Source organism: Coregonus clupeaformis, chromosome 27 (genome assembly GCF_020615455.1).
Source record: "Coregonus clupeaformis isolate EN_2021a chromosome 27, ASM2061545v1, whole genome shotgun sequence".
Taxonomy (NCBI): domain Eukaryota; kingdom Metazoa; phylum Chordata; class Actinopteri; order Salmoniformes; family Salmonidae; genus Coregonus; species Coregonus clupeaformis.
In genome coordinates, this window is record NC_059218.1 from 3,983,322 (window position 1) to 4,127,500 (window position 144,179).

Here is a 144,179-nt window from a genome sequence, read left to right on the forward strand (position 1 = left end):
TTCTGTCTGTCTCTTTGTTTGTCTGTCTGTTTGTCTGTCATCAACATCATCATCATTAAGACAGCCATCATCATCAGTGTCATCAGTCATAGGTAACACTTTGTGTAATTACACTGTAACAAGTATTGTAGTTCATTTTAATAACTCATAGTTACACTGTAATAACATGTGGTAATTGCAATCTGTAATTGCAGAGGTGTAACAACAAATGCTTGTTACAATGCTTGGTGCAAATGGGGAAGTTTCCACTAAATTCACCAATTTAATGTTTAGTTTCTTCTCAGCTGCATTCAATTCAGTAATAACTGTCACAAGGTTGTAGTCTCTTGTGGACAGATGCGCTGGGTGTCTGAGATTACAAAGGTTGGAGGCTCAATAGGCTCTAATTACCTACCCGTGAATGCGCACTCTTCAAAATCTTCACTCAATTGTTGCTAACTCTTGCCCTCAAAAAGTGTACCATCTAGATTAACAGATCACTAACTGGGATCATCCCAGATTATATATATATCCCCGGGACCACCCATACACAAAAATGTATGCACGCATGACTGTAAGTCGCTTTGGATAAAAGCGTCTGCTAAATGGCATATTATATTATTATTATTATTATATTCTTTTAAACGTAGAATAATGTGTACGTTACCCGTTATGACAACCTGAACCTTCTTGCCATCCAAGTGAGAGGATAAACCCACAAGTACACCACAGAGGACATGTCATAAATGCATAAGTACAATGTAATTAAATGTGTTACACAGGATTTAGCTAGTTAAAATAAAGAAGAAACTCGAGGAGGCAGGTGAAGTGGAGGGACGTATATACCCCTGGCGCAGGGACTCGGTGACGTATGTTTCCATAGCCTCCGTTTCAGCCTGTGACAGGGGATACACATGACTCCTGGGAGGTACAGCGTGTACCCGAAGGTTTATCGCGCAATCCCCCTCCCGATGAGGTGGTAATTTAGTCGCTTGCGTCTTGGAAAACGCCAGGTCATGGTATTCGGGGGGAATGCGCATGGTGGGGGTACCGTCTGGACTTTCCACCGTGGTCGCACCAACGGAAACACCTAGACACCTACCCGGACACTCACGCGACCACCCTGTAAGAACCCTCTGCGGCCATGAGAAATTGGGGTTGTGAAGGGCTAACCACGGGATACCCAAGACTACAGGGTAAGCAGGAGACTCAATAATCATAAAGGTGATTTGCTCAACATGCGTCTCCTGCGTAATCATCGTGACTGGTACCGTAACTTCCTTAACCAACCCGGACCCTAATGGTCGACTATCAAGTGCTCTGATGGGGAGTGGAATGGTTAGGGGAACCAATGAAATGCCTTGACGGCATGCAAATGCCCTGTCCATAAAATTCCCAGCTGCGCCTGAATCGACTAGCGCCTTACACTGGGAACTTACCAAGTGATCTGGAAAGGAGATAGATAAAGTACAGTGAGCCGCAAAGGGCTCTGAACACGTTTTGGTGTTCGTTACCTGGGGTGATGCGTGAGTACCCTGCCTACCGCCTCCTGACCCAAAATAACGTTGACTGCGAGGTGAGGTGGATTGTCCCTTCGTGCCAACAGAGTGGCACTGTCGCTGTCCTCCTGCGCTCTCTCGACCGGCGGCTACCCCCAGCTCCATCTGCTCGGGGTCAGAGTCGTCCGGAGTGGGAACGGGCAGACCCCTACCAGGACGTCCTCTGGCTGCTAGTAGATTGTCCAGCCGGATGGCCATGTCCACCAGTTGGGAGAACGATAGCATGGCATCCCGGCAGGCTAGCTCCCGTCGGACGTCCTCCCTTAGGTGGCACCGGAAATGGTTGATCAGGGCCCACTCGTTCCACCTGGACCCCGCTGCCAGCGTCCGGAACTCCAGCGCATAGTCCTGAGCGGTCCTCGTCCCCTGCCTCAGATGAACCAGTCATTCGCCCGCCAGATTAACCAGTCATTCGACCCTCAGGCGGGTGATCAAAAACGTCCCGAAAGAGGCGAGCAAACTCCCCGTAGTCCTCCAACGTGGTACCTCCCTCATTCCACACCGCATTGGCCTACTCCAGGGCTCTCCCACAAAGGCAGGAAACGAGGACGGATACCTTCTCCCGCTCCCAGGGCTACAGCCTGATGCTGGAGAAATAGAACCCCAGTTGGAGTAGGAATCCCTTACATCGCGCTGCCGTCCCATCAAACGCCGGTGGCCGGGATATTTTGATCCCTCCAGGGGCTGGGGTGTAGGTGGCTGGATCCGGTTGACCAGCTGGTCTCGATAGATCGGATCCTCTCCTCTCCAGGCGTTCTACCACCTGAAGAACACGATCCATCGCTTCACCCAAGCTGGCCAACATCGAGGAATGCTCCTGGACCCTTGCCACAACTCCAGGCATGCGGTCTTCTCCTGCTGACTCCATATCAGATCAGGTGAGTGATTCTGTGACGAGGTGTGAATGAAGGAGTCAGGCGCAGGAGGTAAAATCCCGAAGTCCAGAGTTTAATCCGTTTGCATAAATCAAATGCCCCAAGCGTAAAACGAAACTATTACAAGGGAAAACATCCACCTTGGCATAAACACAGTGAATAGTAGCTCAACCGAGCTACACGCTCTCACAACAAACAATCACTCACAAAGACAAGGGGAACAGAGGGAACACTTATACACATACTAATTAGGGGAATGAGCACCAGGTGTGTGTGATTGACAAGACATGACAAGTGGAGTGATGAGAATGGGATCGGCAGTAGCTAGTACTCCGGTGACTACGAACGCCGAAGCCTGCCCGAACCAGGAGGGGGGGCAGCCTCGGCAGAAGTCGTGACACCAATGGTGAATTTAAAACAGTTACAGAGTTGAATGGCTGTGATAGGAGAAAACTCTGGATGGATCAACAACATTGTAGTTACTCCACAATACTAATCTAATTGACAGAGTGAAAAGAAGGAAGCCTGTACAGAATAAAAATATTCCAAAACATGCATCATGTTTGCAATTGGGCACTAAAGTAAAACTGCAAAAGATGTGGCAAAGAAATTAACTTTATGTCCTGAGTACAAAGTGTTATATTTGGGGCAAATCCAACACAAGACATCGCTGAGTACCACTCTTCATATTTTCAAGCTTGGTGGTGGCTGCATCATTTTATGGGTATGCTTGTCATCGGCAAGGACTAGGGAGTTTTTCATGATAAAAATTAATTGAATAGAGCTAAAAACAGGCAAAAACCAAGAGGAAAACCTGGTTCAGTCTGCTTTCCAACAGACACAGGGAGACAAATTCACCTTTCAGCAGGACAATAACCTAAAACACAAGGCCAAATATACACTGGAGTTGCTTACAAAGATGACATTGAATGTTCCTGATTGGCCTAGTTACAGTTTTGACTTAAATCGGCTTGTAGAATGTATTGCAAGACATGAACATGGCTGTCTAGCAATGATCAACAACCAACTTGATAGAGCTTAAATAATTGTAAAAAGGATAATGTGCAAATATTGTACAATCCAGGTGTGCAAAGCTCTTAAAGACTCACAATTGTAATCGCTGCCAAAGGTGATTCTAACATGTATTGACTCAGGGGTGTGAATACTTATGTAAATGAGATATTTCTGTATTTCATTTTCAATACATTTCAGTATAATTTCTAAAAACATGTTTTCACTTTGTCATTATGGGGTATTGTGTGTAGGGTGTGTAGGGTGAGAAAAAAGTCAATTTCATCCATTTAAAATTCAGGTTGTAACGTAACAAAATGTGGAATAAGTCAAGGAGTATGAACATGAAGGCACTGTAGATGGTTTATTGATTAGGTATTCAGGCTGGATGATCTGATTGCTGAACTCTGAGTGGCTGGAGTGAGATGGCTAAAGTAGCAAGCATCTTTCAGTAGATGACGGGAGTGAAGCAGAGAGGTTCTGGAAGAGGACACACATGGAAACAGCCAGAAGGCACCATCACTACACTACTCTCTTCTATGCACAACATTAAGAGCATGGAATATGTGGGCTACCTTCAGCAGTATCAGAGCTATGAGGTGATAGATAGTGCAATGCCTTTGAGTCCGCTCTGTGCTATTGTACATTCTCATCCTACGATAGGATGTGTTCATGTGTTTTTCATGTGGTTAAGGTGATCAAAGAAAAAGGACACTTGCTGGTGAGACGGAAGAAATTCCAAGCATTTCTTTGCTTGCTTTAAAATTGCAGTTAGAATATTCATGTTTAACAGGCTTATTTCAAATATAATATGTCAACTACAAGAATTGTGGGAGGACATTTGTTCAACAAACTTCACAATTATGTAAATGTACAATAGATACATAGTATTTCCCAATGTATCTTTTCTGAAAGTCAATATTATTATATTATCTGAATGTTCAAATGTAATTTTGGGAGCCTCTGACTGTTGGGGTTAGTTCCTGTCCGTTATCTTGTTTTTCTCCCAGAAGGCAGAGCAGACAGAACTGGCCCCTTGATGTTGGTCCCAGACCCTCAGTCTACAGGCAAATGTAACATCTGGACACATATGTTTCAATAGCAGCTGGCAGCCCAACTCAAACCCATTAGATATTATCTGTCTCTTTGTCTGTAGTGCTCTTTGCAGCTGACCATGTGGATGTATAGCCTGGTCCCAGATGTTTTTGTGCTGATGTTTTTGTGCTGTCTTGTCTAGTCCTGACCATAGGATTTGGTAATACACTATAAACAGATCAGCAACCGGGCTAGAGGATGTACAGTCAGACATATATTTTCCTAGTTGATTATATCTATGCCACAGCTGAAATTGATTGAATAGCAAATACTGCACATACAGTACATACATAACACTCATACAATAAAATAAGACGTTCCCAGATTAATTGAGTGGAAAGAGTTGGTAGATACCTAACACAGAATGAATGAGACATTTGATCACGTGTGGCTCAGTTGGTAGAGAATGCTGCTTGAAACGCCAGGGTTGTGGGTTCAATTCCCACTGGTGACCATTACAAATAATTATGAAAATGTATGCACTCACTTCTTTAAGTCGCTCTTGATAAGTGTGTCTGTTCAATTACTGAACTGTAAAATGTAAAAACCTGGTGTGTTCTATTCCAGGTGCTGGAGGGTTGTGGAGCATCACGGGAAGCAGCAGAGGGTGCACACGGCTACCCAGTTCTACAAGCATCAGCTATTGAGGGCAGCTTCAGAAGCCAGCATAGCACTCCACAGCAAGGAGCAGGTGTGTGTGCATGCAGTGTTTCATTTTCTGATAGATATTGTGTGAGTGTTTGGGTGTGTGTGCATCTCTGTCTTGTCTCTGTGTGTATGTCTATTCATCTGTTTGTCTGTGTCTGTTTATCTTCCTGTCTTGTGTCTGTGTGTAACCTAATCAAGCCTGTCTGTGCTCTACAGAGTTCATGTCGTCTCCAGAGGGTGGTGCTGCGTAGTGCCATGTGATGGAAATAGCAGGCACTGAGTGCACCACACAGGGCAAACCAGCCCAGAGAGATAGCAGTGCCCCCCAAAAAGAGGGCTGCACCTAGACACGGTGGCACAGTGGAGCAGGGATCAGGGATCAGGAGACAACATTTTCAACCATCTGTGTGTAAAAGGTTACAATGCCAAAATAATTTACCTAAACCTTATCGGCTATTTTGTCTGGGAATCCAGCCCTTCTGCTATTCTTGGTCTGTCTTACACCAAGTATCTCTTGATGTGTACAGGATGGCGGGCGTGCTTCAAGATTACAGATCTAACCAAATAGGTGATTGTTTACTACAGGAAGCAAAGGGGGGAGCAATACCCTGTCCACATCAACATGGCTGCAGTGGATAGGGTCAAGAACTTCAAGTTCCTTGGTGTACACATCACCAAGCACTTAACAAGGACCCATCACACTGTGACAGTCGTGAAGAAGGCACATAAGCACCTCTTCTCCCTCTGCCCACATGGACTGTTCTGCATGCTACCCTCTGGCAAGCTGAACCTGAGCATCAGGCATTACCAACATGCTCCGAGATAGCTTCTACCTCCAAGCAATAACAATGGTGAACAGCTAATCAATGGCTGACCATCTACACCAACGGCTTATCTGCACTGACTCTACCTGGACTCTTTACACACTCATAAGACTCCATCCTCATACAGTGCATTCAGAAAGTATTCAGACCCCTTGACTTTTTCCACATTTTGTTACGTTACAGCCTTATTCTAAAATTGATGAAATAGAAAATGTTCCTCATCAATCTACATTTACATTTACATTTACGTCATTTAGCAGACGCTCTTATCCAGAGCGACTTACAAATTGGTGCATTCACCTTATGATAGCCAATGGGACAACCACTTTAAAAAGTATTATTTTTTAATTTATTTGGTTCTTATTTTTTCGTTCGTTTTTACATTATTATAATTATTATTATTTTTTATTTTTTTTATTTTTTATATATATATATAAAAACGAACGAAAAAATAAGAAGGATTACTTTTATACTATCTCAGGTATTCCTTAGAGAGGTAGGGTTTCAAGTGTCTCCGGAAGGTGGTCAGTGACTCCGCTGTCCTGGCGTTGTGAGGGAGCTTGTTCCACCATTGGGGTGCCAGAGCAGCGAACAGTTTTGACTGGGCTGAGCGGGAACTGTACTTCCGCAGAGGTAGGGGGACCAGCAGGCCAGAGGTGGAAGAACGCAATGTCCTTGTTTGGGTGTAGGGACTGATCAGAGCCTGAAGGTAAGGAGGTGCCGTTCCCCTCACAGCTCCATAGGCAAGCACCTTTTAGCAGATGTGAGCTTCAACTGGAAGCCAGTGGAGTGTGCGGAGGAGCGGGGTGATGTGAGAGAACTTGGGAAGGTTGAACACCAGACGGGCTGCAGCGTTCTGGATGAGTTGTAGGGGTTTAATGGCACAGGCAGGGAGCCCAGCCAACAGCGAGTTTCAGTAATCCAGATGGGAGATGACAAGTGCCTGGATTAGGACCTGTGCCGCTTCCTGTATAAGGTAGGGTTGTACTCTGCGAATGTTGTAGAGCATGAACCTACAGGATCGGGTCACCGCTTTGATGTTAGCAGAGAACGACAGGGTGTTGTCCAGGGTCACGCTAAGGTTCTTTGCACTCTGGGAGGAGGACACAATTGAGTTGTCAACAATACTCCATAAAGACAAAGCGAAAACAGGTTTTCAGATTTTCTTTGCAAATGTATTACAAATAAAAAACAGAAATACCTTATTTACATAAGTGTTAAGACCCTTTGCTATGAGACACGAAATTGAGCTCAGGTGCATCCTGTTTCCATTGATCATCCTTGAGATCGTTCTACAACTTGATTGGACTCCACCTGTGGTAAATTCAATTGATTGGACATGATTTGGAAAGGCACACATCTGTCTATATAAGGTCCTACAGTTGACAGTGCATGTCAGTGCAAAAACCAAGCCATGAGGTCGATGGAATTGTCCGTAGAGCTCCGAGACAGGATTGTGTCGAGGCACAGATATGGGGAAGGGTATGTCTGCAGCACTGAAGGTCCCCAAGAACGCAGTGGTCTCCATCATTCTTAAATGGAAGAAGTTTGAAACCACCAAGACTCCTAGAGCTGGCCGCCCGGCCAAACTGAGCAATCGGGGGAGAAGGGTCTTGGTCAGGGAGGTGACCAAGAACCCAATGGTCATTCTGACAGAGCTCCAGAGTTCCTCTGTGGAGATGGGAGAACCTTCCAGAAGGACAACCATCTCTGCAGCACTCCAACAATCAGGCCTTTATGGTATAATGACCAGACGGAAGCCACTCCTCAGTAAAAGGCACATGACAGCCCACTTGGAGTTTGCCAAGAGGCACCTAAAGGACTCTCAGACCATGAGAAACAAGATTCTCTGGTCTGATGAAACCAAGATTGAACTCTTTGGCCTGAATGACAAGCGTCACGTCTGGAGGAAACCTGGCACAATCCCTATGGTGAAGTATGGTGGTGGCAGCATCATGCTGTGGGGATGTTTTTCAGCGGCAGGGACTGGGAGACTATCAGGAACGACGGAAAGATGAATGGAGCAAAGTACAGAGAGATCCTTAATGAAAACCTGCTCCATAGCACTCAGGACCACAGACTGGGGCCAAGGTTCACCTTCCAACAGGACAATGACCATAAGCACACAGCCAAGACAATGCAGGAGTGGCTTCGGGAAAAGTCTCTGATTGTCCTTAAGTGGCCCAGCCAGAGCCTGGACTTGAACCCGTTCAAACAACTCTGGAGAGACCTGAAAACAGCTGTACAGCGACGCTCCCCATCCAACCTGACAGAGCTTGAGAGGATCTGCGAAGAAGAATGGGAGAAACTCCCCAAATACAGGTGTGCCAAGCTTGTAGCGTCATACCCAAGAAGACTTGAGGCTGTAATCGCTGCCAAAGGTGCTTCAACCAAGTACTGAGTAAATGGTCTGAATACTTATGTAAATGTGGGATTTCCATTATACATTTTTTATACATTTGCAAAAATGTCTACAAACCTGTTTTTGCTTTGTCATTATGGGGTATTGTGTGTAGATTGATGAGGGAAAAAACAATTTAATCCAGTTTAGAGTAAGTCTGTAACGTAACAAAATGTGGAAAAAGTCAAGGGCTCTGAATACTTTCCGAATGCGCTGTATTGGATACCATTCCACTAATTCCGTGCCTGTCCTCCCCATTTAAGGTGACACCAACCTCCTTTGATGTAGTTTGTCAGTTTTTGTATGTGTGTGTGTGTGTTTGTTTTTGAGTGTCAGTGTAGCATGTGTGAGTGTACATAGAGCCAGTGCAAGAATGTCAGTTCAAGAAAAAGGGGGTCAATGCAAATATTCCAGGTAGCGATTTGATTAACTGTTCAGCAGTCTTATGGCTTGGGGGTAGAAGCTGTTCAGGAGCCTTTTGGTCCCAGACTTGGCGCTTCGGTACCACTTGCCATGCGGTAGCAGAGAGAACAGTCTATGACTTGGACGGCTGGAGTCTTTGACCATTTTTAGGGCCTTCCTCTGGTATAGAGGGCCTGGACTGCAGGGAGCTCGGCCCCAGTGATCTACTGGGCCGTACGCACTACACTCTGAAGTGCCTTGCAGTCAGATGCCAAGCAGTTGCCATACCAAGCAATGTTGCAACCGAGAACAGACGATTTTTACGCGCTACGAGCTTCAGCACTCGGCAGTCCCGTTCTGTGAGCTTGTGTGGCCTACCACTTTGCAGTTGAGCCGTTGTTGCTTCTAGACGTTTCTACTTGACAATAACAGCACTTACAGTTGACGGGGGCAGCTCTAACAAGGCAGAAATTTGACGAACTGACTTGTTGGAAATGTGGCATCCTATGACGATGCCAAGTTGAAAGTCACTGAGCTCTTCAATAAGGCCATTCTACTGCCAATATGTGTCTATGGAGATTTCATGGCTGTGTGCTCGATTTTATACACCTGTCAGCAACGGGTGTGGCTGAAATAGCCGAATCCACTCATTTGAAGAAGTGTTCACATACTTTTGTATATATAGTGTATGTATAGGGGTAAGGTGACTAGGCATCAGGATATATGATAAACAGCGTAGCAGCAGTGTATAGAGTAGCAGCAGCTTGCAGATAGCTCTGACAGTCGACGGCCTCCCAGTCCAAGCTGTGGTAGACACTGAAGCTGAAAGGACAATCATCTCTGAGAGCCCTTACCAGAAGTTCCCTGTGAGTGAGCAGACATCTCTCAAGAAGACATGCCTTCAGAATGCTGAGTCGGGGAAAGACATGACTGCCATGGGTGGACTAAAGGTTACATTCAAGATCGTCACAAGGAGCTTTGAATGGGAGACGACTCCCTCCTCCTCATCCTGGACCTGTTGAGAGCTGCAAATGTAACTATCCATGCCAGCGGAAGAGTCTTTATCAAGGAGGAACTTTTGACTGCCAAAATCGTTGGAGGCGACGGATCAGACTACTTCGGTGCTCGGGTGCTCCTGGAGAAAGACACAACCTTGCCACCAGAGAGTGAATGTCCAGTCTGGGGTGAAGTTGACCATGCGAAGCCCGGTGTCACTGCCTCTAAGTATCACAGAAGCTGTGTTCTCCAGAAGTGTCACCACAAACATGGAGCAGAGGGTGCCTGTCAGGCTCTGCAACCTCTCGAGCATAAAGGCCGCTCTACCAAAAAGAGCTTGCCTTGGCCTCCTGGTCAAAATGTTACCTGATGACCCCTCCAACCCATCTAGTCCAGTTGAGCAAGATGAAGCATGCAGTCCTGGGGAACAGCCTGAAAGTGCACCGCGGGCAGAGATTAGAAGAGTGACTTCTGCCACAGATCTACCTGAACATCTCCGGGCCATGTTTGCTGCTTCAAGCGAGGCACAACAACATCAGTCGATTGAGCTCATGCATGTCCCTTTTTGCAATGACCAACACTGACTTAGGCTACATGTCTGCTGTTACCCACAAGATAGACACTGGAGCGGCTAGGCCAGTAAATCAACCGATATGACGGTTCCAAGGAGAAGAGGAAATGCACCTCAAGGCAATGCTGGAAGCAGGTGTCGTCACACCATCCTCCTCAGTGGGCATCCCCCACTGTCATAGTTCGTAAGAAGGTTTGTGGAATCCGCTGGTGTGTTGATTACCGCCACCTCAACAGCCTGAAAGCCAAGGATGCATAACCCTTCCCCGAGATTGAAGAATGTCTTGGGGGAGCCAATGTCATCTCATTTTCATTTCATTTTCATTTTAGTCATTTAGCAGACGCTCTTATCCAGAGCGACTTACAGTTAGTGAGTGCATACATTATTTTTGTATTAATTTTTTCATACTGGCCCCCCGTGGGAATCGAACCTACAACCCTGGCATTGCAAACGCCATGCTCTACCAACTGAGCTACATCCCTACATTAGATCTTCAATCCGGCTACTGGCAGATAGCAATGGATGAAAACGACCGGGAGAAGATGCCGTTTATCACTAGATATGTGCTCTAGGAGTGTATCTGGAAGCAATTCGGCCTTTGTAACGCCCCAAGTACGTTTCAGAGGGCCATGGAGCTCCTCCTCCGTGGACTCCACTTGTAAACACTACTAATCTATCTGGATGACGTCATCATCCTGGGGAGAGGAGTTAACGAGAGTTAACGAGAGCCTAGAATTGCTTGCAGATGTCTTCCAACGCCTTCGCAGCTACGGTCTGAAGCTGAAGCCATCCAAGTGTTACCTGCTCAAGGAAGAAGTCCTGTTCTTTGGGCATGTCATGAGTGGTGAAGGCATAAGTTCCAATCCTGCTATGATCAAGGATGAGCCTGGCAACCTCCTAGTAATGTGCAAGAACTGCAAGCCTTCATAGGGTTGCAGAACTAGCCAGCCCACTCAACATTCTCCTCAAGAAGGAAGCTAAATTCATGTGGAGAGCAGAGCACCAGAATGCCTTCACTCAGCTTAAGGAGAAACTGACAACAGCCAGTGCTAGGGTATCCAGCTGCAGAAGGGAAGTACATCCTTGACACGGATACCTCCAACCACAGCATCGGAGCAGTGCTGTCACAACTACAGTGGGTAGAAGAGAGAGTTATCACCTATGCAAGCACCCAACTCATGCCAGCTCAGCAGAAGTACTGGGTCACCAGGCACGAGTTACGGGTCATTGTCCGCTACCCCGCCAATTCCACCACTACCTCCTTGGCCGGAATTTCCTATTGCGCACCAATCACAGCAGCATGACTTGGTTGTTTCGGTTCAAGCACTCAGGGGTGTATGCTTAGTCCCCTCCTGTACTCCCTGTTCCCCCACAACTGCGTTGCCACGCATGACTCCAACACCATCATCAAGTTTGCTGACGACACGAGGGTGGTAGACCTGATCAACAGTGACAATGAGAGCCTACAGGGAGAAGGTCAGTGACCTGGCAGTGTGGTGCCGGGACAACAACCTCTCAACATCAGTATGCCCAAGGAGCTGATCGTGGACTACAGGAAACGGGGGGTTGGGAGCACACCCCATCCACATCGACAGGGATGCAGTAGAGCGGGTCAAGAGCTTCAAGTTCCTCGTTGTCCAAAGGACTTAAAATGGTCCACACATACGCACACAGTCGTGAAGAAGGCGCGACAGTGCCTCTTCCCCTCAGGAGGTAGAAAAGGTTTGCCATGGGCCCCCCTCAAATCCTCAAAAAGTTATACAGCTGCACCATTTAGAGCATCTTGACTGGTTGCATCACTGCTTGGTATGGCAACAGCACCGCCCTTGATTGCATGGCGCTAAAGAGGTTGGTGCGGACAGCCCAGTACATCACTGGGGCCAAGCTTCCTGACATCCAGGACCTCTATATCAGGCGGTGTGAAAGGAAGGCCCAGAAAATCATTAAAGACTCCAGCGACCCAAGCCATAGACAGTTCACTCTGCTTCTGCACGGCAAGCAGTACCGGTGCAACAAGTCCAACAGATCCATGGAAGATGCCATTTCCATCACTATTTACATGGCCATAACACATCTGGACAAGAGGATCACCTATGTGAGAATGCTGTTAATTGACTACAGTTCAACATTCAACACTATTGTTTCCACCAAGCTTGACACCAAACTCAGAGCCCTGGGTCTGGACACCACCCTTTGCAACTGGATCCTGGACTTCCTGACGGGCAGACAACAGGCTAAGAGGATTGGCAACAACACGTCCTCCACACTGACTCTTAACACAGGGGACCCCCAGGGGTGTGTCCTCAGTCCTCTGCTGTACTCCCTGTTCACCCATGACTGCATGGCTTTGCACGACACCAACTCCATCATCAAGTTACATTCACTTCTTTTCCTCCCATGTTGCCTATCCCCCTTTTTATGTCTACAACAAGCAATTATCTAACCTCACCCGGATGCTATAGCGCTCGGGGCACAGCTGGTGAGGTCAATAGCTCCAAAATTTCAATAACCTAAAAACCTCAAACCAAATATACAGAACCAGTCAAAAGTTTGGACACACCTACTCATTTAAGGGTTTTTCTTTATGTTTACTATTTTCTACATTGTAGAATAATAATATAATAGTGAAGACATCAAAACTGTGAAATAACACATGGAATCGTGTAGTAACCACAAAAGTGTTATATATATTTTATATTTGAGATTCTTCAAAGTAGCCACCCTTTTCCACCATTTGCCTTGATGACAGCTTTGCGCACTCTTGGCATTCTCACAACCAGCTTCACCTGGAATGCTTTACCAACAGTCTTGAAGGAGTTCCCACATATGCTTAGCACTTGTTGGCTGCTTTTCCTTCACTCTGCCGTCCGACTCATCCCAAACCATCTCAATTGGGTTGAGGTGGGGGATTGTGGAGGCCAGGTCATCTGATGCAGCACTCCATCACTATCCTTCTTGGTCAAATAGCCCTTACACAGCCTGGAGGTGTGTTGGGTCATTGTCCTATTGAAAATAAATGATAGTCCCACTAAGCCCAAACCAGATTTTGATGGCGTATCACTGCAGAATGCTGTGGTAGCCATGCTGGTTAAGTGCACATTGAATTCTAAATAAATCACAGACAGTGTCACCAGCAAAGCACCCCCACACCATAACACCTCCTCCTCCATGCTTCACGGGGGGAAGTACACATAAGGAGATCATCCGTTCACCCACACCACATCTCACAAAGACACGGCGGTTGGAACAAAAATCTCCAATTTGGACTCCAGACCAAAGGACAAATTTCCACCTGTCTAACGTCCATTGCTTGTGTTTCTTGGCCCTAGCAGGTCTCTTCTTCTTATTGGCGTCCTTTAGTAGTGGTTTCTTTGCAGCAATTCAACCATGAAGGGCTGTATCACACAGTCCCCTCTGAACAGTTGATGTTGAGATGTGTCTGTGACTTGAACTCTGTGAAGCATTTATTTGGGCTGCAATTTCTGAGGCTGGTAACTCTAATGAACTTATCCTCTGCAGTATAGGTAACTCTGGGTCTTCCATTCATTTACATTTTAGTCATTTAGCAGACACTCTTATCCAGAGTGACTTACAGTTTAGTGAGTGCATACATTTTTCATACTGGCCACCCGTGGGAATCGAACCCACAACCCTGGCATTGCAAGCGCCATGCTCTACCAACTGAGCTACATGGGGCGTTCCTCATGAGAGCCAGTTTCATGATAGCACTTGATGGTTTTTGCGACTGCACTTGAATAAACTTTCAAAGTTCTTGAAATGTTCCGTATTGACTGACCTTCATGTTTTAAAGTAATGATGGACTGTCGTTTTTCTTTGCTTATTTGAGCTGTTCTTGCCATAATACGGACTTGGTCTTTTACTAAATAGTGCTATCTTCTGTATACCCCCCCTACCTTGTCACAACACAGCTGATTGGCTCAAACGCATTACGAAGGAAAGATATTCCACAAATTATCTTTTAAGAAGGTACACCTGTTAATTGAAATGCATTCCAGGTGACTACCTCATGAAGCTGGTTGAGGGAATGCCAAGAGTGTGCAAAACTGTCATCAAGGCAAAGGGTGGCTATTTGAAGAATCTCAAATATAAAATATATTTTGATTTGTTTAACACTTTTTGGTTTAACACATTTTGGTTACTACATGATTCCATATGTGTTATTTCATAGTTTTGATGTATTCACTATTATTCTACAATGTAAAAAATAGTTCAAAATAAAGAAAAACCCTTGAATGAGCAGGCGTGTCCAAACTTTTGACTGGTATTGTATATTGTAGAAAGTCATATACAAATATTGAAAGCATTTAATGAAGATGTGCAACATGACAATATTTGTCCATTTACATTGTGTAATTTATTGACGGTCCCTAACAGACCCTAGGCTATCCAAAGTCAAACTAATTTTGCCACAGTCTCACACCAGCCAGCTGAAGCTAATTGACGAAATAATTTGGCTAACTCTTCCAACCTGTGAACACACTCAAAAGACAACCACATCAAACCATACCCCGAAACCAACTCGCGTTTGAATTCATTCATGGCCGCTAGCATTTCTTAATGAACCAATTCTAAAACGAGGCTAAATCAGGAAGTACAGTCGCCCTTTCAAAAAAGGTTTTACATAGCACCAAAATGGGATCCGCTATGGTTACAAGTCAAAGAACCCTTATTTGGCACTACATACAGTGCATTCGGAAAGTATTCAGACCCCTTGATTTTTCCACATTTTGTTACGTTACAGCCTTATTCTAAAATGGATTAAATCGTTTTTTTGCTCATCCATCTACACACAATATCCCATAATGACAAAGCAAAAACAGGATTTTAGAAATGTTTGCAAAAATTAAATTAAAGAATAACTGAAATATTACATTTACATAAGTATTCAGACCTTTTACTCAGTACTTTGTTGAAGCACTTTTGGCAGCGATTACAGTCTTGAGTTTTATTGGGTATGACGCTACAAGCTTGGTACACCTATATATGACTCGTTTCAGGAAACTAGGCATATTTCGCGCGTGACTACTTCACAGGAGCGCCATTTGAACGTAAACTTTAAAAAAATATATATATGCGCTTTTTGGCAGAAATGGCTTCTGGAACATGTAAACTTTAATGTGCCTTATTAACAAACTTCTATGCAATATGTAAATACGAATACAACTGTTAAATTAGGAGCCTAGTTGGTTTAGCCACGGAAAAAGACAGCAACCTTCCCGCTAGCCATGATTGGCTGAGTGGGCTGGACATGCTGAGAGATGAGTTCGGATTGGTCTGCCATGTAGCACGCTTCTCTCTATAACGTGAGCTGGTCAGTATGTGTAGGTAATCCTTTCTAACGCAGCTTTTTTGAAAGATATCACGTAGTAGAACTGAATAAGTGTTTCTCTCCACTTTCTGGAGGAACGAGTTTTGAAATCAGTGGAATTAGAGTATGATAGTTAAGGAGATGGAGAAAATTCTGGCGTTTGATTGCAAATATGCAGACAGACTCGAAAAGAGAACACACAGAAGGCTGTTGCATAAAACAACGGTCTTCGGATTACATCTTCAAACTAAGGGCAACCATGGCATCCGAGACAGAGAGGGAGAAGCGTCCATCCATGTATACGGGTAAGAGAGTCTAGCTAGCTACATTTTCAGATATTACACGTTTCTAATTTTGTCAAAGTCCTTTTCATTTCAAGTTAAAGTGTACTGTTAGCTAGCTAGCTAACATTAGCTGGCCGGCTAGCTAGCTAACGTTACGTGTATGATCTGTGTAGTAATATTATTAGTATCTCAGAGCCATTTGCATTTTTTTATTTTTTTATTTCACCTTTATTTAACCAGGTAAGCCAGTTGAGAACAGGTTCTCATTTACAACTGCGACCTGGCCAAGATAAAGCAAAGTAGTGCAATAAAAACAACAGAGTTACATATGGGGAAAAAAAAAAAACATAAAGTCAGAAATACAACAGAAAATATATATATACAGTGTGTGCAAATGTAGCAAGTTATGGAGGTAAGGCAATAAATAGGCTATATTGCAGAATAATTACAATAGTATTAACACTGGAATGCTAGATGTGCAAGAGATTATGTGCAAATAGAGATACTGGGGTGCATTGCTTGTTATAGCCTAATGTTAGCTAGCTAACATTAAACCTGGTTGGTTAGCTACCTGCAGATTCATGCATGGTAGTAACGTTATAAATTGGGATTATGGTTAATTGTTTAGCTAGCTAGCTAGCTAGCTAGCTACATGTCTAAACAAAAGACTCCACTATGCAAGTAACAATTTCAATAGAATGTTCATGATGTCACTGCGACAATTGTTGATAGACGTAGCTGGTAAATTCGCTCTATCTACTCCGATTTTAGAGCACTCTCGTCAGAATGTGCCAGAGTGCAGAATAACTGACAAATTTACAAACGTTCAACACCCGATGAATATGGCCGGTGTCCGTAAACGTTGGCAAAAAAGCGTAATGAAATTGTTGCCAGCAGCACAGCTGCAGTCAGAAACGCTCTGGATATCATAAAAACAGCCTAACCAGCTCTGTTAGGGCGAGTAAAATGGTCAGAGTCAGTTGCTTGACTGCTGTTGTTAGGTCAGAACGCTCGGATCAACCCTACTCCTCTACCAGAGTGTCCAGTGTGCGCTCTGAATGCTCCGAGAGCGAAATGCTCTGAATTTGCAAACGGACAATCTGACAACGCCCAGAGCATACTCTGGCACAGCAGATTAAATTTACGAACAGACCCGTAGTATAAACCAGCCCTTAGTCTTGAAACCTTTGGTTGTTTAGTACATAGCCTCACATGTGAATCCTTAAAGAGATGGGTGGGGCTAATGCGTTAAGAGGGTGTGAACGATGCTGAATGGGTGTAGACAAAGAAGAGCTGTCCAGTAGGTACCAAAACATTCAAGGGCCCTTTTCTCAAAAGTGAGGTTCCAAGTTTATCAACTTTCAAAGCAGAATAACTTTCCCCTTGTTCCTCAACTGTAGTGTATGATATACACATTTCTAGCTCTGAGTCTACTTTTATCCAATGTAAAAAACACAATTTCAAATTTTGCAACATAAGACCGAATCGAGCCGGTCGGTCACATATTTGGGGAGATTCTCCCATTCTTCTCTGCAGATCCTCAATCTTTGTCAGGTTGGATGTGGCGCATCGCTGCACAGCTATTTTCAGGTCTCTCCAGAGATGTTCGATCGGGTTCAAGTCCAGGCTCTGGCTGGCCCACTCAAGGACATTCAGAGACTTCTCCCAAAGCTTCTCCTGAGTTGTCTTGGCTGTGTGCTTATGGTTGTTGTCCTGTTTGAAGCTGAACCGTCGCCCTAGTCGGAGGTCCTGAGCTCTTTGGAGCAGGTTTTCATCAAGGATCGCTCTGTACTTTGCTCCGTTCATCTTTCCCTCGATCCTGACTAGTCTCCCAGTCCATGCCGCTGAAAAATATCCCCACAGCATGATGCTGCCACCACCACGCTTCACCGTAGGGATGGTGCCAGGTTTTCTCCAGACATGACGATTTGCATTCAGGCCAAAGAGTTCAATCTTGGTTTCATCAGACCAGATCATCTTGTTTCTCATGGTCTGAGAGTCTTTAGGTGCCTCTTGGCAAACTCCAAGCGGGCTGTCATGTGCCTTTTACTGAGGAGTGGCTTCCGTCTGGCCACTCCACCATAAAAGCCTGATTGGTGGAGTGCTGCAGAGATGGTTGTCCTTCTGGAAGGTTCTCCCATCTCCACAGAGGAACTCTGGAGCTCTGTCAGAGTGACCATCGTGTTCTTGGTGAGCTCCTTGACCAAGGCCCTTCTCCCCCGATTTCTCAGTTTGGCCGGGCGGCCAGCACTAGGAAGAGTCTTGGTGGTTCCAAACTTCTTCCATTTAAGAATGATGGAGGCCACTGTGTTCTTGGGGACCTTCAATGCTGTAGAAATTGTTTGATACCCTTCCCCAGATCTGTGCCTCGACACAATCCTGTCTCGGATCTCTACGGACAATTCTTTCGACCTCATGGCTTGGTTTTTGTTCTGACAACTGTGGGACCTTATATAGACAGGTGTGTGCCTTTCCAAATAATTTCCAATCAATTGAATTTACCACAGATGGACTCCAATAAAGTTGTAGAAACATCTCAAATATGATCAATGGAAACAGGATGCACCTGAGCTCAATTTCGAGTCTCAAAGCAATGGTTAAGAATACTTAAGTAAATAAGGTATTTCTATTTTTAAAATGTAAAAAAAACTGTTTTCGCTTTGTCATTATGGGGTATTGTGTGTAGATTGATGAGGGAAAACATTTATTTAATCAATTTTAGAATAAGGCTGTAACGTAACAAAATGTGGAAAAAGTCAAGGGGTCTGAATACTTTCCGAATGCACTGTACATAAAAAAGGTTTTGCCAGCCATATAATGTATCATGAGTTAGAAGATTATGAATATTATATTATGAATTCATTATTTATCAATTTAAGAGCATTGAAGATAAAGTACAATCAGTAAAAAAAAATCAGGCTAGCTAACATCAATCATCAACATCAATGTTTAGCTGATAGCCCAACCTCTTTTCCCGATGTCAATCATGTCTTTAGGAGGCACTGTGACTATCTTGCTTACAAATTGTGATAAGTCTGTTGTTGCAGAAATAAATAGGTCTACTGTATGCACCAAAATGTAAAAAAAAAAAAAATTTCAAGGTGGGGGCTCCCTTTGTTATTTTGAGCACCTGCCCCCTGAAAGCTCTGTGCACGGCCCTGCGTGTGTGTCTGTCTGTTTGTTTCTGTGTGTATGTTTGCCTACTTTAGTCTGTGTGTGTCTCCTTCTGGGCTGTGTGGTGCTCCAACAGCGGTAGTGTCATAGGACAATGGGGGTGCCGTGATCCTTCAACGCCATCTGTCACCGGAGGGGGTGGCAAAACACAAAAGGAATGAGGAGAGGTGTGTGTCTAGGTGTGTGTCTAGGTGCGTGTCTAGGTGCGTGTCTAGGTGCGTGTCTAGGTGCGTGTCTAGGTGCGTGTCTAGGTGCGTGTCTGGGTGTGTGTCTAGGTGTGTGTCTAGGTGTTTCTAGGTGCGTGTCTAGTTGCGTGTCTAGGTGTGTGTCTAGGTGTGTGTCTAGGTGCGTGTCTAGGTGCGTGTCTAGGTGTGTGTCTAGGTGCGTGTCTAGGTGCGTGTCTAGGTGTGTCTAGGTGTGTGTCTAGGTGTGTGTCTAGGTGTTTCTAGGTGCGTGTCTAGGTGCGTGTCTAGGTGTGTGTCTAGGTGCGTGTCTAGGTGTGTGTCTAGGTGCGTGTCTAGGTGCGTGTCTAGGTGTGTCTAGGTGTGTGTCTAGGTGTTTCTAGGTGCGTGTCTAGGTGCGTGTCTAGGTGCGTGTCTAGGTGCGTGTCTAGGTGCGTGTCTAGGTGTGTGTCTAGGTGTGTGTCTAGGTGCGTGTCTAGGTGTGTGTCTAGGTGTGTGTCTAGGTGTGTGTCTAGGTGTGTGTCTAGGTGTGTGTCTAGGTGTGTGTCTAGGTACGTGTCTAGGTGCGTGTCTAGGTGCGTGTCTAGGTGTGTGTCTAGGTGTGTGTCTAGGTGCGTGTCTAGGTGCGTGTCTAGGTGTGTCTAGGTGTGAGTCTAGGTGTGTGTCTAGGTGTTTCTAGGTGCGTGTCTAGGTGCGTGTCTAGGTGTGTGTCTAGGTGCGTGTCTAGGTGTGTCTAGGTGTGTGTCTAGGTGTGTGTCTAGGTGTGTGTCTTGGTGTGTGTCTAGGTGTGTGTCTAGGTGTGTGTCTAGGTGCGTGTCTAGGTGCGTGTCTAGGTGTGTCTAGGTGTGTGTCTAGGTGTTTCTAGGTGCGTGTCTAGGTGCGTGTCTAGGTGTGTCTAGGTGTGTGTCTAGATGTTTCTAGGTGCGTGTCTAGGTGCGTGTCTAGGTGTGTCTAGGTGTGTGTCTAGGTGTGTCTAGGTGTGTGTCTAGGTGTGTGTCTAGGTGCGTGTCTAGGTGCGTGTCTAGGTGTGTATATGTGTGTGTCTAGGTGCGTGTCTAGGTGTGTCTAGGTGTGTGTCTAGGTGTGTCTAGGTGTGTGTCTAGGTGTGTGTGTAGGTGTGTGTCTAGGTGTGTGTCTAGGTGTGTCTAGGTGTGTGTCTAGGTGCGTGTCTAGGTGCGTGTCTAGGTGCGTGTCTAGGTGCGTGTCTAGGTGCGTGTCTAGGTGTGTGTCTAGGTGTGTGTCTAGGTGCGTGTCTAGGTGCGTGTCTAGGTGTGTCTAGGTGTGTGTCTAGGTGCGTGTCTAGGTGCGTGTCTAGGTGTGTCTAGGTGTGTGGCTAGGTGTTTCTAGGTGCGTGTCTAGGTGTGTGTCTAGGTGCGTGTCTAGGTGCGTGTCTAGGTGTGTCTAGGTGTGTGTCTAGGTGCGTGTCTAGGTGTGTGTCTAGGTGTGTCTAGGTGTGTGTCTAGGTGTGTGTCTAGGTGCGTGTCTAGGTGCGTGTCTAGGTGTGTCTAGGTGCGTGTCTAGGTGTGTCTAGGTGCGTGTCTAGGTGCGTGTCTAGGTGTGTCTAGGTGTGTGTCTAGGTGCGTGTCTAGGTGTGTGGAGTAAGCAAGTGGTAGAGGGGTTGGGTGTGTTTGAGGGAGTGGATGTTTGCGGTATCAGCTGTTCAGCGTCTTCATGTCATTCTGTTGTGGTCTTCCACTGCTTCCTGTCACTCAGTTGTAGTTTTCCACGGTGTGTGTGTGTGCGTGTCTTATGTGCGTCTTCCACAGTGAGTCTTATAATAATCACCAGTGGGCTCAATTAAATCAAACCTCCGCTACAGTATTCATACCTATTTTCACGTGGTCAAATAACATTGCAGAATTCTAACCTGCATTACTAAAAAACAAATGCAGCCCAAGCTCCAGTGGATTACGTGCTAGCAACACGTTTCTATAATGGTGAAATTACGTTATGGCAAGTAGATGTATTTACATGGCAATTAGTAATTGCCTGTTAACATCTAATAGCCTCGCGATGAGCAAGGGTGTTGTTGATGGGGTTGAGAACAGGCTACAGCTCCGGGCATCGCAGGTTCAATTGATTTTCGTTTTTCTGTTTTAACACTAATCCAAACCCTAACCTTAACCTTAACCACTCATAAGTAATGCCTAAACTTAACCCTGAAGGTTCTTGCATCCTAGAAGTAAACGTTATGAGGAGTTAATGTCACTGTGGCTGGTAGCCTAGCGGTTAAAATCATTAGGCCAGTAACCGAAAGGTGGCTGATTCGAATTCCTGAGCCGACAAAAAAAAAAATATCTGTCGATGTGCCCTTGAACAAGGCACTTAACCCTAATTGCTCCTGTAAGTTGCTCTGGATAAGACCATCTGCTAAATGACTAAAAAGTCAAACATAAATAATGTTCATGAGTGAATGATTACAGCTGACAGGACGTGTTGAGAGGTCGTATTTGGATCGACATGGAGGTTCGTATTTGGCTGTTTAGAAGTTTGAAATGGGTGATCATAATTGCATTGCATTTTCGAGTAGGCTCCTTTTACACATACAGTATGTGATCTTCCACTGACATTCTGTTTGTGTCTCACTGGGTCCCATATTTTTCTTTGCCCTCAGTTTACAGTTGGCACCTCTCCTCTCCTCTTCCCATATTTGCAAAAAACAATTATGTCCCACTTCCCCACCCCAAAATACCCTCACTCTCTCTCTCTCTTAAACACACACATATACAGGCATGCACATGCAATCAAATTTTTTGACCCTTTGACTTAGTTGTGCGAGTTCCATTTTTAATTGGTCACACTGGTGCACATTCTACCTGGTCTCCTCAATCAAAATGTCCTATTTTTGGGGTGGATAAAACCATGAATTTGTTAAACAGTAAAGTGCATTACCCTCATGATTCCTGTAATAAAAGTGTCTGCCCTGTCGCTGTGCCTGCCTGTTTCGCTGGGGCCAGTTGCTGTAATGAGCGAACCTTTCACACTCTCTCTCCCCCCTCTCGTGCCCCTCGTGATTGTATAACACTTCAAAATGCAATTGTAGGAAAAAAACACAACTTTGGAAACAACTAGCTGTCCAAATAAAGAGAGGAGGGTATCAGCTTTCTGTAGGTATAATTTTTCTCAAAGCACACTGTTTTACACTCAAGATATCAGATAGGTCTCTGAAATACGAACCGTGCAAAAATGCGCATCGGCAATCGTTAGTGCAATAGGCCTCAATGCAACATAAAAAAAAGTCATTATATTTACTGCTAGCTACTAGCAGTAGTTGTTATATTTAGAGTTAGCGATCTAGCTAATGGGTTTTGAGTTTCCACTTCCTCAGGTGGTGAATTAGAACCAATTGAATTAGGCCTATATATAATATTAGTGCACATAAAGATTAAGGCAAATTCATCTCTATTGAATAAAAAAATCTGAAAAATCTGGAGCCCTATTTTGACAGTAAAATATAACAAAAATAGCCTAATTGTCAACGCATAATTCATGACAATCTCTGGATTAGGTTGCATATATCAAAATATTTTGAATCACGCGTTCCTGCTTGGATATGTTAGTTAGATGTAAGAACTTATATACTGAATACAATCTCAGTAGTCTGTCATTAATAAAGCATTTTGAATTACTTCATAATTACTTTATAAGATGATGACTCAAATGTATTCTATTGTGTGACGCAATCTTTTTTGAGGGGGTGCCACCAAATCATGGGCTGGTGCCACCAACTGAAAAAGTTAGTGGCACCAGTGCCACCAGGGGAAAATGTTAGTCTGGAGCCCTGGGTTACTGTCAACTTGCCGTTAGAGGTCTGAAGGGATTGGGTGGGTGTGAGCACGACAGGGGAAGCTAAATACCAAATTGCTAATGACAAATGTAGTCTTTTAAAAGGGGGGAGTCAACCAGGGCAGAGGGAAAAGAGCAAATTATTCGATTGGAATTGGTCCCAAGGAATGAACTATCAACAATCAGTTCATGTGTGTGTGTTTCCCTCCTGCCTGCTGGTCTCCCTGTCTCCCCCTGCCTGACACTGAGAGGATGACACAGGCCACTGAGAGAGAGAGAGAGAGAGAGAGAGAGAGAGAGAGAGAGAGAGAGAGAGAGAGAGAGAGAGAGAGAGAGAGAGAGAGAGAGAGAGAGAGAGAGAGAGAGGTCAAAGGAATATGGGAGGGTGAGGTAATGAGGAGTGGGAGAGAAGAAAATAGACTGAAAGAAAGGGAGGATGACACAGAAAATAAGAGAATTAGGGAAAGTGATGTTAAAGAGAGAGGAGAAATAGTGAGTGAGAGAAAGAACCAGAGACTAAAGGAGAGACAGAGAAAAAGAGAAGGGAGAGATAAAATAAGGGGGAGCGAGATAAATCAAATGTAAGGGAGAGAGACAGATCGCGAAGGTGAGGGATAGAGTGAGAGAGATAGAGAAACAGAGAGTAAGGAAAAGACAGAGAATGAGACAGAGGGGGGAGATGAGAGGGAGAGTGAGATAAATATAATTCAAGGGAAGAGACAGAACAAGAGAGAAAGGAGGGAGACGGAAGAGAGAGAGAAATTGAAAGAAACAAATGTAAGGGAGAGAGACAGCGACAAAGGGAGAGCGAGTTGGAGAGAGACAGAGAGTAAAAGAGAAGGAAAGAGGGAAGGGAGAGATAGTGAGAAAGTAAGAGAAACAGAATGTAATGGAGAGAGACAGAGTGAGAGAGGTAAAGAGAGAGAGAAACAGAAAGTAAGGGAGAGAGCGAAAGAGAGAAAGGAGAGATGGAGTGAGAGAAACAGAATGTTAGGGAGAGAGAGTGAGAGGAATAGAGAGACAGAGGGGAGAGATAAAGTGAGAGAAACTGAGAGTAAAGGACTAAAGTAGAGACAGAGAAAATGTTAGAGAAACAGAATGAGAGATGGAGAGGCCTTTCTTCTGCGTGGAATGGCTAATGAGAGCCCAGCAGAGTCTGGGTTTGCGCGACGCGGCGGTAATAAACAGTGGCAGGCTCGCACGGCGCGCCCATTAGCTTTATTATTCACAAGCATACATCAGAATACGGTGGAGGAAATTATGCAAATGTAGGGAAGAGAGAGAGGGCGAGAGAGAGAAATGCAGAGAAGGTAGAGAGAGAAGAAAGGGAGGGGGTGCTTGAAAGGAGTGGATTATTTAAGGAATGGGGTGGTGGTGGATGGGGGGGGCTAGTGGGGAGCTCTATATAAGAACTCTGACATAATTGTTTATATTGAAAACATTCTTTTAAAAAATATTTAAAATGTATACAGAGACACTGTGAAGAGTAGGTTGGGTTTCTTTTTCTTTCCCTTTTTATTCGGCAAGGTGATGGGCTATGGTGTATTGAAATCAGTCAAAAATAATTTCAGCCGATTCAAAAGGAGTGGTGTGCGGCGGAAGGGGGGTGGTCTGGTGTGTGTGTTCTTGTTTACATGTACGATTGCGTGTGTTTGTGTGTATCTGTGTTCATTTGCATAGTCGTTGTGCTCTGAAATCAGTCCTGGAGAGTGAATCACATTGCACAATTCCCCAGTTCCCTAGGTGCCTGGAAGATTGGCAGCTCTTTTCATGTTGTTGTTTTCCCAGGTACTGGGGCATTGGATGAGTCCCACTCCCCAACCAATGCAGCTCTTCACTGGGCCCAGGGCTCATCAAAGCTGGGCACCCACACTGGCACCTGAAGCCCCCGCAACCTGATGCCCACCCCTCATCCCCCTGGCACCACCATCACTACCATCACCAGTAAGCCACTGGCAGTTTGGCTAAGCACAGTAAGTCCAGCTTGCCCATGCCAGGGCTTCCTGTGGTACCCTTCATGAAGATAAGGAAATTCAACTCAATGGAATATCAATGAAAGTAAAAGCAAGACTGTTACACACCTCCTTCCTTATACTTATGTTTTCTTTCTCTCTCTCTTTTACTGTCAATTATCTCATTTTTACTATAGCCCTTTTCCCCATTTTTCACACTTCTCCTCTCCTCCATCCCTCCCTTCCTCTCTCCATCCCACCTCACTTTCTCTCCTTGCCTCTTTCCTCATCTCTTTCCCTCTACCCCTTTTTCTCTGCGATTTTTGGGTTATGTCCCTCGTCTCGTGTTCCTCGACACCTCATCTCTGAGGAGCCACGGAATCCCTTTTCCGTATCCATCCGTCTATCTATCACTGCCTGGATATTCCCTCCATCGCTTCCCATCCAGCAATCCATTCCTCTTTGTTCTCCTAACCAAGATCCTCTGTTCCTTCCAATCTCCCTCTCATCCTGTTTTATTAATGGGAAAGTGCTATCATCTGTATGACTCCCGCTCATTGCTGTTCCCCACTGTAACTTACAGGGAACTGAAACACTTGTAAGGAGGTGTCATGAGTGAAATGAATCACCGCTTCGAAGTTATTGTTCCATATATGGCTCTGTGAAGACTGAGGAGTCATTTGATGTGTACCTCAATTGGTTTAAACTAGTGAACATATCGAAGGCCATTGATTTACCTTGTGACGGAAATATGTTGAATCAACTCTTGCTTAGTGTCGAACTTTGATGCAGCTTACAACAGAACTACACAGACAGCTTTGGTTCTGAAGGCCCATCCAAATCAGAAAGTTACCATAAGCCTGATCCCCATAGCTGTGTGTTCTGAGTGTACTGACACAAGGGGAACATTGCAATTTCCATCTGAGTCTAGCACCCTCCACCAGTGCAACCAGTCATAACAGATTTTGTTTCCATGAAGATTAAAGATCAGTCGTTCTGTGTGTGCATCAAAATAAACAGTTGTGATCTTGATTTTCTTTGATGTCCCAGAGCTCAATCAGAGGTCATTTGGTCACTTCTGGGAACAGGGAATGGGGAAAGGGACATTTTCAACTTCAGTGTACCCCTTTATATTTCCACTGTGGCCCTATCCAGTGTTTCCATCTGTGCTAGTAAGGCCTCTGCTCTGCCCTCTTTGGCGTTTGCAGTCGTTCTGACTACACAAAACTGCCCATATAAGGCCCAAGACTGGAACCCAGGGTGCAGTATTAACAGCCATATCCTTGGCAGTTTGGTCCCAGCACCAACGGCACTGGGAAGTCCTTAGCTAGCAGCCATTTTGGGTTCACTGTGATTGTGCCACAATGGGACACTCATGTGCCGTGAACTTGGTAAGTCATCACAATAAAATTACATCAGACCTTACGACAATTTATAGCAGCTTTATGCTAGAAATACGAACAATTTAAGAAGACGAAACTGATGAGATGTCACTGAAACTTGTGGAACAGATACTGGTGAGATACACTTCTGAGTTTAACTTAATTGGAGTTAGAACTCCAACACTAGAAGGCAGCCATTTTGAATTCTGGTTAGTTTGGATTTTATTTCAAGGCATACTTTCACAGTCAGTGAACACTCAGACAGGTACACTGTCCATTAGATAGAGCCCTCCTCTCTTCTGTGTCCTGGGTCAATGGGAGTGAAAGCACAAAACATGTCCCCTCTTCTCCTTCTCTTTTTAGCCATCAATCGCTCCAGTACCCCGTGTCCATGTTTTGGGGATGCCATGGCGGAGGTCTCGAACTGTTTTCACCCTTCCTCTCTGCCCTGCCCTCCGTCTATCACTCTCTTCCCCTCTCCTCTCCTCTTTTTATTTGTTTACTTCGATGCCATTGTTTGTTTTTGATTTGTTTAAGGGTTAACTGTCAGTGGTCTCACGTGGAAGACATTCTCCTTTTGATTCACGTACCGATTCAAAACACACGCAATATGGAAGTATGAGGCACCTGTCTCGTTCCTGCATTCCGGCCCTGTCTGTGTGATGGAAGGTGATGCCCAGATCTCCTTGCTTTGCTCAAAATCTGAATGTTGCAAAAGGCTCATGAATAAGTAATATGTTTTTTAAAAAAAACTATAAAACAAGGAAAGAAATACCCCCCCCAAAAAAATACAAAAGACAAAAAAATAAGACTCCAAAAATAAATAAATCAAGGGGGGTGGTATTTACAATGTGTTTGCATTGGTATGCATGTGTGCAAGTGTTTATTTCCAGTCGTGCCTGTATGTCTCTGCATGTGTATGTATGCCTTATGTATCCGTCGCTGGGGGGAATCCATTAATTCCTTCCTTCACCTCGGTCACAGTGATATTTCAGTGAATGTGTACAATTTGTGGTGCACTGTATCCCATTACTACTACCGAGTTACGAGCCCATGTGCATTGCCCTTGATAAGGACATCCTACAACCTAAGAATAGGCATGATGATAGCGCAGTGCGGGATTCAGGGTAGGGTTTGGTTGGGTTACGGTTGTGAAGAGGTTACTCTGACTGTCCATCTTACTCGATGTGGAGACACAGCCAGGCATTCATACCTGTTCCACTGGCTATTGAACGTTGAGCACTGACCTCGACATGACCTACCCATAATGCACCAGGGGATGTACGTATATAAATACTGTTAGTGTCAAACGAGACTATAATGCACCTACTAATAGTTATAGTCATATATATCATGTGTGATTCAGTCACGTAACTATTGCATTCCAAACTTGTATCTGAATTAAATGCTGTGACAAGTATTTAAAGTGATTCGTTGCTGTTTGCTGCGGCGCCAGAATCAGTAGTATGAGCATCATTTTGTTAACAAGTAACTTATTTATGAACGACCATGAGTGTCCGTAAATGTGTTGCATGTATTTCTCAGGCATGTGTGGAGTCCTGTGGTACATGCTGCATTCATGCATTCATGTGCTCCAGATTTAATAGGAAAGGCATTTGCCTAGTGTGCCTAGAACACACATAGTATGTTTCAAGTCTAGCTCCTATGGAGAAATGCATGTCTCTGAAGTGGTTGAGAAGTTTTGCTAACGGAATGTGACGCTTGCAGTGTGGTTTTGCTGTTACCTTCAGAGCTTCAGAATATACTGCAGGTCACTATAAGCTCTTCTCCCTCCATCTTCCTCTTTATACTCCTATGACCTTCCCCTGTCTCCTTCCATCTCTCCTCTACACATCATCCCCTCTCTCTCTCCCCCTTTGTTTCTCTCCCCTTTTTACCCCTCGTCTCTACTCCTTCTCCACCTCTGTGTCCATCCCTCTCTCCATCCCTGTCTCTCACCCCTACACCCCCTCTCTCAGCTCCCATCCACCCTTCTGTCTCTGCCTCTGTCTCAGCCCCCCCCCCCACCTCTCTCTCTACCACCCTCAGCCCTGTTTTTCCATCCAGCGAGATTGAGTCAGATATGGGCCCCTGGCTAGAGGGAGCTGGGCTGGGGATGGGTCTACTGGAAGTGTATACCGGTGTCTGGATGCTGGCTGCTGGAAGTGGCGTGGCAGCCCAGTCTTCTATAATTAGCATACCCACCTGTGTGTGTGTGTGTGTGTGTGTGTGTGTGTGTGTGTGTGTGTGTGTGTGTGTGTGTGTGTGTGTGTGTGTGTGTGTGTGTGTGTGTGTGTGTGTGTGTGGGACGTGTTTAACTATTCTTGTGGGGACCAGAAGTCCCCACAAGAATAGTAAACAAACAAACATTTGACCAACTGGGGACATTTTGTTAGTCCCAACGAGGTCAAATGCTATTTCTAGGGGGTTTAGGGTTAAGGTTAGAATTAGTGTTAGGGATAGAATTACATTAAGGGTTAGGGTTAGGAGCTAGGGTTAGTTTTAGGGTTAGGGTTAGGGTTAGGAGCTAGGGTTAGGTTTAGGATTAAGGTTAGGTTTTTGGGTTAAGGTAAGAGTACGGGTTAAGGTTAGGGTTAGGGTTAGGGGTTAGGGAAAATATACTTTTTGAATGGGACTGAATTGTATGTCCCCACAAGGGTAGCTGTACAAGACTGTGTGTGTGTGTGTGTGTGTGTGTGTGTGTGTGTGTGTGTGTGTGTGTGTGTGTGTGTGTGTGTGTGTGTGTGTGTGTGTGTGTGTGTGTGTGTGTGTGTGTGTGCGCACGCCTCTATGGCTGCGTTTCAATTCTGATATGTTTTCATATGTTTTCAGAGCTGATCTGATTGGTCATAAGACATAACATCAGAATTGGGCTGTCTGTATAAACGCAGCCTGTGTTTGTGTTTGTGTGTGTGTGTGTGTGTGTGTGTGTGTGTGTGTGTGTGTGTGTAATTGGCTATTATTTTATACTTTTTTTATCAAGGAAGGCCAAGTGCTCGCATTCAATGCTACGGGCAGCAACAAAGTCATATTTTTGTCCAGCATCAGATAGATGGCCTACACATACAGAAGGGCGCTGTTTCGCTCGCTCGGATGCTTTCTCCGGTGAGATACATTCAGCCTCGTGCAAATTGAAGGAAAATTATAAAACACAGAGAGACGAAAGATAAATTATTTAAAAAAAATGTATTGGGACATTTTTGGGGGAAGCCTGGCTTCCTTTGGCACCCATGAATACATGCCACTGACACACACATGCTGCAATCACATAGATATTCATACACACAGACAAACATAGACATGCAATAACAAAACATTCACTTACAAACACATGCAATCACACAAACCTTACAGACACACATTCCGCATATCTCATACTTCAAGCATAACTAGCCTAGTAAACGAAAATCCAGGACACTCAAATTAGTATATGTTACGTTTGGTATGGTTACATAAGACGGAAGGTTATTTAACACAAAAATGAAAGGAGGCTGTTTGGTCAGGGTGGATGGGTGGGCGTTTAACTCGAATGTCTAGCAACCCAAAGTTTGTCCAAATCTCATCAAGGACAAATTTGGCATTTTAGCTAATTAGCAACTTTGCAACAACTTACTAATATTTTGCTACTTTGCAACTACCTAGCATGTTAGCTAACCCTTCCACTAACCTTAACCCTTTAACCTAACTCCTATCCTTAACCCTAACCTTAACCCCTAACCCTAACTCCTAGCCTAGCTAACATTAGCATTAGTTACCTAGCTAATGTCAGCCACAACAAATTGGATTTCGTAACATATCATACGTATTGCAAATTCGTAGCATATTGTACGAATTGCAATTTGTAACATATCATATAAATTGTAATTCGTAACATGGATGATGGACATCCACAAATGAATACATACCATATGAAACGTAACATGTACTAATGGAGGGAGACAGATTTACCTTTACTATCTTACGTCTACCCCTGAGTCCAGGTTGGCATAACATAAACACACACGCACACCCTGAGCTCCCCCTATGGGCCACTGTCAGACAAACCATCTCTCCCCTCCTCTCTCCCCCTCCTCACTCCCCCCTCTACAAAAGAGTGGGTTTTTATGTCCACACAGGGGCTCTCTCTCCGGCAGCACGACCACCTTTTGTTGCCCCCCTGTCCAGTCTCCTGTCTGCCTCCCTCCTCTCCTCCCCACCCCACCCCTCCCTGAACTCCCTCTCCTCTCTCCCCTTCACCAAGCACCAGATGGCCTGTGAGACCCAGCTGTGCAAACACAGACCAGGGGGGAGACACACCTGACACCTACCCACCACCAGCCCTGGACCTTCGGCCAGCTGAGGGAGGCCTTACTGACCTTTATCTTCTGGACCCAGTCTCGGGCCCAATCTTACACAGACTCAATGGAAAACCTCTGGAGATTTTCACAGCGTGTTTGGGAATGTTTGCAAGGAAATTGACTTATTGGCGCTGGCCAAAAAAACGGTTGCAAACTAACATATTCTTTGACTACTTGCAAACATTGTAAAACATTTTTGCTCCACACACACTCACACATACACACAAGCTGTCAGGGAGAGGAAGGAGAGGAGGAGGAGGTGGAGGAGGAGGAGATGGGTGGGGCTGGGTGATGGTTTCATTTAAAGGTTTGAAATGGAATTCTTGCTGGTGTCATAGAGGTCTTGTAGAGAGAGAGAGGCTCTGGCTGAATATCTGCTTGTCAGCTATTGTGAGATGTTTACTGTACTACGATACTATCTCGATGTATCACAGACAGACGTTCTTCAAATATAACAGAACATGAAACCCAAGATAAGTACACTTCCACTTTTCTTTTTACCTGATTCTTCCGGGGAGGGGAAGAGAGAGAGAGAGAGATATGAGAGAAGGAGAAAGAGAGGGGGGGAGTGAAAGAGAGAGAAGTAGATGGAGAGAGAGGAACGGAGGCACACACCTTATGCAAACAGGAACACCCATTCCAAACCTCCCCGCAGAAGAGAAAATATTCCCTAAATACGCCCCATAAACCTTTCCCCAAGGCTTCATGGGATAGCAGACATAATTCCTTGTTTTGGAGTTACACAGGAGTCTGTTCTGTTTGTCCTTACTGTTGATTCTTGAAATTTTGGACGACCTTTTAAAAAGTATTTCTCTTTATTTTTAGGTATTTTATTTTAACTGACCACAATGGCTTCCTCTTACATGGGCCTGGTTTCCTAGAGCCTTCGTAGTGTTTTTATTTTTTTTTCACACTTCATCAGGTGCATTGATAGCGTCCAAGCTGTTTCCCCAAATCACACTCATGCACAAACACACACACCCGATGTCATGGGAAGGCCAAACAGATAATCAAGGACACCAACCAACAGAGCAACAGCCTGTTCAACCCGCTACCATCCAGAAGGCGAGGTCAGTACAGGTGCATCAAAGCTGGCACAGAGAGACTGAAAAGCAGCTTCTATCTCAAGCCCATCAGACTGTCATATAGCCTTCACTAGCCGGCCTCCACCCAGGACCCTGCCCTGAACTTAGTCACTGTCACTAGCCGGCTACCCCCCGGTTACTCAACCCTGCACATTAGAGGATGCTGTCCTATTTACATAGACATGGAATCACTGTTCACTTTAATAGTGTTTTACTCATTTAATATGTACAGTTGAAGTCAAAAGTCATTAAAACCAGTTTTTCAACCACTCCACAAATGTCTTGTTAACAAACTATAGTTTTGGCAAGTCGGTGAGGATATCTACTTTGTGCATGACACAAGTAATTTTTCCAACAATTGTGTACAGACAGATTATTTCACTTATAATTCACTGTATCACAATTCCAGTGGGTCAGAAGTTTACAAACACTAAGTTGACTGTGCCTTTAAACAGCTTGGAAAATTCCAGAAAATGATGTCATGGCTTTAGAAGCTTCTGATAGGCTAATTGACATCATTTGAGTCAATTGGAGGTGTACCTGTGGATGTATTTCAAGGCCTACCTTCAAACTCAGTGCCTCTTTGCTTGACATTATGGGAAAATCAAAAGAAAAAAACTGTAGACCTCCACAAGTCTGGTTCGGCGTTCATCTGTACAAACAATAGTATGCAAGTATAAACACCATGGGACCACGCAGCCGTCATACCGCTCAGGAAGGAGACGCGTTCTGTCTCCTAGAGATGAACGTACTTTGGTGCGAAAAGTGCAAATCAATCCCAGAACAAAAGCAAAGGGCCTTGTGAAGATAGTGGAGGAAACAGGTACAAAGTATCTATATCCACAGTAAAACGAGTTCTATATCGACATAACCTGAAAGGCCGCTCAGCAAGGAAGAAGCCACTGCTCCAAAACCACCATAAAAAAGCCAGACTACGGTTTGCAACTGCACATGGGGACAAAGATCATACTTTTTGGAGAAATGTCCTCTACTCCGATGAAACAAAAATAGAACTGTTTGGCCATAATGACCATCGTTATGTTTGGAGGAAAAATGGGAATGCTTGCAAGCCGAAGAACACCATCCCAACCGTGAAGCACAGGGGTGGCAGCATCATGCTGTGAGGGTGCTTTGCTGCAGGAGGGACTGGTGCACTTCACAAAATAGATGGCATCATGAGGAAGGAATTTTAAATGGATAAATGGATACAATGACCCCAAGCATACTTCCAAAGCTGTGGCAAAATGGCTTAAGGACAACAAAGTCAAGGTATTGGAGTGGCCATCACAAAGCCCTGACCTCAATGCTATAGAACATTTGTGGGCAGAACTGAAAAAGTGTGTGCGAGCAAGGAGGCCTACAAACCTGACTCAGTTACACCAGCTCTGTCAGGAGGAATGGGCCAAAATTCACCCAACTTATTGTGGGAAGCTTGTGGAAGGCTACCCGAAACGTTTGACCCAAGTTAAACAATTTAAAGGCAATGCTACCAAATACTAATTGAGTGTATGTAAACTTCTGACCCACTGGGAATGTGATGAAATAAATAAATGCTGAAATAAATCATTCTCTCTACTATTATTCTGACATTTCACATTCTTAAAATAAAGTGGTGATCCTAACTGACCTAAGACAGGGCATTTTTACTAGGATTAAATGTCAGGAATTGTGAAAATTCTGAGTTTAAATGTATTTGGCTAAGGTGTATGTAAACCTCCGACTTCAACTGTATACACTGTATTCTAGTCAGTGCCATCCTATTCAACTATTGCTGTGTATATACTATTCTATCCTACGTATTCTACAGATATACTAAATATTCTATCCACATACTCTCCATAATGTCTATACATTTATGTATATTGATCATGCTAATATTTACATATTTCTTAATTCCATTCTTTTACTTTTAGATTTGTGTGTATTGTTGTGAATTGTTAGATATTACTGCACTGTTGGAGCTAGGGACACAAGCATTTCGCTACACCAGCAATAACATTTGCTAAATATGAGTATGCAACTAATACAAGTTGATTTGATTTGACACACACATACAAAGCTATCCAACCCCCAAATCCTCACACCTACAATAGCCACACATAGAGTTGAATGCAACACTCCCAGCTACTGTATACTGAACAAAAATATAAACGCAACATGTAAAGTGTTGGTCCCATGTTTCATGAGCTGAAATAAAAGATCCCAGAAATGTTCCATATGCACAAAAAGCTTATTTTTCTCAAATTGTGTGCACACATTTGTTTACATCCCTGTTAGTGAGTGTTTCTCCTTTGCCAAGATAATCAATCCACCTGACAGGTGTGGCGTATCAAGAAGCTGATTAAACAGCATGATCATTACACAGGTGCACCTTGTGCAGGGGACAATAAAAGGCCACTCTAAAATGTGCAGTTTTGTCACACAACACAATGCCACAGATGTCTCAAGTTTTGAGGGAGCGTACAGTTGGCATGCTGACTGCAGGAATGTCCACCAGAGCTGTTGCCAGATAATTTAATGTTCATTCTACTATAAGCCGCCTCCAATGTTGTTTTAGAGAATTTGGCAGTACGTCCAACCGGCCTCACAACAGCAGACCTCATGTAACCACACCAGCCCAGGACCTCCACATCTGGCTTCTTCACCTGCGGGATCGTCTGAGACCAGCAACAGGACAGCTGATGAAACTGAGGACTATTTCTGTCTGTAATAAAGCCCTTTTGTGGGGAAAAACTCATTCTGATTGGCTGTGCCTGGCTCCCCAGTGGGTGGGCCTGGCTCTCAAGTGGGTGGGCCTATGCCCTCCCAGGCCCACCCATGGCTGCACCCCTGCCCAGTCATGTGAAATCCATAGATTAGGGCCTAATGAATTGATTTCAATTGACTGATTTTCTTATGTGAACTTTAATTCAGTAAAATCGTTGAAATTGTTGCATGTTGTTTTTTTGTTAAGTATAATTGGAACTTGATTATAAAGCCTTGTTCACACAAATCAGTTTTTTTTTTTCAAATCCGTTTTGGAATATTGACTGTCCAAACAGCAAGTTACAAGTGTCCAAATCGGATTTATGTGTGTCAGACAGCAGTCATTTGCTGACATGGCTACGCTAGTTGTCATAGTAATGACAGTTGTGTGTGCAGTGGTGTAAGCTGATTGGTGGTGGTGCTTATGCTTCCTATCACTCAGAAGTTTCGTAGCAAGCTAAGGTGACAACAATGCCTGCCATGGACGTTTCCCAGTTGCTTTGAATGTTCAAAATCATAGTGTAAGAACACCTTTAAAGCCTCAAAGGATAAGATGATCCAACTTTCAAAACAAGTCCTTTTTGGCTAGCCACAGCAGTCAACTGCCAATATGAACAAGGCTAAAGAGTCTCCAACCAGACATGTCGCTTTATTCTTAGTTATATTTACATTTCTACCTCAATTACCTCATACCCCTGTACATCGACTCAGTGCTGGTACCCCATGTATATAGCTAAGTTATCGTTACTCATTGTGTATTTATTATTACTTGTATTATTATGTGTTATTACTTTTCAATTATTTCTCTATTTTCTTTCTCCTTGCATTGTTGGGAAGGGCCCGTAAGTAAGCATTTCACTGTTAGTCTACACCTGTTGTTTACGAAGCATGTGACAAATAACATTTAATTGTATTTTGATTTGAATTAGGTAAAGCTAGGTAGCTATTTAACTTTCTAGGACATTCACTATTTTTTTTAAAAACAATTAACAAGCTAGTTAGCTACCACATGTTCTTGTCAAACTGTCAACAGAGTAGCTAGGAAACAACAATGCGAAATAACTGTCTAAAAACCACTTGAGGGCAAATAAATCCGATCTGACCGTTCAAACACAAGTCGCTTATACTCTTTGACAGCACAATGTGTCCATCACAGTAGAAAGACACTGTCATTGGATGAATGGCTGTCCCAGGGCTCTGGATCCACCCCCTGCTGAGAATGACCGCATGCCGTTGATGTAAATGTAATGTGGTTGAATGTGAGGAAACACAATTGAGCATTAGAAGTCATCATGGGCAACAGAGGATGGAGGTGTGGCTGGTGGTAGTCAATCCCGTTCCGCCACCTAATTGGATCTCCCATATATCTGTCATCATCGAGACCCAGTCTGAAGCCTGGGCCATGTTCAGTAGGGCCCACTGTAGCAAAATGTTTGCAACCAAAAATGAAAATAAGTGCTTATTTTTTGATCATTTCTGGTAGTACCTCCCCGTTTCACTACATTTTCTCTTCACGACCCTATCTTTCTAGTTGGGAGACTTCACCAAGTGAGATCCTAGGCAAATATGTTATTATTAAAATTACATTCTTTAACACAATACAATAGGTATTTCATAAGCCTTATTTTAAAGGCCTAGTTTTACCCTAAAACTAGGATAACTTTCCCCAAATTCCCAGATTTTCTAGAAATCCTTGTCGAAGGATTCCAAATGTCCTGCTTATTCCCTCCTGGGAACCTGGGAACCTGGGAAGTTTGGGAAAGTTATCCTAATTTTGCAACCCTATCTGCAAGTCACATTATGCTGGCTTGCAAAGTGATGTATAATTCCTATTGGAATCCAGCCAGAGTTAGGATATCCAACAGTTGGAATTTATTCAACCGCAACCTGCATTTAGAATGACTGTCAGGGTTAGAAACATTGTGAGGTGACTACCTAAGCCATTTAAACTGGAACAACCATTTCAGTAACAGGTGCAAAAAAACGAAAAAGAAGTGTAGAAGGGAATGCAATATTTGCAAACGCTCCATATTCAGGGGATGGTAGATGGTGGACGAAGATTGGAGCGATAGAGAGATGAAAATAGAGAGAGAGAGAGATGGAGGAATAGCAGTGGAAAAAACACACAAATGGAGCAGGAGAGACAGAGAGAGGGAGAGAGAGAGAGTGATAACCCCGGCCTAGCTCTGGCGCTGTGACTGAGACGGGAGGAAGCTAGGTGAGGTGACTACCTAAGCCATTTAAACTGGAACAACCATTTCAGTAACAAGTACAAAAAATCTAACTAACTGATCGGATTACTTTAGAAACATGTAGGCCTATGTTATTTATCTTTGTGTTGCATAAGATTAATCAATCAATGTACATGCAAAAACACAGATATGAAAAACTATTTTAAAAATCTATCTGCAGTAGAGCATGCTGGGAAATATGATTACCAATGTTTTACAGTAACTTACAGGTAACTGACTGCCAGTAAGTTACCGTAAACAGTTTAAGGCCGTTACTGTAATCCATTGACGGTACCATTACTGGTAATGTAATCAATTGTAAGGGGACTCAAATCCTGCAGTGCCAGATGTGTCCCCCTGCTTAAGCCAGTACATGTCCAGGCCCGTCTGAAGTTTGCTAGAGTGCATTTGGATGATCCAGAAGAGGATTGGGAGAATGTCATACGGTCAGATGAAACCAAAATAGAACTTTTTGGTAAAAACTCAACTCGTCGTGTTTGGAGGACAAAGAATGCTGAGTTGCATCCAAAGAACACCATACCTACTGTGAAGCATGGGGGTGGAAACATCATGCTTTGGGGCTGTTTTTCTGTAAAGGGACCAGGACGACTGATCCGTGTAAAGGAAAGAATGAATGGGGCCATGTATCGTGAGATTTTGAGTGAAAACCTCCTTCCATCAGCAAGGGCATTGAAGATGAAACGTGGCTGGGTCTTTCAGCATGACAATGATCCCAAACACACCGCCCGGGCAACGAAGGAGTGGCTTCGTAAGAAGCATTTCAAGGTCCTGGAGTGGCCTAGCCAGTCTCCAGATCTCAACCCCATAGAAAATCTTTGGAAGGAGTTGAAAGTCTGTGTTGCCCAGTGACAGCCCCAAAACATCACTGCTCTAGAGGAGATCTACATGGAGGAATGGGCCAAAATACCAGCAACAGTGTGTGAAAACCTTGTGAAGACTTACAGAAAACGTTTGACCTGTGTCATTGCAACAAAGGGTATATAACAAAGTATTGAGAAACTTTTGTTATTGACCAAATACTTATTTTCCACCATAATTTGCAAATAAATTCATTAAAAATCCTACAATGTGATTCTCAGGATTTTTTTATTCTAATTTTGTCTGTCATAGTTGACGTGTACCCATGATGAAAATTACAGGCCTCTCTCATCTTTTTAAGTGGGAGAACTTGCACAATTGGTGGCTGACTAAATACTTTTTTCCCCCACTGTATCTGCTATTTTGTGTGTGCTTGGTTTACTTTTAACATTGGACAATTATTTATTTTTATGATGTGCCTTTCTGATTGTATATTTTGTCTATACTATAAAATAGCACGGCCACAAACAAAGCAATGCATAAAAAAAAAAAGCAGGTACCAATTAACTAAAAATAAAATATAAAATGCAAAAAACTTTTCTTGCTTGCTTTAGAGGATGTGCTTTGATTTTGTTGCCCATTTGCTTTTTGTGTTGCATTCTATTTTGAATATTCACAAGTACAGTAAGTGAACTACTGGTTTTAGGTAGCATTTTTTACGGTAATGTCCAAAATACATCAAATATTTCCCGGCCGTATAATTATTTCCCACAATGCAATGTAATTTATGGTAATCTACTGTATTCAATTTATACAGTATGTTACTGTTGATTATAACGTAATTTACCGTGACAGTTACCGTATTTCCTTACAGTGTACTATACAGTACGTTATCTGAACGGCCACTTTTCTCCAGGGTGGTCATATTCCCCATGGCTTCCTACCACAATTCTTGCATGCCAAATGAAAAATAAGATATTATTTAAAAGAGGAGTTGGAGAATGAGACTAGTTGCACTTATGGCTCAGATCCCAGGTATAGTGTTTACTGCTATTTTATCCCTCGGCAGTGAAACTAACCTGAATTGATTAGTAAACATTGAGCTGTATTTTAGCGTGGTTGGGTGGTGTCTGCATGGGCCTCTCAAACTGAAATGGATGCATCAAATCGAACCTCAAACAAGGTCTCAACATGGGATGTGAAACTATTTCTTACTGTTTTTTAAATATAATGGATGTGGTTCTTAGGTCAAAAACCTGACTATAGTCTATAATATACTGATTATTTCATTATATCTTTAGATGTTAGGAGTCTTTGGGTAACAATTCTCTATTACTTTATCATTTTGGATCTTGTTTGGCATCAGTTAGCCTACAATATATGTTGTTTTTACACACAGTTTTACTTCTGTCTCATCCTCAGTAATATCAATCTTTCCCTCACTACCTTTAGAGCAATGACATCATTGCTGAACTGCATGACTAACTCTTTGTCACTTCACCTTTTCTTGGGATTGGATGCTGTCGATTACAATGTGTCATAGCCGCATGTAGACCCCATTGGCTCCCTCTTTGGTATCCAATGATAAACAAGTGTCCTTTATAGCACATCGATAGCGGAACAGGCTGTGCCTAAGGCCTCCTTGGCTCCTCCAGAGAATTCTGGGGAGAACTCTTCTCTGAAGTGGTTGGCAATAACACAGCCCTTCCGAGAGACAATGCAGAGCCATCAAGAAAAAGAAGTGTAGAAGGGAATGCAATATTTGCAAACGCTCCATATTCAGGGGATGGTAGATGGTGGACGAAGATTGGAGCGATAGAGAGATGAAAATAGAGAGAGAGAGGGAGATGGAGGAATAGCGGTGGAAAAAACACACAAATGGAGCAGGTGAGACAGAGAGAGGGAGAGAGAGAGAGTGATAACCCCGGCCTAGCTCTGGCGCTGTGACTGAGACGGGAGGAAGCCAGACCTCTGTGGGCTCAAGCTGGTAACCATGGTGACTGGGCGAAAGGAGGAACAGGAGGCAGCAGCAGAAAATAGAATATAATTTGTGCTGAGATCTGCAGTAGTGCTGCAGTGCTGTGTGTTTTCTTCAGGAGACGAAGGAGAGAACGGGCGAATGAGAGGAGAGAGAGAAAGAGAGATGGGGGAAAAGACAGGGTAAATAGAGAGAGGGAGTGAGGGATGCGAGGTTAGAATGAGTAAAAGAAAGAAGGAGAAAGAAAACGAGAGATGGGAAAATGGGGGTAAATAGACATGAGGAGAGCGGGAGTGAGGGATGTGAGGGGTATAGAGAGATGCAAGTGGAAATAGAGAATGAGCGAACAAGAGAAGGAAAGATAGAAAGAGTGAGAGAGGGAAAAAGACAGGGTAAATAGACGACGAGAGAGGGAGTGAGGGAGGCGAGGGGTATAGGGAGAATCAAGTGGAAATAGAGAACGAGCAAACAAGAGAAGGAGAGATGGATAGAGTGAGGGATGCTAGGGGCAATTGGAGAAGCAAGTGGAAATAAAGGGGGAAAACAAAAAGGATGAGAGGATGATGAGGACTAGAAGGGGGGATTGAAATGAGGGAGTGGAGGGAAAAAATAGGAAATATAGAAAAGAGATGGATAGGTAATGGGGAAATAGAAAGGGAATATGGGAGAGGTAAGAAAAAAAACAGAGGGGATGAAGAACGGAGAGAGAGGGAGGAGAGGGTGACGAAGAGAAAATAGAAATAGGTAAATAAAAAAATAAAAACTGTGGATAGAGGACAAACAGATAGTAGGGGGAAAGATATTAGGACAAGAGTGACAGAGGTCAATATGTGAAAGGAGAAATGGAAGATGCAGCAGATGGGGAGGAATAGGAATACAGAAGTGGAAAAACATACACAGAATCCGAAAGTAAAGGAAAGAACATTTTGAATAGTGGAAATTAGTGGAAGATATAGGGACTAGAGAGTGATAAAAAGGAGGGAGGGAAGAAGGAAGAAGGGAGTGAAAGAGAGCAGAGTGTTCTTATTAAAGATACAGTGGGGAGAACAAGTATTTGATACACTGCCGAATTTGCAGGTTTTCCTACTTACAAAGCATGTAGAGGTCTGTAATTTTTATCATAGGTACACTTCAACTGTGAGAGACGGAATCTAAAACAAAAATCCAGAAAATCCCAATGTATGATTTTTAAGTAATTAATTTGCATTTTATTGCATGACATAAGTATTTGATCACCTACCAACCAGTAAGAATTCCGGCTCTCACAGACCTGTTAGTTTTTCTTTAAGAAGCCCTCCTGTTCTCCACTCATTACCTGTATTAACTGCACCTGTTTGAACTCGTTACCTGTATAAAAGACACCTGTCCACACACTCAAACAGACTCTCCTCTCCACAATGGCCAAGACCAGAGAGCTGTGTAAGGACATCAGGGATAAAATTGTAGACCTGCACAAGGCTGGGATGGGCTACAGGACAATAGGCAAGCAGCTTGGTGAGAAGGCAACAACTGTTGGTGCAATTATTAGAAAATGGAAGAAGTTCAAGATGGTCAATCACCCTCAGTCTGGGGTTCCATGCAAGATCTCACCTTGTGGGGCATCAATGATCATGAGGAAGATGAGGGATCAGCCCAGAATTACACGGCAGGACATGGTCAATGACCTGAAGAGAGATGGGACCACAGTCTCAAAAAATAACATTTAGTAACACACTACGCCGTCATGGATTAAAATCCTGCAGCGCACGCAAGTTCCCCCTGCTCAAGCCAGCGCATGTCCAGGCTCGTCTGAAGTTTGCCAATGACCATCTGGATGATCCAGAGGAGGAATGGGAGAAGGTCATGTGGTCTGATGAGACAAAAATAGAGCTTTTTGGTCTAAACTCCACTCGCCGTGTTTGGAGGAAGAAGAAGGATGAGTACAACCCCAAGAACACCATCCCAACCGTAAAGCATGGAGGTGGAAACATCATTCTTTGGGGATGCTTTTCTGCAAAGGGGACAGGACGACTGCACCGTATTGAGGGTAGGATGGATGGGGCCATGTATCGCAAGATCATGGCCAACAACCTCCTTCCCTCAGTAAGAGCATTGAAGATGGGTCGTGGCTGGGTCTTCCAGCTTGACAATGACCCGAAACACACAGCCAGGGCAACTAAGGAGTGGCTCCGTAAGAAGCATCTCAAGGTCCTGGAGTGGCCTAGCCAGTCTCCAAACCTGAACCCAATAGAAAATCTTTGGAGGGAGCTGAAATTCTGTATTGCCCAGCGACAGCCCCGAAACCTGAAGGATCTGGAGAAGGTCTGTATGGAGGAGTGGGCCAAAATCCATGCTGCAGTGTGTGCAAACCTGGTCAAGACCTACAGGAAACGTATGATCTCTGTAATTGCAAACAAAGGTTTCTGTACCAAATATTAAGTTCTGCTTTTCTGATGTATCAAATACTTATGTCATGCAATAAAATGCAAATTAATTACTTAAAAATCATACAATGTGATTTTCTGGATTGTTGTTTTAGATTCCGTCTCTCACAGTTGAAGTGTACCTATGATAAAAATTACAGACCTCTACATGCTTTGTAAGCAGGAAAACCTGCAAAATCGGTAGTGTATTAAATACTTGTTCTCCCCACTGTAAATGCCATATCTCTTCTCTCTGTCGTGTTTAATTAGTAGTGCTCCCACAAGAAGAGCTGAAGCCAAGGAGCAAGATGAGTGGATACCTCATAAACCATGGAAACTTGCCAAGAGCTGTTTGGGACAGTCTACGTCTCTTCCAACACTACCACGATCCCATTCCTCAACCCTCATCACCTTTTTAGGCCAAGGTCCAGAGTTGTTTGTATCCATTCCTCACTATACCATTTCTGATCATGCACCCATTTTTTATTTCCACATGATCTTGTACAGCTAGAGTAACTGCGCCAAATGCAAGCCATGAGATAAAGATGATCTCATCCTAGACCAAATGCAGTGTTGGCAAGCTCAAGTATGGCTCCCTAGTCATCATTATGACAGGCAAAACCTACATTTGCCACTGACAACCTCAGGAGGCTGAAGAAATTTGGCCTCTCACCTAAAACCCTCACAAACTTTTATAGATGCACAATTGAGCATCCTGTTGGGCTGTATCACCGCCTGGTACGGCAACTGCACCGCCCACAACGCAGGGCTCTCCAGAGGGTGGTGCGATCTGCACAACGCATCACCGGGGGCAAACTACCTGCCCTCCAGGACATCTACAGCACCCGATGTCACAGGAAGGCCAAAAAGATAATCAAGGACAACTACCACCCGAGCCGCTGCCTGTTCACCCCGCTATCATCCAGAAGGTGAGGTCAGTACAGGTGCATCAAAGCTGGGACTGAAAAACAGCTTCTATCTCAAGGCCATCAGACTGTTAAACAGCCATCACTAGCACAGAGAGGCTGCTGCCTACATACAGACTTGAAAATCACTGGCCACTTTAATAAATGGAACACCAGTCACTTTAATAATGGCACTTTAATAATGTTTACATATCATGCATTACCCATCTCATATGTATATACTGTATTCTATACTATCTATTGCGTCTTAGCCTATGCCGCACTGACAATGACATTGCTCATCCATATATTTATATATTCTTATTCCATTCCTTTACTTAGATTTGTGTGTATTAGGTATTTGTTGGGGAACTGTTAGATATTACTCGCTAGATATTGCTGCACCGTCGGAACTAGAAGCACGAGCATTTCGCTACACACGCAATAACATCTGCTAACCATGTGTATGTGACCAATACATTTGATTTGATTTGATTTGATTTGACAACATAGAAATATACCTACGCAATACACTACCCAGAATACATCAGCTCTTGTCACGACGGAGTCCAGTAGAGTAGAGTGTAGTTCTTCTACCTTCTGCTCGGACGGAGCTTGCACCCTCATGTGTGCTCCTTATTACCACCACTAAGTAGAGATTTGTGTAATTAAAGGCTAATGTCCTCTTTATCCCGCTCAAGCTGATTTACAGTCTTCTTAACGTAATTGTCTATTAAATAACGATTTTCACTGCAATTCAGGGGGGATTTGGGAGAGAAATAGAGAAGATCTCTCTCTTGCTCACACAAGCAGACACCAGCACACACACACAAATGCACACAGAAACACACACACACACAAACACACACATTTATAGAATACTGAGCCCAGAATAGCCATAAGTCTTTGTGCGGTGTTGTTGCCACACACACTACTGGATTGCTATCATCTACTGTTTTGTGTGTGTGTGCGTGAGTGCATGTGAGCGTGTGTGTATGTGTGTTGGGATCTCTACTTGTGTGTGTATTCAGTTGTGAGAGAGGCAAATTGTGTGCGTGTGAGTGTGTCTGCAGCCTACTGCCCGGTGGGGGTTAATGTGGCCTCCTGGCTTGGGGGGGGGGCGCATAGTGGCCTTAGTGGCCTTCTTTATTTTATTGCGACTGTGAGGCCATGGGGAGAAGAGTGTGTGTGTGCATGCAAGCGTGTGTGCTTTTTTGTTTGTTTATTGTGTGTGTATGCTGGTGGGAGAGAGGCAAATTGTATGTGTGGGTGTCAGTGTTTCTGCAGCTTACTGCCCGGTGGGGGTTAATGTGTAGACCAAGGTTATTATAGTGTTGTCTTTTTATATTCGTTTTTATTTAACTTTGTTTATTTTAATTTGACATTTTGTTTAGTTTCAGTTAGTTTTCAGACCTGATTCGCTAGTTTATATTTAGTTTTAGTTGTATAAAAATATTTATATTTCGTTTTTATAATATTTAGTTTCAGTTTTGGTGTTAGGGACAGAAAGCACGTGTGTAATACATAAGGTGATGGGTCAGGTAATAGATTAGGTTAGGTTTAAATTATAAAGTCAATCTCAATGTGCAAAACATATTGTGGAAGGAAACACTCTCTTAACAATCCAATGCTTTTTAACTTTAGTAGTACATGTAAGAAGAATCAAGTTAGCTACCTAGTCAATTTTTTCCCTGTCAGCTAGTGATAGCTAGTGATAAATCTGGAAGGCAGCACATGTCCTCCCCCTACACAAAGGCAGCGAGACCCTTCTGACTTATATAACTTCCGTCCAATTTCCAAGTTATTTTGCCTTGTCAAAGTATTAGAATCCCTGGCCAACTCTCAGCTAAGAACGGGGCAGTAGTGGAGCGGGTCGAGAGTTCCAAGTTCCTTGGTGTCCACATCACCAACAAACTATCATGGTCCAAACACACCAAGACAGTCGTGAAGAGGGCACGACAACACCTTTTCCCCCTCAGGAGACTAAAAAGATTTGGCATGGGTCCCCAGATCGAGTTCCGGCCTATAAATATCTGGGCATTTGGATTGACAAAGATTTAACGTTTAAAAAACATACGGATGAGCTTGTTAAAAAGCTGAGATTTAAAGTGGGCTTTTTTTTATATAGATCATGCCTCTCCCTAAACAGCAGGAAGCAGATTCTGGAGCCAATCTTCCTACCAGTTCTCGACTATGGTGACACCATCTATCAGAATGCAGCAGCCACTACTCTAAAACCCTTGGATGCAGTTTACCACAGCGCTCTTCGCTTTATCACAGGTGACAGGTTTAATACTCATCACAACATCCTGTATCAGAAGGTCTGCTGAACCTCACTAAAGTCCTTTAGATCACTACATTACTCCAATTTTGTTTACAAAGCTCGGCTGCACAAGCTTTCAGCATACCTCAACTCACTTTTAAGGTATAAAAACATGAGGCACCAAACCCGTTCACAGGGTACGTTAACTCTTGAAGTCCCTCTATTCTCCACGGAGCTAGGAAAATCTGCCTATAGTTTTCAAGCCTCCCAGTTTTAGAATGGCCTGCAAGGCTCTACATCTTGATTCCCTGTTGCCTGGCAGTTTAGGACTCTGGTGCCGAATGTGTTAAGTGAGAGCTATAATTGTTTTGATTCAGTATAACAATGTGTCTGTACTGTTGAGACTGTGGTGCTGAAATTGTAAATTGTTGTGTTATTGCTTTGTTTCTATTTAATTTGTATTGTAAACTATTTGTATATTGTTGCATTGTTGTCCTCAGGGCACCATTCGAAATGAGACAGTGGTCAATGGGTTCCCCTGAATAAAAATAAAATAAAAAATAAATTATGCACAAACTAGGCCTATATATTTCCCCATCTACTGGCAGCATTTACCCGCCAGATTCAGTAGCTTGAAGTTTAGAAACAAAAGTTAAACTGAACATAATTCATGATGGTTTTCATTTTACTTTAGTTCGTTTTGGAGTCTAAGATAATAGTTTCAGTATAGTTTTAGTTTTCAAACGGGTTTGTTAGTATACTTTTTTTGTTTACCGAACAGTCAGACTGATCACTAGAAATTTACGGCGATTTCGGACATTTGAAAAGGTCTCCAGAACGTCGCTATATGCCCTCCGGGACACACACACTGGGAGCGAACTTGCTTGGAGCCGGAGTCCACTTTGTTATGGCAGTTCACAATGCTCTAGCAAGCCGCGAGAATACTTGATGGTAATAGTCGTTTTAATTATTTTGTTTTAAGCCTTCCCCAAACCATAGCCCTAACTTTAACCACTCTGAATTAATACCTAAACGTAACCCTTTATTAACCCTGTAACCATGCCAAATTAATGCATCATCCATAATACGTCAAATTTTGAAGGGAAACTATGATATCTGGTTGTAAAGTGGCCTGCTGGCTGGGGGTGGTGTGTGTGTCAGCTGTCCGGGGAATTGGACAGAAGTCTGGCTGTAGTGAACAAACACGTGGCCATAGTGACCTTCTTTATGTTATTGAGACTGTGGGGCAGTGGGGGGGCAGTAAGTGTGTGCAGGGAGTGGGGATTAAACAGCTGCAGTCTGGATGGATAGATAGAACAGGGGAGCAGGCTCAGGACCTTGCAGATGGATGAACTGATGTTGGTGGGGCTTTCCTTTTCTTTATCTCTCTCGATCTCTCTCCCGCTCTCCTTTTCTGTCTCTCTCTTCTCCAAAACTCAATTGTCTCAGGTCTACTCTATTGATTTGAGGGGCAGCTTGCACAAGCATTTCTCTCTCATCCAATGATGTTTGTCTCAGCCAACATGAACTGTTGAAAAGTGAGAGAATATACTTATGTGTGTATCATTAATATTTACTCCGTCTTCAATATCTTGTCATTTTGGAGGGTCTGACGTTTTGTTTTTCACCTGACAGACGGCCAAGTAACCGTAAACAAGGTTGATGTGGTTCAATTCAACATCAACACAAGGTACAACAATTGTTTCTCTGTGCCTGTCAGACTTACCTTGTAGGATAATGGCTTCATTACCAGTCAAGTAACTCTGGGACGCCGTTGGCCCAGCCACGGTGGTTCTTGCTGGGCTGCGGCAGTGAGCCCGAAGGATGGAGGATGTCTGAAGGACTGAGCGACCCTGACGCAACGGGCCACTGTTGCAGCAGGCTGGATGGCATGACTCAATGAGGCACTGGAGTCTGGGACTTTGTCTCGCACCCTTTCACCTACCTTCCCTCCCTCCTTTTCCCTCCCCTTCCCCGTCTGTGTGTGGCCACCAACCGAAAGGTCTATTGCTCTACACCATCGACAGCCCCCCAAAATCTAGAGAGGCCTCCTAGACTCCACAAAGGAGCCTCTGTGCTCTGGACGGGAGCGCCTGAAAGTCCGAATGGGAGCCTTCTTTTCTCTGGGACGTCAATGGAGCTCCTTCTGCCCACTCTGTAGCCTTGGGCCTTCAAAGAACCAGCCCTGTGGTGATAGAGGCCATAGCACTCCCTCCTATGGCCTTCCGTCCTCGTTTCAAGTCACAACGCTGGCGGTTCTTAACGGACTAGGCTCTCGCCAAGAACGGGGAGAATATTCGCAGAATATTCTCTGTGTGACCATCTCTTTGTGGGAGGATTGAGATAAGAAAAGGAGAGCTGTCACTAACCCCTGTAGTCTCAAAGTCTTGAGAAAATCTCTCGCAAGTCATATGCCGGGGTTTGGTTGGTCTGCGAGATTAGTTGTGGGTGATGCTACCTGCAAGAAATGTGCTTTTTGTCATTCCACTGTAATTTTTTTATTTGTATTTTTTTCACCTTTATTTAACCAGGTAAGCCAGTTGAGAACAAGTTCTCATTTACAACTGCGACCTGGCCAAGATCAAGCAAAGCAGTGCGGTAAAAACAACAACAACACAGAGTTACATATGGAATAAACAAAACGTCCAGTCAATAACACAATAGAAAATGTATATACAGTGTGTGCAAAAATAGTAAGTTATGGAGGTAAGGCAATAAATAGGCCATAGTGCAAAATAATTACAATTATAATTCAGTATTAACACTGGAGTGATAGATGTGCAGAAGATGATGTGCAAATAGAGATACTGGGGTGCAAATGAGCAAAATAAATAACAATGTAAATAACAATGGGGATGAGGTAGTTGGGTGGGCTGATTACAGATGAGCTGTGTACAGGTGCAGTGATCGGTAAGCTGCTCTGACAACTGATGCTTAAAGATAGTGAGGGAGAGAAGAGTCTCCAGCTTCAGTTCGTTCCAGTCATTTGCAGCAGAGAACTGGAAGGAATGGCGACCAAAGGAGGTGTTGGCTTTGGGGATGACCAGTGAGATATACTTTTTGGAACGCATATTACGGGTGGGTGTTGCTATGGTGACCAATGAGCTAAGATAAGGCGGGGATTTGCCTAGAGGTGATTTATAGATGACCTGGAGCCAGTGGGTTTGGCGACGAATATGTAGTGAGGGCCAGCCAACGAGAGCGTTCAGGTCACAATGGTGGGTAGTATATGGGGCTTTGGTGACAAAACAGATGGCACTGTGATAGACTACATCCAATTTGCTGAGTAGAGTGTTGGAAGCTATTTTGTAAATGACATCGCCGAAGTCAAGGATCGGTAGGATAGTCAGTTTTACGAGGGCATGTTTAGCAGCATGAGTGAAGGAGTCTTTGTTGCAAAATAGGAAGCCGATTCTAGATTTAAACCTTTGGATTGGAGAATCTTAATGTGAGTCTGGAAGGAGAGTTTACGGTCTAACCAGACACCTAGGTATTTGTAGTTGTCCACATATTCTAAGTCAGACCCGCCGAGAGTAGTGATTCTAGTCGGGTAGGCGGGTGCAAGCCACGTTCAATTGAAGAGCATGCATTTAGTTTTACTAGCGTTTAAGAGCAGTTGAAGACAGCAGAGGTGTATTTAGAGGGTAAATTAGTCAGGATGATAAATATGAGGGTGCCCATGTTAATGGATTTAGGGTTGTACCTTGTAGGTTCCTTGATAATTTGTGTGAGATTGAGGGCATCTAGTTTAGATTGTAGGACGGCCGGGGTGTTAAGCATATCCCAGTTTAGGTCACCAAGCAATACAAACTCTGAGGATAGATGGGGGGCAATACATTTACATATGGTGTACAGGGCACAGCTGGGGGCTGAGGGGGGTCTGTAGCAAGCGGCAACAGTGAGAGACTTATTTCTGGAAAGGTGGATTTTTAGAAGTAGAATCTCAAACTGTTTGGGCACAGACCTGGATAGTATGATAGAGCTCTGCAGCCTATCTCTACAGTAGATTGCAACTCCACCCCCTTTGGCAGTTCTATCTAGACAGAAAATGTTGTAGTTGGGAATGGACATTTCATAATCCTAAGCCAATATTTAGACACTGCTAGAACATCAGGGTTGGCGGAGTGTGCTAACGCAGTGAATAACTCAAACTTAGGGAGGAGGCTTCTGATGTTAACATGCAAGAAACCAAGGCTTTAGCGGTTACAGAAGTCAACAAATGATAGCGCCTGGGGAGCAGGAGTGATACTGGGGGCTACAAGGCCTGGGTTAACCTCTACATCACCAGAGGAACAGAGGAGGAGTAGAATAAGGATACGGCTAAAGGCTTTAAGAAATGGTCTTCTAGTGTGTTGGGTACAGAGAAAAAAAGGGGCAGATTTCCGGGCGTTGCAGAATAGATTCAGGGCATTATGTACAGACAAGGATATGGAAGGATATGAGTACAGTGGAGGTAAACCTAAGCGTTGGGTAAAGATGAAAGAGATAGCATCACTGGAGGCACCGATTGAGCCGATCTCTGCGTGTGTGGGGGGTGGGACAAAGGAGCTATCTGAGACAGGTTGAGCAGGACTGGGGGCTCTACATTGAAAAAGTACAGTTAGAACTAACCGAAAAAGCAATAGGCAAGGCATATTGACATGGGAGAGAGGCATAAAGCATTCACAGGTGCTATTCGAAAGAGCTAAGACAACAGCTGGTAATGGCGATGAAAGTTTGTGCTGAGGCTAAACAGGATGGGGTACCGTATAAAGGAACAGTCCAGTAGCTGAGTGATCATAAGGTCCAGTGAACAGCAATAAGTATGTCCAGGAGCAGTTCAGTGGCTGCTACGCTACAGGCGAGCTGGAGGCACGGCTGTTGATTGCGTGTGCTAGCGGGCCGGGGCTAGCAGATGGAGCTTCGTGGTCGTCGCAACGGGAAGCCTGTTGAAACCACATCAGACGATTACGTCGGCAGACCAGTCGTGATGGATCGGCGGGGCTCCGTGTCAACACCAGGAGGTCCCGTCCGGTTGACAGAGAGGTAGATAGCGGGGAGATGTGCCTGGTTCGAGGCTAGCTCAAGGCTAACTGGGATTAGCTTCAGGACAGTGGTGATCAGACCCTGAAACCCCAGTATAAGGGATATAGGGGTGGAGGAAGGGTAGACATATACTGTATTAACCTGAACAACGCACAGAGAACCCTGAGAGAACCTCCCCTCAACCCCCACCTAGCTTGCTCTAAGGAGGGGATGACATCATGAGCCGGATCATCAGTTGTGGCTAGCAGTACCATGTGCTACAGTGCTGATTTAGCTGTCGTGGCTAACAGAACCATTTCAGTGATTAACTGTCTATCCAAACCCATCAATCACCTCAGTGTGCCGGCTCCCGGGCCATAATCCTGCACCGAGTGTTGTTTTTTTGTCATTTACCCGACCATCCCGGCTTGTTTGTTGTGTGCCCTATCACATTGCCTGGTCGGTAGAATGAGTATGTGTGTGTGTGTGTGTGTGTGTGTGTGTGTGTGTGTGTGTGTGTGTGTGTGTGGGTGTGTGTGTGTGTGTGTGGGCGTGTTTAACTATACTTGTGGGGACCAGAAATCCCCACAAGAATAGTAAACCAAGAGAAAAATGACCAACTGGGGACATTTTGTTGGTCCTCACGAGGTCAAATGCTATTTCTAGGGAGTGTGTGGTTAAGGTTAGAATTAGTGTTAGGGTTAGAATTAGGTTTAGGGTTAGGAGATACGGATAGTTTTAGCGTTAGGGTTAGGAGATAGGGTTAGGTTTAGGTTAGGTTTTTGGGTTAAGGTTAGGGTTAGGGTTAGGGTAAGGGTAAGGGTACTGGTACAGGTTAGGTTTAGGGAAAATAGTATTTTCAATGGAACTGAATTGTATTTTAGCTACAGTGGGGAAAAAAGTATTTAGTCAGCCACCAATTGTGCAAGTTCTCCCACTTAAAAAGATGAGAGAGGCCTGTAATTGTCATCATAGGTACACGTCAACTATGACAGACAAATTGAGAAAATCACATTGTAGGATTTTTAATAAATTTATTTGCAAATTATGGTGGAAAATAAGTATTTGGTCACCTACAAACAAGCAAGATTTCTGGCTCTCACAGACCTGTAACTTCTTCTTTAAGAGGCTCCTCTGTCCTCCACTCGTTACCTGTATTAATGGCACCTGTTTGAACTTGTTATCAGTATAAAAGACACCTGTCCACAACCTCAAACAGTCACACTCCAAACTCCACTATGGCCAAGAACAAAGAGCTGTCAAAGGACACCAGAAACAAAATTGTAGACCTGCACCAGGCTGGGAAGACTGAATCTGCAATAGGTAAGCAGCTTGGTTTGAAGAAATCAACTGTGGGAGCAATTATTAGGAAATGGAAGACATACAAGACCACTGATAATCTCCCTCGATCTGGGGCTCCACGCAAGATCTCACCCCGTGGGGTCAAAATGATCACAAGAACGGTGAGTAAAAATCCCAGAACCACACAGGGGGACCTAGTGAATGACCTGCAGAGAGCTGGGACCAAAGTAACAAAGCCTACCATCAGTAACACACTACGCCGCCAGGGACTCAAATCCTGCAGTGCCAGACGTGTCCCCCTGCTTAAGCCAGTACATGTCCAGGCCCGTCTGAAGTTTGCTAGAGTGCATTTGGATGATCCAGAAGAGGATTGGGAGAATGTCATATGGTCAGATGAAACCAAAATATAACTTTTTGGTAAAAACTCAACTCGTCGTGTTTGGAGGTCAAAGAATGCTGAGTTGCATCCAAAGAACACCATACCTACTGTGAAGCATGGGGGTGGAAACATCATGCTTTGGAGCTGTTTTTCTGCAAAGGGACCAGGACGACTGATCCGTGTAAAGGAAAGAATGAATGGGGCCATGTATCATGAGATTTTGAGTGCAAACCTCCTTCCATCAGCAAGAGCATTGAAGATGAAACGTGGCTGGGTCTTTCTGCATGACAATGATCCCAAACACACCGCCCGGGCAATGAAGGAGTGGCTTCGTAAGAAGCATTTCAAGGTCCTGGAGTGGCCTAGCCAGTCTCCAGATCTCAACCCCATAGAACATCTTTGGAGGGAGTTGAAAGTCCGTGTTGCCCAGCGACAGCCCAAAAACATCACTGCTCTAGAGGAGATCTGCATGGAGGAATGGGCCAAAATACCAGCAACAGTGTGTGAAAACCTTGTGAAGACTTACAGACCTGTGTCTTTGCCAACAAAGGGTATATAACAAAGTATTGAGAAACTTTTGTTATTGACCAAATACTTATTTTCCACCATAATTTGCAAATAAATTCATAAAAAATCCTACAATGTGATTTTCTGGAATTTTGTCTGTCATAGTTGACGTGTACCTATGATGACAATTACAGGCCTCTCTCGTATTTTTAAGTGGGAGAACTTGCACAATTGGTGGCTGACTAAATACTTTTTTCCCCCACTGTATATATATATATATATATATATATATATATATATACATTCAGTATAATGGTGTACAAAGACAGTATGGACAGTATATGAATAGAAAAGGTGTGTACAGCAGTAGTTATATAGGAGGAGCCATGACTATAATACAGTATATACATATAAAGTGGGTAAAACAGTATGTAAACATTATTACAGTGACCAGTGTTCAATGACTATATGTACATGTGGCAGCTGTCTCTAAGGTGCAGGGTAGAGTACCGGGTGGTAGCCGGCTAGAACAGTGACTAAGGTTCTGGGCAGGGTACTGGGTGGAGGCCAGCTAGTGGTGACTGGAGATAGAAGCTGTTTCTCAGTCTCTCGGTCCCAACATTGATGCACCTGTACTGTCTCCGCCTTCTAGATGGTAGTGAGGTGAACAGGCCGTGGCTCGGGTGGCTGAGGTCCTTGATAATCTTCTTGGCCTTCATATGACTCCGGGTGCTGTAGATGTCCTGGAGGGCAGGAAGTGTGCCCACGGTGATGCATTGGGCTGACGGCACCACCCTCAGGAGAGCCCTGCGGTTGCAGACGGGGCAATTGCCGTATCAAGGGGTGATACAGCCCGACAGCATACTCTCAATAGTGCATCTGTAGAAGTTTGTGAGGGTCTTAGTGGCCAAGCCACATTTCTTCAGCCTCCTGAAGTTGAAGAGGCGCTGTTGCACCTTCTTCACCATGCTGTCAGTGTGAAGGGACCATTTCAGGTTGTTAGTGATGTGCAAACCGAGGAACTTGAAGCGTTTGACTCTCTCCACTGTGGCCCCGTTGATGGGGATGGGGGTGTGCGCTCTCTGCTGTCTCCTGTAGTCCACGATCACCTCCTTTGATTTGTTGACGTTGAGGGAGAGGTTATTTTCCTGGCATCCCTCCGCCAGGGCTCTCACCTCCTCCCTGTAGGCTGTCTCATTGTTGTTGGTTATCAGGCCTACCACTGTTGTGTCATCAGCAAACTTGATGATTGAGTTGGATACGTGCGTAGCCACACAGTCATGGGTGAACAGGGAGTACAGGTGGGGGCTGCGCACCCCTGTAGGGTTCTCGTGTTGAGGATCAGCGTGGCGGCAGTGTTGTGGCATACCTTCACTACTTGGGGTCGGCCCGTAAGGAAGTCCAGGACCCAGTTGCACAGGTGGTAATACCCTGAGGAAGACTACACACATCGAGACACAATACTTTTGAAGTCAACTTCCTTTGCTAAATGTTTTCCCAATTTTCAGTTGTCTCTAGTGGTGAAATGGAAACTGGTCGTCCTTTGAATGTTAGACAATGGTGCGGTTTCCGTGGTCCGAGCTCAACACAGTCTCTCTTCAAAAGGCATAACTTCTGTTAGTTCATTATTATTTTTTACATGTTCTGTTATTTTTGGGCTACTGTCAGAATGGACTTGTCTGTGTGGTGGGTAAACTGAGTTCTGGTGTACTGCAAGCCATGTGTCCGTGAGTATGGCTTCAAGTGTGACTCACTCTCTGAGGCGAAAAGGAAAGAGAGCTTGTTGCCCAGGGAGCTGCTTCTCTAGGTATGGTTTGGTTTCATAAGGGCTCTCTCTGTCTTGCGCACGCTCTCGCTCTGTCTCTCTTTGTCTCTCTCCCTCCTTCTATCTCTCCCTCTGTTGGACCCAGGTTGCAGACCCCCTTTTTTTCCACCCCTCTCCCCATTCCACGGTTGGACTCTCTCTATCTCGCTATCTTTCACTGCATCCCCTCTTTCTTGCATTCGCTGTCTCTGTTAGTTATCTAACCAAACCCAACAGATTCTTCTCATTGCTGAGAAAATCTGTTCTTTTTTTCTGTCTGGGTCCCCACTGGCTCGCTCTGCTGCTCACCCCCCTCCTCTTCCCTCCCCCGCTCCCCTTTCCCTCCCCTCCTCTCTCTCTGTTTTGCTGGCTCCGCTTTCATTCTAACCTCCCCCTCCCCTTCCCTCAAGGGAATAAAGGTCATTGCGCAAATGATTACGCATACCTTGGTCGCCATGGAAACGTGGTCATGTGACAGCGACAGGCATGCATCTAGCACAACAAAGAGGCCGATTAGTAACCCAGCGATGGAGAGCTATTGCTGCCTTTGTGTAGCTGCGTTTTCTATATTCTCCCCCCCCCCTTTTCTCTCTCCCTCTCTCAAGCTTACTGTGGAGGGAGAGAGTGAGAGGGAAGGAGGGAGTGAGAGGGAAGGAGGGAGGGAGAGGGAAGGAGGGAGGGAGGGAAAGAAAAAGAGAGCCTAGCAAACAGCCTGGCTCCCAGTGTTCCAGCTTTGTCTCAGTCTGCGCTTTACCATTTGAATGAAACCTGACTTCTTCAGTTAATTTACGCGGCCTTTTATAAACAGTTATGAGTTTCAGATCGTCTCTCTGAGGAGACACGGCAGGTGTGTTTATGATTCGGAGGAAAGGCAGAAATAAAGGAAGAATGCGAATTAAAACAGTTTCTCAAGTCACAAACAAGCCCTCATTCCCCCCATCTTTGTTAAAGCAGAGCACAACAAGAGGAATTATTCATAACTTTGCTGTCTTGAATGTGGAAAAATGTTTTATTTTCCCTCACAAGCTGCTTTCAAGTTAGGAGATCCAAGCCTCTTATCCACTGATGTTCGTGATTCCAAAGAAATCAAAAATTACTCCACCAGCTAGATAATTGTAATATCAAACAAGAAGCAAATGAAAGAAATTAGAAATGTATAGATATAAATGTTTCTTTGAGTTACTAGAACATTGAGATGAATTGGAGAGTCCTCAAATAGGCTAATATTTTTTTTTATGAGGACAAATCACGTGGTGCAAATCTCACCTTCAAACGAATAGTATTCAGTAATTTCAACAGCAGATTATAATAAAAAGTGTCTTCTAGCAATTTATCTTCTGATAACTTCTGTGTCCTAGTCCCAGCATGGTTCTCGGAAGTCTATTAGTTGTAACTTGGCTGTAAGGAACACAGGGTTATAGCATTAGACAAGGCCTTTGACTTGCTGCTATCTCTGGCCTGCAGTTCCATCCTAATGTTTTGTGGGGAGAATATCTGAAACGTTAAGGAACTTAAAAGGTTAAAGTACATTTGAACGCTTAAAGAAAAAACACATACATATGGTGCGGAGCATAACGGCAAGGACCCAACAACAGTTGTCCTAACATGTGCCCATTTCAGACTACATACAGCCTATCAGGGTAGAATAGTGAAGACATCCAAACTATGAAATAACACATATGGAATCATGTAGTAACCAAAAAAGTGTTAAACAAATCAAAATATATTTTTCATTTGAGATTCTTCAAATAGCTACCCTTTGCCTTGATGACAGCTTTGCACACTTTTGGCATTCTCTCAACCAGCTTCATGAGGTAGTCACCTGGAATGCATTTCAATTAACAGCTGTGCCTTGTTAAAAGTTAATTTGTGGAAATTCTTTCCTTCTTAATGTGTTTGAGCCAATCAGTTGTGTTGTGACAAGGTAGTGTTGGTATACAGAAGATAGCCCTATTTAGTAAAAGACCAAGTCCATATTATGGCAAGAACAGCTCAAATAAGCAAAGAGAAATAACAGTCCATCATTCCTTTAAGACATGAAGGTCAGTCAATCCGGAAAATTTTAAGAACTTTGAATGTGCAGTTGCGAAAACCATCAAGTGCTATGATGAAACTGGCTCTCATGAGGACCGCCACAGGAAAGGAAGACCCAGAGTTACCTCTGCTGCAGAGGATAAGTTCATTAGAGTTACCAGTCTCAGAAATCGTCAATTAACTGCACCTCAGATTGCAGCCCAAGTAAATGCTTCACAGAGTTCAAGTAACAGACACATCTCAACATCAACTGTTCAGAGAAGACTATGTGAATCAGGCCTTCATGGTTGAATTGCTGCAAAGAAACCACTACTAAAGGACACGAATAAGAAGAAAAGACCTGCTTGGGCCAAGAAACACGAGCAATGGACATTAGACCAGTGGAAATCTGTCCTTTGGTCTGATGAGTCCAAATGTGAGATTTTTGGTTCCAACCGCCGTGTCTTTGTGAGACGCAGAGTATGTGAATGGATGTCCTCCGCATGTGTGGTTCCTACTGTGAAGCATGGAGGAGGAGGTGTGATGGTGTGGGGGTGCTTTGCTGGTGACACTGTCTGTGATTTATTTAGAATTCAAGGCACACTTAACCAGCATGGCTACCACAGCATTCTGCAGCGATACGCTATCCCATCTGGTTTGCGCTTAGTGGGACTATCATTTGTTTTTCAACAGGACAATGACCCAACACACCTCCAGGCTGTGTAAGGGCTATTTGACCAAGAAGGAGAGTGATGGAGTGCTGCATCAGATGGCCTGCCCTCCACAATCACCCGACCTCAACCCAATTGGGATGGTTTGGGATGAGTTGGACCGCAGAGTGAAAGAAAAGCAGCCAACAAGTGCTCAGCATATGTGGGAGCTCCTTCAAGACTGTTGGAAAAGCATTCCAGGTGACTACCTCATGAAGCTGGTTGAGAGAATGCTAATATTGTGCACAGCTGTCATCAAGGCAAAGGGTGGCTACTATGAAGAATCTCAAATCTAAAATATATTTTGATTTGTTTAACACTTTTTTGGTTACTACATGATTCCATATGTGTTATTTCACAGTTTTGATGTCTTCACTATTATTCTACAATGTAGAAAATAGTAAAAATAAAGAAAAACCCTTGAATGAGTAGGTGTATCCAAACTTTTGGCTGGTACTGTATAAATATATATAATATTTGGGGGTTGGACATAAAATACTTTAAAAACACCAGGAAATCAACTCCAAGTCATTTTAATTTAAGAAATCTGATCCCAAGTATTCCCACACATAATAGAGAGACACGTGATCATATACAAATTTAAGTAAGGTATTCAAATGATTATGTTTTAGTCAAGCATCATATCTGTTTCGGCTTCTTGCGGTCAATTTGCAGTCTACAAATGATTTGTAATTATGTTCCGGCCCCCCGACCATCCACTCAAGAAAAAATCGGCCCCCGGCTGAATCTAGTTGATGATCCGTGCAGTATATTATGACAACACAAAGGTCTTACTTTGACTGGTTTTTACTCAACGGTTCCAGGGGCTATTCATAAAGCTGTAATATGAAGGCCTATGTAAGGCCTACATGCGTGGCTCTTGCATAGTTTGTGGTGATACATCTTCATTAGTTAATATCTTACATTTTTGGGTGAACTTTGAATCTTGTATCTCAGTTACTGCAACACCAATGGACTGTCTGTTATTTTTGTGTAAAAAGCTGCAGAATTAATTGAGAATTAGAATAAGTTCTCCTGAACATCACTTTGAGAGTGTATCAGATTGCCTCTGAAGCTGCAAAAGACGTGAAATATCAATGCATCCTCTCTGGGCACTCACTGTTATGTCTAAGCACCTGCTTGGTACCGTCAAAAATCCAGACATAGGCCTGCAAGTTATTTTAAGTGGGATGCGACGGCGTGAGAATGGGGTTTTGGCTATGAATATGGTTGCAATACATCCACAAAAGAAAAGGGGGGAAAAGGTGAAAGGGTAAAGGGATTAGAAAGAACACAATAAAGGACATGTAGATTTATATGAGAAAGATACACCTCCAGTCAAAAGTTTGGACACACCTACTCATTGAATCGTACTACACCGGCTCTGATGCTCGTCGGATGTGGCAGGGCTTGCAAACTATTACAGACTACAAAGGGAAGCACTGCCACGAGCTGCCCAGTGACACAAGCCTACCAGATGAGCTAAATCACTTCTATACTCACTTCGAGGCAAGCAACAATGAAGCATGCATGAGAGCATCAGCTGTTCCGGATGACTATGTGATCAAGCTCTCTGTAGCCGATGTGAGTAAGACTTTTAAGCAGGTCAACATTCACAAGGCCGCAGGGCCAGACAGATTACCAGGACGTGTACTCCGAGCATGTGTTGACCAACTGCGAAGTGTCTTCACTGACATTTTCAACATGTCCCTGACTGAGTCTCTAATACCAACATGTTTCAAGCAGACCACCATAGTCCCTGTGCCAAAGAACACTAAGATAACCTGCCTAAATTACTACCGACCCGTAGCACTCTGTAGCCATGAAGTGCTTTGAAAGGCTGGTCATGGCTCACATTAACACTATTATCCCAGAAACCCTAGACCCACTCCAATTTGCATACTTCCCCAACAGATCCACAGATGATGCAATCTCTATTGCACTCCACACTGCCCTTTCCCAACTGGACAAGAGGAACACCTACGTGAGAATGCTATTTGTTGACTACAGCTCAGCGTTCAACACCATAGTGCCCTCAAAGCTCATCACTAACCTAAGGACCCTGGGACTAAACACCTCCCTCTGCAACTGGATCCTGGACTTCCTGACGGGCCGCCCCCAGGTGGTAAGGGTAGGTAACAACACATCTGCCACACTGATCCTCAGGGGTGATTGCTCAGTCCTTCCTGTACTCCTCAGGAGTGCTGCATCCGATGACCTGGCCTCCACAATCCCCCGACCTCAACCCAATTGAGATGGTTTGGGATGAGTTTGACCTTAGAGTGAAGGAAAAGCAGCCAACAAGTGCTCAGCATATTTGGGAACTCCTTCAAGATTGTTGGAAAAGCATTCCAGGTGATGCTGGTTGACAGAATTCCAAGAGTGTGCAAAGCTGTCACCAAGGTGGCTATTTGAAGTATATCAAAATATATTTTGATTTGATTAACACTTTTTGGGTTGCTACATGATTCCATATGTGTTATTTCATAGTTTTGATGTCTTCACTATTATTCTACAATGTAGAAAATAGTGAAAAAAAATAAAGAAAAACCCTGGAATGAGTAGGTCTGTCCAAACTTTTGACTGGTACTGTTTATATGAGAAAGATATATATGAGAAAGGCTAAGGTGTGTCTGAAATGGCACCCTATACTCTACAGTATATAGTACATTGCTTTTAGCCTGAGGCATTGGGAGTGGGCTCTATTTCAGACAGATCCCATGTCTGCGATGAGAAAGAGTTCTGACTTTGGAATTTCTTAAGACTGATGGGAAACATAATGAGGGAAAGCTTGAGAAAGAGTGAGATGGAAACAGATGAAAGAAAGAGAGACAGAAAATGAGAGGTGGAGAGAATAAGCGATGGAACAGTTTTAGGTCTCGATTCAATCCGTAACGCTGAAGATCTGCGTTATAGCACGATTGAAATGTAAAGGTAATTTCAGGTTAAGACCGACATATGCAGTGTATTTTTTTATTTTTTTATTTTTTTATTTTTTTATTTTTCTATCTTTTTTTTTTCGGGGGGAATGGATCAGCTTAATATTGCAGCTAGATTGTATCTTCTATCAATGTAATTGTCTGCATCACTTCCAACCCCCTATGTTTTTTTGTTTTTTTTATATATATATATATACTCCCCTTTATTACTTTTCAACCCCACCATCCTTTCCCTACTTGGAGTAAATTAGTGAACAACAATGCCCAGGCCTCTACTTCCGGTCTATACTTACTATCTACACCTTATGGACAGAGTTAATTTTACAATAATTATATTATATATATATTATTATTTTTTTTGCTCCTGAACTTCTTCTACTCTCAACCTCTCCGATCATTTTCATGATGTCCATCCGGTTTGCTTCTATATGCCATATCTTTCTAACTGTGCTCTTTCCCAAAAGCTCCCAACATACAACCTATATACATATTATGGACACAGTATGCTTACATTATTAGCTATCTTTGTTATTATTTGTTGTTATTTGTTATTAGTCCCATCCTTCAACTCTATTCAATACCTCCCATCTATCTCTTAACACCATCCATATAGGATTTCTATTTGCCATATATATTTCAACCGTACTGTGATGTTTTACAAAAGTTCTGAACCTTTCTATTCTCATTGCTTCTACAGATTGTGAATTAAAAATAAACATTTTTGCTAAAAGTATTATTATATTATTGATTGATTGACTATGACTTTTCAGATCACCCAGTAATGCCATCTGCAAGGTTAGTTCCAGGTAAATATTGCAATCCTTTAGCCATTCCTGGACCTGTGTCCAAAAACAAGCTACAAATGGACAGAACCAAAACAAATGATCTAATGATTCTGTCTCTTCACAGCAAAATCTGCAAAGCTGGGAAGATTGTATCCCCCATATAAATAACATTCTATTGGTAGCAAGAATTTTATATAATAATTTACATTGAAAGATTCTAATTTTTGAATCCGGTGTCGTTTTGCGTGTCAGTTCATAAACACTATGCCATGGGATCGGTACGTCAAAGATCTCTTCCCAAATACTTTGCAATCTATATGCATATGCATATGCAGTGTTTACCGTGAATGCAGTCTCCGTGAAAGCTGGTAACATCGCCTTTAAATGTCAATCTTCAGGATAATGGATTGAATCGAGCCCTTAGTCAGAGAAAGCGAGAGAACGAGTGATGGGAGAAGAGGGAAACTGGAAGGCCTGGTCAACACAGCCATTGAGGCGCCAATGCACTTCCCATTTTGTTTTCACAGCGATTATGAGATTTCTTCACCTCTGTCTCTTCACTCTTCTCTATTCAGTGTGGCTCGTCACTTGATCATTGCTGGTTTTGTGCTGTTCTTTTTCAGGAGGGATATGGTTTAAACCTTTCACACTATACAAATTGTGCCCTGGATATTTCTAAACTTTCCTACGAATATCAGACCACCGTACAAACATGATATTCAAGACGAAAAACAGTTTCAAACCTTCCTGGTCATACATTCTATATGATTGTGTCCCAGTAGTAGTCCAATTCTAGCATGCCGTCTGAAAGAACTTCCTAGATAAGAGTATCATTGCATGAATCTATATAGCCTTTTTGGAAGGATACAAGGAAAGGAAAATAGCTCATGAGTACTGGGGCCACAGCATATGAGTTCAATCATTCAAGGGGACAGACATAGGGAGTGGTATCACGCCTCAGCTGGTGGCAATGGCGTACCACGAAACTGGAATATTTTTTTGGGGGAAACAGCTAACTTCCTACAAATACACATTTTGCCATGGGGCAGAGAGAAAAGTGTGCAATTTTATAACTAATCTCATGCTATTCTACACATTTTTCAATGAGGCTGAGAGAATGTTCCTGCTATTCTACACATTTTAGCAAGAGGCTGAGAGAAATTGTATTTTACAGCTAGTTTACATTTTTGCTATGGCTTATGACGTGTTCATATGCTATCTGGGGAGGAGGGGCCGACCTCCAGTGGGCCCCCCACGCCTTGCGAAGGCTGCGGTGGTGTGTGGTATGCCAGTGGCTGGTGGTCCCATCTCTGTCTCTTATCTCCCTCTCTTTCCCCATCTCTCTCCCTCCCTCTCCATGGCTCGTTGTCTACTCTCTCTCTCTCTCTCTCTCTCTCTCTCTCTTGCTATTTCTCTTTCTCTCCATCTCCCTCTTCTGTCGGTCTCAGTGACCCTCAGAGCCGAAGCCACGGCAGGGCATACTGGCTAACCCAATCAGGCTGGCTTCAAATATATATTATCATATGAAAAATTTGCAGTAAGAGGTTCCTGGGATCTAATTGGTTATATCGCCATCATATGGTAACAAGTTGTTTTGACAAATTCCTAAGTAGGGAGGACAAGTATTTGCTAGTCAGAAAATAAAAACTATTAGTTGTTTCAACTCACCAAAGTTTATTACCACGCTGCCTTAAAATTATAAAGTTGTGTCAAATTCATATACAGTTGAATCAACTGTATTACACATTTCAGAACTAAGTCTTTGAAATGATATAATAGATATTTCAATAGGGAACATTATGCTCCCATCTGTCTTGATCGTGTGTGCTTTTTCACCAGCTTCAAAACTGTCAGTGTACTCAGTTATGTCAACCAACCAACATACCACTTTAACTATAACGGTATAACGGTTACAGAAACATTTTAATTATTACTTTTTACATGTGGTTGTTTATCTACCTTCGTTGAATGCACTAACTGAAGTCGCTCTGGATAAAAGCATCTGCTAAATGACCAAAATGTAAATGTAAAAAAATATCCGGTTACAGTGAATGCTCGGTGTAATTCTAATGAGCTACCCCCCAAAAGAAAATAAGTTGGACTTGACATTTTCAGTCAATATTACTGTTATGTTGCTTCAGTTGATTTGACTTCTTGGTTGTGAATTTTTAAGTTGAGTAAACACAGTTCTTAACTGATTTCAATTTCAATTTCAATTTTATTTTATATAGCCCTTCGTACATCAGCTAATATCTCGAAGTGCTGTACAGAAACCCAGCCTAAAACCCCAAACAGCTAGTAATGCAGGTGTAGAAGCACGGTGGCTAGGAAAAACTCCCTAGAAAGGCCAAAACCTAGGAAGAAACCTAGAGAGGAACCAGGCTATGAGGGGTGGCCAGTCCTCTTCTGGCTGTGCCGGGTGGAGATTATAACAGAACCATACCAAGATGTTCAAAAATGTTCATAAGTGACAAGCATGGTCAAATAATAATCAGGAATAAATCTCAGTTGGCTTTTCATAGCCGATCATTAAGAGTTGAAAACAGCAGGTCTGGGACAGGTAGGGGTTCCATAACCCGCAGGCAGAACAGTTGAAACTGGAATAGCAGCAAGGCCAGGCGGACTGGGGACAGCAAGGAGTCACCACGGCCGGTAGTCCCGACGTATGGTCCTAGGGCTCAGGTCTCTCAGTTGGCTTTTCATAGCCGATCATTAAGAGTTGAAAACAGCAGGTCTGGGACAGGTAGGGGTTTCGTAACCGCAGGCAGAACAGTTGAAACTGGAATAGCAGCAAGGCCAGGCGGACTGGGGACAGCAAGGTGTCAGCATGCCCGGTAGTCCTGACGTATGGTCCTAGGGCTCAGGTTCTCAGAGAGAAGAGAGAACGAGAGAATTAGAGAGAGCATACTTAAATTCACACAGGACACTGGATAAGACAGGAGAAGTACTCCAGGTATAACCAACTAACCCCAGCCCCCCGACACATAAACTACTGCAGCATAAATACTGGAGGCTGAGACAGGAGCGGTCCGGAGACACTGTGGCCCCATCCGAAGAAACACCCGGACAGGGCCAAACAGGAAGGATATAACCCCACCCACTCTGCCAAAGCACAGCCCCCGCACCACTAGAGGGATATCCTCAACCACCAACTTACAATCCTGAGACAAGGCCGAGTATAGCCCACAGAGGTCTCCACCACAGCACAAACCAAGGGGGGCGCCAACCCAGACAGGAAGATCACGTCAGTAACTCAACCCACTCAAGTGACGCACCCCTCCTAGGGACGGCATGAAAGAGCACCAGCAAGCCAGTGACTCAGCCCCTGTAACAGGGTTAGAGGCAGAGAACCCCAGTGGAGAGAGGGGAACCGGCCCGGCAGAGACAGCAAGGGCTGTTCGTTGCTCCAGAGCCTTTCCGTTCACCTTCACACTCCTGGGCCAGACTACACTCAATCATATGACCTACTGAAGAGATAAGTCTTCAGTAAAGACTTAAAGGTTGAGACCGAGTCTGCGTCTCTCACATGGGTAGGCAGACTGTTCCATAAAAATGGAGATCTATAGGAGAAAGCCCTGCCTCCCGCTGTTTGCTTAGAAATTCTAGGGACAATTAGGAGGCCTGCGTCTTGTGACCGTAGCGTACGTATTGGTATGTACGGCAGGACCAACTCGGAAAGATAGGTAGGAGCAAGCCCATGTAACGCTTTATAGGTTAACAGTAAAACCTTGAAATCAGCCCTTGCCTTAACAGGAAGCCAGTGTAGGGAAGCTAGCACTGGAGTAATATGATCAAATTTCTTGGTTCTAGTCAGGATTCTAGCAGCCGTATTTAGCACTAACTGAAGTTTATTTAGTGCTTTATCCGGGTAGCCGGAAAGTAGAGCATTGCAGTAGTCTAACCTAGAAGTAACAAATGCATGGATTAATTTTTCTGCATCATTTTTGGACAGAAAATTTCTGATTTTTGCAATGTTACGTAGATGGAAAAAAGCTGTCCTTGAAACAGTCTTGATATGTTCGTCAAAAGAGAGATCAGGGTCAAGAGTAACGCCGAGGTCCTTCACAGTTTTATTTGAGACGACTTTACAACCATCAAGATGAATTGTCAGATTTAACAGAAGATCTCTTTGTTTCTTGGGACCTAGAACAAGCATCTCTGTTTTGTCCGAGTTTAAAAGTAGAAAGTTTTCAGCCATCCACTTCCTTATGTCTGAAACACAGGCTTCTAGCGAGGGCAATTTTGGGGCTTCACCATGTTTCATTGAAATGTACAGCTGTGTGTCATCCGCATAGCAGTGAAAGTTAACATTATGTTTTCGAATAACATCCCCAAGAGGTAAAATATATAGTGAAAACAATAGTGGTCCTAAAACGGAACCTTGAGGAACACCGAAATGTACAGTTGATTTGTCGGAGGACAGACCATTCACAGAGACAAACTGATATCTTTCCGACAGGTAAGATCTAAACCAGGCCAGAACTTGTCCGTGTAGACCAATTTGGGTTTCCAATCTCTCCAAAAGAATGTGGTGATCGATGGTGTCAAAGGCAGCACTAAGGTCTAGTAGCACGAGGACAGATGCAGAGCCTCGGTCTGACGCCATTAAAAGGTCATTTACCACCTTCACAAGTGCAGTCTCAGTGCTATGATGGGGTCTAAAACCAGACTGAAGCATTTCGTATACATTGTTTGTCTTCAGAAAGGCAGTGAGTTGCTGCGCAACAGCTTTTTCTAAAATTTTTTGAGAGGAATGGAAGATTCGATATAGGCCGATAGTTTTTTATATTTTCCGGGTCAAGGTTTGGCTTTTTCAAGAGAGGCTTTATCACTGCCACTTTTAGTGAGTTTGGTACACATCCGGTGGATAGAGAGCTGTTTATTATGTTCAACATAGGAGGGCCAAGCACAGGAAGCAGCTCCTTCAGCAGTTTAGTAGGAATAGGATCCAGTATGCAGCTTGAAGGTTTAGAGGCCATGATTATTTTCATCATTGTGTCAAGAGATATAGTACTAAAACATTTAAGTGTCTCTCCCGATCCCAGGCCCTCGCAGAGCTGTGCAGATCCAGGACAGCTAAGCCCTGGAGGAATACGCAGATTCAAAGAGGAGTCCGTAATTTGCTTTCTAATGGTCATGATCTTTTCCTCAAAGAAGTTCATGAATTTATTACTGCTGAAGTGAAAGCCATCCTCTCTTGGGGAATGCTGCTTTTTAGTTAGCTTTGCAACAGTATCAAAAAGAAATTTTGGATTGTTCTTATTTTCCTCGATTAAGTTGGAAAAGTAGGATGATCGAGCAGCAGTGAGGGCTCTTCGGTACTGCACGGTACTGTCTTTCCAAGCTAGTCGGAAGACTTCCAGTTTGGTGTGGCGCCATTTCCGTTCCAATTTCCTGGAAGCTTGCTTCAAAGCTCGGGTATTTTCTGTATACCAGGGAGCTAGTTTCTTATGACAAATGTTTTTCGTTTTTAGGGGTGCAACTGCATCTAGGGTATTGCGCAAGGTTAAATTGAGTTCCTCAGTTAAGTGGTTAACTGATTTTTGTCCTCTGACGTCCTTGGGTAGGCAGAAGGAGTCTGGAAGGGCATCAAGGAATTTTTGTGTTGTCTGAGAATTTATAGCACGACTTTTGATGCTCCTTGGTTGGGGTCTGAGCAGATTATTTGTTGCGATTGCAAACGTAATAAAATGGTGGTCCGATAGTCCAGGATTTTGTGGAAAAACATTAAGATCTACAACATTTATTCCATGGGACAAAACTAGGTCCAGAGTATGACTGTGGCAGTGAGTAGGTCCAGAGACATGTTGGACAAAACCCACTGAGTCGATGATGGCTCCGAAAGACTTTTGGAGTGGGTCTGTGGACTTCTCCATGTGAATATTAAAATCACCAAAAATTAGAATATGATCTGCTATGACTACAAGGTCTGATAGGAATTCAGGAAACTCAGAGAGGAACGCTGTATATGGCCCAGGAGGCCTGTAAACAGTAGCTATAAAAAGTGATTGAGTAGGCTGCATAGATTTCATGACTAGAAGCTCAAAAGACGAAAACGCCATTTTTTTTTTGTAAATTGAAATTTGCTATCGTAAATGTTAGCAACACCTCCGCCTTTGCAGGATGCACGGGGAATATGGTCACTAGTGTAACCAGGAGGTGAGGCCTCATTTAACACAGCAAATTCATCAGGCTTAAGCCATGTTTCAGTCAGGCCAATCACATCAAGATTATGATCAGTGATTAGTTCATTGACTATGACTGCCTTTGAAGTGAGGGATCTAACATTAAGTAACCCTATTTTGAGATGTGAGGTATCACGATCTCTTTCAATAATGGCAGGAATGGAGGAGGTCTTTATCCTAATAAGATTGCTAAGGCGAACACCGCCATGTTTAGATTTGCCCAACCTAGGTCGAGGCACAGACACAGTCTCAATGGGTATGGCTGAGCTGACTACACTGACTGTGCTATTGGCAGACTCCACTAAGCTGGCAGGTTGGCTAACAGCCTGCTGCCTGGCCTGCACCCTATTTCACAGTGGGGCTAGAGGAGTTAGAGCCCTATCTATGTTGGTAGATAAGATGAGAGCACCCCTCCAGCTAGGATGGAGTCCGTCACTCCTCAGCAGGTCAGGCTTGGTCCTGTTTGTGGGTGAGTCCCAGAAAGAGGGCCAATTATCTACAAATTCTATCTTTTGGGGAGGGGCAGAAAACAGTTTTCAACCAGCGATTGAGTGCTGAGACTCTGCTGTAGAGCTCGTCACTCCCCCTAACTGGGAGGGGGCCAGAGACAATTACTCGATGCCGACACATCTTTCTAGCTGATTTACACGCTGAAGCTATGTTGCACTTGGTGACCTCTGACTGTTTCATCCTAACATCGTTGGTGCCGACGTGGATAACAATATCTCTATACTCTCTACACTCGCCAGTTTTAGCTTTAGCCAGCACCATCTTTAGATTAGCCTTAACGTCGGTAGCCCTGCCCCCTGGTAAACAGTGTATGATCGCTGGGTGATTCGTTTTAAGTCTAATACTGCGGGTAATGGAGTCGCCAATGACTAGGGTTTTCAATTTGTCAGAGCTAATGGTGGGAGCCTTCGGCGTCTCAGACCCCGTAACGGGAGGAGTAGAGACAAGAGAAGACTCAGACTCAGACTCCGACTCGCTACATAATGGGGAAAACCTGATTTCGTAAGTTAAGACAATTTGAAACGTTGTAGTTATCTTAACTTGACATTTTTAGTTAATACAACTGTTATGTTAGCCTGATGACTGACATTAAATTATTTTGCTGCTCTGTCATTCGCTATATACTTTAGTCAGAGACTGCCATCATCGAAGTCGTTTGTGGTGATGAGGAGCACGAGGGGAGTTGTACAAAACAAATTAATCAGTGATTGGATTGTCTCTAACCAATCAGAGTATCAAAGCCAATTACTCATTTTCTAACCGTCGCTTTACACACGTGTGTTCTGGCTCTGGCTCAACCCATCGGTTTCTGGACCAATCAGATGGCCCCGAATGTGTTTGCATTTGGCGAAGGGTCGGGGTGGTACTCAGATCAAGACTCATTGCGGAGAAGAAACTAACATAACATCCCAGGGTGTGGCGTAGTGTTTGGCCGGCGCAAGGAGACTGGGTTGCTTCAGTTGATTTGACTTCACGGTTGTGAATTTCTAAGTTGAGTAAACACATCGTTTTTTGTTAACTCAATTTGATTTAATACATTTTGACAACTCAACATACCATTTTTTTTGTCAACTCAACACATTTTATTGACTTGGTTACATAAAACAAGTAATATTGACTGAATCTCAATATCACATTTTTTTTTTTACAGTATGTGCTTTTTCAAAAAGCCACGGATGGAGGATGAAGACACAACACCTGCTCCACTACCTCCATTGCTGAGCCCAATCCATCAGAGTCAACTCAACAAATGTTATTGACTTGGCTAGATAAAATGAGTCATTTTGACTGAATCTCAATATATATTTGTACAGTATGCACTTAAAAAAAAAAGCCATGGATGGAGGATGAAGACACATCACCTGCTCTACTACCTCCATCGGCAGAGCCCAATCCGTCAGAGTCGTTGCCAGCCCATGAGAAGGCTAGCATGTCAGCCAATGAGGAGGTTAGCATGGCTACCGCTTCGATTTCCACAGCCCAGCTAGCTCACCATTGCTCGGCCCCACCTCGTCATGGTGATTATGTCATCACGAGTCCACCTGTGGATTTGTCTGCAGTTGACAAATCACCCGTCCGACGATACCCCCGGACAGGGCAAACCAGGCAGGATATAACCACACGCACTTTGCCAAAGCACAGCCCCCACACCACTAGAGGGAAATCAACAGACCACCAACTTACTACCCTGAGACAAGGCTGAGTATTGCCCACAAAGATCTCCTCCACCGCACAAGCCCGAGGGGGCGCAAAACCAGACAGGAAGATCACATCTGTGACTCAACCCACTCAAGTGACGCACCCCTCCTAGTGACGGCATGGAAGAGCACTAGTAAGCCAGTGACTCAGCCCTCGTAATAGGGTTAGAGGCAGAGAATCCCAGTGGAGAGAGGGATGCAGGCCAGGCAGAGACAGCAAGGGCGAGACTATTCATTTGTAGAGAGGAATCGTGATCCTGTCAAAGTGGTTCTGGACTATGTTATGCTATGCGCTAAACAGGACAATACAAATTGTCTAGAGCAGTTGCCCAAAAAACGCTAGACTCATGAGTCCAGACATTCAAAACGAGCTGCTTGAGTCAGCAGCCTCCCTACTATTGAGTGAAATCAAAGCAGAGCTCTGTGAATCACCAAGCACATATTCTGCTATTATGGCAGACGAGTACAAGGATGAATCCACACGTGAACTTGTCACTGTTTGTTTCAGATATGTCCACGGTAAAAGAAAGGGTAATTGGGGTTTTAGACACAGGTGACATGAGTGCAAATGCCATTTCTGAGAAGGTTGAACCACTGAAACTAGACACCTGTGGGTTAACATCCTGGACAGACAGCTGACTGCACACCCGGTTCCAGGAGGATCGATATGGAAGTATGCCAGTGTCTAGGACTTTTGCACTGAAAGAATCACTGTTGGCCACATGTGCTCACTATCATATCTCTGTTGAGGATGCTGAATTAACCAAAAAGTGGGGGGAGGTCAGGAATTCCCATCCCTTATTGAAGTTTTGGACAGCTGCAGCCTTGACATTTTCCCTAACCTCAATAGACTACTAAGGGCCATCATCACCCTTCCTATGACTCCATGAAGTGTTGAGAGACTCTTCTCCACTACAGGCCGTATCAAAACATCCATCAGATCTTGCATGCTGACTGCACGTCTCAACAATTTTGCCCTTTTGTCCATTGAAGGGAACTCAGTGACTCTTTTGACTATGATGAAATAACCTCCATCTTCAACACCAACCCTAGGCATCTACAGTGGGGGAAAAAAGTATTTAGTCAGCCATCAATTGTGCAAGTTCTCCCACTTAAAAAGATGAGAGAGGCCTGTAATTTTCATCATAGGTACACGTCAACTATGACAGACAAATTGAGAAAAATAAATCCAGAAAATCACAGTGTAGGCTTTGTAATAAATTTATTTGCAAATTATGGTGGAAAATAAGTATTTGGTCACCTACAAACAAGCAAGATTTCTGGCTCTCACAGACCTGTAACTTCTTCTTTAAGAGGCTCCTCTGTCCTCCACTCATTACCTGTATTAATGGCACCAGTTTGAACTTGTTATCAGTATAAAATACACCTGTCCACAACCTCAAACAGTCACACTCCAAACTCCACTATGGCCAAGACCAAAGAGCTGTCAAAGGACACCAGAAACAAAATTGTAGACCTGCACCAGGCTGGGAAGACTGAATCTGCAATAGGTAAGCAGCTTGGTTTGAAGAAATCAGCTGTGGGAGCAATTATTAGGAAATGGAAGACATACAAGACCTGATAATCTCCCTCGATCTGGGGCTCCACGCAAGATCTCACCCCGTGGGGTCAAAATGATCACAGGAACGGTGAGCAAAAATCCCAGAACCACACGGGGGGACCTAGTGAATGACCTGCAGAGAGCTGGGACCAAAGTAACAAAGCCTACCATCAGTAACATACTACGCCGCCAGGGACTCAAATCCTGCAGTGCGAGACGTGTCCCCCTGCTTAAGCCAGTACATGTCCAGGCCCGTCTGAAGTTTGCTAGAGTGCATTTGGATGATCCAGAAGAGGCTTGGGAGAATGTCATATGGTCAGATGAAACCAAAATATAACTTTTTGGTAAAAACTCAACTCGTCGTGTTTGGAGGACTAAGAATGCTGAGTTGCATCCAAAGAACACCATACCTACCGTGAAGCATGGGAGTGGAAACATCATGCTTTGGGGCTGTTTTTCTGCAAAGGGACCAGGACGACTGATCCGTGTAAAGGAAAGAATGAATGGGGCCATGTATCGTGAGATTTTGAGTGAAAACCTCCTTCCATCAGCAAGGGCATTGAAGATGAAACGTGGCTGGGTCTTTCAGCATGACAATGATCCCAAACACACCGCCCGGGCAACGAAGGAGTGAAGCATTTCAAGGTCCTGGAGTGGCCTAGCCAGTCTCCAGATCTCAACCCCATAGAAAATCTTTGGAGGGAGTTGAAAGTCCATGTTGCCCAGCGACAGCCCCAAAACATCACTGCTCTAGAGGAGATCTGCATGGAGGAATGGGCCAAAATACCAGCAACAGTGTGTGAAAACCTTGTGAAGACTTACAGAAAACGTTTGACCTGTGTCATTGCCAACAAAGGGTATATAACAAAGTATTGAGAAACTTTTGTTATTGACCAAATACTTATTTTCCACCATAATTTGCAAATAAATTCATTAAAAATCCTACAATGTGATTTTCTGGATTTATTTTTCTCATTTTGTCTGTCATAGTTGACGTGTACCCATGATGAAAATTACAGGCCTCTCTCATCTTTTTAAGTGGGAGAACTTGCACAATTGGTGGCTGACTAAATACTTTTTTTCCCCACTGTATGCCTTGTGCTGTAAAACATGAAACACACAAGAAAGGTAAGCCTAAATACTGTTTATTTATGATTTAGCCTAATGTTGTCATGCCTACCTTGGTAAAGACCTATATGTGTTTGATTTAAAGTGAGCTACTCTATTCATACCCGCCGTGATATTAGGCTACGTATGATGATTTAATGTTTTCATGCCTACCTTGGTAGGCCAGGTTTATATGTCTGCTGATTCAAATGAGCTAGTCTATTCATACTCGCTGTGGTATTATGCATATTGTTTTCATTCCTGAATGCCTATACAGTAGTGTTTGCTTATTCAAAGTGAGATATTCACTTCATACCCGCCGTACAGTTCAAGATAGAGGCCTAAAGTGTTTGTACTGTATTCTTTTTTGGGCTTAATGAAAACACTTTCAGGGCTTTCTATTTCTACCCTTCCTTACTTCTTTGTGCAATAAGCTGTTTGCACACATTCCAGTGTCGAGCTGGTGTCCTGCCGATGCTCTGACCATGGTCCTGAATCCACCTGTTGTGCCTGTACTGTAGATCGCTGCTTTGAGTGGGAGTGGTCGATCTGATCTGATGATATGTTGTTTATTTCAAGAGGTTGGACTGTCAGACTGAACACTCCATCCATTATCTGTATTTTGTGACAGTATATTTTTTCCCATTTTTTCACTGCACTTACAGTGGGGAGAACAAGTATTTGATACACTGCCGATTTTGCAGGTTTTCCTACTTACAAAGCATGTAGATGTCTGTAATTTTTATCATAGGTACACTTCACCTTCAAAAATCCAGAAAATCACATTGTATGATTTTTAAGTAATTCATTTGCATTTTATTGCATGACATAAGTATTTGATACATCAGAAAAGCAGAACTTAATATTTGGTACAGAAACCTTTGTTTGCAATTACAGATATCATACGTTTCCTGTAGGTCTTGACCAGGTTTGCACACACTGCAGCAGGGATTTTGGCTCACTCCTCCATACAGACCTTCTCCAGATCCTTCAGGTTTCGGGGCTGTCGCTGGGCAATACGGACTTTCAGCTTCCTCCAAAGATTTTCTATTGGGTTCAGGTCTGGAGACTGGCTAGGCCACTCCAGGACCTTGAGATGCTTCTTATAGAGCCACTCCTTAGTTGCCCTGGCTGTGTGTTTCGGGTCGTTGTCATGCTGGAAGACCCAGCCACGGCCCATCTTCAATGCTCTTACTGAGGGAAGGAGGTTGTTGGCCAAGATCTCGCGATACATGGCCCCATCCATCCTCCCCTCAATACGGTGCAGTCGTCCTGTCCCCTTTGCAGAAAAGCATCCCCAAAGAATGATGTTTCCACCTCCATGCTTCACGGTTGGGATGGTGTTCTTGGGGTTGTACTCACCCTTCTTCTTCTTCCAAACACGGCGAGTGGAGTTTAGACCAAAAAGCTCTATTTTTATCTCATCAGACCACATGACCTTCTCCCATTCCTCCTCTGGATCATCCAGATGGTCATTGGCAAACTTCAGACGGGCCTGGACATGCGCTGGCTTGAGCAGGGGGACCTTGCGTGCGCTGCAGGATTTTAATCCATGACGGCGTAGTGTGTTACTAATGGTTTTCTTTGAGACTGTGGTCCCAGCTCTCTTCAGGTCATTAACCAGGTCCTGCCGTGTAGTTCTGGGCTGATCCCTCACCTTCCTCATGATCATTGATGCCCCACGAGGTGAGATCTTGCATGGAGCCCCAGACCGAGGGTGATTGACCGTCATCTTGAACTTCTTCCATTTTCTAATAATTGCGCCAACAGTTGTTGCCTTCTCACCAAGCTGCTTGCCTATTGTCCTGTAGCCCATCCCAGCCTTGTGCAGGTCTACAATTTTATCCCTGATGTCCTTACATAGCTCTCTGGTCTTGGCCATTGTGGAGAGGTTGGAGTCTGTTTGATTGAGTGTGTGGACAGGTGTCTTTTATACAGGTAACGAGTTCAAACAGGTGCAGTTAATACAGGTAATGAGTGGAGAACAGGAGGACTTCTTAAAGAAAAACTAACAGGTCTGTGAGAGCCGGAATTCTTACTGGTTGGTAGGTGATCAAATACTTATGTCATGCAATAAAATGCAAATTAATTACTTTAAAATCATACAATGTGATTTTCTGTATTTTTGTTTTAGATTCCGTCTCTCACATTTGAAGTGTACCTATGATAAAAATTACAGACCTCTACATGCTTTGTAAGTAGGAAAACCTGCAAAATCGGCAGTGTATCAAATACTTGTTCTCCCCACTGTATCTGCTGCTGTATAATCTCTCTCTTTCTCTCTCTCTCTCTCTCTGAATATGTAGGTGATATAAATGTTGTGTATTTCATTACAGCCTGTTTTGTCAGCGGTGTTGTTGTAAGCGTTTGTGTAGTTCTGCACTTGTGCTGCCTACTTGGCAATAATAACGGGCTTGTTTGTCAAGGGAAATTTGTTGTGTTTTTTGGTCACATGTATCCTGTGTTATGTGTTAAATGATGCAATGTGATTGCACTAATTTTAACTTAAATATGCTGGGGTATTTTTGCTGTATTTTCTATGGAAAAAGAGCCCCAGTCACTTTTACTTATGCCCAGCCACACAGCATTTTCTGTCTATTCCACTCGTGACCCTTGGTGAGTCTGGGTCTGTCTGTGTCCCCATGTCTGTGCCTTTGACTTGCATGGCACTGTGGAAGTGGGAGAAGGGGGATGGTCCCTAGTGCCTCGGCTGATTGACTGAGGGCTTGAGTGACCAGTCTGAAATGGGGTCCTTCGGGGGGCTCAGCTGCACTTCCTCATGTAAAAGGCAATTTAAAGTGGCCCAGGCAAAGAGATAAGGACACACACACACAAACTAACAGCTACCAGACATGGCCAGATTACATTTGGGGTTGCCAGATTTGGCTTGGGTTGCCAGATAGAAGTAGATGGCGAAAACCCCACACCTAGTCCATTAGCTTGGCTGAATGGGCTATGCTATAGATGGGGGATTTCGGTATAAACAGGGGCTGATGGATGAGAGGTGACAGGGCTGTTGGCCTTGATGAGCTCCTTTGTCCAATGCCACCATGGTTCACAACATACAGACCTGGACAGACCAAAGCCTTTGGAGACCCCCAATCTGGGGATACTTACTTATAAGCCATGTTTACTACTCTCAGAGATGCTATATAAACATTCATAAAGGCTTATGTCAACAACCGCAGATGACGTACAGTATGTGTTATGATCTATTAGCCTGTGGTTGTTGACATAGGCATGAATGGATATCATGCATTGCCTTTGAGTGCGTTACATAGTCTCAATGTATGCCCTTAAAATGATACAAAACAGGGCGGGATTTGCTCAGGTAACCACAGGGGGTTCTCAAGAGATAAGAGTACATTACATACTGGAATATTTTATAGAGTGGTTACAGTGGTTCCATAGAGTGAAGTGGTTACATATAATGGTTCAGGAGTGGAATATCATTCTCTAACTGAAAACTGAAGCCTGCATATTTCTAGCTGGTGAGTAGTTCCTGGCTGGTCTTCTCGTGGTACTCCTGAAAAGCTATTTCCCTCTCTGCTGAAATAGAGATATATTTTCTCCAGAGCTGTTCGGGGAAAAGACAAATATCAAAGCTCAACTCAAACCTCAGGTTATGGACGGGGGCGGTTACCTGCAATGTATTTGAACAAGGGACTGTCGGCCAATCAATCAGTTGGTGAAGATGAGAAAAATCAAAGATGGAGGTGGAAGAGAGCGAGAGGAGGCTGGAGGGAGGGATGGTTAATGAAGCGCGGCGATTAAGGCGAAGTCTGGACCAAAATCTGTGACATTTCAGATGACGAAGGGCTGGCTTTGCCACCAAAAATGTTCCATTATTTTCCAATTACCGCTAAAGCCAGCGCACCAACCACACCATCAGAGCCAGCCCTGCCGATTAGGTCTGTGGAACAACGGAAGGAGTAGGTGGAGAGGGAGGAGGTGGAGAGGGAGGAGGTGGAGAGTATCGTCCAATTGTCTGTCAACCCAGTATCTCCGGGGAGTTTTGCTTCGCTTTGCAGAATAAACATGAACAGCTTTGTCAAGCCAACACCCCCCCAAAAGTGGACATTGACATTCAACGATTCAACAATCCTCCTACATTCTCTTTGTAGAAGGAGGGCCACCATGATGGACCGGTTTTCACATGTAGATGTAAAAATGTAAAACCAATAGTGGAGGGGTTTCTGCAGATAGTATTCAGTGGTCACTTTATACTAGCTTTTTATCTACTGGCTGTTTTCCACACTGTAAAATATACAGTGCCTTCGGAAAGTATTCAGACCGCTTGACTTTTTCCACATTTTGTTACGTTACAGCCTAATTCTAAAATGGATAAAAAAATTATGATCCTCAGTAATCTACACACAATACCTAATAATGACAAAGCGAAAGCAGGCTTTTAGAAATGTTAGCTAGTTTATTACAAATAAAAAACTGAAATACCTTATTTACATAAGACAAGAGCCTTTGTTATGAGACTTGATATTGAGCTCAGGTGCATCCTGTTTCCATTGATCATCCTTGAGATGTTTCTACAACTTGATTGGAGTCCACCTGTGGTAGATTCAATTGATTGACATGATTTGGAAAGGCACATAGCTGTCTATATAAGGTCCCACAGTTGACAGTGCATGTCAGAGCAAAAACCAAGCCATGAGGTTGAAGGAATTGTCCGTAGAGCTCCGAGACAGGATTGTATCGAGGCAGAGATCTGGGGAAGGCTACCAATACATTTCTGCAGTATTGAAGGTCCCCAAGAACACAGTGGCCTCCATCATTCTTCAAAGAAAGAAGTTTGGAACCACCAAGACTCTTCCTAGATCTGGCCACTGGGCTAAACTGAGCATTCGGGGAGAAGCGCCTTGGTCAGGGAGGTGACCAATAACCCGACGGTCACTCTGACAGAGCTCTAGAATTCCACTGTGGAGATGAGAGAACCTTCCAGAAGGACAACCATCTCTGCAGCACTCCACCAATCAGGCCTTTATGGTAGTGGCCAGATGGAAGCCACTCTTCAGTAAAAGGCACATGACAGCCCGCTTGGAGTTTGCCAAAAGGCACCTAAAGACTCTCAGACCATGAGAAACAAGATTCTATGGTCTGATGAAACCAAGATTGAACTCTTTGGCCTGAAAGCCAAGCGTCACGTCTGGAGGAAACCTGGCACCATCCCTATGGTGAAGCATGGTGGTGGCAGCATATTTTTTTCAGCGGCATGGACTGGAGACTATTCAGGATCGAGGCAAAGATGAACAAAGCAAAGTACAGAGAGATCCTTGATGAAAACCTGCTCCAGAGCACTCAGGACCTCAGACTGGGGCGATGGTTCATCTTCCAACAGGACAACGACCCTAAGCACACAGCCAAGACAACACATGGCTTCAACACCGGACTTCAACCCGATTGAACATCTTCGGAGAGACATGAAAATAGATGTGCAACAACGCTCCCTATCCAACCTGACAGAGCTTGAGAGGATCTGCAGAGAGGAATGGGAGAAATTCCCCAAATACAGGTGTGCCAAGCTTGTAGGTCATACCCAAGAAGAATCAAGGCTGTGATCGCTGCCAAAGGTGCTTCAACAAAGTACTGAGTAAAGTGTCTGAATACTTATGTAAATGTATTATTTCAGTTTTTATTTTTTTTTAAATGTGCAAACATTTCTAATAACCTGTTTGTGCTTTGTCATTATGGGATATTGTGAGTAGATTGATGATGATTTTTATTTGCTGGTTAAGTGTGCCTTGAATTAAAAGTAAATCACAGACAGTGTCACCAGCAAAGCACCCCCTTACCATCCTCCTTTGTGGGAAATACACATTTGGACTCATCAAACCAAAAGATAGATTTCCACCGGTCTAATGTCCATTGCTCGTGTTTCTTGGCCCAAGCAAGTCTCTTCTTCTTATTGGTGTCCTTTAGTAGTGGTTTCTTTGCAGCAATTCGACCATGAAGGCCTGATTCACAAGTCTCCTCTGAACAGTTGATGTTGAGATGTGTCTGTGACTTGAACTCTGTGAAGCATTTATTTGGGCTGCAATCTGAGGTGCAGCTAACTCTAATGAATGTATCCTCTGCAGCAGAGGTAACTCTGGGTCTTCCTTCCTGTGGCGGTCCTCATGAAAGCCAGTTTCACCATAGCACGTGATTGTTTTTGCGACTGCACTTGAAGAAACTTTCAAAGTTCTTGACATTTTCCGGATTGATTGACCTTCATATCTTAAAGTAATGATGGACTGTCCTTTCTCTTTGCTTATTTGAGCTGTTCTTGCCATAATATGGACTTGGTCTTTTACTAAAAACGGCTATTTTCTGAACACCACCCCTACCTTGTCACAACACAACTGATTGTCTCAAACGCATTAAGAAGGAAAGAAATTCCACAAATTAACTTTTAAGAAGGCACACCTGTTAATTGAAATGCATTCCAGGTGACGACCTCATGAAGCTGGTCGAGAGAATGCCAAGAGAGTGCAAAGCTGTCATCAAGGTAAAGGGTGGCTACTTTGAAGAATCTAAAATATATTTTTGATTTGTTTAACACTTTTTTGGTTACTACATGATTCCATATGTGTCACGACTCCCTCCGAAGCTGCCACCTCTCCTTGTTTGGGCAGGCTTCGGCGTTCGTCGTCACCGGCCTTCTAGCCACTGCCGCTCCTCATCTCATCATTCCATTGGTTTTGTCTTGTTCATTACACACACCTGGTTCATATCCCCTCATCAGTAATTGTACAAGTGTTCCCACTGCCCCCTTGTCTTTGTGTGTGATTGTTTATTGTGAGGATAGTGAAGCTTGGTGGAGCTCCTTGTATTTTGTATCGACGGGTTATTTTCCCTGTGTGCCTTGTTGGTTCCAGTGCGTCTGTTTTGCGCACTGGACTGTTTTGACGGGTTAATGCGTAACTCAGTTTTCCGGAATAAATCCTGTTATTGTCACGCCCTGACTCAGGGGACGCTTATATGTTGAGTCAGGGTGTGTATATTCCTTGTTGTGCTTTGTCTATGTGGGGTATTCTAGTATGTATATTTCTATGTTGGCCGGTGTGGTTCCCAATCAGAGGCAGCTGTCGCTCGTTGTCTCTGATTGGGGACCATACTTAAGCAGCCTATTGGCACTGTGTAGTTGTGGGATCTTGTTCCGTGTAAGGTATGTTGTTTGTGTCTATCTTGGACTTCACGTTTAGTTTAGTTTGTTGTTTTGTCGTTGTGTTTATTCGGTATAATAAACATGTATGCATATCACGCTGCGCCTTGGTCCATCCCGTCTGTAAACGAACGTGACAGAAGATCCCACCAAACAAGGACCAAGCAGCGTGCTGAGAAGGAGCAAACGCCTGGGACTCAACAGGAGGTTACATTAGTAGATGTCCTCCTCGGTTGGGGGAGAATTACGGAGGAGGAGGCCGTCCATTATCGGAAGGCGATGAAGGGGGATGCCCAGGTAGGAGAGGAGAAACGGCGCCAACAGTGCCGACGACGGAGACCCGAGAGGCAACCCCAATAATTTTTTTGGGGGGGCACACGGTGTGGACGACGAGGCAGCAGGAGGCCGTTAAAGGGCGTATCTGCAGGTTAGGAGAGGAGGCCACCATGTTACGGGGGCTGTTGGCTCAGAGGGAGCAGGAGTTAGTCGGTCAGAGGGAGGCGCTACAGGAAGCGAAAAGGTAGAGGCACGGCGAGAGGAGCTGGTTAGGCAGCAGAAGGAGCGGGGGTTAATAAAGGAACCCAGTCCTGCTCCTCGCACCAAGCAAGTGGTGCGTGTCGCCAGTCCGGTCCGGCCTGTTCCTGCTTCCCGCACCAAGCCAGTGGTACGTGTTCCCAGTCCGGCCCGGCCCGTTCCTGCTCCTCGCACCAAGCCTGTGGTGCGCGTCGCCAGTCCGGTCCGGCCCGTTCCTGCTCCCCGCACCAAGCCAGTGGTGCGCGTCGCCTGCCCGGCCCGGCCCGTTCCTGCCCCTCGCACCAAGCCTGTGGTGCGCGTCGCCAGTCCGGCCCAGCCTGTTCCTGCTCCTCGCACCAAGCCAGTGGTGCGCGTCGCCAGTTTGCCAAAAAAGGGCAAACTTGCAATGTATTCGATTCTTAAGTACTCTAAAGTTTTACATTTGAAAAATGCATCAATCCTTACAAATATATTAATTTACTTTTATCCACATTATAATTCCAATGAAATTAGCTGTAGCAATAGGAGACACTGCATGCTAAAGACAATTAGAAAGAATGTGTCTTTAACCCTGCATTATAATACAACTTATTTTGAACGAAGAACAGGAAGGAGTGAGTCACTCATCCCTATGCTGTTCCTGCTTCTGTTGCCTATTTGAGTGTGTGTTTAATATCCTACTGATTCTGTGATCACCAATCCTCATGCAACTGCAAAATGTCGGATGAAGCAACTTCACAAATGTGGCAGTTTTTAAACTTTGCTATGCTGTATTAAAGGCTTTACAATTTGTTTTCATTAGAACAGATGGTGAAGCGTGATTCATCACTCCAGAGAACCCATTTCCTCTGCTCCAGAGTCCACTGGCGGCGAGCTTTACACCACTCCAGCCGACACTTGTAACTGCGCATGGTGATCTTAGGCTTGTGTGCTGCTGCTCGACCATAGAAACCCATTTCATGAAGCTCCCAACGAACAGTACTGCTTCCAGAGGCAGTTTGGAACTTGATGGTGAGTGTTGCAACCGAGGACAGGCGATTTGTACGCGCTATGTGCTTCAGCACTCGGCGGTCCCATTCTATGAGCTTGTGTGGCCTACCACTTCACGGCTTAGCCGTTGTTGCTCCTAGACGTTTCCACTTCACAATAACAGCACTTACAGTTGACCAGGGCAGCTCTAGCAGGGCAGAAATGTGACAAACTGACTTGTTTAAAAAGGTGGCATCCTATGACGGTGCCACGTTGAAAGTAACTGAGCTCTTCAGTAAGAACATTATACTGCCAATGTTTGTCTATGTAGATTTCATGGCTGCAACACTCACTACTGAGGTCCAAACTGCCTCGATTTTATACACCTATCAGCAACGGGTGTGGCTGAAATAGCCAAATCTACTAATTTGAAGGGGTGTCCACATACTTTTGTATATATAGTGTAGCTACTTGCTACTGAAGTTAGCAAGGCAAATTTAAATAAATTACACAATTTCAACACAAAAATAAAGTTATAAAACCAAGAAAACAATATACAAACTACCTCCTCTCCTGTAGTTTGAAAAAACTAATTTGAATGAATCATATCCTAAAAATGCTCAACTATCACTATTCACTATCTCAGTCTATCCAACAATGTCACCAACTCACCAAGCTTCTAAATCACACATGCGTAGTACTAGTTTCCTTCTCTGCTCCTTTGATTGGATGGGAAACATGTTAGTTCATACTACAAAAGCTTTGATTGGTTGGAGGACATCCTCCGGAAGTCGTCATAATTACCATGTAGGTCTATGGAAGGGAGTGAGGAGCACAAGCCTCCTAGGTTTTTTATTGAAGTCAATGTAGCTAGAGGAGGATGGAAAATAGCTGTCCTCCGGCTATACCGTCTTAAGACTAATGTAGACCTTCAGTTCAAAACAGTGTGTCAATATATTTAGTATAGTTTTATCTAAAAAGTTATCTAAAAAGGATAACCTTTTAATGTTTTCATTATTATTATTATTATTATCATTATAATATTTTTTCTGAAATTCACTGAGTAGGATGGTCCTCCTCTGAGGAGCCGCAACGGATGGGGATTTAGAAACAACTGACTTTAGATCAGTGCTTAGAGGACACTTCATCCTCCTGTGGGCCCAGAGAGGAGAGGCGGCCATCTTTGTCCCAAGGACACAAACCCAATGTGTCCATCTTGTGATGCCAGCTCGGCTCAGCTCCGGCGAAGAGAGGAGGGGATGGACGGGGGGGAGACTTGCGACCTTGACACATTCGAGCGCTCTTGGATGCCGGCTGTCATTTCTCTGTGTTTGTGTGACTGACTCCCTCATTAGCCCCAAAAAGATGGATTTGTGTGCGCCGGCTATTTATAGTCCTGAGTGCAATGTGGATGGCTGATCTCTGGTTCCTTTTTCGTCTGACTTTTCCTCCCCTCATTTCCCCTTTCTTTAGAAAATCCCTACGTTTTGCTCCTCCACTCTGCTCTACCAGACCTAAGGGGTATCCCACGAAGAAATCTAGATCTACTCAGGGTTTTCGAAAGCTAACCAGCTTCAGTTGCTTTACATTCTAGCTCAGGCTTCATCAGTACTATGTCGGTGGATATTGCTCCTCCACCTGCCGCTAACTCTAGCAGGCTTGTAACTGTGCGTGCATGTTGCAAATGACTAGTCGAACACCAAACTCTTCATTGAGACAATGCTGAAACATCAATCCATGGGCGAGTCAGTGCAACATTTAATTTGTGCCGAAATCAAAATGGAAGAAAAGTTATCATGCAAATTCAGCAAGCTATGGTGTGAAATAGGCTTTTAGAAGTGCCGTCTTTATCATATTACTTATCGTTAATGCCGACTTTGGTGTGCTTTGGTGTGCTTATCAATGCACAACCATAATCACCTTTTTTCCCACTCTTATCGATACAATTAATTTATTAGCTAAATCATACAAAAGTGTTACTGTGTTTGAACTTTAAAATGCATTCTGTCTAAATGTGTAATGTGATATATTTTAACATTACTCTTTTTTAATACACTTTTTTATTTATTAATAAAATATATACGGGACAGTTGAGCTAACATGTGCTAATGTGATTAGCATGACTGTTGTGAGTAACAGCAAACTTTCCAGGACATAGACATGTCTTATATGGGCTGAAAGCTTAATCTAACTGCACTGTCCAATTTACAGTAGCTATTACAGTGAAAAAAATACCATGCTATTGTTTGAGGAGAGTGCACAACAACAAAAAACGTATCACGGCAACTGGTTTGATACATTCAGCTCTGAAGGTAAATAATGTACTTACATTCTGTAATCTTGCTCTGATTTGTCATCCTAAGGGTCCCAGAGATAAACTGTAGCATAGTTTTGTTTGATAAAATCCATGTTTGTATTCAAATGTAGGAACTGGGTTCTACAGTTTGAACCCCTGCTGTCTCTGGCTCCACACCCACCCCACCCGGCCATCTAGATGTGTGAAAGTTAGTGTATAAGCTAATAATCCATCATGTATGACATTCCTGGGAGTGTGTAAACTTACATTTTGTATTACCATATCATTTCTGTATGTTCTCTATTGTTATGTACTTGACAATGTATCAATTGACCAATTCGGCACATTTTGGCAAAATAGTCCAGTATTGCAATGCTTCACTGGATCAATCTGAAACTGTGCACACACACTGCTGCCATCTAGTTGCCAAAATCTAAACTGCAATATTATATTGTGGCCTTTCTCTTGCATTTCAAAGATGATGGAACAAAAGAATACATAGAAAACTCATGTTTTTTTGTTTGTATTATCTTTTACCAGATCTAATGTGTTATATTCTCCTACATTAATTTCACATTTCCACAAACTTCAAAGTGTTTCCTTTCAAATGGTATCAAGAATACGCATATCCTTGCTTCAGGTCCTGAGCTACAGGCAGTTAGATTTGGGTATGTCATTTTATGCGAAAATTGAAAAAAAGGGTCCGATCCTTAAGAAGTTTTAATCAGTCATCTTCCTCAAATGAAGGGGATGATGATGCAATCTTTGCAAGAGGGAAGGAATCTGATTTCATTGGTCCTCAACTCCTGGCTCAGTCATTTCATTCAGGGAAAATGGAGTTAGCCATGAGTTAGCCTACCCTGGAGCAGGTTAGTTCTGAAGGATTCGTTGTCATAGAAATGTACCTGGCTAAAAGGTGCGACACTTTCATATGACTGGTTATCCTGAGTTGAACTCAGAGTTGACCAAAGTTACCTAGCTAACGCTTCAAACCTGCTTCCTAGGATACCCCTCTAGTCCGACAGATGAGCCAGGTTGATGATGAGCGCCCTTCCCCCGTTCGATCTTACACAAGTTCCCCCGAGTAATAACTCCTTTTAAAGGGTTAATAAAAGTGGTCAAGATAATATTTTATTGCTTTTAACCAGTGAAGGCAGCAGAGGGGGCAGATCAAAGGGACAATGAGTAAAACAAAAGGAATGGAAACGAGAGGAAAAAGAGAGAGAAATAATGGGAGGAAGAAAATGGAAAAAAGGCCTATTGGGTCCTAAAACATCTGAACCCGCAGCTGGCTTTTTCAAAACTCCCTGTCTACTTCTTGCTCGGCCCCGGCTTGCTGTGTGTGAGGCTCCGTCGGCTTTGTCCCTCACATAGCTTTATTTTCTTCTGCTTTTCCTCCCTCCCTCCCTCTCTCTCTCTCGCTTCTCTTTTTTTTCCTGGAGAGAGAGGCTGGCGCCAGCAGTCTGGAACAAGGCTGACAGGATTTGAATTATAGAAGCAGAGCGCGAGGAGGTGACGAGAGGGAGGGTAGGAGGGAGAGGGAGAAAGAGAGAGATGCAGTTGTGTGTGTCAGTTGTGTGTGTGGCTATGTGTGAATGAGTAAAGCAGAGAAGGGGTTGGTCTTTCAAATGCAGCCAGGGCTGAAAACTAGGGAGAAGGAACAACATTTTATTGCTATTTTCTAATTTCTCTTCAATAAATTAGATTGTTATTCAGACCACTATACGATAACGTAAAAGTGTTTGTTTTTAGTCCACGTTCTAGAAAGTTGAGTCAATTGAGTATCATAGTCCAAAAGTATTATTTTACCACGGATACCTTTGCCTGTTGTCATTTTTGTCTCACTGAGATGTTGTTGAGCTCCAACAGGGCTGTCAATTATGGCAGAGTATGGCCATACCCTAGCTCAACCTCAACAATTTAAATTAGGCTACTAAAATCATTCCAATCCTGATTAAAAGTCAAATGCAGTTTAGCAGGATCAGCTGGGTGGTTTAGGACCATGCGGACGGCACAGAGCTGACAGGTAGGCTATTTGCCAGGCTGTATGAGAGCACTGAGGTATGGCTAAGAGGGCATACATGCAACTGCAGTGAACAGTGCGACTTTTCTCTCGAAACAGAGTGCAGAGGTGGAAGATGGCTGTGTAGTAGATGGCTTATGGCTAGGTAACTGCTATTTGACTTGAAATTAAACTAGACTAGAGTTTTTTATCCTGGTGTTGAGCTAATGTGTTGCAGCTAATTGCGAGATTGGTTGGGGGCCCACCCACCTCGCGGCAAAACATTTTAGTGTCCCCCCTCTTGATTATGGTAGCGAGAAAGCAATTCCACACATTTTGTCACGGGGCGTAGAGAAAATATTGCAGTTTTAAAACAAGTTTTCTGCAAGTCTACACATATTGCCATGGGGTGGAGAGGCATTTTTGCAGTTTTAAAGATAATTTCCTGCAGTTCTACACACTTTGTCATGGTCATGTTGATATGATATCTGAGTGAGAATGACTAACAAAATCAATGGGGGCCCCCTGGAGGTCAGGGCCCCTGGGCACATGCCCTGTGTGCCCGGTCGGTATTCGGACATGATTACTACAAGTTTAGATAGCTGGCTAGACTAACTACCAATCTAAAAATGTTTAGCTGACATGGCTAATTGAGTGACTGTCAGTGACTGACATAACAAGAGAAATACTGCTGATGCACAACCACATTTCGAAATTGCACCTGGTGTATTCTACTATTCTTACTCTCAAAAGTAAGTTCAAAACCCGACTGAGTTCCACATTTCTTTATGTCTGGGGACCCCTAGCGGCCGGGGGTCCTAAGCAACTGCTTACATCGCTTATGCCTGGAATTGGCCCTGGACATGTAGAATATTAAGTCCCCTATCAACTGAGGTGAATGAAGCTACAGCAGCCAAGGTGATAATGACTGGAGTCAATTTTGCTTGTTTTAGCTGTTCCTCAAATTGCATTTTAGAGTTTTGAAATTGTGTAGAAAGGCAGTAAATGAGCTTCAGTTTTATAAAAGTTATTTGTTACTTTGCCATACCCTAGATTTAGCTGAAATGACGCCCCTGAGCTCCAAGTGGGTTGTATTCTGTATTTTGGCCACATTTGGGTCCACACAATTTGAAATCCCACCTTCAATGTTGTCTAAGTTATAACTGGCTGGTCCATTTTGAGCCTAGTGAGCCTGTCTATCTTTGGATTTTGTGCAAAATTATCATTATCCGGTGTGGGGCCGCAAGAAAAAGAATGGTCTGTGTGTTAAAAACAACCAGGGTTGATTTTTGGTCCCAGACAGCGCCTGATTCTGGTTGACTACTACACACAGAACGCTCTGTGGGGTTTCAATAGTGCCAATCATACTAAGCAAGTGTCATACAGTGGGGAGAACAAGTATTTGATACACTGCCGATTTAGCAGGTTTTCCTACTTACAAAGCATGTAGAGGTCTGTAATTTTTATCATAGGTACACTTCAACTGTGAGAGACGGAAAATCACATTGTATGATTTTTAAGTAATTCATTTGCATTTTATTGCATGACATAAGTATTTGATACATCAGAAAAGCAGAACTTAATATTTGGTACAGAAACCTTTGTTTGCAATTACAGAGGTCATACCTTTCCTGTAGGTCTTGACCAGGTTTGTACACACTGCAGCAGGGATTTTGGCTCACTCCTCCATACAGACCTTCTCCAGATCCTTCAGGTTTCGGGGCTGTCGCTGGGCAATACGGACTTTCAGCTTCCTCCAAAGATGTTCTATTGGGTTCAGGTCTGGAGACTGGCTAGGCCACTCCAGGACCTTGAGATGCTTCTTATGGAGCCACTCCTTAGTTGCCCTGGCTGTGTGTTTCGGGTCGTTGTCATGCTGGAAGACCCAGCCACGGCCCATCTTCAATGCTCTTACTGAGGGAAGGAGGTTGTTGGCCAAGATCTCGCGATACATGGCCCCATCCATCCTCCCCTCAATACGGTGCAGTCGTCCTGTCCCCTTTGCAGAAAAGCATCCCCAAAGAATGATGTTTCCACCTCCATGCTTCACGGTTGGGATGGTGTTCTTGGGGTTGTACTCATCCTTCTTCTTCTTCCAAACACGGCGAGTGGAGTTTAGACCAAAAAGCTCTATTTTTATCTCATCAGACCACATGACCTTCTCCCATTCCTCCTCTGGATCATCCAGATGGTCATTAGCAAACGTCAGACGGGCCTGGACATGCGCTGGCTTGAGCAGGGGGACCTTGCGTGCGCTGCAGGATTTTAATCCATGACGGCGTAGTGTGTTACTAATGGTTTTCTTTGAGACTGTGGTCCCAGCTCTCTTCAGGTCATTGACCAGGTCATGCCGTGTAGTTCTGGGCTGATCCCTCAACTTCCTCATGATCATTGATGCCCCACGAGGTGAGATCTTGCATGGAGCCCCAGACCGAGGGTGATTGACCGTCATCTTGAACTTCTTCCATTTTCTAATAATTGTGCCAACAGTTGTTGCCTTCTCACCAAGCTGCTTGCCTATTGTCCTGTAGCCCATCTCAGCCTTGTGCAGGTCTACAATTTTATCCCTGATGTCCTTACACAGCTCTCTGGTCTTGGCCATTGTGGAGAGGTTGGAGTCTGTTTGATTGAGTGTGTGGACAGGTGTCTTTTATACAGGTAACGAGTTCAAACAGGTGCAGTTAATACAGGTAATGAGTGGAGAACAGGAGGGCTTCTTAAAGAAAAACTAACAGGTCTGTGAGTGCCGGAATTCTGACTGGTTGGTAGGTGATCAAATACTTTTATGTCATGCAATAAAATGCAAATTAATTACTTAAAAATCATACAATGTGATTTTCTGAATTTTTGATAAAAATTACAGACCTCTACATGCTTTGTAAGTAGGAAAACCTGCAAAATCGGCAGTGTATAAAATACTTGTTCTCCCCACTGTACTTGGACTACAAAGAATGCAACCACATTTCATCTGAAATAGCTGGAATATCACACACACAAAAAAAAGACTGTCAACTCAACAAACTGGTCAAAGTTGTATTAACAAAGTACAGCAAAGCCATCTTCATGTAACCTGACTTATTCAAACATAGTTTACACATTTTGGCTCATATATTACATTAGCCCTTCCTTACTACTGAAGAGTTCAGCTACCCAGTGTCCACTGTGCTAAAATTGTACCCTTTACTCTCATAGCCTATAAGGTGTAACCAAAACAGAATCTACCTATGTAATAAACATATTATTGAATGGGTAAGAAACTCACTGGAGAATGCATTTCCAGATATTCCCCTTTCTCAAATCTCATCAGCGTCTAAATCACTACTGGTTTTAATTCTTCCCCTCCAATCAAGGACTGATTCACACCTCTTACCTAGGTGAGTTTACAATCTCTGGCCAATCAATGACATTAATGAATCAATTAACTGCTAGGGAGAAAAGAAAACCAAAAGTACTCCAGACCACCAGTTTAGATTTTGAGTACCCCTGCCCTATAGTGCACCCCATCCCCTCCTCCCACTTCCCAACCTAGCCCATATTTGAATCACTACAGCATGTGGAAAGGACTCCAAAGAGACTGTTCTTACTCCTATTTGTCCAATGGTTGCTCTTGGTATTGCATGGTGTTCTTAAGTAGAGTTTATCACCATACCAGAGGAAAAGAACACTTAATGTTCCATTATGTATACATTCATATAGCCTTTATAACACCTACAAAAAAAGTATAACATTCCACCTAAGATGGCCTAAACATGACATAGAGCTTATGAACAACAGCATAAGATGTTGTGAAGCATTTTATAATGAGCGCTATAAGATGAATGGCATATCTGTTGTCCTGACATGCTTATGTAAACTGCTGCTATACCAGGTATGTTTATAAACTGCTTATAAAGTCAAATTAAGTGAATACACATATAAGGCCAGTTGTTCATGACTTATTTAGCCTTGGCAATAAATGAATGATATGCAACACTGGTCACTTTAATAATGTTTACATACTGTTTTACCCACTTCATGTGTATATACTGTATTCTACTCAAGGCTCATCCTATCTAACTACTGCTGTACACACCTTTTCTATTCATATACTGTCCATACTGTCTATACACACCATTATATACATACAGTATATATATATATATATATATATATATATATATATATATATATATATATATATATATATATATATTTTCAGACTCGGACATTGCTCGTTCTGATATTTCTTAATTTCCTTCATTGAATTTTTGGAGGATTTGTGTGTATTGTTTTGTATTGTTGGGTATGACTGCACTGTTGGAGCTAGAAACATTTTCGCTTCACCTCCGATAATATCTCCAAAATATGTGTACGCGACCAATACAGTTTGATTTGATTTACAGTTATGATGCATTATGTGATATATGGTGATGGTAGATAATTTATATACATTTAACTACTGGTCAACAACTATCTAATAATGATTTAGGCAGTTTATATGTGTCCTACAAATGTGTGTGCATGACAACTATAGCAGTGCTTTCATAACTAATACCTACACTGACATTTTATTTCTACATACAGTACCAGTAAAAAGTTTGGACACACCTACTCATTCAAGGGTTTTTCTTTATTTTTTACTATTTTCTACATTGTAGAATCATTGTGAAGACATCACAACTATGAAATAACATATTAACTTTTAACAAGGCACACCTGTTAACTGAAATGAATTCCAGGTGACTACCTCATGAAGCTGGTTGAGAGAATGCCAAGAGTGTGCAAAGCTGTCATTAAGGCAAAGGGTGGCTATTTGAAGAATCTCAAATATAAAATATATATTTCGATTTTTTTAACACTTTTTAGGTTTCTACATGATTCCATATGTCTTCACTATTATTCTACAAACTTTTTACTGGTAAAGTATATACAGTTGAAGTCACTAAAACTTGTTTTCCAACCACACATTTCTTGTTAACAAACTATAGTTTTGGCAAGTCGGTTAAAACATCTACTTTCTGATTGACACAAGTAATTTTTCCAACAATGGTTTACAGACAGATTATTTCACTGTATCACAATTCCAGTGGGTCAGAAGTTTACATACACTAAGTTGACTGTGCCTTTAAACAGCTTGGAAAATTCCACAAAATGATGTCATGGCTTTAGAAGCTTCTGATAGGCTAATTGACATCATTTGAGTCAATTGGAGGTGTACCTGTGGATGTATTTCAAGGCCTACCTTCAAACTCAGTGCCTCTTTGCTTGACATCATGGGAAAATCAAAAGAAATCAGCCAAGACCTCAGAAAAAAAATGGTAGACCTCCACAAGTCTGGTTCATCCTTGGGAGCAATTTCCAAATGCCTGAAGGTACCACGTTCATCTGTACAAACAATAGTACACAAGTACACCATGGGACCACGCAGCCGTCATACCGCTCAGGAAGGAGACGCGTTCTGTCTCCTAGAGATGAATATACTTTAGTGCGAAAAGTACAAATCAATCTCAGAACAACAGCAAAGGACCTTGTGAAGATGCTGGAGGAAACAGGTACAAAGTATCTATATCCACAGTAAAATGAGTCCTATATTGACATAACCTGAAAGGCTGCTCAGCAAGGAAGAAGCCACTGCTCCAAAACTGCCATAAAAAAGCCATACTATGGTTTGCAACTGCACATGGGGACAAAGATCGTACTTTTTTGAGAAATGTCCTCTGGTCTGATGAAACAAAATTGAACTGTTTGGCCATAATGACCGTCGTTATGTTTGGAGGAAAAAGGGGGCAGCTTGCAAGCCGAAGAACACCATTCCAACCGTGAAGCACGGGGGTGGCAGCATCATGCTGTGGGGGTGCTTTGCTGCAGGAGGGACTGGTGCACTTCACAAAATAGATGGCATCATGAGGAAGGAAAATGATGTGGATATATTGAAGCAACATCTCAAGACATCAGTCAGGAAGTTAAAGCTTGGTCGCAAATGGGTCTTACAAATGGACAATGTCCCCAAGCATACTTCCAAAGTTGTGGCAAAATGGCTTAAGGACAACAAAGTCAAGGTATTGGAGTGGCCATCACAAAGCCCTGACCTCAATCCTATAGAACATTTGTGGGCAGAACTGAAAAGCGTGTGCTAGCAAGGAGGCCTAAAAAACCTGACTCAGTTACATCAGCTCTGTCAGGAGGAATGGGCCAAAATTCACCCAACTTATTGTGGGAAGCTTGTGGAAGGCTACCTGAAACGTTTGACCGAAGTTAAATAATTTAAAGGCAATGCTACCAAATACTAATTGAGTGTATGTAAACTTCTGACCCACTGGGAATGTGATGAAAGAAATAAAAGCTTAAATAAATAATTCTCTCTACTATTATTCTGACATTTCACATTCTTAAAATAAAGTGGTGATCCTAACTGACCTAAGACAGGGATTTTTTGCTAGGATTAAATGTTAGGAATTGTGAAAAACTGAGTTTAAATGTATTTGGCTAAGGTGTATGTAAACTTCCGACTTCAACTGTATATATATAAAAAAAAATAAGAAAAGTTGCCTGTTTTACATGTTATTTTGGCATTAATACCTGTCACATATCAGTTTGCAAACAATGTAAAAAATATATATATATGTATTGAGTTAATAAAGCCACATACAAACATGGTCTCTTTTTTTGCTTTCTTGAGCAAGTCAGCTCCAAAATGTAGCTGTTTCAGCCTAGCTCAGTGCTTTCTGTGGTGGAAGGGCAACCAGCGGAAAATACAGAGCGTAGGGGTTGGTAATCTTCTCTAGTTGCACCGTTATTGGCTCAGTGTTCTGTCACTCATGGGGACACTACGTCAGCGCAAAATCTACAGGGAGAGCTAGAAAGTTCAAGCGCACTTGGGTGCTACCATGGATTTACTTTAGAAGTGCCCATCCATTACTTTATACTATTCCAGGTATTCCTTAAAGGAGGTAGGGTTTCAAGTGTCTCCAGAAGGTGGTCAGTGACTCCGCTGTCCTGGCGTAGTGGGGGAGCTTGTTCCACCATTGGGGTGCCAGAGCAGCAAATAGCTTTGACTGGGGTGATTAGGAACTGTGCTTTCGTAGAGGTAGGGGAGCTAGCAGGCCAGAGGTGGATGAACGTAGTGCCCTTGTTTGGGTGTAGGGTCTGATCAGAGCCTGAAGGTAAGGAGGTGCCGTTCCCCTCACAGCTCCGTAGGCAAGCACCATGGTCTTGTAGTAGATGCAAGCCTCAACTGGAAGCCAGTGGAGTGTGCAGAGGAGCGGGGTGACATGAGAGAACTTGTGAAGGTCGAACACCAGACGGGCTGAGGCGTTCTGGATAAGTTGTAGGGGTTTAATGGCACAGGCAGGGAGCCCAGCCAACAGCGAGTTGCAGTAATCCAGACTGGAGATGACAAGTGCCTGGATTAGGACCTGTGCTGCTTTCTGTGTAAGGTAGGGTCGTACTCTGCGAATGTTGTAGAGCATGAACCTGCAGGATTGGGTCACCGCTTTGATGTTAGCGGAAAACGACAGGGTGTTGTTCAGGGTCACGCCAAGGTTCTTTGCACTCTGGGAGGAGGACACAATGGAGTTGTCAACTGTGATGGCGAGGTCATGGAGCGGGCAGTCCTTCCCTGGGAGGAAGAGCAGCTCCGTCTTGTCGAGGTTCTGCTTGAGGTGGTGATCCGACATCCACACTGATATGTCTGCCAGACATGCAGAGATGCGATTCGCCACCTGGTTATCAGAAGGGGGAAAGGAGAAAATGTATTGTGTGTCGTCTGCGTAGCAATGATAGGAGAGAACATTTGAGGATATGACAGAGCCAAGTGACTTGGTGTATAGAGAGAATAGGAGAGGGCCTAGAACTGAGCCCTGGGGGACACCAGTGGTGAGAGCACGTGGTGCGGAGACAGATTCTCGCCACGCCACCTGGTAGGAGCGACCTGTCAGGTAGGACGCAATCCAAGAGTGAGCAGCGCCGGAGATGCCCATCTCGGAGAGGGTGGAGAGGAGGATCTGATGGTTTACAGTATCAAAGGCAGCGGATATGTCTAGAAGAATAAGAGCAGAGGAGAGAGAGTTAGCTTTAGCAGTGCGGAGAGCCTCCGTGACACAGAAGAGCTGTCTCAGTTGAATGACCAGTCTTGAAACCTGACTGGTTTGGATCAAGAAGGTCATTCTGAGAAAGATAGCAGGAGAGTTGGCTAGAGACGGCACGCTCAAGAGTTTGAGAGAAAAGAAAGAAGGGATACTGGTCTGTAGTTGTTGACATCGGTGGGATCGAGTGTAGGTTTTTTGAGGAGGGGTGCAACTCTCGCCCTCTTGAAGACGGAAGGGACATGGCCAGCGGTCAAGGATGAGTTGATGAGCGAGGTGAGGTAAGGGAGAAGGTCTCCGGAAATGGTCTGGAGAAGAGAGGAGGGGATAGGGTCAAGCGGGCAGGTTGTTGGGCGGCCGGCCGTCACAAGTCGCAAGATTTAATCTGGAGAGAGAGGGGAGAAAGAAGTCAAAGCATAGGGTAGGGCAGTGTGAGCAGGACCAGCAGTGTCATTTGACTTAATAAATGAGGATCGGATGTCGTCAACCTTCTTTTCAAAATGGTTGACAAAGTCATCCACAGAGAGGGAGGAGGGGGGGGGGGGAGGGGAGGAGGATTCAGCAGGGAGGAGAAGGTGGCAAAGAGCTTCCTAGGGTTAGAGGCAGAGGCTTGAAATTTAGAGTGGTAGAAAGTGGCTTTAGCAGTGGAAACAGAGGAAGATAATGTAGGGAGGAGGGAGTGAAAAGATGACAGGTCTGCAGGGAGTCTAGTTTTCCTCCATTTCCGCTCGGCTGCCCGGAGCCCTCTTCTGTGAGCTCGCAATGAGTCGTCAAGCCACGGAGCAGGAGGGGAGGACCGAGCCGGCCGGGAGGATAGGGGACATAGAGAGTCAAAAGATGCAGAAAGGGAGGAGAGGAGGGTTGAGGAGGCAGAATCAGGAGATAGGAGGGAGAAGGACTCGGCAGAGGGAAGAGATGATAGGATGGAAGAGGAGAGAGTAGCGGGAGAGAGAGCGCGAAGGTTGCGACGGCACATTACCATCTGAGTAGGGGCAGAGTGAGTAGTGTTGGAGGAGAGCGAGAGAGAAAAGGATACAAAGTAGTGGTCAGAGACTTGAAGGGGAGTTGCAGTGAGATTAGTAGAAGAACAGCTTCTAGTAAAGATGAGGTCAAGCGTATTGCCTGCCTTGTGAGTAGGGGGGGACGGTGAGGTCAAAAGAGGAAAGTAGTGGAAAGAAGGAGGCAGAGAGAAATGAGTCAAAGGCAGACGTAGGGAGAGGTTAAAGTCACCCAGAACTGTGAGGGGTAAGCCATCCTCAGGAAAGGAACTTATCAAGGCGTCAAGCTCATTGATGAATTCTCCAAGGGAACCTGGAGGGCGATAAATGACAAGGATGTTAAGCTTGAATGGGCTGTGACAGCATGGAATTCAAATGAGGAGATAGACAGATGGGTCAGGGGAAAAAGAGAGAATGTCCACTTGGGAGAGATGAGGATTCCTGTGCCACCGCCGCGCTGACCAGATGCTCTCGGGGTATGCGAGAACACATGGTTAGACGAGGAAAGAGCAGTAGGAGTAGCAGTGTTTTCTGTGGTAATCCATGTTTCCGTCAGCCCCAAGAAGTTGAGGGACTGGAGGGTAGCATAGGCAGAGATGAACTCTGCCTTGTTGGCCGCAGAACGGCAGTTCCAGAGGCTGCCAGAGACCTGGAACTCCACGTGGGTCGTGCGCGCAGGGACCACCAGATTAGAGTGGCAACAGCCACGTGGTGTGAAGCGTTTGTATGGCCTGTGCAGAGAGGAGAGAACAGGGATAGACAGACATAGTTGACAGGCTACAGAAAAAAGCTACAATAATGCAAAGGAGATCGGAATGAAATGAACTAAACATCTGGGAAAGCGAGAGAGCGGGGCCTCCCTCACGTTTCACTGAAACACTCAAATATAACTCTCCCAACTTCCACTTTAGAAATTATAATTGTTGTAAACTACAGCTGTTCAATGTTTCTAGGAATAGACTAACTTAGTTTATTCAGCTAGCAACTTCGTACAGTATTCTTCCGTGAAAACCGTCCAGGGCACCGAATCCTATGACGCCAAAGCCAACTAGCATGCCAGCCTCCAATAACACGGTTTAGCACCAATACTCGGTTACAACAAACCACCAGTGTGTTAACACGCCAAGCAGATCATTCGTGTCCGTGTCCATGTCTAACGTTGTACAGCGTTTTAGTAGCCCATGTGCCTCACCCTAATAATTTGCTCCCTTTCCCCCTCATAACATAGCCTGCTGTTCTGACTTGGTTGTGCACATGTAGCCTATAGCCTGTTTTAGAGAAATGTCATCGAATATTGTCATAGCTTTCAATGTCTGCTTATATGCCCCCTTTATTTATCCTACGGATCTTACTTGGTGTACAGGGAGAATGCTGTAAGAACGGCCCATGTTCTGAATTCTGTCGCTGTACATTTCAAAAGTGCTGAACAAATAGTTATATTGACTACGTCCGTCTTAACTCGCTCATTAATGTCTTAATCAAAATTATGGATTGCCTCTGATCCGCTCATCATTTCCTTATGCCATAGTTTGTACATCTCAATTGTCAGTAGAAACCACACTTGTTTAAGCAAGTCAGCCATATCAGATATGTTTTTTAAAAAGGCAGTAAATGAGGCTGAATGAACAGTTTCGCTGCCATTCAAGGCTCCACTGATAGCCAGGTGTAGCGGTGGTAAGGAATCACTCTATGGTGCTGAAAAGAAAGCTCTGCTGTTGGGAGAGCTTTATGTAGGTCTTAACAGTTTGTGGGCACCGTTTGTCACCGTTGTAGTGCAATTAATGTATTGTTTAGTGTTGTGTTGTGGCTTTGTGGCATGTATCTAAAAAAACACTTTTGAGTTTGCCCCACCAAGATTTACATGCTAAAATCACCACTGGGTGATGGACCGTTCTTGATACACACGGGAAACTGTTGAGCATTAAAAAAAAGAGCAGAACCTACTACCATACCCTGTTCAAAGGCACTTAATTGTTTTGTCTTGCCCATTCACCCTCTGAATGGCATACAAACACAATCCATGTCTCAAGGCTGTCACGAAGCGGCTCAAGTTCGTAACAAAAGGGAGACACGTGGAGACAAGGAATACCCAAAGTATATATTTATTAGCTAAAGTAAACTAAATCAAATAACAATGGTGTGTGTAATCAGTAATCAGTAGTGTAAGTGAGTGGTTTGCATGCATAAATGTAATAATGCAAGGTGTTGAAAGGTGCCAAAGAAAACAACCAAAAAGCCACAAAAATACCACAACAAAAATCAGTCAAAGTATCTGCCTGGAGAGAGTCTCCCCAATGAATGTGGAAGAGGTCCATTTATGCTGGGACACACCCGGCCCAGGTGTTTCCCATGTAGCTGACGACCCTCCCAACTCCACCCACCGGCATCCTAATAAGGAAACAAGAGCAAAGAGAGAATACGGCAGACAGAGTGGGAGGGTCGTCACACCCCACCCCCATAAAACCGGGGACCAACAAGGACCCCGGACCAACGTACCAGCCCCTGCGTCCCAAACCGACAAATTGTACATGTTCACACCTCCACTTGTCCCAACCATCATCCTCCTCTCCAGACCTCAGCAACCTTTACACACAGGAAGCAACCTTTAAGAGGAAAGAAGAACACAAGCCTTTAACAGGAAAGATAGAACATGACAAAACCAAACCATGGTCAGTCACATCAATATTCAGGAACAGGGCGCACGAGAGAGCGCATCAGCAATCACGTTATCAGTCCCCCGGATGTGCCGCACATCTAGATGGAAGGATTGTAAAAATAAACACCATCTCATTATCCTCTGATTAGGACACCTCATGGACCTCAAAAAGGTGAGAGGGTTATGGTCGGTGTAGACCACAATAGGTACTACACCCGACCCGACATACACTTCAAAGTGTTGTAGCGCCCATATGAGTGCTAATGCTTCTTTTTCAAAGACCGAATAGTTCAACTGATAATGGTTAAACTTTTTGGAAAAGAAACTAACAGGCCTCTCAACCCCAGCCACATCTGCTTGCAGCAAAACTGCACCTGCCCCCACATGACTAGCATCCACCTGCAAGGTAAATGACAAATCCACACGAGGAGCAGCCAGTACCGGAGTTGAGGTAAGCAACCTCTTTGCATCTTCGAAAGCCTGTTGACAATGAGAAGACCTTACGTACACAGCCTTAGCTTTCAGCAAATCTGTCAAGGGAGCGACCACAGTAGAGAAGTTCCTACAAAAACCACGATAATACCCAATCATTCCCAAGAAACGCATCAGTTCCTTTTTAGTAGTTGGTAGTGGAAAAGCATCAATAGCTACCACTTTAGCCCGAACAGGACGCACTTCACCCTGCCCAACCACCTTTCCAAGGTATGTAACAGTGGCCTGAGCAAACTCACATTTAGCCAAATTTATCGTGAGGCGACCCGCAGCAAGACGTCCGAACAAGGCTTGAATACGGGACAGATGTTCCTCCCAAGTATCTGCATATATCACTACATCGTCCAGATAAACAGCGCACCCGGCCAGACCAGAGACAACCCTGTTCATAAGTCGCTGAAAAGTGGCAGGCGCATTACGCAGTCTGAAACTCATAACCGAATACGAGTACAGACCAAAAGGTCTAATAAAGGCAGAGATTTCATGTGCCCTACTCGTCAGTGGCACCTGCCAATAGCCCTTTAACAGGTCAAATTTGCTCACAAACTTAGCTGCGCCGACTTGATCAACGCAGTCCTCCATCCGAGGAAGAGGAAATGAATCCGGCTTAGTGACATCGTTTACCTTACGGTAGTCCGTACAAAATCTATTTGTTCCATCCGATTTACTGACCAAGATACAGGGAGAAGCCCAACTGGAGAAAGAAGGCTCTGCTATTTTACTCTCCAGCATGTACCTGACCTCAGCATCCAGACAACGCAGTTTCTCTGAAGAAACTCTATAGAACCGTTGACGAATGGGGACAGCATCTCCAATGTCAATATCATGTTCTATTAAGTTTGTGCGTGTAGGTGTATCAGAAAACAACCCTGGAGATCTCTGAATCAAACCAACCATCTCTTTCCGCCCATCAACAGGTAGATGAGTAAGAAGGCTATCTAAAATCTCCAGTGTCTCTGAATTTTTCAATCTACCCTGCAGTATGCAATCGTCGGGACCAGAAACATCTTCCTGCACAGACCAAGCATGACCAGAACCCAGGGAATTAACAGTATCAGCCAAATGAACAGCCTTACCGTCCTCTGTAGACCCCCCCCTGTTCAGTCTCAGAGGAACATGCATAATAGGGTTTTAACAAATTTACATGGCACAGTTGGTGTGCTTTCCTCCGTTCTGGAGTGGCAACTAGATAATTTTGCTCAGTGTACTGGCGCACCACTGTATATGGACCTTGAAACTTGGCTTGAAAAGGAGAACCAACAATTGGCAGCAGAGCCAGAACCTGATCACCTGGACTAAAGTGACAAGGCTCAGCTCGGCGATCATATATGCTCTTCATCCTGTCCTGTGAAGATGATAGCTTCTCTTTAGCCATTTCACCAGCGGCATACAAGCGTCGCCGAAAATCACCAACATATGATAACAGGGACTGAGGAGGCTCGGGAGACTTCCAGTCATCCTGGAGAACAGATAAAAGCCCACGCACCCGATGTCCAAACACTAGGTCATTTGGGCTAAAACCCGTGCTCTCCTGTGAAACCTCCCTAGCAGCTAACAGTAACCAAGGCAACCCCTCCTCCCAATCCTTTTCCATCTCAGTACAATAAGCTCTCAACAAAGACTTAAGTGTTTGATGGAAACGTTCCAGTGCTCCTTGACTTTGGGCATGATAGGCGCTAGACAAGTTGTGTTTAATATGGAGTTGTTGGAGAACCTGACCAAAGACATTAGAGGTGAAATTAGATCCTTGATCACTTTGAATGACCTTAGGGATTCCAAACAGTGAGAGAAACTGAGTCAAAGCTTTTAACACAGCCTTAGTCGTGATAGACCGGAGAGGATAGGCAGCAGGAAACCTAGTGGTCTGACACATCACAGTCAACAAATAATTACTACCCTTTCTAGAACGAGGCAGAGGACCAACACAGTCAATAATCAGATACTCAAAAGGTTTACTGAGTACAGGAATAGGGAACAGTGGTACCGGCTTAATAGCTTGATTAGGTTTACCAGTTAATTGACAGGTGTGACAAGTTGATGAAATCAGAAACATCCCTCTTTAATCTTGGCCAAAAGAAATGTCGTAATATACGATTGTAGGTTTTTCTCACACCCATATGCCCAGCAACATCATTGTGAGAAGTTGTCAGCACCAACTCACGAAGCTTAACTGGTACCACAACCTGACTAATCGCCTCCCCCAGAAAACAACTACCATGAGACATCCACTTTCTCATCAGGACCTCCTCTTGGAGAAAATAGCCCTGTGCGACATCTCCCAACTGTTCCACAGGCACAATTTGGTCCCGCAACTCTTCTAATGTAGGGTCAGTCCGTTGCCCCTCGATTAAATTGGAGCGGGATATAGATAACGGGATAACAGGGAAAACAGTAACAGACTTCTTTGTGGTATTCTCGTTAGCCAGTTCCGTGACCAGGTCATCATGGATCATAGAACGCGTCACTGCACACGCAGAGAACACCTCTGGGAAATTCTGCGCACTCTCATCAGGAATCCCTACAATTGAAGGCTTAGTGGAAACCACTAAAGATGGAAACACGATAGGCCACACACGCTCCCCAGCCAAGTTATTCCCAAGGATCACGTCAATACCCTCAATAGGCAATGAAGGACGCACCCCCACCACAACCTCACCTTTCACCAGTCCACAATCCAACGTCAGTTTATGCAATGGAACTGACAGAGTGTTCAAACCTATTCCCCTAATTAGAACACTATTCCCCGAATCAGTCTCCGCAGAGAAGGGTAACACAGATTCCAACACAAATGATTCAGAGGCACCTGTGTCTCTTAGGATCTTTACTGGCACTAGGTTCTTACTTCCTAACATAGACACAAAACCCTCCGTAACGAAAGGTAAATAGTCGGGATCAATATAGCCTTTCACATGGCTCTGGGCATGAGACAATGCGTCAGGAGTGAACTGATGTGGAACAGGCGCTGCTAACGCTGCAGGCCTCAATTTACCATAAGCACCTGTACTGAATTTACCCCTAGACCTAAGAATTGGACATTCATTTTTCCAATGACCTAATTCTTGACAGTAGTGACACTCTTGACCAAAGTCAGTTTTACCACGGGTATCAGGCTCAACCCTAGTTGAATGAAACTCTGCCCGGGAACCGAAGTATCTCGGCGAGCGAGGCCCAAATCTCTGCGAACACCCCCACTCACACCGAATACGGGGTTCTGCAAAAACATTTTTGTGAGTCAACACATATTCATCTGCCAAAACCGCAGCTTCAGCGACAGTCTTTATTTTTCGTTCGTTAATGTACGTCGCTATACGATCAGGGATTGTGTCCTTAAATTGTTCTAACATAATCAGATCACACAGCCCTTGGAAAGTCATAACTGCAGAGGCGGAACACCAGCGATTAAACTGTGAAGATAATATTCGCGCAAACTCAACATGAGTCTGCTGATCATCCCTTTTTAAAGTTCCAAATCGTTGGCGGTAAGCCTCAGGGACCAATTCGTAACACAGCCGTTTTAACCTTATCATAACTAACACTGTCGGCTACACTAAGAGCTGAATATGCTTCTTGCGCTTTACCAGTCAGAACACACTGCAACATCAAAGTGCGATCAGAATCAGGCCAACTCCTAGCGTCAGCAACACGCTCAAACAACTAAAATAATGTCTCCGGGTCCTTTTCATTAAACTGGGGTAACAACTGTAAATTCCCAACAATATCAAATGTGTCTGGATTACGACCAGAAGAGGAACGACCCATAGGTAACTGGATCACCTTCCCAGAGCAAACTCTCCCCTGAGAGCTTTCCTTCCCTAACCAACTCTAGTCGCTCTTGTTGCAGCTTGATTTTAGCACGCTCCATATCCTGTTTAAATTCCAATTCCCTTTCATATTTTACACGATCATGCTCCATTTTAGCTTGTTCATGCTCCATTTTAGCTTGTTCATGCTCCATTTTAGTTTTTTGTCCATTTTGTTCATGCTCTAGCTGTAACAGAAGCAGTTCTTTCTGCTGTTCAAAAAGAAGACTACTATGACTAACCAATGGAGCGGTCATTGTAACATATCGGGGAGACAACGTGTCCTCAGCAGAGGCTGCCCCAGTGGTAACATCCAGAATACCACTCTCCATCAAATTGGCCTTCAATATTAACCTAATAGAATTTGACGTTTATCACTAATTTCAACCTTGTAGTGTTCAGCAACCTTCAACAGCTGTTCTTTAGTACATAATTCTAACAGTTCTTCTGATGGAAAGCGAATGAACTCGTCTACATTAGACGCCCAAATCAGGAAAAAAAAAGTATATATATATCATAATAATCTCACTCAACCCCTCTGTTGAGCACACCAGACACAAGAGAAATGACAATCACACCGAGCACCACAGAAGAGAGATGGGATATGGAGCTTCCCCAAAACCTACAATAACTCAACCCTAGTCTTCGTGCAGATTCGCGGTGGGTAATTACGCACTGTAGCCCGCTGGCAAGGAATTAAACCCCCCAGCACGCTGGTAGATTCCCCCAAGCCACGGATGTGCCCCCGAGACAACTGCTCAGTCCACTGACACCACACAAAAATAACAAACATTTAACCATGCCCAACGTATCCCAAAACAAAACACGTCACTAAGCCTATCAGGGGAAAAAGCTATAGCTCCGGGTAGCAAATGTCACTACCCTACCCAATCTCCCACTGAGGTACACAGCCGATTGTACTCACCTCCGACCGATGTCCCAACAGCGAGTAGAGCAAGAGTTTCCAGGCTGGGCAGGGCCTGGAAACTAACCAATGTACTCTCTCCAACGCAGTACACAACCTAAAGGCAACCAATACTGGGCCTATCAAACTTAAACAAACTAACAAAATTTACAAAGAAAGACCCTACAGAATTGGACATTAACTCAACGTTCTCCCAAACACAACCGGCTCAAGTTCGTAACAAAAGGGAGACACGTGGAGACAAGGAATACCCAAAGTATATATTTATTAGCTAAAGTAAACTAAATCAAATAACAATGGTGTGTGTAATCAGTAGTGTAAGTGAGTGTTTTGCATGCATAAATGTAATAATGCAAGGTGTTGAAAGGTGCCAAAGCAAACAACCAAAAATACCACAACAAAAATCAGTCAAAGTATCTGCCTGGAGAGAGTCTCTCCAATGAATGTGGAAGAGGTCCATTTATGCTGAGACACACCCGGCCCAGGTGTTTCCCATGTAGCTGACGACCCTCCCAACTCCGCCCACCGGCATCCTAATAAGGAAACAAGAGCAAAGAGAGAATACGGCAGACAGAGTGGGAGGGTCGTCACAAGGCTTAAAGATCCTTCCTTAACCTGTCTTCTCCCCTTCATCTACACTGAGTGAAGTGGATTTAACAAGTGATGTCAATAAGGGGTCATAGCTTTCACCTGGATTCACCTGGTCAGTCTATGTCATGGAAAGAGCCGGTGTTCTTAATGTTTTGTTTACTCAGTGTATGTAGGCCCAGGTAGACCTGTGTATCAGGGTTGGAGTCAATTCCGTTTCAATTCAGTCAATTCAGGAAGTAAAATAAAATTCCAAAATGTTCTTATTGAAAAGCAATTGCAGCACCAAACGCCTTTCTTATATATATATATATATATATATATATATATATATATATATATATATATATATATATATATAGAGAGAGAGAGAGAGAGAGAGAGAGAGAGAGAGAGAGAGAGAGAGAACGATGAAGAGAGGAGTAGAGAATGAGAGAAAGGATAGAAAATGAATAGAGAGAGAGAGTTATACTGTAAAAACGCTAACTTAGCCAGCGTTATTCTGTAAATTGAGTGGACTTCAAAAGGGCAAGAATTTAAACTAATTTGTAAAAGTTTGTTTGGGGACGGATTGAAATTTACAGAATGGTTACCTGGAGGAAAATGGGGGGGGTCATTCTTTTTCAATTTCAGTCAAGGGGAGGGTTTAGTATTTTTTTAAATCTAGTAATGTAATTTCTAATTGATGAAAGTTCAATATTTCTCAGTGTTCTAGAATTAGTTGCTTATTAGGCTATATATCAATGTGTACCGATGCCGCCCCTTATCTCTGGGCGGGTGTGCAATATCAAGTGCGCCTATAGGCTATTTAGTGTGGTCTCAATCAAATAATCCATAGCCTATAGGCTATATGCTACGAAATGCATGCTCGGAAAAGCACAGAACAAAGTCATATATCTAAGATAGCTGCTGGGATGGTGTCAATAAAACTAGGCTGCATTACACACTGCAATGGATATTCCAACCCTGAGCCCTGCTCTGCTCTGCTCTTGCTGATCAAAAAAGTTTTAGTGTGCTCCTTAACCAATGGCTGTGCTGTGTAGGGCTATGGTGGCAGTTCAGGAGGAGAGTCAAAGGTTTCTTCCGAAAATATTTTTGGCACATGGACTACGTTGTAGTCTATGTTCTTTTCAGTTTGAGAAGGAGTGTGTGAAGATGAGAAGGAAGACCGGAGGTCGACTTGCCCATGATGTATTTACCGTAATAGATTTTATTAAAAACAATATGTTTCTTGCCCATGATGTATTTACAGTGAGGGAAAAAAGTATTTGATCCCATGCTGATTTTGTACGTTTTCCCACTGACAAAGAAATGATCAGTCTATAATTTTAATGGTAGGTTTATTTGAACAGTGAGAGACAGAATAACAACAAAAATATCCAGAAGAACGAATGTCAAAAATGTTATAAATTGATTTGCATTTTAATGAGGGAAATAAGTATTTGATCCCCTCTCAATCAGAAAGATTTCTGGCTCCCATGTGTCATTTATACAGGTAACGAGCTGAGATTAGGAGCACACTCTTAAAGGGAGTGCTCATAATCTCAGTTTGTTACCTGTATGAAAGACACCTGTCCACAGAAGCAATCAATCAATCAGATTCCAAACTCTCCACCATGGCCAAGACCAAAGAGATCTCCAAGGATGTCAGGGACAAGATTGTAGACCTACACAAGGCTCGAATGGGCTACAAGACCATCGCCAAGCAGCTTGGTGAGAAGGTGACAACAGTTGGTGAGATTATTCGCAAATGGAAGAAACACAAAATAACTGTCAATCTCCCTCGGCCTGGGGCTCCATGCAAGTTCTCACCTTGTGGAGTTGCAATGATCATAAGAACGGTGAGGAATCAGCCCAGAACTACACGGGAGGATCTTGTCAATGATCTCAAGGCAGCTAGGACCATAGTCACCAAGAAAACAATTGGTAACACACTACGCCGTGAAGGACTGAAATCATAGCACATATACTTGCCCGTCTGAAGTTTGCCAATGAACATCTGAATGATTCAGAGGAGAACTGGGTGAAAGTGTTGTGGTCAGATGAGACTAAAATGGAGCTCTTTGGCATCCACTCAACTCGCCGTGTTTGGAGGAGGAGGAATGCTGCCTATGACCCCAAGAACACCATCCCCACCGTCAAACATGGAGGTGGAAACTTTATGCTTTGGGGGTGTTTTTCTGCTAAGGGGACAGGACAACTACACTGCATGAAAGGGACGATGGACAGGGCCATGTACCGTCAAATCTTGGGTGAGAACCTCCTTCCCTCAGCCAGGGCATTGAAAATGGGTCATGGATGGGTATTCCAGCATGACAATGACCCAAAACACATGGCCAAGGCAACAAAGGAGTGGCTCAAGAAGAAGCACATTAAGGTCCTGGAGTGGCCTAGCCAGTCTCCAGACCTTAATCCCATAGAAAATCTGTGGAGGGAGTTGAAGGTTCGAGTTGCCAAACGTCAGCCTCAAAACCATAATGACTTGGAGAAGATCTGCAAAGAGGAGTGGGACAAAATCCATCCTGAGATGTGTGCAAACCTGGTGGCCAACTACAAGAAATGTCTGACCTCTGTGATTGCCAACAAGGGTTTTGCCACCAAGTACTAAGTCATGTTTTGCAGAGGGGTCAAATACTTATTTCCCTCATTAAAATGCAAATCAATTGATAACATTTTTGATATGCGTTTTTCTGGATTTTTGTTGTTCTTATTCTGTCTCTCACTGTTCAAATAAACCTACCTTTAAAATTATAGACTGATAATTTCTTTGTCAGTGGGCAAACGTACAAAATCAGCAGGGGATCAAATACCTTTTTCCCTCACAGTATCAGAGTTATTGACCTCACAATAAGCCAGATTCGAGTAACTTACATTGTGGGGCTGAAACTTGAAGCAGCAGCCGCGACACAATCAATCGGAAATAGACAGCTCTTGGTGCTGAAAGTAGGCGAATTCGAGTAGGCATAATTCATTTCTGTCGTCTTCATTTTATTTAGACTTTACTAACAACAAGAGGGCTTTGTGTTGGAGCCTATTTCTTCCCATTTAAGAAAAATAGATGGTAGGCCTACCTGTTTAACAGACAAAATCAGGCTATATCCATACATTTGTCGGTCAATTCCTCCACCCACGATGCACTTTTTAAATAGCCTACCTCCGTATTAACTTAAAACCAAGATTCGAATTGAGGGGGTATGAGATGGTATGCCATAGGCCTACCTTTTATAAAATAAAATGGCAAATTCACAGGCCTATCCCTTGTTAGCTTAAGATTTTGAAGAAAATAAAACAGATCAAATTATATAAAGTGATCTACAACAGTGCTTTGGTCCACGATGCTTTATGCTGGAAACAATCTGTAAAATACCCTGGAAAGACTTGACTCCAATGCATGTGGGGATATCATTGTTTAGTTTATTTGACATTCAGAAGCTGACTTTGCTTGGGAAGTAATCTAATTCTGTCACTATCAATTGATTAAGCTATTCACTTTCTGTACAATAGAAGATGTTTAAATCCAGACAGTTTTTAAGGAAACACTTGTGAACTTCTCCCGTTGGGTTAAGCTGCGGAAGAAGAGTAGCCAGCAGTTAAATATAAATTTTTCTGCGTCAGTAGGCCTACTTTGTCTGGTGTGGAAATGTACAGTAGACTTAACTTTTGAAAGACCATGCTCAGATTCCTAACGACGTCTGATTTAATTATTTGCGAACAGGGACATTTAGTTGCAAACAAGACACACTGATTTGGCATTGGAGAAATATGATAAGATGAACACATATGCCTATCTCTCTGTCCATTCCTAGCCTTTAATTTTGTCAATTTGTGTGCTATTAAAAAAAGATTACCCTAATAAGTAAAATTATTTAGAAGTGCATGAAATGTTTATAAAAGGCTATTTTTTCTCAGACCTGCAAATATGATGATATATAGATTCATGCAATGCTTTTACTATAACATAGATCTTTCCACCCCTACTCTTGTCCACGGTGGTCTGCGAACCCACAGCCTTCTGGCCCACAGCCCTGTGCGCTATCAAAATTCCTGGATTACCATGTAATGCTTACCGGACAAAGAACAGTTTCTAAAACTGCATATCTAAGCCTCTGGTCTGTCCAAGAAGTGAGGGTAAACGGTAGACATGTTCTCTTCTAGCCACTTTGTTTTAATTATTATTTTGGGTAAAGGGGAGGGTCACTTGTTTTTTTTCAAGCATTCAAGGAGGGTTTAGGTATAATATATTTTGCTGGAGGGAGGGCGATCCATTTTCATTTCAGAGAGGTCCGATTTTCATCTTGTAACCTTTATTATATATAATGTTCACTCCCTTACTCAACAAACTCTACTCGAAGTGAGATGAATTTGAAAAAGATTGTTGAGTGACATTACAAATTCATGTTTTCCTTTGGAAGGCACAACCCAATCTCCAAATAAAATGACAATCCATGGCGTAACTGTAGCAACAGAATTCACGCCATGGCTTGACGTATTAATTACACCATGTGGTGCCATATCTTAGCTGTCAGTCAAACTCTGCAAAAGTTAAACTAAAACGTAAGTTTCTGCATTCATTACGAATGGTTAAGGTTAGGGTAAAGGTTAGGGATATGTTTAAACTTAAGTTTAGGCATTAATTCTGAATGGTTAAGTTAAGGGTTAAGGTTTGGGAAAGGCTTAAAACAAAAAAACTAGTGCCTTGCACTGGGATTGAACACGCAGCCTTCGCAGACGGAGTCTGCTCATGTTGCCCGTAGTGGATGGTACAGCTTCCACATTTCGCCAGGTCCAAACGTAATCTGGTACTTGCAGAATCGGTACCTCCTGGCGTATTTCATAAAAGAAGGTGCTGGGAAGGCAACACTGTGAAAAAGCCAGCTTAAACAATTGTTTAATCAGCGTTATTATGTGAGTTGAGTCGACTTCAAAAGGATGAGAATTTGAGTTTACAGTTGAAGTTGGAAGTTTACATACACCTTAGCCAAATACATTTAAACTCAGTTTTTCACAATTCCTGACATTTAATCCTAGTAAAAATTCCCTGTCTTAGGTTAGTTAGTATCACCACTTTATTTTAAGAATGTGAAATGTCAGAATAATAGTAGAGAAATGTCACGCCCTGGCCTATAGAACTCTAGCTACTTTGGTCAGGGTGTGAATATATTCTAGGTTTGCATTTCTATGTTTGGCCGGGTGTGGTTCCCAATCAGAGGCAGCTGTCGCTCGTTGTCTCTGATTGGGGATCATACTTAGGCAACCAGCTTTCCTGCCTGCGTTGTGGGATTTTGTTATGTTCATGTTTAGGCTTGTGTGTTAGCCTTTGGACCGTCACGGTTAAGTTTGTTGTTTTGGTTACTGTTTCGTGTGTTTATTTAGTTAATAAACATGTTCGCCGTTCACGCTGCACCTTGGTCCGTCCCGTTCCTTAAAGTACGTGACAGAAAATCCCACCAGATCTGGACCAAGCAGTGTGCCGAGGAGGAGCAGAGAGGATGGACTTGGCGGGAGATAAGAGAGGATCTGGCAAGAAAGATGGAGGCCCTGAAAGGGATCAGGGTGGAGAGACAGCCCCAATAAATTTTTTTGGGGGGGCTAAAAGGGTGGTCGGGGAGCGACAGAGAGGAGCCCCGACCACTGCACTCGTGGGGGCTCAAGGAGGAGTCCTCACTGGAGGAGGACGGGGCGCGGAGTGTAAAGGACGGAGACAGTCATAAACCTCCAGCGCCGGTTCCCAGTCCGGTACGCCCCGTACCTGCTGCCCGCACCAAGCCAGTGGTGCGCGTCGCCAGTCCGGCCCGGCCTGTTCCTGCTCCTCGCACCAAGCCGGTGGTGCGCGTCGCCAGTCCGGCCCGGCCTGTTCCTGCTCCTCGCACCAAGCCGGTGGTGCGCGTCGCCAGTCCGGCCCGGCCTGTTCCTGCTCCTCGCACCAAGACGGTGGTGCGCGTCGCCAGTCCGGCCCGGCCTGTTCCTGCTCCTCGCACCAAGCCGGTGGTGCTGCGTCGCCAGTCCGGCCCGGCCTGTTCCTTCTCCTCGCACGAAGCCGGTGGTGCGCGTCGCCAGTCCGGCCCGGCCTGTTCCTGCTCCTCGCACCAAGCCGGTGGTGCGCGTCGCCAGTCCGGCCCGGCCTGTCCCTGCTCCTCGCACCAAGCCAGTGGTGCGCGTCGCCAGTCCGGCCCGGCCTGTTACTGCTCCTCGCACCAAGCCAGTGGTGCACGTCGCCAGTCCGGCACGGCCCGTACCCGTTCCAACGGTGCCTGGTCCGGCACCGGTCAGCGGCTCCACTCCGGAGCCAGAGCAGTCTGCTCCACCGGTACCTGATCCAGCTCCGGTCAGCGGCTCCACGCCGTAGCCAGAGCAGTCCGCTCCACCGGTGCCTAATCCAGCTCCGGTCAGCGGCTCCACTCCGGAGCCGGAGCCGCCACTGAGGCTGGAAGCCCACCCGGACCCTCCCCGATTCAGTCAGGATTGTGCGGCCGGAGTCCGCACCTTTGGGGTGGGGTGGGGGGGGGTACTGTCACGCCCTGGCCTATAGAACTCTAGCTAGTTTGGTCAGGGTGTGAATATATTCTAGGTTTGTATTTCTATGTTTGGCCGGGTGTGGTTCCCAATCAGAGGCAGCTGTCGCTCGTTGTCTCTGATTGGGGATCATACTTAGGCAACAGGTTTTCCTGCCTGCGTTGTGGGATTTTGTTATGTTCATGTTTAGGCTTGTGTGTTAGCCTTTGGACCGTCACGGTTAAGTTTGTTGTTTTGGTTACTGTTTTGTGTGTTTATTTAGTTAATAAACATGTTCGACATGTTTGCCAAGTCAATAATCAATCTACCCTACTACCAGTGGTGGCGCCCCACTTGTGATTGGTGAAAAAATATACTGTATATTTTACATTTCAATTGTATTTTTAAAAAAATATATATATATATATATATATATATATATATATAAAATGTGATTCATTGATTTTTTTTAAAGCTCATAAAAGTGTGGTAAATGTGTACATTTTCATGTATTATTTTGGGAGGGCTCTAAACAAGCTGTTCCATTACTTACTACTCTGCGTCTCAGTGGCTGCCAGCTCTGCCTCTGTGGGCGCATAGGTCATGGGAACATTGCTTCGATTTTTTTGCCAGCTTTTTGCTAGGAGGGGGAACTGCCCCAATGAAACTGCAGGATTTCATAGCATACATTATAACAGCACAAAGTAAATGGACCGTCCTGTGGCGCTCAAATGTACGTTCAGTCAGAACATCTGGGTATGTTCTTGTCTCCTCCTCCCAACAAGTCTCTTGCGCCAGACGGCTTATTTCCACATGTGAGACTAGATCTGCTGTATCAGGTACAGATGGCACTAAAGTAAAAAGCTAAATGTAATTAACTTGTAAATAAATAATCATAACAGGCCTGGGACCTGATAAACCGGACAACTACATCCAACAAGAGTTGAAGGTCAGAGGGATACACTAGTTAGTATCTTCTCATCGCGGATCATGTAGGACAAAAAAGAATGTCCAATTTTATTGTGTCCCCCGATGTTATTTATAAGGTTCTACTGTAGGTGACAGGGCGACATGTTGTGTGGACAAAAACAGCAGAAAACCGTATGTATCACAAAGCATGATCAAATTAATTAGCCAGCTACAGTAATTTTGAGGAACATTGACAAATAGTTTGGTCGATGTATTGGTCAAATTAACCAGTTAGCTATGGACCTTTGATGTACCTTGCTAGCTAGTTATCTTCCATGCCAGTTGCAAGTCTTTCTAAACTAATATCTGACTAACTCAGAAATATGAAGTTATTTCAGAATGAAAGTTAACTGGCTAGTGCATCATATTTTGTGACATTACAGTGCATTCGGAATGTATTCAGACCTCTTGACTTTTTCCACATTTTGTTACGTTACAACCTTATTCTAAAATTGATTTATTTATTTATTTCCCTCATCAATCTCCACACAATACCCCATAAAGACAAAGCAAAAACAGGTTTTTAGACATTTTAGCAAACGTAAAAAAAAAAAAAACGTATATCACTTTTACATAAGTATTCAGACCCTTTACTCAGTACTTTGTTGAAGCACATTTGGCAGCGATTACAGCCTCGAGTCTTCTTGGGTATGACGCTACAAGCTTGGCACACCTGTATTTGGGGAGTTTCTCCAATTCTTCCCTGCAGATCCTCTCGAGCTCTGTCAGGTTGGATGGGGAGCGTCACTGCACAGCTATTTTCATGTCTCTCCAGAGATGTTCAATCAGGTTCAAGTACGGGCCCTGGCTGGGCCACTCAAGGACATTCAGAGACTTGTCCCGAAGCCACTCCTGTGTTTTCATCGCTCTGTGCTTAGGGTCGTTGTCCTGTTGGAAGGTGAACCTTCACCCCAGTCTTAGGTCCTGAGTGCTCTGGAGCAGGTTTTCATCAAGGATCTCTCTGTACTTTGCTACGTTCAGCTTTCCCTCGAACATGACCAGTCTCCCAGTCCCTGCCGCTGAAAAACATCCCCACAGCATGATGCTGCCACCATCATGCTTCACCATAGGGATGGTGCCAGGTTTCCTCCAGAAGTGACGCTTGGCATTCAGGCCAACGAGTTCAATCTTGGTTTTATCAGACCAGAGAATCTTGTTTCTCATGGTCTGAGAGTCCTTTAGGTGCCTTTTGGCAAACTCCAAGCGGGCTGTCGTGCCTTTTACTGTGGAGTGGCTTCCGTCTGGCCACTCTACCATAAAGGCCGGATTGGTGGAGTGCTGCAGAGATGGTTGTCCTTCTGGAAGGTTCTCCCATCTCCACAGGGGAACTCTTGAGCTCTGTCAGAGTGAACATCGGACATCTCACCTCGCTGACCAAGACCCTTCTCCCCCGATTGCTGTGTCTTGGTGGTTCCAAACTTATTCCATTTAAGAATGTGTCTGTATTCTTGGGGACCTTCAATGCTGTAGAAATGTTTTGGTACCCTCAGATCTGTTAATTTTTTTATTTTACCTTTATTTAACTAGGCAAGTCAGTTAAGAACAAATTCTTATTTACAATGACGGCCTACACCGGCCAAACCCGGACGACACTGGGCCAATTGTGCTCCGCCCTATGGGACTCCCAATCACGGCCTGTTGTGATACAGCTTGGAATCGAACCAGGGGGTCTGTAGTGACGCCTCAAGCACTGAGATGCAGTGCCTTAGACCACTGCGCCACTCGGTAGCCCAAGTGGTCATCTGTGCCTCGATGCAATCCTGTCACGGAGCTCTATGGACAATTCCTTCGACCTCATGGCTTGGTTTTTGCTCTGACATGCACTGTCAACTGTGGGACCTTATATAGACAGGTGAGTCTCATAGCAAAGGGTCTGAATACCTATGTAAATCTGTTTTTTATTTTTAATAAATTAGCAAACATTTCTAAAAACCTGTTTTCTCTTTGGTATTATGGGGTATTGTGTGTAGATTGATGTGATCCATTGATTTAGTCCATTTTAGAATAAGGCTGTAATGTAACAAAATGTGGAAAAAGGGAAGGGGTCTGAATACTTTCCGAATGCACTGTTAGCTAGATATCTCTAGTTAGATCATGTGTTTGCACTTATTGCATATTCATTCTTGTTGCGTTCCCCTTGGTGCACTTGTTCTTTCATGAGCTGGCTGCTCGTTCTAAGTAGTATAATCTAATCTGTTCAAAACAGTGGCAGCATGTGCAGCAGTGGTCAAATCGGGTTTTGACATGCAAAACTGTAGCTCAGTTGGTAAAGCATGGTGCTTGCAACGCCAGGGTTGTGGGTTCGTTTCCCACGGTGGGCCAGTATGAAACTGTATGCACTCACTAACTGTAAGTCGCTCTGGATAAGAGCATCTGCTAAATGACTAAAATGTAAATGTAAAATGTAAAAGTTAAATAGGTGTATTTATGCTCTTTTTCAAATGCTCAGATCGCTTATTAAATCTTCTCATTGAAACTACCGGTAATTCGAAAACTTGGCATCATATTTCTGTCGTGCTGCTTTGTTGACAACTCCATCCACCTCGCACACCGGGTATTCAGCCAATCAGCGGCCGTTGCTGTTCCCTACCACGGCAGTAATTCTCAATGCAGGTCACTCTGGCTGGATTCCAATAGGAATTACACATCATTTTGCAAGCCAGCATAATGTGACTTGCAGGCTTGATGTGGTCTGTAAACCAGGAGTTTCAGACCACTATGTTAGGGTGGAACTGTAGGCCCTCAAAGAAAAGCCTTATGATACACGATATATACAAAACAGTGGAGGCTCCTCAGAGGAGGAAGGGGAGGACAATCCTCCTCAGTGAATTTGATAAAAAATAAAAATGGTTAAACATTTAAAAAGTTATCCTTTTTAGATAAAACTATACTAAATCTATTCACGTCACCAAATAATATATTAAAACACACTGTTTTGCAATGAAGGTCTAGAGTAGCCTCAACAGCACTCTGTAGGATAACACCATGGTGTAGCCAGAGGACAGCTAGCTTCCATCCTCCTCTGGGTACATTGACTTCAATACAAAACCTAGGAGGCTCATGGTTCTCACCCCCTTCCATAGACTTACACAGTAATTATGACAACTTCCGGAGGATGTCCTCCAACCTATCAGAGCTCTTGCAGCATGAACTGACATGTCCACCCACTCAAAGGATCAGATAATAAATCTAGTACTGAAAGCATAAGCTACAGCTAGCTAACACTGCAGTGCATAACCTGTGGTGAGTAGTTGACTCGAAAAGAGAGAAAGACAATAGTTGAACAGTTTTGAACAAATTAATTTCTTCCAAAAGGAAGGAGAAGCAAGAGACAGACATATATATATACAGTGGGGAGAACAAGTATTTGATACACTGCCAAATTTGCAGGTTTTCCTACTTACAAAGCATGTAGAGGTCTGTCATTTTTATCATAGGTACACTTCAACTGTGAGAGACGGAATCTAAAACAAAAATCCAGAAAATCACATTGTATGACTTTTCAGTAATTAATTTGCATTTTATTGCATGACGTAAGTATTTGATCACCTACCAACCAGTAAGAATTCCGGCTCTCACAGACCTGTTAGTTTTTCTTTAAGAAGCCCTCCTGTTCTCCACTCATTACCTGTATTAACTGCACCTGTTTGAACTCGTTACCTGTATAAAAAACACCTGTCCACACACTCAATCAAACAGACTCCAACCTCTCCACAATGGCCAAGACCAGAGAGCTCTGTAAGGACATCAGGGATAAAATTGTAGACCTGCACAAGGCTGGGATGGGCTACAGGACAATAGGCAAGCAGCTTGGTGAGAAGGCAACAACTGTTGGCGCAATTATTAGAAAATGGAAGAAGTTCAAGATGATGGTCAATCACTCTCGGTCTGGGGCTCCATGCAAGATCTCACCTCGTGGGGCATCAATGATCATGAGGAAGGTGAAGGATCAGCCCAGAACTACACGGCAGGACCTGGTCAATGACCCAAAGAGAGCTGGGACCACAGTCTCAAAGAAAACCATTAGTTACACACTATGCCGTCATTGATTAAAATCCTGCAGCGCAAGCCAGCGCATGTCCAGGCCCTTCTGAAGTTTGCCAATGACCATCTGGATGATCCAGAGGAGGAATGGGAGAAGGTCATGTGGTCTGATGAGACAAAAATAGAGCTTTTTGGTCTAAACTCCACTTGCCGTGTTTGGAGGAAGAAGAAGGATGAGTACAACCCCAAGAACTCCATCCCAACCGTGAAGCATGGAGGTGGAAAAATCATTCTTTGGGGATGCTTTTCTGCAAAGGGGACAGGACGACTGCACCGTATTGAGGGGAGGATGGATGGGGCCATGTATCGCGAGATCTTGGCCAACAACCTCCTTACCTCAGTAAGAGCATTGAAGATGGGTCGTTGCTGGGTCTTCCAGCATGACAACGACCCGAAACACACAGCCAAGGCAACTAAGGAGTGGCTCTGTAAGAAGCATCTCAAGGTCCTGGAGTGGCCTAGCCAGTCTCCAGACCTGAACCCAATATAAAATCTTTGGAGGGAGCTGAAAGTCCGTATTGCCCAGCGACAGCCCCAAAACCTGAAGGATCTGGAGAAGGTCTGTATGGAGGAGTGGGCCAAAATACCTGCTGCAGTGTGTGCAAACCTGGTCAAGACCTACAGGAAACGTATGATCTCTGTAATTGCAAACAAAGGTTTCTGTACCAAATATTAAGTTCTGCTTTTCTGATGTATCAAATACTTATGTCATGCAATAAAATGCAAATTAATTACTTAAAAATCATACAATGTGATTTTCTGGATTTTTGTTTTAGATTCCGTGTCTCACAGTTGAAGTGTACCTATGATAAAAATTACAGACCTCTACATGCTTTGTAAGTAGGAAAATCTGCAAAATCGGCAGTGTATCAAATACTTTTTCTCCCCACTGTGTGTATATATATATATATATATATATATATATATATATATATATATATATATACAGTGGGGGAAAAAAGTATTTAGTCAGCCACCAATTGTGCAAGTTCTCCCACTTAAAAAGATGAGAGAGGCCTGTAATTTTCATCATAGGTACACGTCAACTATGACAGACAAAATGAGCATTTTTTTTCCAGAAAGTCACATTGTAGTATTTTTAATGAATTTATTTGCAAATTATGGTGGAAAATAAGTATTTGGTCAATAACAAAAGTTTCTCAATACTTTGTTATATACCCTTTGTTGGCAATGACACAGGTCAAACGTTTTCTGTAAGTCTTCACAAGGTTTTCACACACTGTTGCTGGTATTTTGGCCCATTGCTCCATGCAGATCTCCTCTAGAGCAGTGATGTTTTGGGGCTGTCGCTGGGCAACACAGACTTTCAACTCCCTCCAAAGATTTTCTATGAGGTTGAGATCTGGAGACTGGCTAGGCCACTCCAGGACCTTGAAATGCTTCTTACGAAGCCACTCCTTCGTTGCCCGGGCGGTGTGTTTGGGATCATTGTCATGCTGAAAGACAGAGCCACGTTTCATCTTCAATGCCCTTGCTGATGGAAGGAGGTTTTCACTCAAAATCTCACGATACATGTCCCCATTCATTCTGTCCTTTACACGGATCAGTCGTCCTGGTCCCTTTGCAGAAAAACAGCCCCAAAGCATGATGTTTCCACCCCATGCTTCACAGTAGGTATGGTGTTCTTTGGATGCAACTCAGCATTCATTGTCCTCCAAACACGACGAGTTGAGTTTTTACCAAAAAGTTCTATTTTGGTTTCATCTGACCATATGACATTCTCCCAATCCTCTTCTGGATCATCCAAATGCCCTCTAGCAAACTTCAGACGGGCCTGGACATGTACTGGCTTAAGCAGGGGGACACGTCTGCCACTGCAGGATTTGAGTCCCTGGCGGCGTAGTGTGTTACTGATGGTAGGCTTTGTTACTTTGGTCCCAGCTCTCTGCAGGTCATTCACTAGGTCCCCCCGTGTGGTTTTGGGATTTTTGCTCACCGTTCTTGTGATCATTTTGACCCCACGGGGTGAGATCTTGCGTGGAGCCCCAGATCGAGGGAGATTATCCGTGGTCTTGTATGTCTTCCATTTCCTAATAATTGCTCCCACAGTTGATTTCTTCAAACCAAGCTGCTTACCTATTGCAGATTCAGTCTTCCCAGCCTGGTGCAGGTCTACAATTTTGTTTCTGGTGTCCTTTGACAGCTCTTTGGTCTTGGCCATAGTGGAGTTTGGAGTGTGACTGTTTGAGGTTGTGGACAGGTGTCTTTTATGACCAAATACTTATTTTCCACCATAATTTGCAAATAAATTCATAAGAAATCCTACAATGTGATTTTCTGGATTCTTTTTTCTCAATTTGTCTGTCATAGTTGACGTGTACCTATGATGAAAATTACAGGCCTCTCTCATCATTTTAAGTGGGAGAACTTGCACAATTGGTGGCTGACTAAATACTTTTTTCCCCACTGTATATATATATATTTTTTATTTTTTACTTACTTAGCTAGCAAATGCAGCTAGCTAGCAGCTAGTTTAGCCTACTCAAACACCCTGCTCAAACAGAGGGATGCTATGTTAGCTAGCTGGCTATGACTATCCAACACAACACTGGAACTCTTCCAAGTCAAGGTAAGCTTTTGGTTTTACTCATTTATTGCCACTGAGGCCCGCCAGTGTATGTGCTATACTTCTTACTGACTGTACACTCTAACGTTAATGCATGATTGTAGCGGGTTTACTAATACGTTAGTTCTATTAGCTATGTTGACTATGACGTTACTTTAGCTAATATGGTGACAACGATGTAGGCTATGTGTAGCAGGTATGATATGGTTTGGCTTGGAAGGGTTTTTTCGCCTGGTCACATACAGCTGATGTGTTGTGCATTAAAGTCCACAAGCGAAGGGAAAAGGTGAGAGGAGCAAAGGACATAGATGCGAGAATAAATAATAATATGCCATTTAGCAGACGCTTTTATCCAAAGCGACTTACAGTCATGTGTGCATACATTTTTACGTATGTGTGGTCCCGGGGATCGAACCCACTACCCTGGCGTTACAAGCGCCATGCTCTACCAATTGAGCTACAGAGGACCACTTTGCGGCTGAGCCGCTGTTGCTCCTAGATGTTTCCACTTCACAATAACAGCACTTACAGTTGACCGGGGCAGAAGGAATACAATGCGGCTGCTATGAAAGGGAACTGTGTTTACGCCTGATTGTTGAAAAACTTTTGTTAATCGTAACCAAATGGAACGAAACAGGGATAAACATACCTGAATTTGTCCAATAGGAACTCTCGTTTGCAACTGTCGGACTAATGATTCCACCCTAGATAAGCTAGATGCAGGCAAAAGTGTGCAAGGCGGTATTGAATGTGTCACTGTCTGTCCATGTGTCACTGTCTGTCACCTAAAAAAAATATCTCGACCTGTGTGCACCTACGTTGTAAACTTTCATTCATAGTCTGGGTTGTAGCAACCTCATGATGGGTATAGGGACAATTTGAGTATCATGTAGTAGCCTAAACCTATCGCTGTTACATTGAACTGGCTGAATGGAATATGAATGACAGTCATATAACATGCTGTAATAGAAATAAGGCCTTGCTCATGAACAAAGAAAATCGTCCTCCCTCATCTTAAATGGCACCGACTGCCACTGATGCAGAAGTATGTGGACTCCCCATCAAATTAGTGGATTCTGCTATTTCTGCCACACCCGTTGCTGACAGGTGTATAACATCGAGCACACAGCCATGCAATCTCCATAGACAAACATTGGCAGTAGAATGAAACGTACTGAAGAGCTCAGTGACTTTCAATGTGGCACCATCATTGGATGCCACCTTTCCAACAAGTCAGTTCGTAAAGTTTCTGCCCTGCGACATCTGCCCCGGTCAACTGTAAGTGCTGTTATTGTGAAGTGGAAACATCTAGGAGCAACAGCGGCTCAGCCGCAAAGTGGTATGCCACACAAGCTCACAGAACAGGACCGCCGAGTGCTGAAGTGCGTAAAGATCATCTGTCCTCGGTTGCAACACTCACTACCGAGTTCCAAACTGCCTCTGGAAGCAACGTCAGCACAATAACTGTTTGTCAGGAGCTTCATGAAATAGGTTTCCATGGCCGAGCATAAGATCCTAAATGCGCAGTGCTAAGCATCGGCTGGAGGGGTGTAAAGCTCGCCGCCATTGGACTCTGGAGCAGTGGAAACGCGTTCTCTGGAGTGATGAATCACGCTTCACCATCTGGCAGTCTGACGGACGAATCTGGGTTTGGCGGATACCAGGAGAACGCTATCTGCCCAAATGCAGTGTCAACTGTAAAGTCTGGTGGAGGAGGAATAATGGTCTGGGGCTGTTTTTCATGGTTCGGGTTAGGCCCCTTATTTCCAGTGAAGGGAAATCTTAAAGCTACAGCATACAATGACATTCTAGACGATTCTGTGCTTCCAACTTTGTGGCTACAGTTTGGGGAAGGCCCTTTCCTGTTTCAGCATGACAATGCCCCCGTGCACAAAGCGAGGTCCATACAGAAATGGTTTGTCGAGATCAGTGTGGAAGAACCTGACTGGCCTGCTTTTGGGATGAATTGGAACGCCGACTGCAAGCCAGGCCTGATCGCCATCAGTGCCAGCCTCACTAATGATCTTGTGGCTGAATGGAATAAATTCCCTGCAGCAATGTTCCAACTAGTGGAAAGCCTTCCCAGAAGAGTGGAGGCTGTTATAGCAGCAAAGGTGGGACCAACTCCATATTAATGTCCATGATTTTGGAATGAGATGTTCAACGAGCCAGTGTCCACATACATTTGGTCATATATATTTGAGTTTAACCACAATATGTGTTGATTATTTGTAAATTGAAATTGCAACCAACTTTCTATGGCTTGTTTTAGAAATAGTGATATTTGGGAGTTGATTTCCTTTTCAAATAACTGAAGTGAGAGGTTGTAATCTGAATAATGGGAAAAAGGCCATTCGTGAACATTGGGTGAGACGATCTTACTAATTTGCTAGAGAACCAGATCGGATTTATGTATAACTTTTGTATGACAGAAACTTTTAGTGATAGGTCTAATGCTTTAATATTTAATAATTTCTGTCCTTATTCATTATATAAATAGGCCCGTTTAATTTTGTCTGGCTTGCCGTTCCATATAAAATTGAATATTTTTTTCTCATATCATTTAAAAAACTGTTCGCTAGGCATACAGTGGCTTGCGAAAGTATTCACCTCCCTTGGCATTTTTCCTATTTTTTTGCCTTACAACCTTGAATTGAAATTTATTTATTTTTTTTGGGGGGGGGGGGTTGTATCATTTGATTGACACAACATGCCTACCACTCTGAAGATGCAAAATATTTTTTCTTGTGAAACAAACTAGAAATAAGACAAAACAACAGAAAACTTAAGCGTGCATAACTATTCACCCCCCCCAAAATCAATACTTTGTAGAGCCACCTTTTGCAGCAATTACAGCTGCAAGTCTCTTGGGGTATGTCTCTATAAGCTTGGCACATCTAGCCACTGGGATTTTTGCCCATTCTTCAAGGCAAAACTGCTCGAGCTCCTTCAAGTTGGATGGGTTCCGCTGGTGTACAGTCATACCACAGATTCTCAATTGGATTGAGGTCTGGGCTTTGACTAGGCCATTCCAAGACAATTAAATGTTTCCCCTTAAACCACTCGAGTGTTGCTTTAGCAGTGTGCTTAGGGTCATTGTCCTGCTGGAAGGTGAACCTCCGTCCCAGTCTCAAATCTCTGGAAGACTGAAACAGGTTTCCCTCAAGAATTTCCCTGTATTTAGCGCCATCCATCATTCCTTCAATTCTGAACAGTTTCCCAGTCCCTGCCGATGAAAAACAACAAATTGACAGGTATTTACCTTTCCATGGTAGCAAGATCTTATCTATTTTTGCTAACTTTCTATTAAAATGTATTGGAGTTAGATCATTTATTTCATTTGGGATATATATTCCGAGTTTATCTACATCACCATCAGACCATTTTATTGGTAACCTATATGGTAATGTAAAAGTTGTATTTTTTTGTGATCCAATACGTAATATAGTACATTTATCATAATTTGGCTGTAATCCAGAGAGGTTAGAAAATGTATATAGATCCTCTATGAGGCTGTGGAGGGATTCTAGTTGTTCACATGCCTTTTGGCAAACACCAAACGTGTTTGCATAATTTTTTCTTTAAGCAATGGCTTTTTTCTGGCCACTCTTCCCTAAAGCCCAGCTCTGTGGAGTGCACGGCTTAAAGTGGTCCTATGGACAGATATTCCAATCTCCGCTGTGGAGCTTTGTAGCTCCTTCAGGGTTGTCTTTGGTCTCTTTGTTGCCTCTCTGATTAATGCCCTCCTTGCCTGGTCCATGGGTTTTGGTGGGCGACCCTCTCTTGGTAGGTTTGTTGTGGTGCCATTTCTTTCCATTTTATTATAATGGATTTAATGGTGCTCCGTGGAATGTTCAAAGTTTCTGATATTTTTTTATAACCCAACCCTGATCTGTACTTCTCCACAACTTTGTCCCTGACCTGTTTGGAGAGCTCCTTGGTCTTCATGGTGCCGCTTGCTTGGTGGTGCCCCTTGCTTAGTGGTGTTGCAGACTCTGGGGCCTTTCAGAACAGGTGTATATATACTCAAATCATGTGACAGATTATGTGACACTTAGATTGCACACAGGTGGACTTTATTGAACTACATATGTGACTTCTGAAGGTAATTGGTTGCACCAGATCTTATGTAGGGGTTTCATAGCAAAGGGGGTGAATACAAATGCACACACCACTTTTCCGTAATTTTTTTTTTTTAATTTTTTGAAAGAAGTTATTTTTTTCATTTCACATCACCAATTTTGACTATTTTGTGTATGTCCATTACATGAAATCCAAATAAAAATCAATTTACATTACAGGTTGTAATGCAACAAAATAGGAAAAACACCAAGGGGGATGAATACTTGTGCAAGGCACTGTTTCTTTAAGATATTTTCTAATTTCTCTCCATCATGAGGAGGGGGGATAATGAAAGTTCACATAAGTAGCAAGTAATGGTAGACCTACCAATTATCTGGAGTTCCAGGTCTCAGGCAGCCTCTGGAACTGCCGTTCTGCTGCCAACAAGGCTGACTTCATCCCAGCCTATGCTACCCTCCAGTCCCTCGACTTCCTGGCGCTGACGGAAACATGGATTACCACTGAAAACACTGCTACTCCTACTGCTCTCTCCTCGTCTGACCATGTGTTCTCGCATACCCCGAGAGCATCTGGTCAGAGGGGTGGTGGCACAGGAATCCTCATCTCTCCCAAGTGGACATTCTCAATTTTTCCCCTAACCCATCTGTCTATCTCCTCATTTGAATTTCATGCTGTCAAAGTCACTAGCCCATTTAAGCTTAATATCCTTGTCATCTATCGCCCTCCAGGTTCCCTTGGAGAGTTCATCAATGAGCTTGACGCCTTGATAAGTTCCTTTCCTGAGGATGGCTCACCCCTCACAGTTTTGGGGGATTTCAACCTCCCTACGTCTACATTTGACTCATTTCTCTCTGCCTCCTTCTTTCCACTCCTCTCCTCTTTTGACCTCACCCTCTCACCGTCCCCCTACTCACAAGGCAGGCAATACGCTTGACCTCATCTTTACTAGATGCTGCTCTTCTACTAATCTCACTGCAACTCCCCTCCATGTCTCCGACCACTACTTTGTATCCTTTTCTCTCTCGCTCTCCTCCAACACTACTCACTCTGCCCCTACACAGATGGTAATGCGCCGCCACAACCTTCGCTCTCTCTCTCCCACTACTCTCTCCTCTTCCATCCTATCATCTCTTCCCTCTGCTCAATCCTTCTCCCTCCAATCTCCTGATTCTGCCTCCTCAACCCTCCTCTCCTCCCTTTCTGCATCCTTTGACTCTCTGTGTCCCCCTATCCTCCCGGCCGGCTCGGTCCTCCCCTCCAGCTCCGTGGCTTGATGACTCATTGCGAGCTCACAGAACAGAGCTCCGGGCAGCTGAGCGGAAATGGAAGAAAACTAGACTCCCTGTGGACCTGGCATCTTTTCACTCCCTCCTCTCTACATTTTCTTCATCTGTTTCTGCTGCTAAGGCCACTTTCTACCACTCTCTCTCTCTCTCTCTGCCTTTCTCTCTCACTCTCCAGTGAATGTCACCTCTCCCAGCTCTTACTGACACCTACCCATGAGCCCCCTCTCTTTCCATTTACTTTAATCAACATCCTCACCCACTGAGCACTGACCGACACCGGACGTCCGTGGATGTTGAAAAGTAGTTGAAATTTGGTCAATCCACCCTGGCTGACTGGACCAAATCTGAACCTATCCTTGAATTACAGTACCAGTTTGGACACGTACTCATTCCAGGGTTTTTCATTATTTTTACTATTTTCTACGTAGAATAATAGTGAATACATCAAAACTATGAAATAACAGATATGGAATCATGTAGTAACCAAAAAGGTGTTCAACAAATGAAAATATATATTTCAGATTCTTCAAATATCCACCCTTTGCCTTGATGGCAGCTTTGCACACTCTTGGCATTCTCTTAACCAGCTTCATGAGGTAGTCACCTGGAATGCATTTCAATTAACAGGTGTGCCTTCTTAAAACTTAATTTGTGGAATTTCTTTCCTTCTTAATGCGTTTGAGCCAATCAGTTGTGGTGTGACAAGGTAGGGGGGGTATTCAGAGGATAGCCCTATTTGGTAAAAGACCAAGTCCATATTATGGCAAGAACAGCTCAAATAAATAAAGAAAAACCCTTGAATGAGTAGGTGTGTCCAAACATTTGATTGGTAGTGTATGTTTCACAAGTTTGGATAACACTGTACAGTACAGTACAGTGAGTAGAGCACAGCAAATTATAGTAGAATATTGTACAATACAGTACAGTACTGAATACAGTACAGCACAGCACAGTACCGTACAGTGAGTAGAGTACAGTACAGTACAGCACAATACAGTGCATTACAGTACAGTAAAGACAGTTGGAGTACACTACAGTAGAATACAGTATAATGTACTCTACTCTACTGTACTGATCTATACTCTACTTTACTGAACTGTACTCTACTGCAGGGGTTCACACACTTTCATGCTTTGTGACACACCAATTGAGGTGTATTTAGAGTTGCGACCCACCATAAGGGTTGAGCGATGAAAAACATACCCAGAACATAGAATAAATACAAAATATTATCTTGGCAACAGAGAGAACATTTATTATTTTAAACCTAATTTCCTGGAATTCTACAAATGTTGTCATGAAGCTGAAATAAAATGTTGTCATTTGTAATCACATTTTCGCACAGAGAAAATAGCTCTCATATATAAAAAATATATGTTCTTGCCATCAACAGTCCCCATTGGTGTCATGATGTTCTATGAATGTCTATGTTGATATTCTTCAAACCAATTTTTTTAGAGTTTGGGGACTGCGAAATGCTGTTGTGAGAGACACTGTTGGCCTAACAGTGGAATCTGAGGACTTCTGACTCCTCAATCTAGTATACATTTACATTATTGACTTGAGCCGAGCCATACCGTGTTAGCTCGCTTTTCTTAGAACATGACTTGGTATAACGTCAGCCTGCTTTCGTTTCTCACTGCCTATTCCAGTCCAGTTTGGGCTAGGGTGTGTCATACTTCAACTGGAAGTGCTAACTAGCTAGTTTACGAGCTAAGCTGCTAAGGTTCCTTACCTTGACCAGTAGCAAGTTGATTGTGTGGTTCACATTGGTTGTACGTTGTTTGAAACAGAGTAGGTAACAGCTGTGTGCAACTACAATGAGAATATGATAGCTGTAACTAGGAAGGGAATGTAGCTGGTTACTATAATGCTAATAATGATTTAACAAATGGTAACTATCTAACTACCTATTATTTTTAAATTGCTGTTTTGCTTGAGAAATACATACTGGTTAAAAATATAGATTGTGGTAAGACAAATGGGTTTTTGACCTAATTTCTGCCTCGAATGTCCACCTTTTTGGATTTTAATTGTTTTTGAATTCTATGGTTCAATCGTCATCACAAGTTGCACCAAATACGTTATTGGGTCAACTCAGCCCACTTTTAACTCAGGCACAAAGTATGCCATAACTTCTATATATTATTTTGACGCTAAATCACCATAGAATAGTGGTCCTCTGTACCTCAGCTGGTAGAGCATGGCGCTTGTAACGCCAAGGTAGTGGGTTCGATCCCCGGGACCACCCATACACAAAAAAATAAATGTATGCATGTATGACTGTAAGTCACTTTGGATAAAAGCGTCTGCTAAATGGCTTATTATTATTATAGAATGATGGTTAACTACAATACCCAGTGTGGTTTTTTTTTCAGGCTTTGTCCCTCCGGCATGACACTCATAGAATGAAGATAGCAGTATACAGTGGGGTCCGAAATTATTGACACCCTTGATAAAGATGAGCAAAAATGACTGTATAAAACAAATAATTAAAATACTGAGCTATATTGTATGCAAAAAACAATTGCTGAGAAATATATTTTCTTTTCTCAAAAAGGTAGGGGTCAAAATTATTGACACCCCTGTTTTCAATACCTTTCAATACCTCACCTTGAAAGAATAACTGCACTAAGCATTGTTCTAAAATGTTTTATGAGTTGGAGAACAGATTGGGAGGGATCTTAGACCATTCCTCCACACAGAATCCTTCCATATCATTGATATCCTTCGTCTGCGCTTATGGACTGCCTTCTTCAATACAAACCACAGGTTTTCAATGGATTTTAAGTCCAGAGACTAAGAAGGTCATTGCAAAATGTTGATTTTGTGGACAATTAACGACTTATTTGTGGATTTTGATGTGTGCTTGGGGTTATTGTCTTGCTGGAAGACACACTTGCGGCCAAGTTTTAGCCTCCTGGCAGAGGCAACCAGGTTTTTGGTTAAAATGTCCTGGTACTGGGTAAAGTTCATGATGCTGTTGACCTTAAAAAGGGCCCCATGAACAGTGGAAGCAAAATAGCCCCATAATATAAATGACCCACCACCCATATTTCACAGTAGGTCTGGGGTTATTTTCTTCTCAGGCATTCTTATTTCGACGCCAAACCCACCACTGGTGTGCGTGGCCAAAGAGCTCTATTTTCATGCCATCTGACCAAAGCACCGGTTACAATCCAAGTGTCAATGCCGTTTAGCAAACTCCAGGCGTTTACATTTGTTGGATGGCATGAAAAAGAGCTCTTTGGCCATGCACACCATTAGTAGGTTTGGAAGTACCATTTTTAAAAATAATATTGTTCCCTTTTAATCTCTTACAAACTGAATTTCTAGAGAGAAAAAATTGGAGTTTGGAAAGATGTGTATATTGCACATGATAACAGCATGGATATACACTGAGTGTACAAAACATTAGGAATACTTGCTCTTTCCATGACAGACTGACCAGGTGAATCCAGGTGAAAGCTATAATACCTTCTTGGTGTCACCTGTTAAATCCACTTCAATCAGTGTAGATGAAGGGGAGGAGACAGGTTAAAGAAGGATTTTTAAGCCTTGAGACAATTGAGACTTGGATTGTGTATGTGTGCCATTCAGAGGGTGAATGGGCAAGACAAAAGATTTAAGTGCCTTTGAACTGGGTATGATAGATGCCAGGCGCACCGGTTTGAGTGTGTCAAGAACTGCAATACTGCTGGGTTTTTCACGCTCAACAGTTTACCGTGTGTATCAAGAATGGTCCACCACCCAAAGGACATCCAGCCAACGGCAGGCCAGTGGATGAAAACAGGTCATTGATGAAAGAGGATAAAGGAGGCTGATACGAATTGTGCAGAGCAACAGACGGGCTACAGTTAGTCAACTGACAGTCCAGTACAACTCTGGTGCCCAAAGACCCATAAAAGATTGCACAACTCGTCGTACCTTGACACAAATGGGGTATGGCAGCCAACGACCTTAAATAGTTCCACTTCTTTCAGAAAAAAAAAAGAAACTGCTATTGCAGTGGGCTAGGGAACGAAAACACTAGACACTGGAGAATTGGAAAAACATTGCCTGGTCTGATGAATCCTGGATCCTGCTGTTTCACGCTGATGGGAGGACTAGGGTATGGAGAAAACCACATGAGAACATGCAACTATTATGCCGTGTGTCAACATTGCAGGATGGTGGTGATGGTGTGGGCTGTGTTTACATGGCACATATTGGGCCCCTTGATAAAAGTGGAGCAATGTTTGAATGCTACAGGATATCTGAACATCATTGCCAATCAGGTGCATCCCTTCATGGCAGCAGTGTATCCATCTCAGAATTGATTTTTTTCAGCAGGATAATGCCTCATGACACAAGGCTAGGATTGTCCAGGAATGGTTCCACGGACATGACAGTGAATTCAGCTTACTGCAGTGGCCTGCCCAGTCACAAGAGCTCAATCTAAATGAGCATCTTTGGGATGAGCTGGAACGAGCTATTCGGAGTAGAGATCCACTACCAGCCAACTTGTCACAACAGTGGGAAGAATTGGAGTCAACATGGGCCAGCATCCCTGTGGAACGCTTTTGACACCTTGTAGAGTGCATGCCCCACGAATTGAGGTTATTCTGAGAGGAAAGGGGGGTGCAACTCAATATTAGCAACTTGTTCCTATTGTTTTGTACACTCAGTGTATATTTTGGATTTCTATTGTTACAGATCTTGGTTTGTACAACACTCTCTGTCAATTTCTGTGACGTTTGCCCCAGTCAAGGAGAGAGGCTAAGCTACCATATGGATTTATTTTAATATGGTCATACCAAGGATCATTTAGCTATTTTATTTTGAGTTTTGGGACCCCTGTAAGTATCAAATATATATACAGTATATAAAAAAACATATTTGATGAAACATTGAATTTGGACTTACTGCTATTAGCCCATAGAAACGCATTGAATAATATATTAATACATTGAAAAACAGATAGTCAAAAAATAAATCAAGTATGATTTTAAGTGTCTTTCCTATATCTTAGAGATACATTTGAAGTCGGAAGTTTCCATACACTTAGGTTGGAGTCATTAAAAATAGTTTTTCAACCACTCCACAAATGTCTTGTTAACAAACTATAGTTTTGGCAAGTCGATTAGGACATCTACTTTGTGCATGACACAAGTAATTTTTCCAACAATGGTTTGGTTCATCCTTGAGAGCAATTTCCAAACGCCTGAAGGGACCACGTTCATCTGTACAAACAATAGTATGCAAGTATAAACACCACGGGACCACGCAGCCGTCATACCGCTCAGGAAGGAGACGCGTTCTGTCTCCTAGAGATGAATATACTTTGGTGCGAAAAGTGCAAATCAATCAAAGAACAACAGCAAAGGACCTTGTGAAGATGCTGGAGGAAACACGTACAAAATTATCTATATCCACAGTAAAACGAGTCCTATATCGACATAACCTGAAAGGCCGCTCAGCAAGGAAGAAGCCATTGCTCCAAAACCGCCATAAAAAAGCCAGACTACGGTTTGCAACTGCACATGGGGACAAAGATTGTACTTGTTGGAGAAATGTCCTCTGGTCTGATGAAGCAAAAATAGAACTGTTTGGCCATAATGACCATCGTTATGCTTGGAGGAACAAGGGGGTTGCGGGCAAGGAGGCGGGCAAGGAGGCCAACAAACCTGACACTAGCTCTGTCAGGAGGAATGGGCCAAAATTCACCCAATTTATTGTGGGAAGCTTGTGGAAGGCTACCCGAAACGTTTGACCCAAGTTAAATAATTTAAAGGCAATGCTACCAAATACTAATTGAGTGTATATAAACTTCTGACCCACTGGGAATGTGATGAAAGAAATAAAGCTGAAATAAATCATTCTCTCTACTATTATTCTGACATTCTTAAAATAAAGTGGTGATCCTAACTGACCTAAGACAGGGGATTTTTACTAGGATTAAATGTCAGGAATTGTGAAAAACTGAGTTAAACAAATATTTGGCTAAGGTGTATGTAAATTTCCGACTTCAAATGTATAAGATTGCTAAAAAATATATTTAAATATATATATGTTTACCGTGGAATTATCCGTATACATTTGACATGGAAATGCCCCATTCACTTCCATTCATTTTTCAGCCCAGTACTGGAATACCTTCAAACAAGTCCTGTGACACTTGTGGGGCAAAACAGAGAACACCATCGTGTTCGTGAGAGTCTCATCTTCACATACAGGGGTCAAATTAATTTGTAGCCCAAACCATTTAGACGTTTTCATGAGAAGACAACTTTTTGGGATGTCTCCTGGTCGGACAAACTTTAGCTGTAGCTCTGCCACGTTCCACCGCAGATGCGGAAGGTTGACATCGGCGGATTTGGTGGATTGAGACGCAGCCCATGCTGATAGCTGTAGCTTAAACAGACGGATTTTGATGGGGATTTTTTTATTTATTATGCTAATTCGATTTCCGCGGGGGCTCGGACATCGACTCTAGGGGGTCTCCAATCTCAGCTTTGAGGGAGAGCAGAATAATGACACCTCCCAAAAAAATGAGAGAGGAGAGAAAAGGACAGATGAAGAACATTGCAGCTAATAGCCTCCTCTCCGTCACCCCCTGCCTCCAACCCCCCCCCCTCCCTCTCCCCCCAGCTCTCTCTCTCTGTCTCTTCTTTATCCCTTTCCTTCTCTCCCTCTCTCCCCTGCTGTTTTTGACGTGGGCCGTTGTGAATCCCTCAAAGCCCAGGCAGAGGCAGGCGTTCAAGTGCTGTCTGTAATTGCCTCAGTCTAGACACTGTCTGGTATGGGGAGGAACAGACACGCACACAGAGAGAGGAGAAGGAGAGAGGAGGGGAGAGAGTGAGAGAAATGGGTGGGGTGTGTGATAGAGAGGGGTACTGGGGGGGAACTTCTTCCAATTAAGTAAATAAGTAATTGAAAAGATGTGTTTTCCTGTAAGATTCTATGGGACTAGTTTTAAGTATAGGATTGTTGCTCAGGAGGATTTGTAGGTCATCCACTCTTGTGTTTTGGATTTATCTTCACCGACAGAGCATCACTACTAACCCAGCCAATGAAATAGACACAGCTTCACACCTGTCCTCTGTGTGTGTGTGTGTGTGTGTGTGTGTGTGTGTGTGTGTGTGTGTGTGTGTGTGTGTGTGTGTAAACTCTGATTGGCTAAGGCCTTTCTCTCAGCAGGCATTTGAAGTGGAGGGAGCTCAAATTTACATGAAATGGATTCAGTAATTCTTCCCTCTTCAGATATCCTCTACATATCTTCCAGAAGAAAAAAAACTATCCTCGGGAATGAAAATAACAAATCACTGTATAGGGCAGATTTTGACAATGTGAAGGAAATCACAACTAAAACTTGAAAAGTTACCCTGCTGCCTTAAATGTATAACTGAAGCCAACTCAGAAGATTAGCTTTAAGAAACTAAAATTAACTATTAGCATACCATATTATCTACCGTAGCTGTGGCTGTGATTCCTTAACCATTTAACAATTACATCTCCAAGAACTCATACCTTGTAGCATTCAGTTCCCAAGAAAGGTTTACGCTAAGGATCCTCTCTAGGGACATTCAGACACATCTTAGTGGTGAGATCATCTAAGAAAGCGCCTCAGGTGCTAGAATAACCATTCCCTTATCAACCCTTTGGCCTGGTCATTTTGATGTACACATCTCCCTATGCCTCGCCCTCGCTTTGCAATGCTTGTCTCGTAGGCCCTTAAATGGTAAACAAAAGGTGAGCTATAGGACTATGGAACTTGTTGATACCATTTATTTGTCTCAGTGGCATGCTAGTAGATACCCATAGGCTTCCAGTCATTGTGCTAATGCTAGTTAGCATTGGCTCGCGAAACTACCTCTAACTTCCTTAATACTGGACACAGAGACATAAAATTTTTATCCACAAGTTCCTATGACTCTGGGGAAGTAGATAAAGGGCCTCATTGACAAAATCCTGAAGTATCCCTTTAATTAGGAGACTTAGGGTTGCCTGGTAGAATGTACATAGACCAAGCAAGATAGCAAGATAACTGGAAGGTCATCTTCTAACAAACGTGGTAAATAGAATTTCATTGAGCATAACAACTAACAGCAGACATGCTCTGGTGTTATTTCTGTTGCTTGACATTTTTTTTACATTTTTAGTCATTTAGCAGACGCTCTCATCCAGAGCAACTTACAGTTAGTGAATGCATACATTATTTATTTTTTCCTACCCCCTGTGGGAATTGAACCCACAACCCTGGCGTTGCAAACGGCATGCTCTATCAACTGAGCTACATCCCTGCCGGCCATTCCCTCCCCTACCATGGACGACGCTGGGCCAATTGCGCGCCGCCCCATGGGTCTCCCGGTCGCGGCTGGCTACGGCAGTGCCTGGATTCGAACCAGGATCTCTAGTGGCACAGCTAGCACTGCGATGCAGTGCCTTAGACCGCTGTGCCACTCGGGAGTCCACTCGGGAGTTGACAACAGTATTTGCAAGCACATGTACATGAATACAATATACTCGTTACCCAGACTATAATGTTTTATTTATTTATTGACAGTAATTCCATACACTTAATCTTTTTAAAGAGCGTTTTATATTTTGCAGTTCACTTTGTGGCTGTAGTCCTACAATAAACTTTCCTTGAGTTGTATCAAATGAACTAGGTAAATACCGGTACAAAATGTAATTGGCTAGTTTGTGGTAACCAACTTGCCTATCTGGCATATATGCTAAATACACCAAATGTATACTTGCTTGAAGCAAAGATCATATGTGGCAAAAAGCCACATGGCAAATTATCTTTGGAGGAGAAGATGAAGACTAAGAAGAGAAGACAAACAAGTCTACAAAAGGACTATAGAAGGTTTAATGAAGGACTATAGAAGGTATACAGAAGGTCTATAGAAGGTCCCCACTGGGCACCAGGAAGGAAAAAGAAACAAGGGACGGGGTGGAGGCATTACAGAGGAGGGAGGGAGAGATAATGGTGGGGTTAGACAGCATTGTAATGATGAAGCGCAACTCGATACTCTTGCATGCTGAATATTCCCCTGGAGGGCTTTTTCCATTACCCGAGCACAGCAGAATGGTGGAGTCGTTTAGTTGAGCTCTCTCTCTCTCCTTCTCTCTCTCCCTGTCAACTTCCCTTCTCCCCATGGCCCCCTCTCCCTCCCCTCTATCTCAACCCTCACTCTTTCCTGTCTCTCCTCCCCTTCCCTCTCTCTCTCTCCCCTTGCTCTGTGTTTTTCCAAAGGCACATTGTGGAAATGTAACCTTTCGTGAGGCCCCTCCCCTCCAGGAAGTTGGCTGGCCCCTTTGCTGCCAGGAAATATGAAAAACTGGCAGGCTGCCCATTTTAATCTGCAAACATAGAGAGCGAGGGAGGGAGAGAGGACGAGTGGAGGGAGAGAGGGAAGGAGGGAGGATTGAGTGGAGGTGAGGTGGAGGAGAAGGAAATGTTGCAGCCGTGCTCGCCAGCAGAAAGAGAGAGAAGGGAAAACATGGAGAGGAGAGAAATTAATACGTGGAGGTTCTCGTGGGCACCGGAAGGCAACACACTACAATCACCCATTGCAGTGGGCACAGCATACACACACGCACACACACTCAAGCTGCTGCTGCTATTGACACGGTTTGGTTGGCTAGAGTGGTAACTATAGTCCAGAGTCCTTTGTTACAGCAGGCAATGACTCGATCATACAACTCTACACGTCATGCCCTCACTACTAGAACACAACTACTCCTCGTCAGCACCAAGTACACAGAGGCTTACTGTGTTAGTGATCATGTTGTTATGGTGTTAGAACATAACTAAAGTATTCATACCCGTTGACTTATTCCACAAAATGGATCAAATATATGTTTTTTCTCACCCATCTATACACAATACCCCATAACAACAAAGTGAAAACATGGTTTTAGAAATGAAAATATCTCATTTGCATAAGTATTCACACCCCTGAGTCAAAACATTGTAGAAGCTCCTTTGGCGGCGATTACAGCTGTGAGTCTTTTTGGATAAGTATCTAAGAGCTTTCCACACCTGGATTGTACAATATTTGCCCATTCATCTTTTAAAAATTCTTCAAGCTCTGTCAAGTTGATTGTTGATTATTGGTAGACAGCCATTTTCAAGTGTTGCCAAAGACGATTTAAGTCAAAACTGTAACTAGGCAACTCAGGAACATTCAATGTCATCTTGGTATGCAACTGTTTTAGGTTATTGTCCTACTGAAAGGTGAATTTGTCTCCCAGTGTCTGTTGGAAAGCAGACTGAACCAGATTTTCTTCTTGGATTTGGCCTGTGCTTAGCTCTATTCCGTTTCCTTTTATCCTAAAAAAAACCCTAGTCCTTGCCGATGACAAGCATACCCATAACATGATGCAGCTACCACCATGCTTGAAAATATGAAAAGTGGTACTCAGTGATGTGTTGTGTTGTATTTGCCCCAACATAACACCTTGTTTTCAGGACAAAAAGTTAATTTCTTTGCAACAGTTTTTGCAGTATTACTTAATTTTCTTGTTTTATTCTGTACAGGCTTCCTTCTTTTCACTCTGTCATGTTAATAATATAATAATAATAATAATAATATATATATATATATATTGGTTAGTATTGTGGAGTAACTACAATGTTGTTGATCCATCCTCAGTTGTCATATCACAACCATTAAACTATCTAACTGTTTTAAATCACCATTGGCCTTGTGGTGAAATCCCTATAAGCAGTTTCCTTCCTTTCCGGCAACTGAGTTAGGAAGGACGCCTGTAACTGTGTAGTGACTGGGTGTATCGATACACCATCTGAAGCCTAATTAATAACTTCACCATAATCAAAGGCATATTCAGTGTCTGTTTTTTTTGTTTTTTTTGAGGGACCTTACAGATAATTGTATGTGTGGGGTACAGAGATGAGGTCGTCATTAAAAAATCATGTTAACCACTATTATTGAACACGGAATGAGTCCATGCAACTTATCATGTGATTTGTTAAGGACATTTTTACTCCTGAAGTTATTTAGGCTTGACATAACAAAGGGGTTGAATACCTATTGACTCAAGACATTTCATCTTTTCATTTTGTATTAATTAGCTACTTCATTTTTTACTGCATCACATTAGCTGTCAAGGGCACCTTGGACCAGCTCTCCATTTGAGAGACAACTACACCCAAAGTGTTTGGTTTGGAACATAAGCCTCATGGGCCCATTTCTTTATATTTTTACCTGGGACATCTTCACACATATATGCACGCACTCATGCAAGCACACACACACGCACACACACATAGATACCCCATAGCCCTCCTCCTGTGTGTGTGTGTGTGTGTGTGTGCAACTAGCTCTCAGTCTTACGGCAGAATTAGACGTTCATCCATGTTTCTCAAATGTCACATTTCAAAGTTGTTGCAAATGTAAAATTTCGAAGTGTTTAAGGTTAAGTTTAGGCATTACCTCCTAATTCTCAAGGTTGGGGTTAAGTTTAGGCATTATCTCCGAAATTGTAAGGTTAGGCATTAACTCTGAATGGTTAAGGCAAGGGTTAAGGTTTGGGATAGGCTTAAAACAAAAATCACTTTCTATCGCTGGATTCAAACTTGCAACCTTTGGAATCAGAGGCAGATGCTTACACCATCGGCCATCCCCGTCCATAATGCCCTAGCAAAACGGAAACCTACTTGAAGCTAACAGCGCTCACTGTTGCCCGTAGTGTCCAGTTTCAACGTCATCTCGCGACGTTCTCAGACATGGATGGACGTCGAATACTGACTTGTATCACAGGTGCCCTGGCTGGTGTGTCTGTGTGTCTGTTTGTCTGTGTGTGAGTGTGTGTGTGAGTGTGTGTGCGAGTGTGTGTGTGCGTGTGTGTGTCCTGACTCCTGAGCTGGGGCTTTGTAGCAGCAAAAGCCTTTGAATTGGTGAACAATAGGCAACAACATGGAGACCAAACCTGGTCATTCACCAACAAAACCCTGGTTCTCTGCTGAACTCTGAACCTTTAGCCAGCCAGTCTTACTGGCGGTGCAATCAGGACCCGTATTCATAAAGTGCCGGAGAGTAGAAGTGCTGACCTAGGATCAGGTCACCCCTATCAAATATAATCTTATACTTTATGATCTAAAAGGCAAAACTGAGAAGGTTTATGCTTACGGCCCTTGATGATATAATCACGGTTATGAGAACTACATCAGCTATTGTTCTTTGGTTTGGACAGACTCATACACACATATACTTGCACAAATCTCCCATTTTCTGTCACTCTCACACACAGATTCGCTGTCTCTCTCAAGAGGTAGTTTAGTAATGTTTCCATCGTCTCTGCATACCAGAGATGACCACCTTGACTGACACTGCTTGCTGCGCGATCATCGAGAAGCAGCAACCACCTGGAACCCTCCCACCATTTCAATTCACCAATCACAGACAATGGTGGGTTGGAGTTCGGTGAGTTACAAAATGTCCGCTGCACAGGACTGCTAGCAAACAACTTACATGAACAATTCTCTTGTTCATTTTATGTAATATTTGCTTGTACTAGCCAAAGGAGCCCATAGAACAGAGGGTGCAATTCCTGACCTAAGGGGTTGCAGTGTGTGTAGGTTTTTGTTCCAACCCAGTTTTATTACCCCTGATCAAACCCCAAATTGAAAGCAATCTTGAGGACCGTAGTTGATTAGTTGAATCAGGTGTGTTAGGACTGAAACAAAAACCTGCGCACAATGCAGCCCTGTAGGGCAGGTATAAAAGGCCCTCTAATCAAACCCTTTCTATAAAACTATGGAATTGACCAGGCCCAATTTCCTCCAGCCGGTTTCTTTCCCCAGTGGTCAGTGACCTTGTGCTGGGTTAGGGTGGGTTTGAACCGGGGGTCGAGAATGAGGCTTGGGTGAGAGGTCCCTCTGTAGCACAGGGGGGAGGGGAGGGGGTTGCAGGGCTAGAGGGAGGGGTGGGGGGTCTGGTTGCTATTTAAATTCCTGCTTTGTTCCCTTCACCCCCCCTCTCCAATATCCCCTCACCCGTTTGCCTACACCCTCCGTCCTAGCGCCCTCTTCCCCCCTCTTATCCTCCTCTTTTCTCTACTAGTCCCCTCTCCCTCTTTCTCTGCTGGAGGAAAAATACAAGCCTGTGAGAAGAAAATACTTACAGGCAGAGCAGTGGAGGCTAGAGAATGGGGGAGAAGAGGAGAGTGGGGGGGTGGGGGGGGTTAACACCAGCCAGGACTGAGGCTTCAACTTCCTGTCTAGCTCTAGAATGGGCCTTTTGTTCAGTTATTGGAGTTCCTCTACAAGAGTCAGTAGAAGAAGAAGAACCCCCTAACTGCTGATCCAGAGACATTTATTTTTGTCATCTTAATGTTTAATGTTAGGATTGCGGGTCAGGCAATCTGAACCTAGATCTGTGGTTGAGGTTATGTGATGCAACTGCTGGGCCCCCGCACCACGGCATTGTGGGACAGACGGACGGACCAGGGGATGGACAATACCGTTACCAACCTCTGCATATTTCATTGGTGGGGGAGTTTTCCCTCGTAATGTAAACCAATTTGAGCACTGGAATTCAATTTGCCATTGTACCTCAGTGAGTAATTGTGCCACCAATCAGAGGAGGGTATTACTGGTGGAGCTTGGCTAATGGAGTGATAAGGGAGTCTTTGAACCATCCTATGAGATATGAGGGAGATTGTATGAATGTAAACACAGGTTTGGTCAAAGACATGCTGTTCACACAATGATTGCCAGCTGGGAAGGGGTCCCAAACCAAGTGCTACAGCTCATGTGACTGGGGTTAGGAATGCCTCAGAGCCGTGGAAGGCTTCATACACCACACACAGACACACACAGCTAGATAAAAGGAATACCCATTTGAGAATGCTGTTAATTTATTACAGCCCAGCATTCAACACCTAAGTCCCTTCCAAGCTCGTCAAAGTTGAGAGAGAGAGCAAACAAGAGAGAGAAAAAAGGGAGGGAGTAATAGAGAGCGAGGAGACGAGAGTGGGAGATATTATGAGCCGCTCTTCCATAGCCGCAACCCAGTGAGTCACGGGCAGCTCACAATTAAGAGCTGAGATTAGTTTCTCATACACATCTTCATATGGTATAGAGAAAATGAACTGTCGCTTCACCATAGGATGAAAATGTTCTTAATGGCTCTACTACGGTAATATAGTGTATTTTGTTTGAGGCCATAAACCCAAATGGTAATTAGGGGAATAATATCTTTGGATGATACAGTGTCTCTGCAGGACTTCATTTTAGCCATGGAAAATAACTCTTACTTCAAAGGGATAGTTCTCTTTATATACACTGCATTCGGAAAGTATTCAGACCTCTTGACTTTTTCCACATTTTGTTTTACGTTACAGCCTTATTCTAAAATTGATTAAATTACAAAAAATCCTCAGCAATCTACAGACAATACCCCATAATGACAAAGCGAAAACAGGTTTTTTGATTTTTCTGCAAATGTATTAAAAATAAAAAACGGAAATACCTTATTTACATAAGTATTCAGACCCTTTGCTATGAGACTCGAAATTTAGCTCAGGTGCATCCTGTTTCCATGAGAGAACTTTCCAGAAGGACAACCATCTCTGCAACACTCCACCAATAAGGCCTTTATGGTAGAGTGGTCAGATGGAAGCCACTCCTCAATAAAAGGCACATGACAGCCCACTTGGAGTTTGCCAAAAGTCACCTAAAGACTCTCAGACCATTGAGAAACAAGATTCTCTGGTCTGACGAAACCAAGATTGAACTATTTGGCCTGAATGCCAAGCGTCACTGTAAGGGTTGGTGTGAGGTGTGACCCAGGTGCGGTGCGGGATACACAGTAGGCAGTAGGCAAGGATGGTGAAACAAGGATCTTTACTGATGGTCCAAAAACCAGGATACAAAACAATGGACTACACACGAAAACAAATGAGGAGCACATAGGTCTCCAAAAAACAGGCTGACAACAAACAATACGAAATACTAACTCTGACTGGAAAAACACAATGACACAGAACAAACACTTCTCGAGTACCTGTAACTCCGTCACATGATCCGACACTGATACGTACTGCTTGACATCAAGGAACTAGCAGAGAAAACTGAGCAAGGGAACACAGGGAAGTGAGGGCATAAATACACAAGTGAATCAGATAGCCACAGGTGACACCAATAGGCAGATAATTAGTACCGACTGTGAGTGAGGAGGTGCCTATGGTTGTCGGAGGATGACACCTAGTGGGACGCTCAGGAACTGCGACCCCCTCCTGTAACACGTCACGTCTGGAGGAAACATTTTACATTTTTACATTTTAGTCATTTAGCAGACGCTCTTATCCAGAGCAACTTACATTATCTTTTTTTTATTAAATTTTTTTTCATACTGGCCCCCCGTGGGATTCGAACCCACAACCCTGGCATTGCAAACGCCATGCTCTACATCCCTGCCGGCCATTCCCTCCCCTACCCTGGATGACGCTGGGCCAATTGTGCGCCGCCCCATGGGTCTCCCGGTCGTGGCCGGCTACGACAGAGCCTGGATTCGAACCAGGATCTCTAGTGGCACAGCTAGCACTGCGATGCAGTGCCTTAGACCACTGCGCCACTCGGGAAACCTGGCACCATCCCTACGGTGAAGCATGGTGGTGGCAGCATCATGCTGTGGGGATGTTTTTCAGCGGCAGGTCTGAATACTTATGTAAATGTAATATTTCCGTTTTTTATTTTGAATAAATTAGCAAACATTTCTAAAAACCTGTTTTTGCTTTGTCATTATGGGTTATTGTGTTTAGATTGATGAGGGAAAAAATGTATGTAATCAATTTTAGAATGAGACAATGACCCAGCACACCTCCAGGCTGTGTAAGGGCTATTTGACCAAGAAGGAGAGTGCTGCATCAGATGACCTGGCCTCTACAATCACCCGACCTCAACCCAATTGAGATTGTTTGGGATGAGTTGGACCGCTGAGTGAAGGAAAAGCAGCCAACAAGTGCTCAGCATATGTGGGAACTCCTTCAAGACCATTGGAAAAACATTCCAGGTGAAGCTGGTTGAGAGAATGCCAAGAGTGTGCAAAGCTGTCATCAAGGCAAAGGGTGGCTATTTCAAGAATCTCAAATATGAAATACATTTTGATTTGTTTAACACTTTTTTGGTTACTACTTCATTCCATATGTGTTATTTCATAGTTCTGATGTCTTCACTATTATTCTACAATGTAGAAAATAGTACAAATAAAGAAAAACCCTTGAATGAGTAGGTGTTCTAAAACTTTTGACCGGTAGTGTATACACATACACTGTAGTTTATTTTCAACTTACCGAGGGTGTTGTCGTTTATTGTAAACAATGTCACATTCATTAGCTGGTCATTTAGCGAAACCCAGAATCTTCTGGCTAGCATTTTTGGAGAATGTAGCTGAAAGTGCACTGTCCCTTTAAGGAAAACGTTGCTTCTGCCAGAGAGCAAGGCCTAATGTTTATCACTGTATTTACCCTTTAGTGCTCTTTGTTGAGCTGTGTTATCATGTCAGATATGTCTGTGGATATTATAGTCGTAGGGTTGTCAACTGAACCAACCTAGTTTATGACACTTATTTTTGGAGCTGGTAGAAGTTGCTCCTAATGTCTGGTCCTCCAAATGGTTAAGGTTAGGATTTAGGGTTGGGTCAGCTGATTTCAGATCTGTGTTTATGGGCAACTTCTACCTCAAGCATTCCTCTTCTAGTGATACTCAAGTGAAATGGTTTTGAGTTGGCCAAAGGGAGAGTAAGGCTGGAAAAGTTTGCTACCTACCATAGAGTTTCTCTAGACCTTGGTCAATGGGCTTTTTACCTGTTACACAGTGCCACCTGCTGGATCCCAATATAATGAAATGCAATTAGATGGCCAGGTAGTGGTACTGTAAGTTCTGGTAACTGTCACATATCGCCAACAAACTAAAAATCATTGGAAAATACAAGGTTCATTTAAATAATTTCAGTTAAATGTTCTTGTAATATTAGGTTAACTCTGATATTTACTTACATTTCCACATGTCACAAGTGATTGGTTAGTCTTGCGATACGCCTGAATTTGATTGGCTCGTTATATCAGAGGACAGGGTTAGAATACACACCTCAGTAGGCCTGAGCATGGTAAGTGTTTGTTTTGTTGCTATTGTGTGAATCTCTATGTACAAGTCTACCAATGTGTGTCGTTAAAGGTCAGTGATAGCGCCCCTGATAGAGATGTATTTTTAGAGGCAAGCCTCAAACACTACAAGAAACCAAAGCACAACCCCTTCCTATAACAATGACCACAACATATATAGTCTACAAACCTGCCTGCTCTACGCTATACGCTATACACCGGGTGTGATTTTTATAACCGTGCCGGTTGTAAAATGATGAGTGTGGCAATGATAGCACGTAACTCCTCTTTTCCCCTCCCCGTGTCAATTACCGGCACATTTATCCCTCTTCCTCCCTCTGCCTAGCAGCCCCACAGCCCCACCAGCCTCTTTGAGTTATAGCAGGGGGGTTGACGACAAATTAAAAATAGTAGGAATCAGCAGAAGGGAGTTGGAGGTCCCTGAGCTGGGGGAGAGATCAATAACTAATTTCGGTGCTGAGCTGCTGTCGTGCTGTTTTCCAATAAGCCCGGAACATAAAGAGTTAGCTTGAATATCTGTAGTCCTCCTCTCCTTCGTCCCTCCCTCCTTCTCTCTCTCTCTCCTATGTCTCCCAGTACTCGGGCTAGCTAGCTACCCGTGGCTGGATCGATACGTCAACAGGCCTGGCTCGCCTACTCTCTCTGCCTTCAAAGAGGTGGGCGTTCGTCGAGTAGCACAACTGTCTTTACAGCAGAGATGTTACCATTACAGTAAATGGAAGAGGTCTTATTATATGTGATTATTGCTGTGTGTGTGTGTGTCCATTGCAAATGTTTGTGGAGAGATTAACTAACTGTGAAAGGGATTAGTACAATGTATCCTCAAAAGTATCCCTCCCATCTACATGGGCCCCCTCCCTTCCCCTCACACCACACAGACACACACGACTTGCCCGCCACACGTCTGCCACCCTGTGCCAGCCAGCCAGCCAGCCAGTCACGCCAACAGGCCTCCTGAGACAAGAGGGCAGGGCCTGGTGCCAGACCTCCACACACACACACACACACACACACACACACACACACACACACACACACACACACACACACACACACACACACACACACACACACACACACTGTAAGGCCAATGTACCCAGACACAGAGAGAGGGGGTACCAGCTGGGGTGGCTTGGTATCGGGGCCACAAGGCTCAAGAGGAGCAGGAGACCTGCCAAGGTTGTTTGTCCGCTGGCGAGTTGCCAACATGAACACTCCCCACGCCCCTAACACACACAAACGACTACAAATACCTACTTCCTCCCAAACACTTGTTTATTGTGTTTGTTGAGACATGTTGTGACATGTTGTATTATCAATGGACCTCTTAGAGATTGGTGGTTGTATAAGATGATAACTTTTGAGGCGACAAAAGCCTGTGGTTGAAAGCTACCATTAGCTATCACTGTCGTTCAATGAGTTGGCTTTGAAACAATGGACAGGTAAGTTTTCCTACAGAGGACACTGATTATTGAGAATAAGGGGTGTATTTGTGTAGTGTTGTTTCCAATGAATCGGTTGTACAGTCGTGGTCAAAAGTTTTGAGAATGACACAAATACTAATTTTCACAAAGTCTGCTGCCTCAGTTTTGATGATGGCAATTTGCATATACTCCAGAATGTCATGAAGAGTGATCAGATGAATTGCAATTAATTGCAAAGTAACTCTTTGCCATGAAAATGAACTTAATCCCCCAAAAACTTTCCACTGCATTTCAGCCCTGCTACAAAAGGACCAGCTGCCATCATGTCAGTGATTCTCTTGTTAACACAGGTGAGAGTGTTGACGAGGACAAGGCTGGAGATCACTCTGTCATGCTCATTGAGTTAGAATAACAGACTGGAAGCTTTAAAAGGAGGGCGGTGCTTGAAATCATTGTTCTTCCTCTGTTAACCATGGTTTCCTGCAAGGAAACGTGCCGTCATCATTGCTATGTACAAAAAGGGCTTCACAGGCAAGGATATTGCTGCTAGTAAGATTTCACCTAAATCAACAATTTTTCGGATCATCAAGAACTTCAAGGAGAGAGGTTCAATTGTTGTGAAGAAGGCGTCAGGGCATCCAAGAAAGTCCAGCAAGCGCCAGGACCGTCTCCTAAAGTTGATTCAGCTGCGGGATCGGGGCACCACCAGTGCAGAGCTGGCTCAGGAATGGCAGCAGGCAGGTGTGAGTGCATCTGCACGCACAGTGAGGCAAATACTTTTGGAGGATGGCCTGGTGTCAAGTAGGGCAGCAAAGAAGCCACTTTTCTCCAGGAAAAACATCAGGGACAGACCGATATTCTGCAAAACGTACAGGACTCATTGGACAGCTGAGGACAGGGGTAAAGTCATTTTCTCTGATGAATCCCCTTTCCGATTGTTTGGGGCATCCGGAAAAAAGCTTGTCCGGAGAAGACAAGGTGAGCGTTACCATCAGTCCTATGTCATGCCAACACTAAAGCATCCTGAGACCATTCATGTGTGGGGTTGCTTCTCAGCCAAGGGAGTGGGCTCACTCACAGTTTTGCCTAAGATCACAGCCATGAATAAAGAATGGTACATCCTCCGACAGCAACTTCTCCCAACAATCCAAGAACAGTTTGGTGACGACCAATGCCTTTTCCAGCATGATGGAGCACCTTGCCATAAGGCAAAAGTGATAACTAAGTGGCTTGGGGAACAAAACATCAAAATTTTAGGTCCATGGCCAGGAAACTCCCCAGACCTTAATCCCATTGAGAACTTGTGGTCGATCCTCAAGAGGCGGGTGGACAAACTAAAACCAACAAATTCTGACAAACTCCAAGCATTGATTATGCAAGAATGGGCTGCCATCAGTCAGGATGTGGCCCAGAAGTTAATTGACAGCATGCCAGGGCGGATTGCAGTGGTCTTGAAAAAGAAGGGTCAACACTGCAAATATTGACTCTTTGCATAAACTTAATGTAATTGTCTATAAAAGCCTTTGACACTTATGGAATGCTTGTAATTATACTTCAGTATACCATAGTAACATCTGACAAAAATATCTCATAACACTGAAGCAGCGAACTTTGTGAAGACATATACTTGTGTCATTCTCAAAACGTTTGACCACGACTAGAGCCCTCGATTACAACTGAAACAGAATATTTTATTTTATTTTTCGTATTTTTTAAGGGAGGGAAGATCAGCTTTAATATTGCAGATATATTGTAACTTCCATCAATGTAATTGTCTGCATCACTTCCAATCCCCCATATGTTATTTTTTCTCGCAAATATATATATATATATATATATATATATATATATATATATATACACACACATATACATACATATACACACATATACAAATACATACATATAAATACATAAACATACATATACAGTTGAAGTAGGAAGTCTACATAAACTTAGGTTGGAATCATTAAAACTTGTTTTTTCTACCGCTCCACACACATCTTGTTAACAAACTATAGTTTTGGGAAGTCGGTTAGGACATCTACTTTGTGCATGACACAAGTAATTTTTCCAACAATTGTTTACAGACAGATTATTTCACTTATAATTCACTGTATAACAATTCCAGTGGGTCAGAAGTTTACATACACTAAGTTGACTGTGCTATTAAAAAGCTTGGAAAGTTCCAGAAAATAATGTCATGGCTTTAGAAGCTTCTGATAGGCTAATTGACATCATTTGAGTCAATTTGAGGTGTACCTGTGGATGTATTTCAAGGCCTAACTTCAATCTCAGTGCCTCTTTTCTTGACTTCATGGGAAAATCAAAAGAAATCAGCCAAGACCTAAGAAAATAAAATGTAGACCTCCACAAGTCTGGTTCATCCTTGGGAGCAATTTCCAAATGCCTGAAGGTACCACGTTCATCTGTACAAACAATAGTACCCAAGTATAAACACCATGGGACCACGCAGCCGTCATACCGCTCAGGAAGGAGACGCGTTCTGTCTCCTAGAGATGAACCTACTTTGGTGCAGAAATGCAAATCAATTCCAGAACAACAGCAAAGGACCTTGTGAAGATGCTGGAGGAAACAGATACAAAAGTATCTATATCCACAGTAAAACGAGTCCTATATCGACATAACCTGAAAGGCCACTCAGCAAGGAAGAAGCCACTGGTCCAAAACCTCCATAAAAAAGCCAGACTACGGTTTGCAACTACACAACTCGACAAAGATTGTACTTTCTGGAGAAATGTCCTCTGTTCTGATTAAACAAAAATAGAACTGTTTGGACTTAATGACCATCATTATGTTTGGAGAAAAAGGGGCAGCTTGCAAGCCAAAGAACACCATCCCAATCGTGAAGCACAGGGGTGGCACCATCATGCTGTGGGGGTGTTTTGTAGCTCAGCTGGTAGAGCACGGCGCTTGTAACGCCAGGGTAGTGGGTTCGATCCCCGGTACCACCCATACACAAAAATGTATGCACGCATGACTGTAAGTCGCTTTGGATGAAAGCGTCGGCTAAATTGCATATTATTATTATTATTATTTTGCTGCAGGAGGGACTGGTGCACTTCACAAAATAGATGGCATCATGAGGAAGGAAAATTATGTGGATATATTGAAGCAACATCTCAAGACATCAGTTTGGAAGTTAAAGCTTGGTCGCAAATGGGTCTTCCAAATGGACAATGACCCCAAGCATACTTCCAAAGTAGTGGCAAAATGGCTTAAGGACAACAAAGTCAATTTATTGGAGTGGCCATTACAAAGCCTTGACTTCAATCCTATAGAAAATATGTGGGCAGAACTGAAAAAGCGTGTGGAGCAAGGAGGCCTACAAACTTGACTCAGTTACACCAGCTCTGTCAGGAGGAATGGGCCAAAATTCACCCAACTTATTGTGGGAAGCTTGTGGAAGGCTACCCAAAACGTTTGACCCAAGTTAAACAATGTAAAGGCAATGATACCAAATACTAATTGAGTGTATGTAAACTTCTGACCCACTGGGAATGTGATGAAATAAATAAAAGCTGAAATAAATCATTCTCTCTACTATTATTCTGACATTTCACATTCTTAAAATAAAGTGGTGATCCTAATTGACCTAAAACAGGGAATCTTTACTAGGATTAAATGTCAGGAATTGTGAAAAACTGAGATTAAATGTATTTGGCTAAGGTGTTTGTAAACTTCCGACTGTATATGGACACTAAATCACTATGGTATTTTTTATTGGTAAATTTACAAACACATATTATGATAAATACATTTGAAACTTGAATCTCATTATGGTAAGTGATGAAATAAGTATAGCCAGTTATTATTGTAATGGCTTAGCAGATATGAACAAAATAAGAAAAATATTGACATGTCTCTATAAGCTTGGTACATCTAGCCACTTGGATTTTTGCACATTCTTCAAGGCAAAACTGCTCCAGTTCCTTCAAGTTGAATGGGTTCCGCTGGT